The sequence below is a fragment of the Nyctereutes procyonoides genome, unplaced genomic scaffold (genome assembly GCF_905146905.1).
Source record: "Nyctereutes procyonoides isolate TBG_1078 unplaced genomic scaffold, NYPRO_anot_genome, whole genome shotgun sequence".
Classification (NCBI taxonomy): Eukaryota; Metazoa; Chordata; class Mammalia; order Carnivora; family Canidae; genus Nyctereutes; species Nyctereutes procyonoides.
The window spans coordinates 21928879-22066645 of NW_026575139.1; the positions used below are offsets into that span (position 1 = coordinate 21928879).

The 137767-nt window shown below is 46.5% G+C and overlaps 1 protein-coding gene across 4 annotated transcripts; it reads right to left on the reverse strand.

Annotated features, from left to right (window-relative positions):
- Nucleotides 1-3851: 3851 nt before the first annotated feature.
- ADCK1 (aarF domain containing kinase 1) lies at nucleotides 3852-120218 on the reverse strand. 4 transcript variants are annotated; one of them, XM_055303566.1, is made up of 12 exons: nucleotides 119711-120218; nucleotides 117589-117741; nucleotides 109680-109825; nucleotides 107285-107368; nucleotides 74278-74481; nucleotides 48441-48599; nucleotides 37679-37837; nucleotides 29614-29730; nucleotides 15347-15496; nucleotides 13984-14181; nucleotides 8751-8944; nucleotides 3852-7394 (listed from the first exon to the last, which is right to left on the reverse strand). In XM_055303566.1, the coding sequence occupies exons 2-12, from the start codon at nucleotides 117698-117700 to the stop codon at nucleotides 7223-7225; spliced, it is 1695 nt and encodes a 564-aa protein (XP_055159541.1). In that variant the 5' UTR covers nucleotides 117701-117741; nucleotides 119711-120218; the 3' UTR covers nucleotides 3852-7222. The 4 variants fall into 4 exon arrangements, with proteins under 4 accessions (XP_055159541.1, XP_055159542.1, XP_055159543.1 ...); XM_055303567.1 differs by lacking the exon at nucleotides 119711-120218 and adding an exon at nucleotides 119108-119146; XM_055303568.1 differs by lacking the exon at nucleotides 117589-117741.
- Between the last annotated feature and the right edge of the window lie 17549 nt (nucleotides 120219-137767).

Genomic DNA, 137767 nt, shown 5'->3' on the forward strand with positions numbered 1-137767 from the left:
GCTGACCGCCATCATCGTCCCCATGAGTCATTTAAATCCCTTGCTGGCCTCCCAGGCCACAGATTCCCATTCACCACTGCCTCCAACAGCAAGAGCCTCCCTCCTTACCCAACGCCAGAAAGACTACAGGCAGGCAACATGTCTGATTCATTTTGTCTCTCTCCTCCCCTCCCCCATAAATAGGTGTTGAAGGAATACGGGCTGCACACATGAACTGAGGCACGTGTAAGTAGCTCCACAATGACCAGTGAGGGGCCTACTATGGCCTCCACTGTCTTGCAAGAGACAAAGAAGTACTCCTTGCCCTCCAAGACCTGTAGAGGGCATGTAGACAAACGCATACAGACAGTGGGCGTGGAGAGAAGTGTCAGGAGAACTGAGTTATTAGTTCTCAGGAGGCCACAAAGGCACAGTGGTCTCGGGAGGCTTCCCTTGCAAAGCAGAGCTTGAGTGCCATCAGGAGCAGAAAGCAGGGAGTGTGCACTTAAGGCAGAGTGGACAACAAGAGCCAGGCTACGGCTAGGAAGCCCATTGTCCAGACGGAGAGACAGGCGACAAGCCACCCATGAGCCCTCATCTCACTCAGCCAGACACGTGACGCAAGGGGAGGCAGAAACCTCCACCTACACAGTCCAGCTCCTAAAGTCACCCCAGGTTTAACTCATGTTCTGGGAACTGGCTGGCCCAGCTCTTAGGCCTATGGGGAACACATGTCTCTATCTTAAATGTGCCCAGGGACATCTCTATCAAACTAACACTGTGATTAAAGAAAGAGCTCCTGCTAGCTCTCTGGGGGTGACCTGTGGCCAGCTACTCACAGAATCAATGAGAAATTAAGCCTATTTCAGCCAAAGAGCCAGCCTCTAAGAACCCCATGGGTCATTAGTAAACAGGCATGACTATTCTAAAAAGCACATCCATACACTTGGCAACCAGCCAGAATGGCATGGCCCTCTGTGGTGATTTGACCAGAAATGGCATTTAAAGGAACCTTTTAGTAGCCCTCAATCTCATTGTCTCAACAACAGCAATAAAAATTTACTACAACTTAGTCCTGTTTGTTCTTGTTCAGTGGTGTGAAAAGTGTCCAGTCTATAATCGTTACCTTATTTTCTATCTCTGTGAATGTGTCTATTACTCCCCTCTAGACTTCCTCTAGGCTCTCCATAACCCAAACATGAGCCCAGGGCCCTTAAAGATAATTGCTGCAATGGGTATGGACCCTTTGGTTAAACATAAAATATTCAATGTGAAGTAACTTATACCAAAAAAAAAAAAAAAAAAAAAAAGGCAAGGCAGATTTGTTGCCTCAAGAAATTGAAAAATCAAGGATGGATCTAGCCAACAGGAATAGCTTGATCTAGGGGTTCGAAGAATGAAGTAGACAAGATAGCCACTGGGGGCTAATAATAAAAATTATTCAAAAAATAATAATAGGTGAGACTGACTTGCCCTCTCTGGGTACTGAAGACAGCTGCCAGGTCAGGCTGGTACAGAGGGTGCCCAGCCCACTGCTCAAGGGTGATTGACCAGAGGGCTCCCTGCCAACGCCCCACTGGTGACTCCTGAAAATAGAAGTGCAATATATCTGAAAAACAAAATACCTAGCACCAGGCCTATCTTTTGCAAGATGGGGCTCAATGTTCAGGCTTCGATATTACATCCATTTGTCATTCCATTTGTGTGTATGCTTAAAGAATTAGTTTGTGCTAAATATAAACGTTAAAACTAGACTACACTGCCGTTTTTATGACCTTGTATTGGTATATCTGCATTTTTTCTAGTTGCTTGGGAGCCTTCTAATTTGGAAATAGCCAGGTCTCTCTTAATTTCAAAGAGACTGTGCCTAATGCCCACCTGTGGAGGAGTTTATAGGCTGCATATCTTCCCTCTCTAGAAGACACATGGAAGGTGTATGAGCCTAAAGCAGGGTCTCAACCCTGGATGGGAGCTTTAACAACAAAGGCACTTAAGTCATGTCATATCATGTCCCCCTGGACACAATATCATGAGAAGGACACTTCACCTCTGCGGTATTCTTCCCTAAACCCATAACCCCAGTCTAATCACATGAAAACCTCAAACAAGCCAAAATCAAGAGACATTCTACAAAATACCCAACCAATACTCTTCCAAAGCATCAAAGTCATCAAAAAGCAGGGATGTCTGAGGAATTGTCACAGAGGACACTAAAGAAGCATAACAACTGAAAGCTACATGCCATCCTAGACTGGATCCTGGAGCACTCAGAGGATATCAGTAGGGAAATGGGTGAAATATGAGTAGTTAATAGTCCTGTACTAATGTTATTTCCTTAGTATTAATAAAGGTACCATGGTTATGTAAGATGTCAACATTAGGGAAAGGGAGATGAAGGGTATGTGGGGACCCCCCATGTACTATCTTTGCAACTCTCCTGTAAATCTGAAGTTATTTGAAAATAGTAAGTTAAAAACAATACAATTAAAAATGTCTGGCCCTCATTCAAAGCACTTCAATCAGAATCTTGGGTTTTCAAAGCTCTCCTGGTGATTCCAATGTGCAGGGAGGGTTGTGAACGGAGATTCAACTGTATATACAGCAAAATTCCTGGCAGCGCTTATTAAAACAGATCGCGGGGCCCCACCCCGGAGTTTCTGATTCAGCAGATCTGGAGTGGGGTCTGAGAACTTGTATTTCTAACAAGCTCCTGGGTTATGCTGCTGGTGGTGGTGGTCCTGAACCTATCTTCAGAGCCACCTATCTAGGTCCTTGCAACTCAAAGTGTGGACCATGGACCAGCAGCAACAGATCCCCTGGGAGCTCAACTGAAAAGCCGAATCTCAGGCCCCACCCAGACTCAATCAGAATCTTGTATTCTAACAAGACACCAGGTTATCCACTGTTACATAAAATTTTGATACACACTGTTCTAGAACAAAAGTGCAGGGAGTGGAGATGAGGACATGGGACCTGAAAAGGCAGAGGTCAAGGGCTTACTATCCATCACTTTACCAGTCTTAAGAGCCTGGTCTGGTCCTCCTCAAAAATGGGAAAAAGAAAAATAGGAAGAAATATCAGGGGAATTATGCAACTATTAAGCCAAAAGCAGAACTGAGTAGAGTGTCTTCTGCCCCCAGCAGTGCCAGCCAGGGGCACGGTGACCTGGCTCGGAGGTGAGCTGGCTGATGTCAGAGGCTGAGGCAGCCTCCAGAGAATGCAGGCCAGGAGGCACTCACCACAGGGAAATGGACATCACAGCTAGCCCAAGGTTTAATATCTACTCTGCTGAGGGCTGACCTCACCTTTCCTTTAGAAAAGAGAGTGCCAAGCTAGTCTGTGCAACTTCATAATGGGCTTTACAGGAAGGAAGGAGGGAGGGAAGAGAGGAGGTGAGAGCAGCTTTTTTAAACAAATGGGCTTTTACTAAAATGTTTGCAGATTTAAGGCTTTGCAGTCTGGGCCTCCTGCAGTTTTCCTCTAGCCAGTTACCTGCAAGAAGTGGCATTGGGGTGCCTGGCATCCAACGACTTTTGGTCAAATACAAGTCCTTCCTGAGTCAGCCCAACAAACACCACCACTCCAAAAGGTCAGGCTGCAAAGAACAGCCACTCTCTGTGGCTTTGCTCGTCCTGCCCATTAAGATCTTGCCCCATCACCAGTTCCCAACTTTTAAACCCTAATCCCTCATGACTATACCTGGAAACCACGTAAGCCCCAAGTGTCACTTGCAGGGCTCCATTGAACTCTTCTCACAGCTGCTCACACAGAGGGTAATTCTCAATCTCCCAATGAGTCTTGCCCCTAAAGGGATTTGTTTAGGGGCCTCTGGGAGCCACTTTGGTTTTCTGAGACATCATTCATTGGCTGCTTACATTTTTGGGGGCCTGGGAGTGGGCTCAGAGCCCTGCTGAAATTAACCTGGCAATCAGACAAGGCAATCTTCCTAACAGAGGATGAATGGTACATGTAGTTTATTTTTAATACACAGATTTCAACAGCCCTGAAGAAAAGTATTCTGAGATTCTAAATCCCTGCATATTTATTTAGCACTTACTACAAGCCAGGATTCTCAACCACCTATGAACTAAGCATGTACCTAATAGGCTCTAGACCACATGGCCATAGAGTTGGAATTTCTACTCTACCTGAAAAAAGGGGAAAATATCCATGTTGCCTTAGTCAAAGAAGCCAACGTCTCAACTGAGTATTTAAGTGTTAAAAGGTAAAACAAAGTAAGCTGCTGGGGACTTTCTGACATGACCCATTGTCACTGATGGGAGAAAAAAAGTCACAGGATTTTATTGGGAAGCATCAAACTCAAATCAACTAATGGCAAGTTCCACAGGCCAGAGAAGGAATCAGAGCAAGGCCACGCATAGAAGTTCAGCCATGCTATCGCTAAGCCATTGGAGAGAGACAGGGAAAGAATTGCCTCCTATGGCTCTAAGCTCCAGATACGGCTCCACCCAAGCCAACCAGAAGCCACAGGCCAGTGGTCAGTCAGTAAAGACATACCTCGGGCCAAGGGCATAGGATAAGAACACATCAGAGTGGTTATTATATAATAAAAGCCTGTCTGATCTTTGTCTCAAGCCCCTGGGAGGTAACTTAACTCCCTGGAATTTCTCAGCAACAGGAATATCCTTGCTTTTCAGGGTGTGCTCCTTGGATCACACTTGAGTTTTTACTAGAGGACCTGGGATGGGGGTGATACCAGCCCACTTTCTCCAAGAAGAGGAGAGAAGGGCGGGCCGGAGACTGAGTTCAATCATGTTAATGATTCAATCGATTGTGTCTATGCAAGGAAATACCGATAAAAACCCTGAACACTGAAGCTTAGTGAGCACACTGATATGCCCCGAGGGTGATGTGTCCTGATCCCACAGGAGAGGAGGTGGAAACTTTGCATTCAGGATCCTACTAGACCTTGCCTTCCGTGTCTCTTCATTTGACTGGTCCTGATCTGTATCCCTTAAAATAAAATTATAATCACAAGTATATCACTTTCCTGAGTTCTGAGTCATTCTAGTCAATTATTGAATCTGGGGGGAGGGGAACACCCAAATTTGAAGCCAGTTGGGCTGGTGAACCTCCAAGCCCGCAGCTTTGTGTCTGAAGTGTGGCCAGTCTTCTGGAACTAAGCCCTGAAGCCTGTGAACTCTGCACTAACTCCAGACGGTCAGTGTCAGAACTGCATGCAGGCCACAGTGGTCCAGCTCCCACACTGCCCTAGGCCCCAGAGAATATGCTGGACTCCCCTACCTCCACTGGAAACCCAATTCCTTCTCAAAGCAGGGTTTTTGAGACTCAATTCAGGCACATATGACAGGCCACAGAGCGAGTGTGATCTAGATCTCCAGCACTGGGGAATAAAAAACAAAGTGTGGAATCCCACTTAGCACCTGTGTGACTTCAGGGAAACCACTAACCCTCTCTGAGCCTTGATTCCCATCTCTATGAGACTCATGACCCTTCCCCCTCACAGAGCTGATGGGACAAATCAGATTTAAGTTATTTGCAAAGAACCTAGCCTGGTCTCTCTCCGAGGAAGGCACCCAAAACCAACTAGCTTCCCTCCTCCTTTCAAATTTTCCTATACCCTAAACTCTCCCAGATTCTCTCCTCTCCCTGGTTAACTATTCTGGGTGCTGCGCTCACTGGCAACGTGCTGATGTTTTAGATTCCAGGGTAGCAGGAAGTCAACCATTAAACTAAAAGTGAAAAGCAAGTAACCATTACCTTGAACAAAAAGGACATTTATATTTACTTCAGTGGCTATAAAAGACACCATAAAATATAATATGCTGCATGCATCCTCATGATTAATAACAGATCTTGCAAATTATTCTCTCAGGTCCCTGGGTGCATCCAACTGGTCACTAAGAACAATTAATTCTTTCAGGAAATAAAGGGACTGCAAATCATCTCTGGTCAGTGGAAAATCCGCTCATTGAATTATGAATAAAGAGAAGAGGAGACTCATATTTAGCAGTTTCCTGCCCCTGTGAATGGAGTGAAGTAAGAGATCACAGAGACTCAAATACAATGACTGTCTGTGAGCATGGGTACTCAGTAATAGTAGGACCTGCCAAATGGGAGGGGTCTCTTGGGGACCTGGAGTTACAGGACTTTGGGGAGGTCCCAGAAACAGAAGCAGATGACTGAGTGGGGGCGTGGCAGCTCTGGCCACTTGTGGGCAACAGGTGGAAGCATGGAGTCCAGACAGGTGCCAGTGAGGTTTCAGAGTGAAACCAAGCCACAGTGGCCGAGGTTTACACTATGGACTCTGGGACTGGTGGCATCAAATGACAAGCCAAAGGGCTAAGTCAGGAGGCAATTAGTGGAACAAAGCAGGTGCCAGCTCACAGGGAAGGTGATGAGAACCCAGGGAAACCAAAGTCAGGGGTTTTTGCTGAGCTTACAAGTTCCTGGCCTTGGGCTTCTCAACTTCTCCAACCAGCCTGAGAGTCTTGGAAGGTAAGAAGGACCTACAAAGGGCAGAAAGTGGTCACACGGGGAAAAGCTGAAAGGGTGACAAGGGCATGATGCCAACTAGAACACAGTGGCACACGGCATCCAGGTCTATTCTTACCTAATGGCCAACGTGGATTCACTCCCAACCTAGAATAAAAATCCCGCCAACAAAGCCCTTCCCTGCAACCTTAAAGGGGTTTTTATTGACTCACAGTATATAAAACACCAAAGGGGTCACCATGACAGCAGTGAACTCATGCCTCAGAGGCCAAGCCATCTTGCTCAGGTGCAACACCTTCTGGGGAGTGACAGGGCAAGGAGAGGGAGTCTGTTCCTAGCACTCTCAGAAACTATGCTCTCTTTCCACAAAATCAAACTTCCCATAAGCTAAGTGTAGGAATTCCTGTAGGAAGTCAGTGGGATTCATGGTCCACCCCAATGACAGGAATGGTTACCGGAAGTAGGGGGACATCCAGCCCAATGGTGCCTGCCAGAAGCAGGAAAGAGACTTGTGTCATCTTCCTGGATAAGGAGAGAAACCTCTTGCATGGTACAGCTTGTGGGCCCAGAGACAAGGGCTGCAGTGTAGGACTGGGATTCCGGAGGTGGAGTATAATGGTGCCATGGACAATGACTGTGGGGCTCCAGGTCAACATGTGACAGCAACAGGGCACCTGGGTGGAGACATGACAAAAGCACAAGGAGTGAAAAGTCCACTTGCCCACTACAGCATCACATTGAAAGGGAAAGGGGACAGCAGGTCCACTCAGCATGGAGTGGGCAACAGCCAGCAAAGCAGGGCCAAGACCCAGCTGGCCAACCTCAATCCCTTCACACGCAGAATGAGTTCGTGAAGGTTGATCTGCCATAAATTGAAAGCCTCTCTGAAAGAGATCTGGGTCCTTCTGAAGAACGAGCTGGCATTCTTCTTCTTGTGCCTGCAGAAGGGACAAGAAGGAAGGAGAAAACAGGAGATAAGCAAGCAAGAAGCATTTGTTATCACTTAGAACAACGGAAGATCATGGCTTAGCCTACTCCCAGACCCCCGCCCTGGTGGGTGACTTCTAGTTATGTGATCATAGCACTGCCCATCCAAGGACCAGAGGAACTCAATTACTCCACTGGAGCTTTCCAGATAAGTGGGGTAAACAAAAGCAGCTGTTTCATAGAGCATCAAAGGCCTAGTGGACCCTAGTAGAACATTCCAATGTTTCCCTTCTTCCGTAAGTTGAGTAAATATATGCCAATCCTGAATCTCCCAAACTCAAATATAAAAGCTTTCCCAAACTTTCTGAGGCTAAATCACCTGGAAACTAGGTCAGGTGGTCCCGAGAGGCCGAGCCCAGCATGGATGCAACCTAGTTCAGTCCCTTCACACTACAAAAGGACAGGATGAAAATTGGTGTTTATGATAATGACCCATTCAAGACTTCATTACCAGAACCCTCAAAGGAAGAATAAATCATGTTCAGCCCTTTCTGTGTGCAGTCTATTTTGTTATAATCTAATTCAATATTTGAACATGGGTGCATAATATATGTGGCCAATGCTCCCCTGACCAGTTTGCCAGAATGACCCATTCTCTGCAAAGGACGGATGGGAGTTGACATTAGTCTAGGGCTCCTCTCTCAGAGGGGAAAATTCAGCTAGAGCAAGGCCTTTCCCATGTACCTGTACACTCAGATAGAAGGATCTAGAATTCTCACTTCTCTAGCAATATCTCCCTGAGGAAGCTCTCCCTCCCTCACCAACACTTCAAGGGACTCCAAGGGACTCCAAGGGTACTGAGGCATCTAAAAGATCTGAGATCCCAAGTAAACCTGCTGGCAACACTTTCTAGAGTCACAGCCACACCTGCAGGGAAAGGAACACTGGCCTTGCTGTGTAGCCAATGCTGGGAAGACAGGTTCTGGGACCAGTTAGAGACGGGACGGGCATCAGGGTGTCCTGATTCCAAGCCCAGGGGACACGTGGATGGAATTGAGACACTCAGGAAACATTTCAAACTTAATGACAGTAAGAATCACCTGGAAATCTTAACTCAGAGGGTGAGGTCCTAGAATCCACCAATTTTACAAAGCACAGGTGGCTCCCTGGACCACGCAAACACATCACCTGGAATCAGGGAATTCACTGGAGCTGTTTCCTGCCCCTAACTCTTCCTCCAGGGAGAGTTGGAGACTAAGGAGTTCAAGCAGGGCCCTGGGGACCCATGGGAGAAAGTGGAGATGAAGAGCATCCTTGGGGTAGGCCAGAGAGCTGGGAGGGGAGGAGAGGCTGCAGCCCGCACTCACATGGCCAGCGCTCTGACGCAACATCGTGACATGTTGAGGAAGGAGCTGGCACTGGCACGGGTGCCCAGAGCAGCCTCAATGCCACGGAGCAGGTCGTTGGTCTTGAAGATGAGCAGCATCTGGCGAGGCACATGGTTGAGGAGCTGGCTGATCTCGGGGAGGTAATTGGCTGCATTGTTACGGATCTCTGCGTCCTGAAGCAACAACAGGGAGACAGACATGGAGAGTTGGTGGAGGAAGTGGGGCCCAGAGTGGTGGGTGTCACGGTAGCCTGTGGCTGAGGGAGCTTCTAGTATGGCTGCCTCAGCACCATGAGGAACCTCCCCTCACAGGGAAACTCAGCATAAGGGGATCTGTAGTCCGACAAACCTGGGTGAGACATCTCACTCCAACTTCTGGTCAAGCATTGGACATGGTACAGTAGTACATCAACAGGGGCCTCTGCCATCCCTGGCTCCCCACAGGTCACCAATACCCATCCTCCAAGCCCTGGGGCAGGAAATCTGCTTATATCACCAATTGTTGGATGAGGCTGGACTTAGCCAGCCTCTCAGCCCAGGGGTTCACCTGTGTGTTACTCTCCAAGACGTTTTCCAATGGCCACCAATTTCAGGCCAGGCTTAGAAGGAGTCCTGGAAGTGGTACCCACTGAATCATGTCCCCCATCTCTTCAGCTAAGCCCAGGCTGGTTCAGTTCATAGATCTGAGCTCCTGACCCCAACTCAACTCCAAAGTTCTGCTCTATACCCTGCCTAACTCTATGCACACCAGACCTACCCAGAGCCCCTACTGCCTACATTGCCACTGCCCATCACTGCCCTCCATGCTGAAGCCAGTCTCAGCCAGCCCAGTGCTTAAAGTCCCAGTACCCAAGGAGCAGGAGCCAGGGCTAGCCCTTCCCTCATGCTGGTGTCTGAGTGTGAGGTCTGAACTCCACATGGCTCTGGGAAAACAGCTGCCTCCAGTCAGAGCCCTGAGCATGACAGTATACCTCTGACCTCTTCTCAGTATCCAGGGAAAATGCTTACAGGTATTAACTCATTTAATCCCCACGACAATCCTATCAGGCAAGTGCATCAGCCCCATTTGAGAGGAGGAAACCAAGGCACTGAGAGTTTGGGCAACCTGTCCACAGGCCACAGCAAGTAAGTGTGAGTTGGAATTTGAACCCCTGCAGTCCAGCTCCCGAGCCCACACCCTCACCATCAGGCTCTCCTGCCTCTCATCTCCCAGTAGGACTGTGACCCTGGGTAAGTCCTTTCATCTCTTCTAACCCAGTGTCCTCATCTAAAAACTAGAAATGCTCGTGCCCTCCATGCCCACCTCCCAGCAGGACCACAAGGGTCAGCAGAGATAAGGAATGGGGAGATAAGGAATGCTAATTGAAGTCACAACAAGGGGCCCAGCAGTGCTACCAAAGGCTTCCCCATGTGGCCACCTTCTGCAGCACAAGCAGGATGCTCAGCCCTTTCTGGAACACATGTGTGCTGCTGGTAACTGAGTTGCTGTGAAACTTGAAATGTCCCTTAGGCAGGAGCTATCAGACGGGACCATCTCAACATGAAGTCAGACACTGAGGCTGGCTGTCCCCCCACTGCCTCCCACCACAGCTGTGGGTCACCCTGCCTGAGGGTGAAGGCCAGATCAAGGCCTCCCTCCCCACAGGGACCCCCTAGGCAAAGTTGGGATTGGCCTGGAGACAGTCCCTCTCGGCCCCTCCCAGAGCAAAAGAAAGTATCTGCACCCACCCAGACTCCTTCTTGGGGGTCTCTTTAAGCTTGGGCTATCCTCATAGTGGCTGTCTCCAGCAGACCCTGTTGGGTGCCTACCCTACAGCTATTACCCCTTCTCCTTTGTCAAAAGAAGCCCATTTTTGTTCACTTGACCCCTGAGGGCTGTGCTCTTCAGGTAGGTAGAGCTCCTCCCTAGCCCTGGGGGTGGGGGGGATCTTGATTGATGTCCGCTATTGTCGGCTCTGAGCACAAGGCCTCTGCCCAGCCATTGGCTTAGGCAGGGATGAGACACAATTCTGGCCAAGGAGACCAAGGGGGAGTCTGTCGAGGGACTTCTGGGAAAAGTTTTCTTGATCTTAAACAACATATGAGAAGAAATGGCCCCTAATTCCCACTTCTGGACATCAGGTAATAAAGTTGTAAAGCTTGGAACGGCCACAGTCATCTTAGAACTTGAAAGTCAGCCCAGAGCCCTGCGTTGCTGATCTGCTCAATTAACAACCTGGACCCACTCACCTCCAGGCTTCTTGTTATGGAGAGAACACACGCTGAATTGTTTAAGCCACTTATAGCTGGGAAAACAACTTCCCTGATACAATGTGGGAGGTTCCCCTCATTCTCAATAAGACTAAGACTCAGGAAAACTGAGCCCCTACATCTCAGAGACTGAGCTGGGGCTGGAGTGGCTAAGTTTATTCTTTCACCGAGTTTTTGTCCAAAGTGAGCAAATAGAGTCCAGGTCTCCAGAACCTACATGAACACCTCTCTATTAGATGATGGTCCAGGACCGCTGGGACCTTATAAAAAAGATGTACAAGACGGGATCCTTGCCTTCCAGGTACTCACCAACTAGTTGGAGAATTCATACAAGTATACAAACAGCTACACTTCAAGAGTGCATGCAGATGAGTGATACAAGTATTAGGGGCCACCTTTGGCAAAGGGGATGAGGAGAGGCTTCCTGGCTGGAGCTATGGACTGAATTGTGCCTCTCAAATCGCTATGTTGAAGTTCTAACCTCAATACGATTGCATGTGAAGACCAGGCCTTTAAAGAGGCAAAGTTAAATGACTTCAAAAGGGTGGGGCCCTAACCCTGCAGGACTGATGTCCTTAGGAGAAGACGACACTGGGAGTGTGTCCACATAGAAGAAAGGCCACGTGAGGACACAGCAAGAAGGCAACTGTCTGCAAGTCAGGAAGAGAGGCTGCACCAAAAATCAACCTGCACTTCCAGCCTCCAAAACAGTGAGAAAACAGACTTGTGTTGTACAAGCTACCTAGTCGGTGGTATTCCATGACGGCAACCCAGGCCGACCAATATGGTAGCATTAATGCTGGGCCTTTATAAGTGAGTAACAATGCAAAATAAAGTTCTAACTTAGTTAATAAAAACACACATCATATACTAAGTACCTACTGTGTGCCCTGCAACCTTGTCCATCACTGAATCTTTAAATACCATGTACACACTGAGAACTCTCAAATTTATATCTTTGAGCTCCAAGCTGGACTGCCACCCATGATGCTCCTATGTGAATGCTCTAACTACTGTCTCCAGCCCAACTATGTCCTTCCCAAAGTCTTCCCTATGTCAGGAAGTAGCTCCACCCTCTATCCTATAACTCACACCTAAAAGCTGTGATTCAACTTTGACTCCTCCCTCTGCCTCCTCTCCACACCCAAGTCGACAAAAAAGGCCTCTCAAATACAGAAGGAGCCAAATACACCTTGGCTCCATCTGCTTCCCTCCACCTCCACTGCCTTTGGCATGTCTGCACCCCCACCACCTCTCAGCCTCCTGACCGACTGCCCCATTGCTCAGCTTGCTCCCTCCAGAGAAATACTTAAAATAACTCTGTTCTTCCCCTGCTTGAAATCTGTCAAAGGCTCTGCTTTGTACTGAGAACTAATCCAAACTTTTTCCCATGGTTTATGAGGCCCCATGTGAAGCTCCATCCGCCCAGCACCCCAAATCCTTCTCATTCCTGCACCCACCTCATCACACTCCAGACCATGCCAACACTTTCTCTCCCTGCCCTGGTGCACTGTGTGCCCCCTTGCCTGGAACACTTTCTCCAAGCTCTGCCTGTGGCTGTCCTCCAGAACTCAGCTTAGACGGCAGCTCCTCTGCACGATATTTGAGCACCCAATCTACACACCCCCATCACCCTGCCTGTTGCCTCCAGTATCTGCAACCTGCAGTTATTCCATCTACCTGTTTGTTCACTTGTTTACTACCTGTCGCTCTCAACCACAGTGCAGATCACATGGAAGGCTTGTCTGTCTGCTCATAATTGGAACCTCAACACCTAGTCTAGGTTCGAGCAAGAAAATAATGTTTGTTCGGTGAACAAACTTTAGGAGCCATGGGGAGGCACTTTACATGCATTATCAATAAAGCAGAAATTATCAACCCTATTTGACAAAGCAAGGAGATTGTCTCTCTCCTGAGATAGCAAGCTTTAAAGCCATATAAGCCTGGGGCTGCTGGTGGTCATCACTGCCACAAAGCTTGCTGGGGAATGATGTCAATTTGCAGAAAAGTAGAGCCAAGTGATGACAAGAGGTGGTCTCTTTGGTGACATCACTTAAGACTCTATCTACCCATTCCTAAAGGCCCTCATCACAAGGTAGCTTATGGGGAGGAGCACGAGGCTCCAAGAGGTGATGAGAACCACCCAAGGACATTCCACTAGGAAAAAGCAGGAGCTAGAATTAGAATCCAGGTCTGTCTGAATGCACATGCAGGACTTTTTCCTTGTGGTGAGCAGGGGCCTTGGCTAAGTCCAGGCCTGTCCCCACATGGCTATGGGTAAATCTACATGGGTCTGGCCAACTGACAGACCGGGAAGACAGAAGCCAATTCCCTGAGGAATGAGAAGCCTGGGAGAGAGGTCGCTACAAGTACAGGGGGGAAGGAAGGGTACCTAGAACCAGTCTCAGCTGACTCCATGAGTTTCTTGTCTAGATCAATAGAGAAATGAGATACAAAGATAGACCCAAAAGTCTGTTTACACACTCAAGAAGGAAAATGGCACAAGTGGCCCTGAGTGCCACACTAGGAACTGAGGTGCTCTCTCCAGTAGGGAGGTATACAGGAACCTTGCGATAGGAGACAGTGCCCAGCAGGAGACAGAGAAAGTGGAGCCAGACTTAATGATGAGACAGTCTGTTGGAATTCCCAAAAGTCTTGGAGGAGAACTTGGAAGCCTGAAATCCCATGTGAGTGGGTTGTAGCAAAAGCCACAGCAGTCTGGATAATATGGTTAACATGACCAGGTTGATAAGTCCAGGAGAGATACAGTGACACATCATTCGTTCTCCCTCCTTGCATTCAGGGACACTGTCTTCTAGTATATCTCCAAAGCTGCCCACTGTTCTATTATCACATCCCACCAGCCCAGAACCCCAGACACAGGGTTGGAAGGGGTCCAAAGGCTATCCCTGGCCCCACCCCTTGCATTCAGAAGAAGGCAAGGCCAGGAGGGGATCACCTACCTCAGTGGCAGTGACTGGAGCTTGGCCAATGCCCCTGTTGACAGAGTCCCAAGACCGGGCCGTCAGCATGCAGGCAAACAAGGGGTAAAGATCCCCAGCTCCCAGGCGCTGGCTGTACTTCTTCACCCTCTTCATGTCAGTCCAGATCAGTGACTGCCAGAGATGGCAGTAATCCAGGCGGAACTCATCTGTGAGCACCTACAGTGAGGGACAGTGTGAAAGGACCTGGGCCTCCTTTCCTCACAGAAGGCCTAGACCCTGGCTGGTATGAACACTGCAAAGGGGGACAGATGAAGACCAGAGCTCCTGTGCATCATTTGCTTCTCCCCCAAAGTTAAGCCATGCCTGAAGGCCCAACTTGAAAGCTACTACATGCCAAGCATTGGTCTTGAGTGGCGGAGGTCCCCAATGCCCACCAAAATCACACTCCTCACCTGCCTCCTAGTTAGATGCAGCCCTCTGCCTGAGCTCTGACCATTGAAACGTGCCAGAAGCAACATGTTCAGCTCCTGAAACCTTTTCCATGCATGCCCCTCCAAGCCCTTACCCTTGCTGCTGGAGGATGATGAGACACCCCCCTCCCTGCCAAGGGAAGCCTAGGGGGCAGAGCCTCAGTCAACCCGTGCCTTCAGACTCCTCCACCTACCGGGGACAGGTATGTGAAAAGCAATTAAACACCTGTTGTGTCTGGGCCATCATGTGCTTAGGGTTTGTGTATGACAGCAGCTGGCCTACCTTTTACACTAATATACCCATTGTCACTGAGTCTTTCAAAGAAAGCCAAGATTTTGGGAGGTGAGATCAGGGCTCTGAGGGGAGGAATAGGAGATCATTAAGGAAACCTCTCCAGGACCATGTGTCTCGGGACTCAAGATAGGCTCTCGGTCCTGGCATTGGCAGTGAACTTCCCAATTTCCAGACAGGAGCTCATGGCTCATCTGAAGCAGATGAGTCCCAAGTTCCAGAGGACAGAGCTGGGCCCATCCAGTCCCTGTCAGCTCCAGGCCTCCTTTCTACTGCACATTACCTCCTACCTGGGGCTGAGTTACCCTCCTTCCCTAAAGTCCCAGATCACCAAAGGGTAGCTTACTTCCCAGTGGGTACAGTTTTTACAGCTGACAAAGCACCTGCCATACCCAGGCACATCTCCGTCTATTCCTCACCTACTTACCAACCTCATTTGGCTAAAGAGAGCTCATATGATGTGACTTGCACATAATGGCAACTCTAGGAGGAGGGAAGGGCCTCTCTATCCACCCTGGCTATCTGCCTCCTGCGTCTGTGGCAATTCGGGAACTGAGCGAGCTCTGATCCCAGGTAGGCCCAGACCCTGGGCTGGCTGGGTAGGAAAGGCCTCTCCCACCTGGTAGAGGCCGTGGTCCAGCAGGACAATCTCCACCTTCCCTGTGCCTGGGCACTTCCGCACCAGCACATTGCCAGGGTGGGGGTCACAGTGCACGAAGCCATTGACAAAGATCATCTCACTGTACATCTTGCCCAGGTGGCGTGAGATCTGAAAGAGAAGGGAGATGGGTGGGAGTTATGCTGCATTAACATCTGTTTCAGAGATCTCGACTCTGACCCATGAATGTGATCCCTTTGAAGAGGAAGGCCAGAGGCATCGGGTGGACCTGAGTGGTCATGGTGGGAGTGATGGCTTATGTGTATAGTTCTGGGGTTTAAGACAGAAGCTCAGTTCTAACCCAGTTCTTCTCAACTTCAGCTGCACATAGAATCACCTAGAACTCAGAAGTGTTAGATGTGGGCCCCAGGTATCAGCATCAGTTGTCAAGTTCCCAAGGTGACTGCAATACACAGCAAGGTAGAACTATTGCTTCTAGATTTGCAGAGGCTGTAACTGCCACCCCAACGCCCCCCACCTTCTTCTTCCCTGTTCTCTTCTCAATCTCTTCATTTTCTCCCCAGAACTGAAGATGGGTGGGAAAGCTGGGGGTGGGAGTGGGGTCATCTCAACCTCCCCTTCTCCAAACAGCAAGGCTAGGGGCCCATGAGTGAGGAATAGGTGCCCCCCGCACCCCCTCGGGCTGTCCCATCAGCTCCAAGGCAGTCCCCAGGAGGACCTAGAGTCACAAGCCCTGCTCCCCTCTCCCTCAGGCCCCTTTCCCTTTGCACCTCCCCACCAGAGCCCAATGCTAATCTGATTTATGAAGTCTGCACAGAAGAAATGACACTGGAGAGGCCATTTAAATCATCCTGTCACTGCTGCCCTCCCTGCCGAGGCGGTCTTCTTATCTCTACTCCCTTTTTATTAAAGCTAAAAGCCTCTTCCCAGCTAGGGAACAGCTGCTGAATACTGCCAGACTTGGGCCCACAGATGGTCTGCCAATGGGTTTCCAGAGGACAAAGAGATGCTCAACTCACAAAGCTGATGCCCCAGGACACACACTGCCCTTGACACTCCTCTCAGTCATGCTGGACCCCATGGTCACACACAAATATATCCCAGCCAGAGGAGAGGAGCTGGGGTCCATGAGTGGGGGGAAACATAGGAGTAGAGTCTTAAAATGAAGACTTAATTCCTTTGCTTGACCTACAAAGCCCAGCACACCAGGCCCAGCCTCCCTCCCTGGTCTCCTCTCATGCCACAATGACACTACAGCCACATCCACTCTCTCTCTCTCTCCTCCAATGGCTCTGTGCTTTCCTACCTCAGGGCCTTTGCACACGATTGTCCCCCTGCCAAGAGCCTTCCTCCCATCTCTCTTTCACCCCTTTCTTCTTTCCCGTCCCAGCTCAGCATCACCTCTCTGGAAAAGCCTTCTTTGACCTCCCAAACTAGATGAGGTTCTCCTACCACAAACTCTCACAGAACTCTACTTTTCTTTCATGGTATTAGCACGTTATTTGTGTCATTACTGATTAGTGACCATGTAGCCCACTCTTATAAGCTCCTAAGATGGCAGAGGCTGGCTCTATTTTGATAATTGGCTTTACTGAAGTCTAGTTTACATACCATCAACTGGCTCTACTATGTATCCACTTACCTATAACAGGCCATACATGTGAATATAGGATTCTACCTTCAACATTAATGAGATCCTTGCCTGTGGTTGTTTTTTTGTCTTTGTTTTTGTTTTTTGAGATGCTGTAGTTCCTGTCTTAATGCTTATCCTAACCTCATTAATCTCTTCTGAATCCCAGTTACAAGTGGCCCCAAAACAAATCTTCAAGAATAACCCTACTATAGCAATAGATGACATCCTTATATTGGCTTCAAAAGTAGGTACAATATGATCCCCATTTTACAGATAAGGAGCTGAGATTCATCAAGGTTCAACTTACATAAAATCACAGGGCTACAAACAGGTACAGCCAGGACTCCAGCCAGGTGTGACCCCACCGCCTCCTTGTAACCACTCTACATACAGGCTCACGGCAACCTCTACACTTCTCATGTGAACTTTGTGAGCTTAAACGAGTTACCTCTCCCAGCTTTAGTAAAGAGGTTGTCTGAAGTCCTGACACCTACCCGGTGTCACACTGAGTGAAATGAACGTCCAGTACTCTGCTGGCATTTGGAGGACTTTGTCCAATGTCTAGCTCTCAGCCTTGGGCTGAGATGTCAGATGTCCCAGGGCCACCATTATCCATCTCCTTGGAGGGGGCCCAACTAGAGTTGGTCCAGGCTGAGCCAGCAAGTCTCCTTTCGAGAAGCCCTTTGGTTAGGCTCCTTGGAGCTCCACAGAGCCATGCTCTAAAAGGCAGCATTTGCCAAACCAATTGCATTTATTAAGCAATAATTCATTTTTATTTGTCAAGGACGCATATAAGGTCCAATCAGGGCTCCTGATCAGCCCAAGATAAGCAGTACAGCCAGACTATGCTGACAGAATTCCAGCCAAAAGCAGAGAAATGACATTTCATTTAGTCTGGGCAGACCTGTCATGAGGAGATGTATGATCTCCCCTGAGCTTTCTGAAATACTGCTAATCGCTCTGGGCCCCCTATTACTACATTGAAAGATGGCCCCTAGGGGTCTGGGAACTCAGGATGGAGGAGCCCTTGCCCACGAGGAGTGAGCTGCTGCCAGAGGAGGAAGAGGTGCTGCCAACTGTAGCTCATATATACATAAGCAAAGCCATCAAGTGGCCCCAATTTGACACCCCATCCAGCTGCTCCTACTTGGGTGTCTTTCCATTTGGGAGCTGTTCCTGATGTTCACTTTAACCAGATTTCACCAACATAGATAGATATGGAAGGCACAAGCAAGAAGGAAAACCAGCCTAGGCCACCAGCTTCACTCTAGAGCCATCTTTGTACTACCTAGGGCTAGTGCATGACCTGGTAGTCTTCTCCCTTCCCAGTTTGGGTCCAAGTTCCCTTAGCTGTTAAGTGGGATTGATTCCATCTGCTCTACATCCTCACAGGGTAACCCTGACATTCAAGGTCAAAATGTGAGTAGACACTGGAAGAAACACAGTCTCTTCAATAAATGGTGCTGGGAAAATTGGACATCCACATGCAGAAGAATGAAACTAGACCACTCTCTTGCACCATACACAAAGATAAACTCAAAATGGATGAAAGATCTAAATGTGAGACAAGATTCCATCAAAATCCTAGAGGAGAACACAGGCAACACCCTTTTTGAACTTGGCCACAGTAACTTCTTGCAAGATACATCCACGAAGGCAAAAGAAACAAAAGCAAAAATGAACTATTGGGACTTCATCAAGATAAGAAGCTTTTGCACAGCAAAGGATACAGTCAACAAAACTCAAAGACAACCTACAGAATGGGAGAAGATATTTGCAAATAACATATCAGATAAAGGGCTAGTTTCCAAAATCTATAAAGAACTTCTTAAACTCAACACCAAAGAAACAAACAATCCAATCATGAAATGGGAAAAAGACATGAAGAGAAATCTCACAGAGGAAGACATAGACATGGCCAACATGCACATGAGAAAATGCTCTGCATCACTTGCCATCAGGGAAATACAAATCAAAACCACAATGAGATACCACCTCACACCAGTGAGAATGGGGAAAATTAACAAGGCAGGAAACCACAAATGTTGGAGAGGATGCGGAGAAAAGGGAACCCTCCTGAACTGTTGGTGGGAATGTGAACTGGTGCAGCCACTCTGGAAAACTGTGTGGAGGTTCCTCAAAGAATTAAAAATAGACCTGCCCTACGACCCAGCAATTGCACTGTTAGGGATTTACCCCAAAGATTCAGATGCAATGAAACGCCGGGACACCTGCACCCCGATGTTTCTAGCAGCCATGTCCACAATAGCCAAACTGTGGAAGGAGCCTCGGTGCCCATCGAAAGATGAATGGATAAAGAAGATGTGGTTTATGTATACAATGGAATATTACTCAGCCATTAGAAACGACAAATACCCACCATTTGCTTCAACGTGGATGGAACTGGAGGGTATTATGCTGAGTGAAGTAAGTCAATCGGAGAAGGACAAACATTGTATGTTCTCATTCATTTGGGGAATATGAATAATAGTGAAAGGGAATATAAGGGAAGGGAGAAGAAATGTGTGGGAAATATCAGAAAGGGAGACAGAACATAAAGACTCCTAACTCTGGGAAATGAACTAGGGGTGGTGGAAGGGGAGGAGGGCGGGGGGTGGGGGTGAATGGGTGACGGGCACTGAGGGGGACACTTGACGGGATGAGCACTGGGTGTTATTCTGTATGTTGGTAAATTGAACACCAATAAAAATTAATTTATTAAAATAAAAACAAAATGTGAGTAGACCTGGGAAAGTGCTTTATATGCTACATACTATATATCTACTATAAAATGCGTATATTACTATATAAGACATACAAATGTGTTAGCTTACTATTTGAAACGTGGGGAGAAATGTCTCCATTATAACTTTCATCAAAGTGTAATTTTCAAAAAGTTAAAAAGCACAACTCATAAAAATATAGAATGAATACATGTCAAAGATTGTTTAGTTCACCAATAAAGGAGCAAATAAGAAGGGAGAGCTGGTTCAGAGAATTTTGAGGGGCTGCGTATTTTATGGGAATTTAAACAGGAATAAGAGACTAAGATTCCTGGATTAGATATAAGACTGGTTATTGTCTTACAGAGCAATAAGGAAATCATAACCTTTGAGGTTATCATTCCTCTTGGGCAGAAATTATTTGCATCTCTAGCAGATAAGATCTACAGGTTGACATATGGCTTCAGTCTGAGCCCTTAATTAATTGTCAATAGCAGCATCAGACAAAAGTACATTCCCCTAGATATTAAAAAGCCCTCGGTGGGCTGCTTGAACAATGTCTAAGAATGACTTTGAAAGGATACACTGCACACTCTTGGCCTTAATTTCTAAATTTTGGGTAATTTTTCCTCACATCTGTGAGAGTTAGTTTCTTGGAACCACTTTGCCCAGAGAAGGCAACCAGCCCCCTTCTACTCACAGAGACATGGAGGATCCCAGAAGAAACCTAAGGCCATCACTGGGCACCCTCTCTCCCACCCTCTTTTCATAATAATTTCGCTATGTCTCATGATTAAGAGCAAACAACTATGAACACTAATGAACATGAGGATGCAGATAACTCTTCCAGATACTGATTTCATCTTCTTCAGATCTATACCCAGAAGTGAACTGCTGAATCATATGGTAGTTGTTCTTAATTTTTGGAGGAACCTTCACACTATTTTCCACAGTAGCTGCACCAGGCTGCATTTCCATCAGGTGTGCATGAAGGCTCTTTTCCCCCCTCCTCACCAACACTCTTCTCTCTTAGCTTCTCTTTTCTCTCTCTCTCTCTCTCTCAGCTTCTTGATAACCGTTCTAACAGGTGTGAGGTGGTATGTCCTCAGGGTTTTGACTTGCATTTCCCTGGTGATGAGTGATGCTGAGCACCTTTTCATGTACCTGTTGGCTACCTGTATGTCTTCTTTAGAAGAAAAAAAAAAAGTGTGTTCAGTTTCCCAAAAGCTGCCCCTTGCCCTGTAACAGTGGCATCTGCATAAGGACAGGGGAATGCCACCTTCTTAGAATAGTAATAGCTAACACTCTGTGCCAGGCATCATTCTGGGCACCTTTCATGGACTCAGAGCCATCCTCTGTAGTAGACAACTGAAAGAAGAAATACAAAAAGGAAAAAGAGACTTGGTCCCCCAGCCAGCAGTTAGTGAGACCGGGCTCCAAACCCAAGTGGCCCTGGTTCAAGAAACAAGCTGTCAATCACCCATTCTTGGCCTCTCCACTTAGAGGGAAGCTCCTGCCTGTAGGCAGGGCTGACGCAAAACCTTCTGAAGGTCCACACAGCAACCAAGGAGGCATTCCATCTGGAAGAAAGAGTCTCAGTGGGAAATCCAGGACTGCTTCCCTAACCAGAAAACTCACTGTTAACTAAAGCCATAGTATACCTCTTTTTAGAGAAAAAAAAGTCATTGACAAGTCTTTTATTGTTCTGTGTAAAAAGAATGTGCCATTCATGTGAGTGACTTCAGTAATTATGTAATGCCTTTATTTCCTGACAGTGGGGATGTTAAAAAAAAAAAAAAGGACTCTATAAAAAGTCTGAGTAAAGAATTAATTTAGTAAATAATATTTAAATCAAAGAGTTATTTTTGGATTTTTCTCAAAACTTGAATTGGCTGAAAGTGCTTTAATTATTCTATAATTGCATAGATTAATTCATTCCCACCCCCAAGGGAAAGTCTATTTATGTTCCTGGGGGTGTCGTGCAAGCAAGGCCAAGATCTCTCCAAGAAACAGGAGGTTGCTGTTGCAGGATATTAATAATCACGTAAGTAGCCTGATGTTAAGTATAAAGAGGTTAATTATTCAAATTCTCCTTGCTCTTCCATTAGTTTATGGCCAGGCTTCTTGAGGCACAAGAGCCTGAAAGATCAGGATTTTATTCTCCATCCTCAGGAACTTCCCTGGGAATACATAAACCTCAGATTACTTGCTGCTGCCCGGCGAGGCCAAATGCATTCGTGGAGAGGGTCCACCTTGGACTAGCTAACACAGAGATAAAATTCCTGAATGCAAAGGCATGGGGAACCTCTTCAACCACACAGGGTGCTAGGAGAGGTGGTGAGTGGGTTAATTATAAGAAGCCAGGAGAGCTACTCTAATTTTGGAGCTCAGTGAAAATTTCTCTGGGTTAGGCTTACAGTGGGACATCACCTGAGAGCCAGGACATCAGATATCCCCAAGGCCAAGAAGGGCTTCTCAGGTCTCCTGGCCAGACAGACTCAAGGATCACAGTGACCAGAGGAATTGGGTTCTGGGGCCACGGCTATTGAAGACACAGTGAAGTAAGAGCTATCAACATTTGACATCCCCTGCCTCGGGCAACAATGCACTCCACAGAAATACTTCCACATCCTTCCACCTTACCTGGGTCAGTATAAAAAATGGGGAAAGGGTTTCTTTCCTACACATTTCCTCTTTCTGGCAACTCTTCTCGGAGCAACAACTTCTCAGAGCAGGCTGAGTGTCATCACGACTAGTGTGGAGCATGTACCGTGGGCATTGCACCAAAAACTTCATGTTTTAATCATCAAACTACCCTCTGGGCTACCCTTCTGCACCCTCACTTTATAGCAGGCATCTGGGGCTTCCAAACAGTGACTGCCTTCACCAAGGCGGCATGGTTCATAAGTAGCATAGCCAGTACCAAGGTCTGGGAAGGCCAACCCCACTCCTAACATCCCTGCTGTCAGCGAAAGAAATCTCCAGAAACCCATCTCGTGCACCTAGATCTCTCTAACATCCCCACGGTTCTCAAGATTTGGTCCGACAAGTTTGTTTTTTTTTTTTTTTTTTTTTTTTTGGTCCGACAAGTTAATGGAGTTCTCTATGCAGACAAAAGGAGATGTTTTCTCTCTAGTGATTTCAGTATGCAGGATCCTTCATGTCTCTTCAGCTTCAACCCCCCACCCACCCACCCTTGGTCTGCTGAGCACTTTCTACCACTAAGCCAGAGACCCAGGAAGCAGAAGATGATGCTGAGGAAAAGTCAGTGTGGTACTCAACACAGGGAGACCAGGCACTACCTGCATTTATAGATAGGAGTGGGGGTGGGGTCACCGTTTGCTCAAGCGATAACCACTGCTCATTTTCCAAGTCTGTACCCAGGACCAACAGAAGTAGGTGGAAAGGAGGGGGGCAAAGAAGAGCCTCAGGGAGACATGCTTCTGTGAAAAACAGCATCATGAATTATATAAATGATCTCCAACAGGGGCTCCTGGGTGCCTCAGTCAGTTGAGCATCTGCCTCCAGCTCAGGTCATGATCTCGGGGTCCTGAGACGCATCAGGTTCTCTGCTTAGGGGGAAGCCTGCTTCTTCCTCTACCTTTGCCCCCCACCCCCACTCCACTTGGGCTCACTTTTTCTCTCTCTCAAATAATCTAAAAAAAATTGTTTTAAATTAACGATTTTACACAACTCTACTGCTTATGGTCTATGCTGTGACCATGACCAATGACCCTGTGAAGTAAGTATTGTTAGGACTCCCAACTGCCCAGATGTGGACAATCACTCAGAGTTTAAGTTACTTACCCCAGGGTGCCTGGCCAACAAATGGCAGAGCCAGGCATAACCCCAGGGTGCCCCAATTTTGAAACCCTCGGTCCCTTCCACTAGGGCACCCAGCCTCACCTTCTCCCACACTCTGTGCATACCTCTGGTATAGCACTTACATGCAGTGCCTGCACACAGGAGGTACACAATAAGCGTCTGCTGAAAGATGCATTTGAGAACCTTCCATGGCTCCCAGAATGACCTGGAATGGATTTTAAAACTACTGGAAGGAAGAAGCATGGCAAGGGTTTCTGGCTAAATGCAGCAGACTGAACCCACACACTGACTCCACTCTCTCCCTGACCCCACTAAGATGACCAAAAAGAAACAAAGAGCCCCTGACAACAGAGAGCAAAGAGACTAGCAAGCCTGCATCTGCCAGGGGGAAGCAGACAGCTATTGAGAACTGGCTTAGCCAGCTAGACAAGAGACCCTAAGCTGGTGAAAGGGGAGCTTGGTGTTTGCCCCAAGCCCAGAGGCTCAGCAACTGAAGGCCCCTGACACCTTTGAAAACAGGAGTTGCAGTCTTGCGAAATATGAGCTGAACCCCAAATCCCACCCCACCACCACCCCAACTCTGACTCAAGGCAAGATTTACTTTCTGGAGAGGCAAAAAGATAAACTCTGGAGGCCACACCACATACCAAGAAGGCCATCCCAAGGACAAAGGACTGAATCAAAGTCCACCTAATGACCACTGGGAGCCTCCTGCCCTCTTTCCCTAGCTGGCTCCCAGGCATCTCTTGCAAGCTCCCCATCTCTCCCACCCCTCTCTTGCAAGCACCCACCCCCATTCTCCACAGAGTGGAGAGGCCCCACAAGTCCTCATCCCCACCTCCCCCAAATTCCCAACTTTGTCACCTTTCTCTCTAGCTAATTTCACACAAATTCAATTGGGCCTCAGCCCAGGCAGGGTCTTAAACATGCACTCACTGAAATCCAATTAACCTTCGATAAAAGGTCTGCAATCAATAGTCATCCTATGGCTGGAGGAGGCTCCATCCAGCCTAGGAAAGCGTGCTCCTACTCGACCTTTACTTTTAATAAAATCAATGACAGTCACTGTCACCGGCTCTTAATGTGACTGGCAAATATGATCACCAGGGCAAGCCCTCAGTAATATGCTGCTTCTGGGTGCAGAGACTCAAACAAAAGAGGGCCCCTCCAGGCTGCTGGGTGCCCTCAGGCCTCAAACTCCCTGGATGAGTGAACACACCTGGGCAGGGCTGCCCTGTGCCTGGAGGCTGGCCTTGTAGCAGGTGGTTCCTGGACTCCAGTCAGTATCTGAACCACCTGAAGAGTTTGTTAAAATGCAGATTCTGGCAACTGTTTCCACTGCAGATTCTGATGAGTAAGTCTGGGGTGCAGCAAGGATCTGCATTATTAAATGATTTCCCTCGGGTGATTCTGAAATAGACGGCTGAAGTCTTAGCTCCCAGCAATCACTGTGGTACAAGATATCTAAGCAGCATGTATCCTTAAAGTCCAACTAGCTAATCCAATGCCTTCAATAAGAAAATTGAGGCTCAGAGAGGAGGAGTGATTTGTCCAAGAGCATACAGCAAGCCACAGGCAGAACGGGCACTGGAACTCAGGTCTCTTGCCTTCTAACCTGGCATTTCTGAGTCTTTGGGTGCTGGCTATGTAGACTGGTCTTCAGGTCCTCACATGCTAGGCCCAGCTAGGCTGGGATGCTGCAAGGCCAGGAGGCCTCTTCAAAGAGGAGTGGGGCTGACTCTAACATGTGGTTGGAAGGGTCTGGAGCCATCCTCACCCACTTGGAAAGCAATTCCTTCCACAACCACTTCCTGCGCCCTAACTTCAAGTTGAGTCACCTGCTTGTGGCAGCCAAGATCCCACTAAACATGGCCGCCCAGCATAGGGGGTGAGATATCTGCCCCTTGCCACTTCTGTCTATCCTTTGCACTTCCCTCCCCAGGGAGAACTCACAGCCAGACCATTCTAAGGAGGGCTTTGCTCCAGGGATAGGCTCGCTGAGTCCCACAGTCCTCAGGAGACTTTAGAACCTCAGAAGGCTATTAGAAACTTTCAGTAATGTGGAGTATCCTATACCCCTGCCCTCCCCACCCCCCCCACACACACACACTCATGCCCCACTGGTCTTCCATGAGGCCTCTGACTCTGCTGCTGCTTGGTAAGAGACATAATAGGTTAGTTTCTGTAAAGCAAAGCCTGTCCCCGGTCTTCTCCCAAACGATGGTCAGCGATGGCACAGTAGACCACATGGGCCACCACCGCCCACTGCCAAGCCTGAGGTTTCTGGGGCAGTATTTAATGATAGCATCTCAGAATACCAAAGAGCCTCCCAGGTCATGCAAACCCCAGAAGCCAGGGCCAGGGGACTCAGGAATTAAGTAATCAAGACAGTGTGGTACTATTACAAGGATGGACCAATGGACCAATGGAAGAGAACAGAGCTTCCAGAAAAGACCCACAGGTGCCTGGTGACAAAGATGCCAGATATCTTTGCTTCTTTATCCGGCTGGAGATTACATAGTAGATCTGTATGAAAGTGGATGGAAACGTACCATCAAGATCTGGGAGCTCCCCTCTCTAGGTCTCTGATTCCTTGCTTGCAAATGGAGGCACCAAGCCATCCCTCCCAAGTTTACAGTGTAGAAAGGGCCTGGCACATGGCTAGGCAGTTAGTAAACACTAGTGGTATCAGGAAGAGAGGAAAGGACAGGATCCAACGATGGTAATAATCATGAAAACAACAACAATCTACTAGCTACCAATCGGAAGCACCAACCACATTCCAGGTGCTGTGCCTGGCACAGCTCATGCACTGCTCCTCTACTCCTCACTTCTTTAGAAGGAGAACAACGTTTGCATGAAATGCGAAAAGCCATGCCTGACATGAGTCAGAGAGAGAAGGGTTGCATTCAGTTAGTGCCTGGGTGGTGGGCAGAGCTTCTCAGTAAGTACCGCACCTCCTTCAAGGAGTTACTGATGTGGCTGTCGCCCAGGTGACCCTGGTTGTACTGCAGCCAGGGTCCGATCCCCAGGAGGGGCATGGAGAAGACAGAGGAGCAAGGGCTTTGACATCTGGCAGACCTGGGTGCAAACCCTTGGCTCTCCCCCCGGCTAGCTGTGTGAGGTTGGGCAAGTCGTTTAACCTCTCTGAGCTTTAGCTTTCTCATCCATAAAGGGGGTTAAGATCTCTCATCTCACCCTTGGGAGGACAGCTATAAAGAGTAGCGATTACACGTGTCAGGTGCCTGGTACATATTAGCTGCTTATAATTATTATTATTACTGTTATTGCTTTCCCCAAATCACTCTGATATTAGTCTGCCCCACTCTGCATGTCCACAGGAAACAATAAACCAACACTCAACCCCAGCCCTGCCTCACAGAGGCTAACCCAGGGCACGAGGCTGGCTTATTTATTCTCCACGAATTCACAGGATGTCCAGCAAGGGTCTGCTTTGCATGGAACGCTGCCCTTATCTTCCAGTGCTGGAGGCAGGAGCAGACAAAGCAGGGCTCTCCGAGGGCACCACCCTGGCCAGCTCCCACAAGCCCCCTCCAGCCCAGCTGCCCCTCCTCCCAGGCACCTCACACAGTGGCGAGAGCAAGCAACTACAGCAGAGCACATCTTTGTTTGCACTTGTCTTTGAAAAATCAAGCTGCCTCTGATAAAACACCACTGCAGCTCTGGACTCAATGTATCCAAAGAGATTAATGGATTTGGGGGCCCTGCTGAAATGAAAATCCCACCGCAGCTGACAGTAAGTAAATGCCGGTAACCTGGCAGAGGAGGGGAAGGTATGAGGTCTCTGGCGTCTTTCCTGAAGTGCAGGCAGAGAGACCCTGCTCCCCATTAAGGCTGTTCAGGAAAAGCTGGAGGTGATCTCTCCTTCCTTCCCTCACCCTCTCCACTGGAGCCAAAGACTTTGTACCCAAGGGTCACGGTCGGCAGGGGATCCCTGGCTAGACTCAGGGACACACCAATGGAGGAGATGGGCAAGGAGGTCTCTCCCTCCCTCCTGTGCAGGAGCTCCATCCAAACACCCTCTGCAGGCCCACCCTAGAAGGCAACAGTAGCAGGAGCAGGGTCAGAAGCCCCAAGTTGTGCTACTGGCCGAGTGACCTCGGGAAAGACGTCTGCTCTCCCTCTGAGTGCTCTGTCATCTGGAAAGTGGAGGGCTGAATTAAAATAATCCTTTTCTTATCCTTTCCCAACCCAAAAGGGAGACCTCTTCTAGAAAAGCCCAACAGGCAACTCCAGTGATGGCAGAGCTGCCCTGGGTGAAGTGGGGGCGGGGGGGTCCTAGGGCCCGTCCTGCCTCTCCACCCTACACACACATACCCTGAAGCCCCCAAAGAGTTCTGGGAGCATCGTTCCCTGAGTTCCCAGGAGGCCAAGGCCAGCTGTGGCTAAGCCCTTCCCAGCCATGTTCCCAGCAGCGCCATACATTCTGACTCAACCCCTCCTTTTACAAATAAGAAACCATGGAGTCAAAGGGACTTGGGTTTCAATCCCAGCTCTACTAGCTCTGTGATCTTGGACAAGTCACCTTCCCTCTCTGAATCTCTGATTCCTCATCTGAAGAATGAAGACATTGAGACCTGCCTCCCAGGTTTATTTTGGAAAAAAAGCACCTGGTGTGGCAAGTTAGGGATTCAATAAACATTTGCAGTAAAAGGAGATAAAGGAGGAAAGGACGGAGCCCAAAGAGAAGAATGAGAACAACCACCATCTTGCCACCATACTGGAGGATGAAGTACATGCCAGGCACTGCTCAGCACTTGTGTCATCCTCACAACCTTCTCAGAAGGAAGTCATTGTCCTCCTGACGGAGGCCACACAGGCACTTGAATGGAGGTCTGAGCTCCCAACCTGCACCCCCTCCTACCATTCCTACCACTGGCTCGTCTGCTGAGCCAAGGTGTAGCTTCCTCTTCTGAGCCACCCCACCACTGGGACCACAGGCTCATCTTCATATGCTGCCTGGGGTGGGGGGAAGGGAAGAGCATTCACCTCTCTCCATTTCTTCCTCTCACCAACCCAGAGTGGTGGATCACATCAGTGTACTCCTCAATGCCCTTCATGACTCCCTGGTACCTTTGGGGTCCTGCCCAATGTCTTTACTACCCACCCCCACCTATTTTTCCACACCCCTCTGGAAACCCTGCCAAACTTCACCATTCCCTTCCCTGCACTGCCATCACTGCCCCCAACCCTCTACCCTGACACACACGCACCCAGCAAATTCCTACTCATCCTGCTGGGGAAGCCAACCTGTGCAGACACAAGCTCCCTGGGGTCTCACTCACGCCCCTTCTGCTGCTGAGAGGTGGTCGTAAGGATTTAGTTGTGTACCTAACAGTAACCCTAGGTGGTGAATTCCTTAAAGAAGGCAATGAGGTCTGGCCCCCTCTAAACCCCCATAACCAGTTCATAGGAGGGACTATAAACATGATAGCTGTTGTTGGGAAAGTACCACTCCATCCCTATCTGTGGGACCCTATGGCAATCAAGCAGCAGAAGACGGTGTACAGGCCCACCCACTGGCCACTTTCTTTCTCTGGGACCAATGGGGTGGGAGGTGGGAGACCAAAGGCTCTCTCTTCTTGTAGTTCTGTGAAGTAGAAATAGCTGGCACCTGCTGTCCCCTGCTGGCCTGAACCCTCGAGGCCTGAGGAGTGGCAGGGAGAGGGGAGGGCAGGAAGAGGGAGGGCCTAGGCGCCCCCAGGGGCAGAAGTAGTAAAGCCCACAGGTTTCACACCACTGTTCTCTGGAGCCGCTCAGCATTGTGGGACTCCAATGGTACAAGAAGACAGGTGGTGGTCACTTGTCAGGGCAGGAGCTCCAAGAAGGGGCTCAGCACATGCCTGCACCCCACCATGTGCTGCCAGCCCCATCTTTAGGAGACAGGGTGGAGGACAGTCCTAGATGCCCTGGGAGGATGCTTTGTGCTCAGAGATACTATAATTCTTCAGATAACAGGCTCTCTTTCAAGACTGTGAGACCTCACAGGGACACACCTGCCCTCGGTGGGCAGCCCTGACCAAGCCCGCATCCCTCACACAGCAGCCATGAGTGCTCAGCCTCACCTCGTTGACATCGATCTTGTTCTTCTCCATGTAGTCTCTGTTGTTGACCTGGCCGCCGTCCACAAACTCCATCAGAAGCACTCGCTTGGTGGACAGATCCCAGTAGATGCGGGGGACCTGGAATAGGCAAGGGCAGGTCAGAAGGGCTAGCGGGCCTGTAGCTGGAGGCCAGGATCACAGAGAAGCACAGTGAGCAAGGCAAGGGCACATGCTCCTCCCAGGAACAGGAGACAAAGCCTGAGAGGGTCCAGAGCGGTGCAGACAGGGCAGTGCGGGTCAGCCCAAGAGAGCCAGGCAGCCTCCTCCATCAATGAGGCCCCTGGCCCCTCCTTTAGAGACCCCTTCGTGCTTAGGGGACCACAGAACGGCTTCCCCACCCTCCTCAATGCCTCCAGACACAAGAGCCAAACTAAAATTGGGATTTAGGGGGAAAGGTGTGGAACTCCTTATACCTGAGCCAGAGCTGGCACTGAAATCTATTTCCTCTCTCACTAGGCCTGCTGCAGGCTCCTCACATGAATCTCAACCCTCTGCCTCAACTTCTACACCTGTGCAATGGATCTATTAGATGTATATGTCTACAAATGAACAAATTTTTACTAGGTGATAAACTTTTCAGTCTGGAAGTCCTGAGTCTTCTCACACTCATTTCCTACAAGTCTTCTGTGGTAGATAATGCTGGATCCTAACCCAGCACCTACTCCCAATCTTCCTCTTCCCCAAGGACATACTTTCCCTGCTTGCCTTGCAATAAGTATGGCCAAGTGACACAGTTATGGCTTATGAGACATATGTGGAGGCCTGCTAGGGGCTCTGGGAAGGTTTTCCTTTCCTTCATAAAAAAGGGATGTTTGTAAATGGTGCAACTCTTCTTACCTCTCGATTTCCTACTTTGGAAGTGAATGTGATACCTGGAGCTGCAGCAGCTATCTTGTAACCATGAGGAAAAGTCCAAGAAAATCAGAGATGTTGGCCCTGTCACTGTCAAACCACTAACACAATATCAGCAGGCAACTATTGTAAGGCTTCTTGCCATGTGAGGAAAATAAATATTTTTTTTGTTTACAACACTCTAAATTGTGCTTCTGGTCACCTGCAGACAAATGCATTCCTAATCCAAATGCTCTCCAACTGCCTCTGACTTTGAGAACACCCAATGGCCAAATAAGAGACCTGATTTCCCCAGGAATAGGCAAGAGATCAGACTGCACAAGGGCTCCTGGGCCGCCATGTGAGTGAGTGACAACCACTGCCCGGAGGGAGGAATTACTGGGATATCGGCATGCCACGTTTCCCCAACAACTTGTGACGACCTTGTTTCCACTCACAAATAAAATAACAAGGGCAGCTAATTCAAGGGTTTGGGGGAATAGGACTTCCCTCAACTCAACCTCCAAAACTCATCTAGCAAGAAGACCGCAGCCCTCAAGTCAAGAAACCGGCTTCCTTTCCTCATTCTGCTAATACTCCCATGTCTTCATCCACCCACTTAACCTCCAATGCCTCAGTTTTCCTCATCACAAAGGACTACTCCTGCCCCATCTCTAGAAAGAGCTCTGAGGAGGACTGGGGAGGCACACATGAGCGAAACACCCTAGGCTCCCTGGAACAGAGGTTCCAACTGAAGTCAAGGTGGCATTTTGGTTTTGCTACTTTCCTGTAGTTCTTGCCGTTCAGGAATCTGGGCCAGTAGAGAAATCTGTGACTCTCTTTGACTGTGAACTTAAAACTCAGTCTCACTTGGCACTTTTCAAAAGCTGTCTTTAAAAATACGAGTGCGAGTTTGCTGTTGTGGCTTCCAAATGGAGAGGACATATTTTGGGGAAGTTAAGTTCTTTCTCTTGGTTTGTTTGGAAACCTAAGCTTGGTAGTGGGTGCCTGAGGGCTCTGGGCACATGAGGTCAGACCCCCTGCCCCCCCAATCTGGGCCTGCCTGGGTCAACTTGGAAAACAGCTTGAAAGAGCCACAGATGGAAAGAGAAAACCCAAAGTCTGGAGACTCTCTGGGCTTGTTAATCAGGGCAGTGGGAGCACCACATTCCCCCTCCTTCAGCCTTCTTTTCCAGCCTCCCTGCGAATGCAACCATCCCTATCTGACAACACAGTGGCCCCCACCTCAGCTGCTTAGATTGGAAAAAACAGAATACCAAACCTGGGAAGTTGAGAGGTTTGTCACGGGAGCTCAGAGAGGACAGCAATTGCCCCTGGACAACTATATCATGGAAATGACAACGAAATGCAAATCTGCTCCCTGCTCAGTTAGGAGAAATCTGGCTTGACTGTGGGACATTAATTTGATGACCTGACCCCAAATCATCCTGTGGGCAGGAGGTAAAATTCACCCCAACACCAGTGTTTCATCCCCATGCCTTCCTTCTTCTGCTCCTTCCATCAAAGTAGAAGATGAAAGAGAATCATTTTAAAGAGGTGACGAGAAGAACCAACCCCCACCCCACATACCCCCCAAACAAAACTGGACCTAGGGAGACTCAGGGCCAAGGGGGGCTTGGGGACCCCACAGGAAGGGTCACACCCTGGCCATGAGGACTCTGAGTCTCAAGTCTATCTCTTTGTACAGATCAGAGGCCCCACTCCTGTGGGCTGTACCTGCCCCCAAGCCACGCTGCAGCCAATCCTGATCCCAAGCAGGAAGACACAAATTATGGAAAATTGCAGCCCAAGACCCCAGGCTTCAGCCTCCTAGTCTGGCCCTGACCCCACAGTTCCCTTCTGTTCCTGTGCTTTGGTCAATGCATGTGCAAAGTAGGCTCTGGTTTGCCTGGGCCAGGACCCATCACCCGGGGAGCCCAGGGAAACTGCGCAGACCTCAAGTCAGACTCTCAGGATGGCACCCTGGCTTTGCTATCTCCAAGTTGAGTGACTGGGTAAGTTTTATGACCTCTCTGAGTGCCAGCTTCCCACCCGTAAAGTGGTGATGCCCTTCAGAGCGAAGCAACACTCCCAACTTCCTACTAGCATGTGTGGAATCCTGGTACTCGACACAACAGCACACACTTAGCACCTGCTGGACAAACGGCAGCTGCCATATGACAGCCGCATAGCATTTCACATGTGGTTCTGGCACACAAGCAGAGCTAACGCTGTACACACTTCGGCACAAGTCAGATCTGTCCCACAAATTATGATGAAGGCAGAACAGCACAGTAGTTTAACAGGCAGGCTCTGGAGCCAGGCCGCCTCCCTTCAGAACCTGCCTCTGACCCTTAACACAAGCTGTGTAAACTTGGGCAAATGGTTTCATCTCTCTGGGCCTCAATTTCCCTACTGCAGACAAAGGGCTAATCATGGCATCTCCCTTGTGGGACTGTATAAGGATAAAGGAGTAAAAACATGTAAAGCACTTTTAAAAGCACTTTAAAAAGCATAGGCACGGGATCCCTGGGTGGCGCAGCGGTTTGGTGCCTGCCTTTGGCCCAGGGCGCGATCCTGGAGACCCGGGATCGAATCCCACATCGGGCTCCCGGTGCATGGAGCCTGCTTCTCCCTCTGCCTGTGTCTCTGCCTCTCTCTCTCTCTCTCTCTCTCTCTCTCTCTCTCTGTGACTATCATAAATAAATAAAAATTTAAAAAAAAAATATTTAAAAAATAAAAATAAAAAAAATAAAAATAAAAAGCATAGGCACATAGGGACGCCTGGGTGGCTCAGTGGTTGAGCGTCTGCCTTCGGCTCAGGGTGTGATCCTGGGGTCCTGGGATCAAGTCCCACATCGGGCTCCCTGCGGGGAGCCCGCTTCTCCCTCTGCCTGTGTCTCTGCCTCTCTTTCTGTGTCTCTCATGAATGAATAAATAAAATCTTTTTTTTAAAAAAAAGCACAGGCACGTAAAAAAAATACTAATTCATACTAATTATTATACATCAGTGGTTCGTAATCTTTGAGATTCGTAGGAAGTTATGGTGCTTCTCCGACTGCATGCACATTCCTCAAGGCCTGCCCACAATTTCTGGAGAGTCCCAGATCCTCACCTTGCACTAAGAAGTGGCCACCCTGATGCGGCCCCGCTCAGGAGATGACTACTTAACCTCTCCCTGAAGTCTTCGCACATCCAAGCACACTCTCAGGTCTTCTAGTCTCAAACCCTGTTTTCCCCCTGTCCCCCAGCTTAGTCACAAACCTCATGGCCTGCCCTATCCCCTCCCCACAATACACAACAAATCTACAAATGCCCTGGTCTTGACCTTTGGGCCTGGCTGCCCTCTCACCCTCTCCTGGTCTCCCTGATACCACATTTCCATTCAGTGCTTGTCTGAGGTGCAGAGATTTATAGCACAGGGCTGAGGTTATTAAACCCCACTGGAAGATGCCTCACACACTGAGAGGTAAACTCTTCGCTGAAGCTTAATTACGCACAGATGTTGTGATGGGGTGCCAGTGTGCAAAAGCAATCTATCTCCAGTTTTAAGAGCTGAACTGGGTTCACAGTGCAAAATTTGCTTCCCACTTGTTATGTGTTTAGGCAAAATTAATTACTCAGGAGCCTCAGTTGCACCATTGTCTTAGGAACAGTGTGTGGGTTTTAGAAGCGGCAGGTCAAATCATTACATTAATTATTTACCCATTTGGCATCCTCATTTCAAAAATGTGTGTTATTATTATTATTACATGTCTTGGTCTGGCAGATGCTAGTTGGCCCCAGCCAGTGGATGATTTGCTGTTTCCATGGGAACGGTGAAGGAGATGGTTCTGTTTGTCAGGTTCATAGTTCTGGTGCTGAGGAGCACCCCTGCCGGCTTAGAGGCAACAGAATGCCCTTAGGCGAGTACCAGAGATGAAATCAGAAAATCTGGGTTGCAGCCCTAGCTCCTCTACTCTAAGACTGTCACCTGTAAAATGGGGTGATGGCTGTTGAAAGGATTCAATGTCATGGTACCTGCATGGTGTCCAGGGCAGAAGAAACATTTAATAAATACTGCCTACCCCTTTGTACACTCAACACTTCTTGGAAGCCCCCTCTGAGCTCCTTATCCTGGGCAGAATGAAATACGTGCTTGTGGGAATCCACAGAAATGTAGCAAAGTCTCTGTCATAATCTGGACATATATGCATGTCATAGGCCCAGATTGTAACAACATAGAATGTTTGTCCCCAGCTAGACGGGACGTTTTTCTCAGATAGGAGCCATCCATCTCTTATTCATCTAGGTCTCTCTAGCTCCTAGCACAACACTAAGTTCAGGAAATGCTCAGGGAATGTGGGATAAAGGAATAGAAGAAATGGGATATGCAAGCAGAAGCAACCATAATTATATTCTACAGCATCGACCAAATGAGTTAGTATCATTCCTTGTCTGAGAGAGCCGTGTTTTTCTTGAATTGGTGGCTTGAACTTCAAGGCTAGGGCAGAGTTACCAGATCTAGTTTGCACATCTGAATTTACAGGCACACCCAGATCTATGATGGCCAGCTGAGGAAGCATTAGTCATACATTGTACTGGGGGCAGGCAGTCCAGATAGACCTGACTCTCAACTCACGCAGAGTCAAACTTTGTCAATGGCTACATCTTTCGCCAACATCAGTGTCAACACACTACACAGTTGTGGCTTCTCCTCCCATGATCTGAGCTTTAGGATTCATAGGTGGCTAGTGTAGGCACACCCTCAACCTCCCCATCCCTGTTAATCAATCTGGATAGCAGAAGTATCAACACTACCTCCATTTCTCAGGATGTCTTCAGAAGCCACACAAACATGCTAGTCAAGAGCAAGAGACCTTCCCAGACAATGTACCGAGACACCTCCCCCTCTAAAAGAGGGCTGCTTGACAGTTGGCTCCGGCACTACCATCTAGAGCTCCTAGAAGATGACTTCCTTTCCTACACAAGCTCAAGGCTGCCTGCGTGAAGAGAGAACAACTGATCTCTTCAAAAAGTTGAAAGCCAAGCTCTCTATGCAGGGTACCAGAGGGGCCCAACCCTTGCACCAGGAAGAGGAAGCCCCAGAGAAATGGGTCCAAGCCCCACCAAGGACGAGATATGTTGGAAGAACAGTGGTGCTGGTGTGCATCTATCAATGGAGAAGCCTATGGAGCCCATGGGGAACATCAGACCAATCCTCAAAGACCCATTCCAGGGCCAACTCCTCAGAAGAGCCTTCCCTGCCCTGATTGACCATGGAAGTCCCTTCTCCTGAAACTCCAGAGCACTTACTAGCAGGACCTCTCACAAAGCTGCTACTTTATATCATTTAATATAGCTTCCCACAGTAAGTGTCTTCTATCATCATATAGGCAGTTCTTCTATAATACTTGAAAACACAAATTTTTTCTAACATGATTGATGTATTAGGGGGGGCAGTTTGATCCAAATGCAAATTTTGCATTTGCTTATGTTAGCTATCCTCTCCCAGGAAGCACCATGTGAATGCAGGAAACTGCCTCCAGCTGAACTGCACGACACAGACATATACAAACACACACACCCCAACATCACCACGTGTCATGAGTCCTGCCCACGCACATCTGGCAACACAGCTTTCCGCCCAATTCCAGATGACCGTCCTTCCACCACCTCACAATATTCACAAGCGGCAACTCTTCTGATGCCCACTTTCACAAGCAGATGTCAAGACAGAGTGCCATGTGTTCTGCGGTCGTACATATTTCTTAGCCATCTAACATGTAAAACTACACTCCTGTTTTTAGCAGGTTTTCATCTTTTATTTTCTGTGTCACTGGTGACATTTTTTAAAATTTGCATTTTCTCTTTTGTGAATTGTCTCCTTTTGTTATTTTACTTTTTACTGAAGTATAATTAACATACAGTGTTCTATTAGTTACAGGTGGATGATTCAACAATTCTATACATTACTCAGTGTTCATCACAGTAAGTGTACTCGTAATCCCATTTATCTCTTTCGCTCATCCCTCCTTCCATCTCCCTTTTGGCAACCACCAGTTTTTTCTTTGTATTTAACTTCATATTTTTGCTTGTCTTTTTTGTTTGTTCATCTGTTTTGTTTCTTAAATTCCTCATAAGAGTGAAACCACATGGAATTTGCCTTCCCCTCTTATTTCACTTAGCACTACATGCTCTAGTTCATCCATGAGGTTGCAAATGGCAACATCTCATTCTTTTTCATGGCTCAGTAATTTTCCATTGTGTATGTATCACATCTTCTTTGTCCATTCATCTGTGGATGGACACTCGGGTGGCCTCCACATCTTGGCTATTGTAAATAATGCTGCAATAAGCACAGGGCTTCCTCTATCTTTTCAAATTAGTGAGGTTTTTCTTTGGGTAAATAAATACCTAGCAGTGCAATTACTGAATCATATGGTAGTTCTGTCTTTAATTTTCTGAGGCACTTCCATGCTGTTTCCCATAGTGGCTGCACCAATTTACATTCCCACCAAATGCGCATAAGGGTTCCTTTTTCTCCACATCCTCGCCAACACTTGTTACTACTGCCTTTTTTATTCTGGCCAGACAGGCGTGAGGTGATATCTCATTGTAGTTTTGGTTTGCATCATGGTTGCACAATGATTAGTGATGATGAGCATCTTGCCATGTGTCTCTTGGAACTGTTGTAAGCCTAGCCCTATTTTCCCCATTAAGCCCTGAGGTTTCTGTTGTGTGGGTCTGCATACTATGGAGTTTGTACTCCATGGAACTCACACGTCGCATTTTAACAGAACTGACTGCATATTAAGTGAGGTAATATACAGTGTTAGGAACAGTGCCAGAGCACAGTAGCATTAGCTACCATCATCATCAATGTCCTCATCTTGTGCTTCACAGCAGCAGAGATCAGAGCTTACAGGCCCTTAGGGTAGCACTTGGTGTCTTAGAATTACAGATCATTCAATAAACATCTGTTTGGCTGGCAGGTCAACAACTACATTTGGTATTTCTCTGTAGCATTCCCTTCAAGAGCTTTAATGTGCAACACTAGGGACAAATCATTCAGGCTCAGCAAGAAGACTCAGGAAGGAGGTGTGCCAACTTATGTCCCACAAGGGCAGGATGTTCAGCGGGGGGGGGGGGGGGAATCAGTCTTCCCTTGCACTCTCACCATACTACCATGCCCCCATTGCCCTGCCCCTCCTACCTTTAAGAAGTCAAAGTGCTTGAGCATTTGGGCCACTTTCTCAGAATTCCTCCCTTCATTGAGGAAATCTAGCTCCAAAGGCAGGTTCTTCTTGGCTTCATCCACCAGCCACATAAACTCAAACTCTGGAAACAGCTGCTTCACAGCCAGGACAAGCACCTGAAATCCACCAAGCACCCCATCAGTCAGTCCATGACACCCACCAAGGGAGCTCAGTTCTCTGCCCTCCTGCCCGGGTCTGCACACTGATAACTCCCCAGGCCTCCCCTGAAATAAGGCCTCCTTGCTCCCCTGGGGCCTGTCCCTGTAATTCAAAGCCAAGATGATCAAAGCCCAATGGGTGCCGGCAGTAACAGCCCTCATCTGCTGAGCACTCCCAGCAAACCCAGTGCTGGGCTAGGCACTTACATTTTCACTTCACTCAATCTTCACAACTCCGGCAGGTCCATGGTATACACTTATCCCCATTTTACAGATGAGGAAGTTGAGGCTCTCAGAGATTATATAGAACTGTCCCAAATTTGCCCAGCAAGAAGCACAGAGCCAGAATTCCACTTGAGCTCACCCAGGCCCCAAACCCTTGCTCTCATTCACTTGCTGAACTGCTTGCTGTCTCTGCTTTGGCTGCTCCTGGACTTGGCCCCCATGGTCCTGTTTACAAAGGTCAGGAAGGGTGCTGCAATCATACAGCATTTTGTTATTTCCTAGACAGAGTGGTGGGTACTTGAGCATTTATAATGTTATTTTCTAACTTTTTGCATGTCTAAAATATTTCTTGATAAAGAGTACATTGGAATAAGAAAACAAGGTTGGATGACACAAGAGGAATAAGAGATAAGGGATGTGACCCTTGGGATAAAAAGCTCAGTGTTTTGGCAATTTGGCCACATTGTGGATTCCTGAGTGAGGACATGATGGAAAGCAGGATTTCAGTGGACTTACAAGGCATTTATCAGCTTAATGATGTGAAGTTAAACATCCTCAGCAGAGAACAGGAGCCCAGTGACATCTGCAGAGTGTGCCATGATCCCTACCATGGGCTGGGACTCAGTTCTGAGGCTGCCCTGCACTGGGGCTCTGGATTTGAGAATATCTAGGAAGTTTGTAGATGATGACTCTGCAGTAGGTAACAAGGGTGAGGCCAGGAACATTGAGATGCATTTCCTGAGAGAAACACAGAAAGGGACTCTCCTGTTCTACTATGAGCCCTCCTCTTAATGTTCAAAGTGGATCAAACTTCCCAGAAATTCTTGATATGGATTATAGTCCCAGTTCTCCGAGAATGCCCATCTCCATCCCCTGGTTATGCCAGATAGCAATAAGCAAGAATTTAAAAACCATGGGCCTACTGGTACCAAAAGCCCTACCCTTTCTGTTGTGGACTGTTTGTATCCCCCCTAAATTCAACGTTAAGCCCTGGGGTGATGCTGTTTGGAGACAGGGGCCTTAGGGTAGTAATTAGGCTTCAATGAGGCCATGAAGGTGGGGCCCCTATCATGGGATTAGTGTCCTGGTAAGAAGAGGAAGAGACAGAGTTCTCTCTTCCATGTAAGGCACAGAAAGAAGGTGGCTTTCTTCAAGCCAGAAAGAAAGTCCTCACCAGGAACTGAATTGGCCAGCCACCAGAACTACAGAAAATAAACATCTGGGGTGTTTTGGTTTTGTGTGTGTGTGTGTGTGTGTGTGTGTGTGTGTGTTTAAGAGAGAGAAAGAGTGTGAGAGTACATGTGAGTAGAGGGAGAGGGGCAGAGGAAGAGAGAGAATCTTTTCTTTTTTAAGATTTTATTTATTTATTCATGAGAGATACAGGGAGAGGCAGAGACACAGGCAGAGGGAGAAGCTGGTTCCCTGTGGGGAGCTCAATGTTGGACTCGACCCCAGAACTCCGGGATCATGCCCTGAGCTGAAGGCAGACGCCCAACCACTGAGCCACCCAGGCATCCCAAGGGAATCTTAAGCACGTTCCACACCCAACACAGGGATTGATCCCAGAACCCTGAGATCATGACCTGAGCCAGAATCAAGAGTCAGTCACATGCTTAACCAAATAAGCCACCTAGGTGCCCCTAAACGTCTGTGATTTCAGCCACCCAGTCTATGGCATTTTGTTATAGCAGCCTGAACAGATGAAGATGCCATCCCATCTGCCCAGAAGGACCCACTGAGCCACAGCTATGAACTTCATTCTGTGCTTCCTTTTGCACTTCCTGTATTATGCCCAGCACTGTGATAGGCACATGCAATATAAAAGAAAGAGACCTAAAGCAGGCCATTAACTACAAGGCACTTTTGGCTTTGTTTTTAAACCCTTGTCTTAGACGAGGTACCAGATGCCGTTCTAAAGGAATCATCACACATGGTTATTATACTCAATTCCTATCAAAACTCTTTTTAATTACATTTGGCTGCAGTCTAATTTCTTTTAAGTCTTGTCTAGTCTTTCATGGGCTAGACCTGTGACCTTATGATAATTGATTTAGTTTATGTTTTGTTTCTGTTTGAGTCACACAAAGCTAGGTGGGAGGAGTGGTGACAGCAAGGCCTGTACAGCATGTGTCAGGCCCAGGCACTGGGGACCAGCAGCCCCCTAGGCATCATGTCTCATCACGGTGACCTCAGATGGCTCTCAGCTGCCACCAAAGGGGAGGCAGAGCTGCTGCACAGGAAACAGAAGCACTTGTCTGGGCTAGGGCCAAGTGCATACCCGACCTCTGAAGCACCTGAATTCTACTCCCTGGGCTCTGAGTTCAGGGAGAAACCTCTTGGATGTTTTATTCCAGCCTCAATTCTAGAGGTTCTCACCCAGGAAGGACAAGGGAAGGAACCACAGTGAGGCTCAGTCATTTGTTTAATCAATAGTTACTGATTACCTCCTAGGTAACTACCCAAGGGCCAGGCGTGGGCATACACAGGGAGCCACATGTACCCTAGTGGGTCTCTACCTGGGCATGAAGCTTCTAGCCAAACGATAATTCCTCATCATTTAATGTATGGTCACCATTATTTGTGAAATTTTAAACTATCATTGATACCAAACAGCACTGAAAGGTACTTTACAGATTTATCTGTTACTAATCAATTAAATAATCAGTCATTACTAGTACCATTGGTTATTAATACCTAACGTCATTAATCATAAAAGCAAAGGTTTGATTAATATTAATTGCTAATAACTAATTAATAAACTAATTCATACCCAAAAAAACTTCACAGTACTCACAGAGCTGATTTCTAAAGCACTGTGTGGGTAATGGCTGAGCCTCTCCCTTGGCTAATATAAAATGAGAGGTCCTGTTGGAATGGGTGTCAGTGGTTCACCACCTTATAAAAGAATACCACCCTTTCCTTTATAGGAAGTCTACCAATCTGAAAGTTTAATGCCAGCTATGAACCCAGAAAACATACCTCACATAATTTTGTATGTAATTCAGGGGAGTTACCAACCCCTTGAACTTCTAGGCAAGTGGGGAGATGGGTCAGGTTAGGAGTCATCTGGTCCAAATCTAAAATCATTTGGGCTGCTACCATTTGAGACTTTTCCTGGCTGAGGAGAATAAAACAAAACCGTTTCACCTTCTGTTTTCATCCAATTCCCTTTCTGAGAGCCTGCCCTAAGTAGATGCATTTAAGTTTTTCCTTTTTGACAACAGCTGCAGTCAACTAAAATAAAACAGGTGTTGTTATCAATTTGGCTTTTTGATTTTTCTCCCAAAATGTAACTTCTCCATAAAATTCTTCTAACAACCAATGTTTCTACCAGTTCCTAGCATGCACTCCACACTCAGCAGATGTTTATTGAATATTCACATGAATAAATGAGTGAATAAATGAATGAATAAATGAAAATTTCAAAGGGTTGGTCCTCTCCTCCGGAGATGATTATACGTTCACATGTGTGTTACTCAAATAAATTAGGTTTTTCTGTTTCTGAGGTTTCAGTGGGAAAGGGGATTACCTCTGAATTTTCGGTGACCACAGTTTTGGAATGCCTGAGAATTTTCTATGTGATTTTCAAATGAATCAATCAAGATATGTTCAACAATTAGCATTTCCTCCGAGGTAGAATAATGAAATTATTTTCCTATAGGGCCATTGGCTCACAGGAGGAAAAATCGTGAGCCACACAGAAATATATTGAAAAAAATTGAAAGTCACATAAAAGTTTGGAAACTAGTGATTGCTATTCATAATAACAACCAATAAAAAGGAAATGATCATTATTTACTACCTACCCCATACCAGATACTGTGCTATGAGGCACGTATTTACAGACATGCTCTCATTTAATCCTCTTCTTGCCCATTTTACAGAGAAAGAAACTGGCTCCAGGAGGTTAAAGCATTTCTCAAGGTCACAGAGCTTGTCATTTCAAATGCGGGACTCGGACACAGGGTTTTCTCGCTCCTTTCTTTGCGCAGCCCTGACTCATGCAATGCAATACAGGATAATACAATAGGAAGCGTGAGATAAGGTGCAAAAAGAGCTGTTATGGACTGTTAAAACTGCAACTGAAAGAAGGCTGCCTGTTATTAAGTTATTATATCTTATAAAAGAAATAACGCTCTATGGGAAAAGAGCACGCTACATAGAACGCCTGCACGGATCCAAACTGGTAAAAATGGATGTTCGACAAGGATCGAAAATCAATTCAGAGTGATGTAAATAGCTTGCCATTCATGGGGTTTATCTTTGTTCTGATAAGTTATTAAAGTGCACACTTTTTACAAAACAGAATTATAGGGTGAAGAGAAGTTTCCACAGGATAGTCTACATCTCTGGGGTTTTTTAATGTCATTTAGAAAATAAAATCAGCTGTTGGAGTCGGTGCCAACACAAACAGTACCTAGTCACCCACTGTTCAATCAACACGTTCAGAAAAGAAACAAGATGACAGGCAGCATGCACTGAAAATGCTGTTCAAAAAAAAAAGTCAAAGACCTGACCATCACAGGTCTTTATTTTTAGAGACCCTTGGCATGGGCCAGATGATATCAAAATGTGGATCAGATTCTGGTGCTCAGACCAGAGTCCCTCCCCTGTGTGGGAGAGCACCTTGGGGACAGGTGGCACACAAAGAGCAGGAGTTAGGTTCTTCAGGGAGTCACAGAGCAAGGGGGCATTCATCATCAATTCCGGAAGCTCAAGAGATAACAGGGAGTGATTTGGGGTGATACTATTGGGACCTGGGGATTATGGTTTTACCACCAGCTTACGGGTCCTCTGAGTCCTACCGTGCTCTCTAACAGAACGGCAGTGAGATCCAGCCCGCTGAGCGCCCTGCTATTGTAGGCAAGAACTGCTGCAAAGCCAGCCCGCCAGCAGACAAACAGACTGCCTTGTCAGTTCACCCCTTCCTGCTGAATCATTGTTCCAATCTCTGGGCCCAATTAGTCTGGCTCTGGACAGCCACTCAAATCAATAAGAGTCACTGGCCGTGCATCTAGAAGTAGAGTTGCCCCAACTATTAAAGGGACAATATCAGGTGATAATGACAAAGCTGAAAAACACCCTTGCCTGTGCCTTTCTCTTTTGTGCAAAGTCACCAACACCATCAGGTTCATCAAACACCATTTACTGAGAGTCGGCTTCCACCCTCCTACCACCATTGCACAGTCTATCCAAGAGACTGTCCCCTTCCCCAAGAAGAGTGCCAGGTTCGCAGGAGACACAAAACACTATGGTGGCATGTGCTATTAGGTGCCAACCCAAAAGCCATTTGCCTCACCATCCTGGCTAACAGAACCCCAGTTTTGTGCATCTTTCATGTCCTTCAAGGAAGGCGGGCCTTAGCCTGAGAAGGTGAATCACAATCGGTCTCATATCTCTTGCCAAGACTAATTTAGACTCAGGCATGTGGCCTACTTGTGGCCCATGAGAAATGAAGGAAATTCTATTGAGGGGCTCCTTTTTGCTAAGGAATATGAGGGAAGAAACAGGTCCTCTTTGGCACTGGATATCATCTACTTGTAATAGCTGGAACTGCTGCAGCTGTTTGGGGACCATGAGGAGCATTACCCTAAGACAAGCCAGAATAGAAGACAAAAGGAACCTGGTCCTTAAAAACCATAGTGAAGTGCTGGATCAGTCAACTTTGGAACAGTCAACACTACTGCTGGGTGTCTTGAAATGTGACATAATACAGTTACTATTATTTACACCACATTCAGTTGGATTTTTCCGGTACCTGCTGCCTAAAGCATCTTCACTACTATAAACAGTATCAGTCCCCAACCTCCTCACTCTCAAAAGCCTCACTCCCAGACCTTCCTTTATAGCAGATATGTATTTGGATTTAGCAGCTCACCTCTCTAACTGCAAATATTCAGAAGTTATGTCTAGTAGTCACTCTCCCTTTAGTATGAATTACCCTAGTAGGATTCTCTTCCTCAAAGACTGCGCTGGGAGTCACAGAGTTGGAGAAGAGAGAGGGAAAGCAGTGGGCAGTGGGAGGGAGGCACAAGGACACAAAGTACCTGGAGTGGTCATAAAAGGAACTGCCAGAAAGCCACGCTTTTCCTCACCATGTCTCCAAGTTTCTGGTGGCAAATATGGCCCTCTCGCCCCCTAGAAGTCACTCTTCTGCTAACAGAACCTCTCTGGGGTTTTCATTCCTAAACCCAAGATACTATTCTAAGTCAGGACTCAGGAACAAAATTGTAAGACTCTTTTCAAATATAAAAATGAAATGAGATTTCCAGTCAGGTTCTTAATTTACACAGAAGGGTGAGCTGGGGAGGATGTTTTCCACTGGAGACCAAGCCTGGTGAGAAGGCAGCACCATCATCGGTCCTGCTGTTCATGCTGATGGAGTGCAGAGGTGGGGACCTCAGGCCTTGTGTCCCACTTCTCTTCTGAAGGCTGTGAGTCCGGGTCTCCAATCGGCCTTGGGCACCCAGCCTCGGCTACTGTGCATGGGCCACTCTGTACTCCGCACACAGCTGCCGGACCATACTTCCCAAGGAAACCATCTGATGTTTATCTCCAGGAGGGACATGCCAAACCATTATTAGCGCTATCATTGCTATTGACCTCATGGCCACCATTACTTAGGGAATGAGGCTCTGAGCAGAGAAACAGTGTCACAGCTGTCCTCCCAGCCCAAGTGGGTCTCGATGGCACCACTGGGCAGAGGCAGGTTCCTGCCTGACACAGGAGTGGCTGCTGGGTCTCGGGACACCCAGGCATGCTCTGAGACTCCTCGTTCACTCCCAGCTATGGCTGTTGTGTAGCCACTGGCAGGTGCTCCAGAAAACTCTGGTTTCCAGATAGAAGCCCGGTGTCACTCAGGAACCCTGCTCCCAAGCCCTGGTCAGCTCCCTTTTCCATCACACATTCTAAACCTTCACCCCCACCCCGGGCCTCCAATGCCACCTCCTACCCCCTCATTCTCAACAGATGGTCTTGCCTCCTACTGCAGTGAAAAAAATAGGGCTATCAGGCTGGTACGACTCAGCTGCCCACCTTCCTTCCACCATCCCCCCCTGCCCCACACACTCATCTGTGTGCAGCTTCACCACCTTCCTCCAGGCTCTGAACACAGGCTGACCGAGGCTACTGCTTCCACCTGTGTCCTTCAAGCCCAATCCCTGGAGTCTCCCCTAGGACCACATCTGTCAGTTACTTCTTTCTACTGGATCTCCAGCCGCACCCCTCCCCCGTTTAATGGCCACCCTCCCCATCAGCGACAGCCTGCTCCAGTCCCCACCTCTAATCTTGTGCACTTTGGTCTAAGCACTATATGACCTTCCCCACTGTCACGGCCACACCTGAGAAAAGTAATCTACGTCAACCATCTCCACCCCCTGGAGCTTCAATTTTCTCCCACCCCCTCACTCCATTCTCCTTGCTCACCCCAAGGACTCTCAATCACCAAATCCGAGAGGTTCCAGAGCTTTACTAATTTTATCTTTCATTTGACAACACTGAGTAATTCCGGCAGACTTTATTTTCCAAAATGGGTACAACAGTATCTCCCATTCTGATGCTCTTCTAGAACCTGGTCACGCCCCTGTCAAGAAGTAGAGTATCCACCCATCCTTTAAACTAAGGGAGCCTTTGTGACTCTTGTTCTTACTAACAGAGTAAAGAAGAGGTAGTGCTCTATGCCTGGCAAGGCTAGGTCATAAAATGCTCATGTGCTCTAAGCCTTATTCTCATGGGACACTCACTCTTTGGACCCAGCCACCATGCTGTGAGGAAGCCCAAGCAGCTGTGGAGAGGCCTACCTGGAAAGACCCACAGCCCTGTCCACAGCCACAGCGGAGCCACCAGCCATGTGAGTGAGCCACCTAGAGAGAGATCCTCCAGTTCAGGCAGACCAGCCAGCTGGTACCACATGAAACAGGTGAGTCTCTCTACCAAGCCCTGCCAGGACTGCAGATTCATGAGCAAAACACACAACTGTTATTTTATGCTGCTACATTTTCTATTTCTCTTCTTGAAATTGTTTCCATGGGATGTAGCAGCACTGCCCAGTCCTGGTTCTCCTCCAATCTCTCTGGCTGTGCCTTCTCCATTCCTCTGAGAGCTTAACTTCCTGGGCATACTCCCCTGATGACAGTAGTCCTCACAGCTCTCCCCTTGTCTTCTTTTCTCTTTGCTCCACCCTCCTAAGTGACCTCAATTACTCTGCCGAATTCACCTACCTGCTGTGAATCTCCTTGCTGGTAAATCCTGTATCTGTATTTCCGGGCTAAATGCAGACCAGCAGAGCAATCCCAATCCAGAACTCCTGACTGCAGTATCTTCATTCTCGTGGTAGCTCCACCACCCATTCCACCCAGCTCTGAGATCATCCCAACCCCACTGCTTTCATGAGAAACTGCATTTCCCATTTAGGCTTGGCCAACGGGCAACACTGGTGGAATTCTGGGGACAGAAGGAGGTAGAATTCTGCTGCCTCAAACAACATCTAGGGCTCTACCTCCCAGGTGATGGGCCCTATGGCTATGATCCACCTCCCAAAGGACCAGCCCACCATGGGCCAGCTCTGGAGGGTGACCTCAGCTCCCAGGCCCTTTTCCTGAGAACCAGCTCTTTTCCTTGTCCCTCCACCTTGAAAGTGGCAACAGCTTCCTACAGTTGGTAATTGCCTCACCATCCCCTGTGGTTTCTCTGCTATTCCATCCCCCTGGAAGTCTCATTTTCTGTTTTAAGTTCCCTCTGCTGGAAATATCTACAGCAATTTTTTTTTCTTCCCAACTGGACCCTGACTGATACACTGGTTAATGGCACCCAATCTTAATCATTTAAGTGAGAAACACACAATTTGTTTTATTCCCCTCCCATTCACTCATACCCTTATTTGCCCCCACCCCATGTAAAGCTGGTCACAAAGTCCTATGACCCTGCCCCTTGAGCCCACCCCTCCCCTTCACTCCCACTACACTGCCTTGGTAGCACATCATTATTTTTGGCTCAGACCAGTGTGGCAGCCCCTCCATTAGGCTCCCTGGCTACAGTCTTTCTGTCTTCCAGTTCAACCTCTAGACTGCCAACAGACTTTCGTTTCTAATGTACATCTGATCATGACATTCTCGGATTTAAAATTCTTAAATGGTTCCCCACTGACTACAGGAAAGAATCAGATCCCCTCAGTTCCACAGTAGATCCATATTTGCTGTGTATACCTTTCTATGCCCTAGCCTGCAAGATCAGGCCCTCCACGATATCCTGTCTACCTTCCCAGCCCCATCTGCAACCGTTCCCAGCCATACCACCTGAACCAGCTCGTTCTTCTCCAAGCCCACTCTTCCTCTAAGCCTCAGGCATTTGCACAGGCTGGGCTATTCCTCCCCAGCCCGGCTGTCTTACCAGCTCCTCAGTGAAGCCCTGTCCCCAGCCCTGGCTACCTCCAACATACTAAGCACAGTGCTGAGGGCACCATACCCAAAACAGCACTTTGGGCAGAACTCACAGTTCCACACTGTGGATGTTTGTGTCCAGACCTGCCCTTCCACTAAACAGGGAACTCCCCCAGTGATGAAGATGGAGTTTCCTCACTCCTGCATTCCTGGGACCCACCTAGCACCTAGTGCAAAAGATACCTTCCATGCGTATGCAAAGCTTAGTCAGGGTGAGCTGAGGAAACAAACTATCAGTCCAGAATAAGGAAAGAGAACAGAGGAAGGGAGCCTGCAGAGAAGGGGAGAGACACACTGGCAGGTGAAATGCCTGACCTCCTGGGCCAGGTGATGGGTACTACCCAGCCAGGGCCCAGCTCACCCTCCCTTGCTCTGAGGACAGAGCTAGAAAAGTCCATAGACACAGTCTCCACCAGGTCTTTTCCCAGGAACACTTTAGGTAGACAAGCTTGTTCACTCAAAACAGGAGATAAGCAAACATGTAATCTGTGTAAATATTTCTATGTGAGCTTCCTGTCATTTTTACATCCCTTGGTTGACCACATGGCTGCCTTTTGTTATAATTTAACAAATTAAAATGTAACTTTTCTACCCTCTTTGGTTCATCTCATTTCTTCAACATCCACCTGAGGTCTCCTTGGCCCAGCAGCTGTCCATCATGTTCTGAGACCATCCCCAGACAGCTCCTAGGAACACATCGAGAACAACTGACCAACCCAGCCATAGGTCCCCTGGTCACAGCACTGTCCTGATGCTTCCTCTGTCATGGTCTCAAGCTTTCCCCTCCCATCCTGCTGCTCAAAGGGTCACACTCCACTCAGCTGCCTTGAACCAGTGTCACTGGAGCCACCTAGTTTCCAGAGAAATATAGAATGAAGATGAAAGAGGAAGTCCCTCACCTCCATCAGGAGAATGTCCTTCGAGCTCTGAGCCTGCACCTTTGGGTGCTGGACCTTCACAGCCACTGTCCGCCCGTCATGTAGCACCGCCTTGTGAACCTGGGCCAGGGAGGCGGCCCCCAGAGGGGTGTCATCAAAGCTCATGAACAAATCATGAATCTGTCAAGAGTGGAGAAAAGATGAAGCAATTAAGATGACTCAGTTCGGTGAGAGGGGATATGGGGCCAGTACCGCCTGATGTCTCCCGATAGATTTTCTGCTCTACCAGTTGTATGCCAACCCAGTGCCTTGCCTGGGCTCTTTGCTGCCATGGAGATCCACAGCAGCATACGGAGGGAGTGAGAGAGAAAACACACATGGAGGGTGCGTCCTCATACACATGCATGGGCGCCCTGAGCACCTCCATTCAAGGCCAAAGAAGTGCTGTCTAGAATGTTCAGAACTGAGTACCATCTGCTCGTTTAATTATGTACCAGTGCACCCCTGAGGCTGTTACAAATATACATAAAATCAAGAGTTAACAGAACCTGGGCCCCAGGCAGCCCAATACAGAGATCAGATACTCAAATCCACCAACATAGGAGAGCTCAAAGGACCCTAGGCTGGTGGCTCCAAACCCAACAGCCATCTCTTGTTCCTGCCTGAGCAGCAGGCTCAACATGGGTCCCCAAGCCCACCCTCGGCCTGGCCACTTGGGCTGCATGCCCCTGCCTCACTTTTAATCCCCACCTGCAATGTCACCCAAAGGGAGTCTTGGGCAGATCCCTTGCCCTTTCTCTACGAAATGGAATATGTGCTCCTTACTCTCTGTCTTCTCTTCCCTTCTTCCTTCCTTCCCTCTTAGAAATGCCACACCAAATTTTCCTGAAGGAAGAAAAGTCTGACTTGAGTGTCCACACCCACATGGTCCAGATATGAATATTCTACAGATGGGAAGGAGACCCCCAAAAGCCTTTTTACAAAAATATCCAAGGCTAAAATTCTCACCCCCTCCATTTCTTGAAGTCCCCATATAGCCTCCCAATCCTAGAAGGTCCATTCTCACACACACACACACACACACACACACACACACAAATATGTACATGCATGATTAGTCCCATGGCCACCCTCCTCATGTCCTCCTCATGCTGAGGCCTTCGGTCCTCGCCCCTGCCTCCCCCGGCACCCTCTTCTGCAGCAGGCATTCTGTCCTGCCCCTTGGCCCCCTCCTCTCCTTGGACGTCAGCAGTCAGATGACCTTCGGCCACTAGCCCACCCCTCCGCTTGCTAGGCAGCACCAGCACCTTGCTAATCTCCCTCATAAATCACTCCCTCCGGCCCTGTCATCATTTTTGTAGCTTTCACTAAACTCCATCCCATTTATCAACATCCTTCAGAGGCCAAAGGTCCAGGCAACATGGGAGGGGCCCACTTCTCTGTCATGAAAGATGGGTACAGATTGGCTTCCTCGTCCCCCTTCTTCTTCACTGGGTTTTTATTTCTGCCCCTCCCAGTGCTTACTTCCCCACCTCCTTCCCCAATCACATACTTGTGGATTCCCCTCCCTCCTGACTTCGAGGTCCCCTGAGGGCCAGATTCTCCACATGTCAATCACCTGGGTCTCTCCATATAAAAACCCCTTATTCTGGACTTGGGCTTGGCTTGAGAGAATGAAAGAACCACCAACCCTGTAGACCCCGTTAGGACATCAGCTTCAAGTGGGCAGGGATTTTTGTTTGTCTTGTTAGCTGCTGAATTCCCTGTGCTTACAACAGCATGTGAAATAGCTAGTGGCAAATACGTATTTGTTGAAAGGCTGAATCCTCTCATTTGGAGAGGCACTAAATCAACTTTCTTCCTTTTCAAATGGCTGGACCTTCCTGCTCCCACATTCCTACTAGTCCAAAGGCCCCAAATGTAAAAGCACATGTCCTGTGGGGGATTTACCTACATGCACTCCACCTGCTACCCCACGTAGGTGTGAGACCCCAGCGTGGCCAATCGGAATCCTGAATACCCTGGGTCACGCTGACTGCTTCAGAGATGGACACATGACCCAACTGATCCAGTCAGACTCAAGTGTTTTACTTTTGTTTGAACTGTAGGAGAAGAGATTCTTTCTCTTTGCTGAACTTGAAAGTAAAAGCTGAACTTGAAGCCTGGGGTTACCAGGAGTCACACAGTGGCAATAAAGAGGAAAGCAGAGTCAAGAGATAGAGAGAATGAATCCTGGTCACCATGATTGGGCTCTTTGATCTAACCATGCCTGAATACCCACCCTATAATTTCTTGTTTTTGCTTAAGTCAGTTTGAGTTGTTTTGTCACACAGGGCTAAAGGGGCTCTGACTGATAGTTCTCGGGCCCATCTGGGTTAGACAAAAGAAACATGGGCAGGGTACCCAACATCCCCAAGAGGCTTAGTAAGTGTGAGTTCCTTTCCCTCCCCTCCCCCCCCCCCCCCCCCCGCAGTGCCCTCTTGCTGCGACAGGGATCCAGGAATAGAAGGGAGGTAGAACTTCAGCAACATTCTCAGCCATTACATAATGATATCAACAACAACTGCCTTCAGAAACCCTCTGGTTGTTCCTAAAGGAGCACCAAGGAGAATGTTTTCTGGAGCAGATCTGTGAGCTCAGACCCTCATGTCCCAGGCAGCTGGAATGGCCCCATCTCCCCACTGCAAAAGGACTTGGGGGTCATCTGACCCCACTCCCCACCCCAAGCCTCCACCTGGCTCCCTGGGAACATTGGCTCATTCTCGAAGGACAGCCAGGCTTCAAACCAGTGTCATTGCAGGGACGTTGCAGAGTCATTGCAACTGAAGAGTGACATGGCATCACTAGGACTGTGTGGCAAGAATAGCTGCCAGGAGCACTCCAGGGAGAGGTGAAGGAAGGAAAGGGCTGAGGCAAGCATCTCCCAATCTCCCGGGCAAGAGGAAGCCTGGTCTACCATATCCCTGGGGAATGGGAAGGGGGCCTCCCACAATTCCCTGCCTCTACCAGGTGAGGCAGGGAGTCTGGAGCTTAAGATACCACTCAAGCCCAGGTACCAACTGGGCACCTTGAATGAGGCCCAGCTCTGAGGACCTGCCCTCACCACCACCCCCAGTTTGACCAGTGGAAGCAAAGACAGACATGAGAAATGCACCACTCACTCCATACAAGGAACCTGTTGGGCAGATGCCACTCCACCCCTGCCCACCTACTACCTCCCAGGGCCCCTGCTGCCATCCTTTCCTTTCTATCAGGAAGCAAGGCACACACCCACACCCTCCTGTGCTTGCTTACACACACACACACACACACACACACACACACACACACACACACAATAATTGATTGCTAGTGAATGTTCCTAGCTGGCTTATAAAAAAAGGTAATTAAAGATTGGTGCTACAGCCTGTAATTAAATATGAATAAAGTATCTCTAAATGGAACCTTGATTCAAAGTGCTCAGTAGAAGTACTTTATGCTGATAGATAGTAAGGAAAAATAGACTCTGTCCCGAAAGCAGAATTATACCCCCCGTGTAGCTGACACCAACGCCACCCCTCCCGTCAGGCCCCGGCCCCCAGCCCTGTGAGCAGAAAACCATTAACAGAAACCAACTGCAACATGGCCAGCAATTAGACTCAAGCAGGGCCCTTAGCTGCCTCCAGTCACTTGCAGAAACCTGTCTCCCTTTCTAAGCGTGTCTTTCCCCTGTTCCTCTTTTTTTCCTCTGGGTCTGGGGGCAAAATCAATTAAGTAAAACAACTGCATTTTAAAATGACTAGTTATGTGCTTTTTAATTACTGTCGCCCCATGATTCAAATATATCAATGTCCCTGTCTAGAAAAGGAAAAATAATCAGGAAAAAAAGTTTCTCTAGCTTTATATGATCTGGTTTTTTTTTAGCGTGTATGTGTGTGAGAGAGCGAGAGAAAGCAGGAGGCGGTGTTTGTTTTTCTATGAGCAGAAAACATGAGAGGAGCAAGAAGAAATGTGTCACCCCCCATCGGCTCAGGTTAAGACTTCAGCAGACTGGCATCAGCTGGGGTCCAGGAAACCAAGGCCATGTGACTTTAGACCCAGGTACAGGGCAGAGAGCGAGACTCTCCAGAAAGTTAGGTCTATGAAGCCAGTTTCCTGGGAAATGTTTCCAAAATGCCACACCACTTAGCAGCCAAGCACTGGCCAGGGTCCTCATTTTACTCAAATAAGGTAACAGGAAGTCAGGATCGTCTATAAAAGCCATAATAGGACTCCCGTCGGGAGCATTGCTTATGTCTCTCTGCCAGCCAGCTTCAGGCCCCTCACCAGCCTCAGGAAGGGCAATGTCCTGGATTTTCCAAGATGGCCCAGTTTCAAATATTCCATCCTGTTGTCCCCATAGTCATGCACATCAGACCTCTTCTGGATTTACGACATCAAACTACACTGATGTAAGATAATGCCCAACAAATCTAACAAACCCAGAACTGGCTGGGTCCAGATGAAGACAGAAGCTTGTCTCAAAGCAGGCAAGTCCAGGCCTAGCTGCCAAGGCCAGGCAGTTCCCACTTAGGAGATGGGAAGACAGCCCAGGGCACCTGGAGCAGGTTACCATGGCACCAGCAGCAAACAACATCTGGCTCTCGAGATTGAGAAATGCCCCTTCTGCTCATGCCTGGCTGGGTGCCAGCAGCCATCCACTATAGTCTGATGAGGAGAGGGACAAGTCCCTGTGCTAATGGAGTAGCTGGAATGAACCTACCCCACCCCAGCCTGAAGCTGACGAGACAGCTCCAGCTACCTAGGACTCTACAAAGCACAGACTGCTTGCCTTGAGCAGAAAACCCACCATCACTTCCTATATGCTTCTGCGTGAAACCTGCCCCTTCCTCTTGGCACCGTTTCCCAGGGACCTGCCCCAGGCATCGCTCCATCTCAGCATCACTCTGCCAGCTGACATCCCACTTTGCTGCAATGCCTACTCCTCCTCCTGGTTACAAAACATGCCCAGTTTGCATCCCACCAGTTCAGGGTCATTCTTGCATCTTCTTTTTTTTTTTTTTTTTTTCATTCTTGCATCTTCTAAGTAACACCTGACACTGACAGCAAATAGGTGGCATGTGCCTTCTCATTCCCCCTGTGGTGGCTTTAATATGTCCACAGGTACTTAAATACTCTTCCCTTTGAGAGGTGCAGTCTACTGCCCACCTCTGAGCGTGAGCTAGATTAATGACCCACAGCACATGGAGGAAGTTAGCACATGCCCTCTGAGACGTCACCATAACACCTTCCTGTCCTCTCCCAGATGGTGTCCTCCCGGGGCAGCAAGCTGCCCTGTCAGGAGGACACTCAAGCAGCCCATGGAAAGAAGTCCAAGGAACTAAGGCCATGGAACTAAGCCCATGGAGAAAAGTCCAAGGAACTAAGGCCTCCTGCCCACAGTGAACCATCTTGGAAGCAAATTCTCCTTCTCCTTCCCCAGTCAGGCCTTCAGATGACTGCAGCCCCCAGGCAACACCTCACACAGACTGAGCCAGAACCACCCAGTAAGGCACTCCCAAATTCCTGGCCGACAGAAACTGTAGCATATCAAATGTTTGTTGTTTGGGGGCCATTTGCTGGGCAGCAATAGCTAACTAGTACACCCTAAGCATACCTACACCAGACACCACTAATCAACCACAGCATTCATTTCTGCTGGGCACAGATGGTGCCTCAGAATCTCTCCACACGGTGCTCTGGGCCACCACTACTAACTGGCCAGAGTTAATACAGGAAACAAAACCAAGCTGCCACTCCTCAGCTCAAGTCGGTCAATCAGCAAATACTGACCTGCAGGCCTGCCACATGACAGAAACCATGCTAGGTATGTGGGGCAACAAAACAGACACTATCTCTGGCCATGAGGAGACCCCAGTCTGCAAAATAAGGCAACAGCCTCTGGAAAACATGCATTTTAGCAGGGCCTGGACACAGTGCCCCCCACCCAGTGACAATTCGCCCACACCCGACAGGACTTTCTGGCAAGCTAAGAAGAGGGGACCTCTGAAATCACTATCTAGTCCCTGTGCGCTGGGAGTGAGGACAAGGCATCCAAGTGTCTCCTCATCCCCACTCAAAAGCTGCCCTGCCTCCAGGTGTGAATACCCCCACCCTCAGCTTCCCACACAGAGCAATTTATTATAATACGAATAATAATGACAAAAATAGCTCGAGGACACACAGTCCCTGTCTTCCATGTAGTCTGCATTCTTTCTGGGGTTCTGGAAGATCAAACCGTCAGTTCTGCAGAGCCATTAGCTATTGCTACTCCCCAGCTGGGAAGAATGAACGAAGGGCTGGCGGCAGAACCCGAGGCCTCTCCTGACAAGGGTCAACCCCAGAAATTACAAGACAGTGTTGCTGTCTAAGCCTGCACAAGGAGGCTGGCACAGGCTCAACTCTCACCAATTTGCTAAGAGCCTCCAGGTATAAGATAATCGTCCACCTGGCTCTGCCAACGGCATCATAGTTCAGAGCAAGCTTCCTTCCTCCCACAGGATGTGACAAGCAGCTGACCAAAAAGCAAGAAGCAAGGAGCAGTCACACCCAAGGCCGTGGGTGTGTTCCATGAGAATGCCCACCAGCTGGCCAGGACAGTGGGATCTGAGAGGCAACAGAGCAAAGTAATTCCAATGCAAGGTTCGGGTCAAATCGGCCCAGGCTCAAACTCTGGCTCCATGATACACCGGCTTGGGCCATCACCTGTCTGTACCTCAGTTTCCTCATCTGTAAAATGGGATTTAATACCTACCTTGTAGAGTCTTCGTGTCAATCGACACTCATTAAGGATCTAGATTACAACCTATAGAAGAGCCCCAAAAATTACAGCAGGAGTACCAGGTGCCCTTTTTTTTTTAATATTTTATTTATTCATGAAAGACACAGAGAGGCAGAGACATAGGCAGACAGAGAAGCAGGCTCCCTGTGGGGAGCCCAATTTAGGGCTCAATCCCAAGACCCCAGGATCACAACCTGAGCCAAAGGCAGATGCTCAATCACTGAGCCACCCAGGCACCTCCCGGGTGCCCCATTTAACACCCCTGTGAAGAGGACAGAGTGGTGTAACAAAGAGAGCAATGAACAAAGAGCCAGCAATTCTAGGCTGTCAGTTCTGTTCAGTCAGTGAGTAAAAGCCACCACATTCCTTTCTCCTCCAATCTATCCTCCACATGTGGCTAAAGTGAGTTTTCCAAACATAGGCTGCTCATATCACTTCTCTCTGTTTAAACCCCTTCACCAGCTTCTCAGAGCCAAAATCCTTAAAACAATCCAGAGTCTGATCCTGCCCTATCTCCTCCTTCAAATCACAGCTCAACTATCACCTCCTCAGGGAAGCCTCCCTGTGTATGTCCTCAGAATTCAGGGTGCCCTTCTGGGGAGCAATTAACACAGTTGCACTCTGCCTTGATTTATATTTGCTGAAACTCTGTCTTGCCTTCTAAATGATAGACTTCTTCCATTTTTTGCTCAACATTTTATCCAAGGCACCTGATATAATTGGTATTCAATAAGTATTTCTTAATAAATGAATGAGGTTCAATTTTCCCTATCCTCTTCGTCATAAGGGGATATTGGGCCTTCCAGATGATCTAGGGTAGCTAAGGCATCAGAGGTGGCTACTGTTCCTTCAAGGTAGCTGAGAGAGCCTCGCTGGTGCTGGGCACTTCGAGAGCTGCGGGTGGAGGGACCTATGGAAATGTTGTGATAATAATGATTAATAAAAAGCAGATAAACACCCAGTGTGGTTGGCCAGCCTGGGAAGCCATCCATTAGATCTGTCATTCATTAGAGGTGGGGGTGGGGGCAGTCCAATCAGATCTCCTCAGCTTAAGTAAACCTTCTGTAAATTGTAGGCTGCAGGCACTGACATTTGATAAATTATTCTTCATAATCCACCGTTGGCTGTCATAAATCTAATCTTTCAACGTTCCCCATCTTAATAACTTGTACAGCCTCACAGGGTGACATGTCTATGTCTCTGCCTAACAGAGATCTCTGGGATAGAAGAAATTGTGCAGAATGAGATGCAGTATGAAACGAGGACCCCTACAATCCAGGGCCCAGACCAGGTAGGTATCCACGAGGTGATCACAGTATAGAAACAACGAGCCATTCTTGGAGCCATGGGTATCTGGGAGCCTAGTGCTTACACCCCATCACAAGAGTGACAGACAGGTGGGGGCAGGAGCTCAGTTCCAAGAATCAGACAGACAGCTCTATCCCCTCTACTGAAACCTACCCATGTGAGGACTTAGTACTTCTTGCTTGAACTTGAGCTTGGTTTGGTATAAGGGATGTCAGGATATCTTTGCTCGACAAGGACTAAATGCTCAACCAAGGGTACTTTCCTATAGCTGCATAATGTTTGTTGCCCTCAAAGTGCTCTTATGTGCTCTCAACCTTCTCTTGAGGTTAGACAGAGGAGACAGAATTGCCCCCACTTTATAGAGAGAAACATACTCGCTAAAGGTCATTTATTTATTCATCCATCAAATGCTTAAGTGACCAATGTAAGCAGGGCACTGTGCTAGTCACCAGGGACTTGACAGTCCTGTGCAAACCAGAAACAGCTACCACCCTCTGAAGTCACTACTGGAACTTAAAGTCCAGTTGTAAGACAGGAATTAATCAAGTACTCAAAGGGAAATGGCCAACTCTGGTAAGTGCTAGGAAGGGAGAGGTAGCTGATACCATAAGAGCCTGTGTTCAGAGGATTAAACATGGTTAGGGAGTGCTTCTCAGAGGAGGTAACAAAGAACTGAGATCTGAAGAATGAGTTGCCAGTTAACTAGATGAAGGAAGGAATCTAGGCAGAGGGAAGGGCTTGTGTGAACCATACATAAGAGGAGAAAGACCCAGCAACATGAGGGCCAGAAAGAAGACGGCCAACAACTCTCAACCTGGAATCCAGGCTGACTTGGGCTCCCCCAGGTCGACCCCCGGGGGGAGGAGTCCTCATCCACAGCTCACACGGGTGGGTGGTGGGGAGTGGGGAGCCTGGCCACAGTGGCGCACACTCATTTCTGGCAAGGCCCAGGACTTCTAAAACCTAATGGGCTCACCCTCATAAAACTACAAAACTCCAAAGGCCTCTTTCCAACAACCTTCAGATGTTCCTACACCCAAAAATAAAGAAGAAAGGAAATAAGGCACAGGCATCCTTGCTTATGGTGACAACATTTACTGTCAGGACAGACTTCCCTAGCATTTGGAAGGTGGCAAAATACCATATGGCAAATGAGCCTAAGCTACGTTCCCATGCCTCAGAGCCCCAAATAAGAGTGCTCAGGTACCAAAGCCCTTACGATCTTTCTAGAACACCTGAGTATATTCTACCCAGTAAGAAGTTTTCCAGATTCGCTTTGCATGTGAGAGCAGCAGTACCCTGGGATTTTTAAGGGGGCAAACCCAGACCTTCAAGATCTACTGGGAAGAGAAAGTCCATATCTGGGGACATTACATGCATGCCTGGCTGACTCCAGCAAAACGAAGGGAGGGTAAAAAAACATCAGCTCTGGTGTCAGCATTCCTACCTGCCAACATCTAGCCATGTGGCCTTGAGCAAAGTGCTTAGGTCCATTACCATTCTACAGAATGGGAGTGATGATAACAACACTCATTTTGCAAGGGGTTCTAAGTATTAAAGGATATTACATGTCTAGAGCAGGGGGCAGCAAGCAATGGCCCGTGGGCCAAATCCAGGCCAATGCCTGTTTTTGTACAGCCCATCAGCTAAGAATGCTTTTCCACATTTTTTAAATGTCTGGGAAAAGAAAAAGAATAGTATTTTCTGATATATGAAAACTATATGAAATTAGATTTCAGTGTCTCTGAATGAACTTTTATTGGGACACAGCATGCCCATTCATTACACGTTGTCTGTGGCTGCTCCCACACTGCCACAGCAGAGGCAGAGACTGAATGGCCTGCGAAACCTAAAATATTTACTAGCTGGCCTGATGGTGGGCAGAGAAAGGGCCCCCCAAAGATGTCCATGTCCCAATCCCCAAAGGTGTGATTAAGTTAAAGCTCTTCAGATGGGGAGAGCATCCTGGATTACTATGTGGGCCCAAGATAATCCCAGGGTCCTTATAAAAGGGAGGCAGGAGGGTCAGAGTTGGAGAAGGAGATATGACAAAGGGAGAAGAGGTGAAAGAATGAGAGAGAGAGGTTGAAAGATGCCACATGGCTGGCTGTGACGATGGAGGAAGGGGCCACCAGCCGAGGAATGCAGGCAGCCTCTAGAAGGTAGACAAGGCAAGAGGTTCTCCCCCAAGAATCTCTGGAAGGAACACAGCCCAGCCAGCCCTTGAGTTTTACATTTTCTGACCCACAGTACGGGAAGATAATAATTGTGTCTTGTTTTAAGCCACTAAATTTGCACTCATTTGTCACAGCACTGCTGGGACCCTAACCCAGGCCTCTACCAAGAAGTTTGCTGACCTCTGATGCAAAGCATTAGTGTCCCAGTCTCAGTATAGTCATTTTTATTCTTTTGCTGCATTTCCCAGGGCAATGTTGAGGCTAGAGGGTTGGAAAGGAGCTGCACTGGCAGTGTGGGAACATGGGTCATGGTGCCAGGAGGGCACATCACAGGTCTGGTTCTGTGACAGGTGATGACACCTATAACCAGTCCTTCTTCCTCCTTCCAGGGCAAGGGGTCCTCTGCTCTCCTGGCTGCCTCGTACATGGTATTCCTTCCCAGGCCCCAGGTGAAACCCTTAAACCAGTCTCTTCACAGGAAGCTCTGTTTCCTTTTCTACCTCACATAAAACCACCAGTTATCAGCTCATACACCAAAGATGGAAGAGTGGCAGGGGCCTAGGGGAGACTTCCTCCTGTGATGGTGTTTTGCAGGAGCTGCTCCAGCTGTGGAAGTAACAGCCTCTCCTATGGACCCAGCTTCTCTTCTCTCTCCTCTCCTCTTTCTCTCTCTCTCTCTCTCTCTCTCTCTCTCTCTCTCTCTCTCTCAGAGCTCTCATTAGGTCAGGGTGCTGATGACTTTTTTAATGTCTGGAAACCAGGAACCCAATGCTGGACCCAGCCTCTCAGTGCTAAACCCCAAATTGCTCAGTCCCACGTGGACTCTCCACCAACTCTCTGACCACCGACCCTAAGGAGGAAGGGAGCCACTGTGCAAAGCCCAGCCCCACAGAAAAGTCATTCCCCAAACTGCCAGCAAGGTGACCCGCTAACACTGCCCCAGCAGTACCCACCCCTAGCACCATGTCTGTTCTCAGGTGGCCCCCACTGTTCATGTCCCAGCCCTGGGAGCCCAGTGTGCCCTTCCCTCCCTCTCAACCCCCATTTAATTCTTCCTTGAGTTCTGCTGATTTTGTCTCAAAAATATGTCCACCCACCCCTCTTCCAAGCCACCATCACTCTTGTCCAGATTACCGCAAGTGCCTTGTAACCGTCCTCACTTCCACCCCCTGGTTCCCCTGCAGGTCACTGAGGACTGTGCCACTCTCTATAGAGTCTGTCACTGGCTCTGGGCTCCCTGGGGTCACTGACCCCAGGGCTCCCAAACATGCCTGATACATGTCTCGAGCTGTGTCTTCCAGCGTCTCTCTGCCCCATCACCACCACCCCTTTTCTGTCCCCAGATGGATCCATGCTCCTTTTCATCCCAAGACCTCTGCATTCTCTGTTCTCTCTGTCCTGCCCTCCTTCCCCAAACCATCCCCTTAATCACCATTCAGTCCTTGGAAAGACCCCCCATCCTTGGCCTCCCAAACTTAGAGCACCCTATACTTTTCCCTTGTGGCATTTATCATGAATGTCATTAAACTTTTATTTTTCTGGTCATTTAACATGTCATTCCCCTACAACTAGATCATAAGCACCATGGAGGCAGCCTGTTCAGCTACATAACCCCTGACACCCACACAACAGAAGTCCCACAAACATCGGCTGAGCCAATAAATGAACAAATGATTCGTGGCATCCAACAAGGAGAAAGGCCGTGGAGGGCCCAAACACACACCTGTGGGGCAACCAAGTGGTCTGAGCTGAGCACCTGCCCCCACCCTGCCCAAGGCCCCATGTCTCCAGCCCCAGGCCCTGGCCACACGGGCCCCTCCAGTCTCTCTCCAGGTTCAGGCACCCCACCCTCGCCCGAGGTGACACCCACTAGAGACGACATCCTCAGCTCAGGCTTCTCCACCCACTCAAGATGCTTTCTCCAGACCTTTGTGCTTGGCTTCCTTTGACAGCACTCAAGTCCTGCTCAGGTTCTGCATTCTCCAGAATTCACTGCCTTCCCCAATTCACCCCTCTCTGTGACCCTATCAATGGATTCCAGGAACACCTGAAAGCTGCAGCCCAAATCTCAGCTGACTCAACTCATCTTGACCTCTCACTGAGCTGTCTCTAGCTCATCCTGTACCTAAAATGTAAGTTCCTCAGATGTCAGAGTTGTGGGAGAGTCAGTAACTCAGCTAGCGCAGTTACACATTGCCTTCCTCTGACTCTCTGGCCCCATTTGTACTTCTGGGCAAAGAGTTCTGCCCTCTGAGTGACGGAACTAGGGTTCCCTCCAGGAATTGCTTCCCACTTTCTTTCCAGCCTCATCCGCTGTTCCAGTCTTCATGGAACTACACCCTGACCACATGGGAGGTTCACTTCATGCACCCCGGCCTGTCCTCTCACTTTCCCGTCTTCACTCAGCAGGCCCCTCTCCTCCTGTGAGCTCCGGGCTGACACCACCACCACATGCACACACACGTTCTGTTTGTTCAGTGTCAGGCACTGTCTCAGAAGTTCCACACAATTCAGCTTCTTGCTAAGATCCTCTGAGATGGGTCCTACTATTATTAATTTTACAGATGGGAAACTGAGGTACAGTTTCCCATGAAGTCATACCCTGGGCTTCCTCACACACCCCCAGCTGGGATTGGTGGCTCCTTTGTGTTTCCCCTGGATGCTTTCTGCCCCTGTCACAGATCTTATGCAGTTCTTTGTTGCATTAAAGAACCATCTTGAATCTCCCATGGGGCCTACTGTGGGCTCTGCACATAGGAGGTGTTGGTAAGTGTGGCTGAGTTGAATCGCAGAACTACTTTGAGTACCCCTGTCCCCTTGAAGCCTTCACTGACCTCCTCAGCCACATTGGACTGTGAATCCGGAGCAGTTGGTTGACCTCTTACATCTGGTCATTTCCATTTCCTTAGGGACGTTGCTTCATTTTCTCTGTAAACTCCTCACTTGGCAAAGGAGGGTGTTGGAGTACTTGGTCCTGGATGGCCTTCCTAATTCTGTGATCCTGGAACTCCTACTCTCCATCCTGCACTCTCATGCCGGTGTCCTCACCCATACCAGCCTCCCCCTACACACACACACGCACGCACACACACTCAAATCTGGTTCTCCACCTACAGTCACTTACTCTTCCTGGTGACATACACAGGCACACACACACACATAAGGAGTCACCTCCAAAGTGGCACACCGGCAAGGCCACTGAGCAGGGCCCCCGACAGCAGAAACCACCAAGGAAGCCCGGCTAGGGACATGGGCTTGCTCCTCAAGCCCCATGAATAAAGAAGCAGGCACAGCTGGCCTATTCATAATCAGCATAAAAAATTGATTAGCCCTTTCCAGATTAAACATTATTGTTTCAACAATGAACATAAATCAGCCAGACGTGGAGGGTTTGCTTCTCTCTGCTGCCAAGGAGCTACAGCAGGTAGACTATGTGTGGGGACCTGGGCATGGTGGAAAGAGAGGAGGGCTCCTCTCCTTCCCTCTCCTCCCCTAGAAGGAGAGAAGCCCTTTCAGAAGGTACACAGGAGGGCAGACCTCTCCTCACTTCCAACACCGGCCCCTGCCTGCGAGCACAGAGGGGCAGCACCTTTTTTTCCCAGAGGTGAGAAGGAGAAGAGCCAAATAGCCTCACCACATGCTTCATAGAGCACCTCCTCCACCATGTGATTGGCTCTTGAGACAACAGAGGCCCAGGGCCAGCCTGGGAATGAAGGCAAGATGGTGGGCTGGTGTGCTGCTAAGTGAGCAGCGTGGCCCTCAGCAGCAGACTGGGTCTCACAGGCCCTTCGGGTGGGCCTTGAACCCGGCCCCACACGTCTCGCAGCAGCCTGTGTAACTGAAGTGCATAGGCCTCTACAGTCAGATAGCCCTCAGGTTCAGCCTCCAGCTGAGCTGCTGTCCTGCTATGTGGCCCTGAGTACCTAGTATGTCTGAATCTTATTTTCTACACCTAGGAAAAATGGGAAAAGGGGCACCTAACTTACCTAGTTTTTGTGAGGACTGAAAGGAGACTGTGTTTGGAAACATCGAACACATGCTACAGATGGAGACACAATAAATCTGCAGTTCCTTGACCTGCTAGGGTTCCCCACCTCCCACTTGAGAATGCTAGGAGAAGCCATAAACTGCTAGGACACAAAACCTGGGGAAAGGCCCGGGGCTCCTTACACAGGGCAATAGAACGCAAGGGTTAGGATCTTGGCATCTGCCGTCAATCCTGGTTTTGCTCTCAACTCAACCTCATGTCTCTGTGCAAGCTCAAACACATGACTCAACCTCTCTGGCCTTGGCTTGGATAACAGTACTTCCCCCAAAGGGCAGCTGTGGGGATTACAGGAGAGCACACCGGCACATGCACACCTGCAGTGCCCACCCAATCCTTCAGATCTTTCCCCTGCTCCCTCCTGCAACTTCAGTATTTGCATATGAGCTGGAGGGCTCTTTCTCCAAGGCTGCAGGAATTCACAGCCCTCAGAGGCAACCATCACTGTGAAGTTAGGAAGCTGGTGTATAAACACCCAACCTTCTCTCTTGGCCCTTAGGCTGGTTGATTTTAAGGCAAGTGTTTGGCACCACTTCCCAGGTTCCCATGGTGGCAGCTGGTTTAAGGGCACACGGTCACCGGCCGCCCTCTCTTCCCTGAACCATGTTTCCACTTCCCTACTGCACCTGACCTTCCCACAAAACCACTCTCACCAGATTCCTCTTCTTGGAGTCGTCTTCTGGGAGTTCCCAACCAGGATTAGCACCTCTCATGTGGTAAGCATCCAGCTGAGGTGGGCGATTATGTCCCCTCTCAGACAGTGTGGGACCTGGGACTCCAAATCATTGCTTCTGCCCCAGCCATCACCAGTAAAGACAATCATCTGGCTCACTTGGACACCGGGAGAAGGTATCAGAACCACAGCAATCACATCCATCCTGCCCACGCTGCCAACCCCAGCCTTGAGCGACCTGCAAGAAGACACCTACCCCTTCTCCCTGGGGAGGGGAAAGAAGGCCATGAGCTCCATTCAAGGAGAAGATGATAACCGATGATAACCCTGCAGTTTGCCTGGCAGTCCCAGAGGGCATGGGGTCAGCTGTCAGGGCAGCTCCTTCCAGAGCAGTGGTTGTGGCACTCATTTTCTGGCTTGTGGCCTCCTGACCCACTGCTCAACCTGGGACACTCACTCTGAGCTCCTGAGAGATGACAGGGAGGCGTTGGGGGGGAGAGAACGTCCGGGGGGCATTGAGGGGGAGAGAACAACTGGGCATGCCCAAGCTCCAGGATACAGCTAAAATAGGCTCAAAGGGAGAGTTCACTTCTACCAGATGTGGAGGAAGGAAAGAGTCTCCTTGCGTGGCTCCTGCCTTGCACCTCTCCAGCCATCCTTCACTGTTGGCCGACTCTGCCCATAATTAGCCGTGGAGGCCTGCACACACACGCATGCACGCACGCACACAGACACTATTAGCTACTATGACCAAACACGGGTTCTAAGATCAGGACCCTCAAGTCTGCACACCAAGGTCCAATACCTGTGCCCCCACACCCACTATATTGCCCTCCAGAAACCGGGCCTCCTCACAGGTAGCAGCTGCACAGCATCTCGGAGGGGCACGTTTTGGAGCAGGGTGGGGGGATGCCTAGGCAACAGAGTTCAAAGCCTGCCTCTGCCTCTTTTAGCTAGGAGACTGTGGCTGTTACTTCACCTTCCTGCTTCCTCATTTGGAAAACTGGAATGGTAAAATCAACCAACCTTGCAGAATTATTGTAACGGTTAGAAACAATATCTGTAAACCATTCATCCAAGGTGTATGTACTACCCAGCAAGTGCCAAACAAACACAAACTCTCCCATTATCATCCACTGACATGAACATCTTTTATACCACATTCTGCTTTGCTGCATCCCACCCCACGTCACCTGTCACCTTGGGGTTTAAATGGAGAGGGATGACATCTCCTGATGGACCCCACCTCCTGCGACCGCTGTGATTGGTCAGGGATTGGTCATCTGTATTTGTTTCCCAGGGTGACCATAACAAATCACTAATGAGTGCTTAAAATAACAGAAATGTACTGCCTCCCCATTCTGGGGAAGGGAAGTCTGAAATCACGGTGTTGGCAGGCCTACATGCCCTCTGAGGGCCCCCAGGGAGAAGCTTTTCTTGCTCTTCCTCATGTCCAGTGGCCGCCAGCAGTCTTGGCAGTTCCTTGGTTTGCAGCTGCATCACTCAAATCTCCACGGCCGCCACCACATGGCCTCCTTGCAGGCTACCAGTCAGTCACTGGAGGTAGGGCCCATCCCAATCTACTATAAACTCCTCAAGTTACCAAATTATAGCTGCAAACACCTCATTGCACATGCTCAGGTTCTAGGTAGATAGGAACAGGGTGGAGGGGCGTGGGGGACACTATTCACCTGACTTGGGCTCAGTTGGGCAGAGTCCTGATCCAGAATTTCATAAAAGGAAAGTGGAGTCTGGGGGGAGGGGCTGTTGGGGGTAAACCTGGGAAGAGGTAAGAGTGAGAGATGCCAAAGGCAGTGGGTCACAGAGGAAACCAGCTGTGGATGAAGATATAGGAAGAACATGAGACACAAGAGTCCTGGAAGAGCACCCCAAAAGCCCCATTCAACCCTGTCCCTTCCCAAAGCATAATGACAGGACACAATAAGTCTGCCCTCTTGCCTAGGCTCATTCAGGCTAGGGTTCCAACCCTCACGACTATAAAGGTGCTAATGCCCTCACCTATTCCAGCCTAAATTATGGCCCGGGAATATTCATATATTGGAGTCCTAACCTCCAGTACCCAACCTTCAGAATGTGACCTTACTTGGAAATAGTGTCACCGCAGAGGCGATAAGTTAAGATGAGGCCACACCGGCAGGGTGCTTATCTACTATGACTGCATCCTTACAAGAGGGGGCAATTTGGACAGGGAAAGACAGGCACACAGGAAGGACACCAGGTGAGTGCGAAGGTAGAGAGAGACCAGGGGTCACTTCTACAAGCCAGCACACCACCAGAAGCTGGAGGAGAGGCCTGGAGGAATCTCACAGCCTCTGAGGAACCGAGCCAGCCAACACCTGGGTCTCAGATTCCTGCCCCCTGAATGGAGACAACAGATTTCTGGTGTTTAAGCCGCCAGTCTGCAATGCTTTGTGACAGCAGCCCTGTGATCTGATATAGCACACCCGGGGGGTCGGCTGCCCCAGCCCTGCTGCTCTGCTCCCGAGCACCGTGGAGCTGTGTGCCACCCTCGCTACCAGACCACCAGCCTCGAACGGCCTCCTACTTTCACTCCTTCAATCTTACTCAACCTCCGAGGGTCCCCTCCTCCCAACTTTCCCCAGAACTCATCCTGCATCAGCCCCACAGCAGAGCTTAATCGTTCTCTAATTACTTCCTCTGTGAATTGTTCTGTCTGCCCAGCTTCTGGAGGGAGGAATGGGGCTTTGACAGATTCTAGATCCCCCACAGCGTCCATACAGAGGTGAGTACCTATCAGCTGCTCAAGGAGTCTGTATTTTGTGATGGAGTGAAGCAGTCAGTGGTGGGCCCCCACCTTCCAGAGTCTGTGAATGGGGGCCACCATAAGCTGAGGAACTTTCTCCAGCAAGCAGGACCAACGCATTTGCTAAGTAGAGGGTATGGGCTTGGGTACCACTTTTGAACTAGACCCCAAAGAGGGGGGATATACCACAAGCCTGGTCTACAGGTTGAAGGTGAAGGGTGAACACATGGGTATAATCATCCCAAACCACTGGCTAGTGGGAGGGCTGACCAGAGGATAGAAAGAACACCCAGAATCTTCTCACCATGAGGCATGAATCTCTGAAAACAGGGCTTCCTCAAAGTCCCCAGGAGACCACAAAGTTCCAAGGAGAGCGAAAGCCAGTGGAGCACCTCTGGGTTTGACAGCAAGACCAGGCATGTCTCCAAGTGCTGGCCTTCTCACTCCAGCAAGCTCACAGCCCTCAACAGGAAGATGAGCACTGGATTGGGAGTTGGGAGAACTGGGTTCAGGTCCTGCTTACACCACCACCCAGCTGTGCCACTCTGGACCAGTGACTTCCCACTCTGAGCTTCAGTTTCCTCACCTGTGAAACACAGGGCTTGGACCAGGTGATTTCTAAACCATCACAACCCAGGAGTTAGTGATTCTCTTGGGTAACTTTTGTCTAAGGCACTTGCCACTGAATGACAAAGGCCAAATAAGAAAAGCCAGTGTTTGTCGACCTCCAGAAAGGTCCAGGCACAGGTGGGGAGCTGGATAGAATCAAGGATCCCAGTGTCTCTGCTTCATTTTGTCCTCACAAGAGCTCTGCACATGATGACCAGAGCCAACTGCTGCCAGGATTCACTGTGTGCCAGGCCCTGCACCCCACGCGGGCTATAGCTTTTGATCCTCGTCACGGCTCTATTAGGGCAAAAGTTCTGTTGTCATCCCTACTTACGGAAAAGGGGACAAAGGCTCAGAAAGAATGAATGATACAGCTAAAATCTGGCAGCATTTGGGATTCTTGCAAGGTTCTCTGATGCCAAAGCCTATTTTGTTAACCACTAAGCCATACTGCCTCAGAAATGACCCTTCTGGGGACGCCTGGGTGGCTCAGCGGTTGAGCATCCCTTTGGCTCAAGTCATGATCCCAGGTTCCTGGGATTGAGTCCCACATCTGGCTCCCCACAGCGAGCCTGCTTCTCCCTCTGCCTATGTCTCTGCCTCTCTGTATCTCATGAATAAATAATATTAAAAAAAAAAACTGACCCATCTGTTCCTTCCAGAAGACAGACCCTGAACTTAGCCTGTAGTTTAGAAAGCCCCAGACACACCCTCACAGAGCCCTCCACAGGCTCCTATGGGAACGCCCCAGGGGACCATGGAAGTGAGACAGAGGCAGGAGCAGAGCTGGCCACCCTGAGGACTCCAGGACCCATAATGCCATGTCATGACATCCTGTATCAGACAGAGTGTCTCAATGCAGGTAAAAACCCATGAGTGAGCAACTTTGGTGTGCCAGGCACTGAGCAATGATCTAAGAGAACCCCAAGAAGAGTGGGAGAAGACCACCCACCCCAAGAACATAAACCTGGCATGGAAATGACCAGATGTAAGAGGTCAACCAACTGCTCCGGATTCACAGTCCAATGTGGCTGAGGAGGTCAGTGAAGGCTTCAAGGGGACAGGGGTACTCAAAGTAGTTCTGCGATTCAACTCAGCCACACTTACCAACACCTCCTATGTGCAGAGCCCACAGTAGGCCCCATGGGAGATTCAAGATGGTTCTTTAATGCAACAAAGAACTGCATAAGATCTGTGACAGGGGCAGAAAGCATCCAGGGGAAACACAAAGGAGCCACCAATCCCAACTGGGGGTGTGTGAGGAAGCCCAGGGTATGACTTCATGGGAAACTGTACCTCAGTTTCCCATCTGTAAAATTAATAATAGTAGGACCCATCTCAGAGGATCTTAGCAAGAAGCTGAATTGTGTGGAACTTCTGAGACAGTGCCTGACACTGAACAAACAGAACGTGTGTGTGCATGTGGTGGTGGTGTCAGCCCGGAGCTCACAGGAGGAGAGGGGCCTGCTGAGTGAAGACGGGAAAGTGAGAGGACAGGCCGGGGTGCATGAAGTGAACCTCCCATGTGGTCAGGGTGTAGTTCCATGAAGACTGGAACAGCGGATGAGGCTGGAAAGAAAGTGGGAAGCAATTCCTGCCCTGGTCTCTGAGGGGCTCTATTCCACAGGCGTGAGAGGGACGTGACCCAGGCTACATAAGGGCCATGCAGAAGCTGCAGAGCAATGGACTGAAGGTGCCCTGGAGATGGAGCAGACCCCGCAAGGAGGAGGCCTCTCGGGATTGAAGCAGGGCAGTGGCTCAGGGTAAAGGCAGGAGCCAGGGGGCCTGGGGAAGAAGACTCTCTCCCCTAGTGACTAATGGCCCACCATTCGTCCTGGCTGACGTTAATGCATCCCGTCATCCATCTCCTACTTGTTAAATTACCATTTTATGGCCAAAATCTCTCTCCCATAATTGATAAAAATCTCCTTTTGATGTTCAGTATTATTGGGGAGAAAATGTTTTTTTTATTCTTCATTATGTTTTTAATATAAATGTATTTTTTATTGAGAGCTTCTGGGAAGCCTGGAGGAGGTGAATCTCTCTCCCTTGCCCCCCCCACCCACATCTTTGTGGCCACCAGCTCCTTCTGTTCCACTCCCAGAATGCTCACATGGCAGCCGTCTTGGGGACAGTCTGGGGAGACAAAGAAACCAGACGCCAGAACAAAGGTTGTGCTCAGGACAAAAGAAGCCAATCTAAAGATAGCTGGTGGTCCTCAGCTGCAGGCAGCGGAGCAGCCAGGGATGGTAAGGCTGAGTGGGCCTCCGCCAGGCCCCTGCCAGTGTGCAAGAACACAGACAAGAACTCCAGGAGGCGGGGATGCCCAGGGGCTGGCACAGCATCTGGCACACAGGTATGCTCAATAAATATTTGTGAGTAAATAAGAGAAGGGCAGGGAGAAACTGGATCAGCCCTGGAAAGAAGGCAGCAAGGAATATGAGATGGAGGCCTGTGTCACCAGGGAGGGGAAGTCTGCCAGTCATGGGTCCCCCAGGTTAGAATAGGCTCCTCCAGCCCCTCTCCCTAACCATGTCCCTCGCTCCAGTCCAATCCAGGGTATGTTCGTCCCCACGTACGCCCACACCCAGCTCCTCCAGGACAAGGGAGGCAGAGTCCAGCTTCCACAGTGGAAGGCTGGGTCTGGAACATAGCACAACCACCAACTTCTGGACCCATGCTCAAGAAGCCCAGGGGACAGACTGCCAAGGCAGTGGAGGGAAGGGGATGACCAACAGATGGAACCCTCGGTAATCATCTAGAAAGAGAAAGGAGAATTTTTTCTGTTTCTTGCTAGCAAAACAGTATCCAGGACAGAGAACCATACCAGCTATCAGAAAGCCTGGTGTAAAGTCCCATGTCTGCCATTTATAAGTCTCTCAGAATCTTGGTTCCTCACGCTTACAAAGCATCCAGCATAACACAGAAATGAGCTACCATTTGCTGGTCACTTGTTCTCTACTATATGCTCCAAGTCCATTAATTCATTTAATCCCCACAGTAACCCTATGTGGTGCATACTGTTATTGTCCCCATTTTACAGACGAGGAAAATGAGACTCAGAGGAGATAAGTCACATGCCTAAGATCACACAGCCAATAAATCAGCAAGCAGTTTAGCTCCTGCCCACCTCCAAGTCTCAATAGAAAGCCTGACGATCAGGACCAAGGGTACAAATGTGTAGTCCTGACGAGGGCCATGTGGGAACCATGATGGATGATCTAATGTGTCAACTTGGCTGAGCCATGGTGCCCAGACATTTGGTCAAACTTTATTCTATTATCTCTGTGAGGATGTTTTTGAATGAGATTTACATTTAAATCAGTAGACTTTTGGGGCGTGTGGGCGGCTCAGTCAGTAAACCATCTGACTCTTGGTTTTGGCTCAGATCATGATCTCATGGGCCATAATCTCATGAGTCTTGAGATCAAGCCCCATGTCAGGCTCTGCACTCAGTGGGGAGTCTGCTCTAAGATTCTCTCCCTCTGCCCTTCCCCCACTCACGTGCATGCACACACTCTCTCTAAAATAAATAAGTCTTTTAAAAAAAAGTCAGAAATTAATACTGCAGTTTAAAAAAAAAAAAAAAACACCAACCTGTTTCAGAGTACAGCAGCCAAACACCAATTCTCCAACACCAGTACAAGCGGTGCCCCAACAAAGGTATTTCTGTGCATCACTCTGGCAGCTAATCTCATTTCCTTCAGTTTTTCATAGAATTTTACAGTTAGAAAGAACTTAATCTGACACAAGTATATCCCAAAACAACAAACAAAACTGGATCATTTATTGAAATATACTGTACTGAGATCAGATGTGTGTGTGTGTGTGTGTGTGTGTGTGTGTGTTAGGGAGGGGGTGGGAGGAGGGATGTATGTCTATGACCACAGGTAACTGTACCAGTACAGCTGACAGTTCCATCATCTCTTCCTAAGTCCCACCATAACTCCTCTCCCCAAGCTCTCCACCCACCTCAAACCTCCCACCCCTTCCCTTTCCCCCACCTGGAAAAAATGACCTCATCCCCCACCTCACTAAGAAAATCTAGCTCCAATCCATCCTCCTTTGCTTGGGTCCCTCTCCAAGTTCTCCTCTCCCTCAGGCTCACATTTTAAAAAGAACATTCGAGGCCCTTCAAAATATGATGTTAGCACCAACTTTGCAACCTCAACTCCACTATTTACCAACCTGAACCCCATATTCAACAAGATTATTCACCATGCAACCTCTGTACTTCACACTTCCCAGTGCTTGTACCTGTGCTTAGCCCACCTCATCACTCAGATGTCCCCCCCTCCAACTTCCACTTTTCCAATCCCACCCCCCTTGAGAGCCTGGGTCAGATGCCACCTGCTTCAGAAAGCCTCCATCCACCCAATGTAATTGAACTCTCTCTCTCTCTCTCTCTCTCTCTCTCTCTCTCTCTCTCTCTTCCTATAAACCTTGTGGGCTCTTACATGGCCAGCTGCAACAGTGACGTGTACCTCCCAATGACCCCAACTACAAGGGCTGGAATGAGATCTTACCCATCCTTGGTTGCACCCAAAGCTTCCAGTACTGTCCCCTCCTCACTAAATACCAGCTGCTTGGACAACAAAGAGAGAGATAAATAATGGAAAATGAAGGAAATGGCATCAAAACACAGAACTACGGGCTGCTTGTGCCTCTGAGGATTCCTCCAGAAGAGGAATGTGTAAGGGCGGGTTGGTGGTCAGAACCCTCCAGCAGATCCTCCAGCAGGAGGCCAAGAACACTGGGAACCAAGGTGGTCAAGAGCCTCATGGCTTAGGCCCGTGTCTGCCCCATTCAGGGTGCAAAGGTGTCAGCCTGGGCTCCTTCCACACCATGGGCCATGCCCAGGAGAAGAAAGGACTCGAGTCTCAGCCACCTGTCAGGGCTCCCCTATGTTGGAAAGGGCCAAGCCTTCAGCATCCTTCCCTGACGCTCAAGCTCCGGCGCCATCTGCTGGCTAAGGTCAGCACTGCACCTAGACCTCCAGTCCCAAGGGCAGTTAAGCGACCAGGTGTTGACAATTCCCAACCCACTCCAGACCCAGGTCATTTTGGAGTCACCAGAAATGACCCCACCTTTCTAGAGTTCGGGCTTCTAACTGCTTCCCAGAACCTGTCCTTCTAACTTATAAAATTAAAGGGAAAAGGGCAAGTTTCTTTCTGGTAACACTAGCTGAGAAACTTCCAAGACACACATAAGACACAGAAAGCAGATTTCCAAAAGATTTCTGCCAAACAGAAGCTCTGCTGCATGGGAAACAAAGCACTGGCCTGATAATCAGAAGATCTGAGGCTCTGAGGCCTCGTGCTGTGGCTCACACCCCTGTCTTAGCTTTGTGGCCCCTCCCCAACCCCTAGCCACACACATCCCTGTGTCAGGACAGTGCCCCTTTACTCACTCTCCACTCCACACTGATGGCACAGGCTGCTGTGCAGGGATTCACACTGATTCAGAACCACATGTAAATCATAAGGTTTACAAGAGATGCAAGCTCACTCTCATCTCCCACATCCTGCTGGGGACATCCCTCAGGGCCAGCCCCCTCTGCCTGGGGCAGGGACTGGTGTGAGGACACCAGTGACCCCTGTCAGGCTTCTGCTGATGGGAAGGATCTGCAAGAGGCACAGATGCAATCAACGAGGGCAGCCAGAACACACCAGCCTCAAGCTCTCTCTGGCCTCCCTCTCTGCTCTTCAGTCTGAGATTTAGGTGCAGCAATGAGGTCTTTGAGCTCCAAGTGTCTTCAGAGCCCATCCAAGAACTTGAACCTAGACAGCAGATGGTGACACATGACAGTGTTGGAAAACCAGGGATGGAAACCTGAAACCAGGGACAAAACAGAGCTTTCCACTGAGTGTCCCAGGGCAGGCACAGAGCCCACAGTCCGTGGGATCCACTCAAACATCTCCCTGGCAGGGAGAGCTGCTCCCCACGAAGTGTCACAGGAGAGGCGGGAGGAGGAGGGAAGTGCAAAGTGAGTGACTTTCCCCGCCCTCACACCCCCACATCCACCTACCCTGCTTCCCACACAGCCCCTCGCCCCTCCCTCCACCCACAGACTGAGAAAGTGTGTCACCAGGGAACAAATGCCATCTCCCAGGAGGAAGGAGGAGGAAGGGGGAGAAGAGAGACTTCAGTTGTGTGCCTGCGGGGGCCGGGGTAAGGAAGCAGAGGTTGCTGAGCTTCCCAGCTGTGAAGGACACCCCCTCAGAACCGTGACCTTGACATCAGCCTCCCTCTCTCAGAGGGCTTGAGACCTGTGGGGCAGGAGCCACAGCCCCCACACTCAGGATCACATGGCCAGGAGGACCTAAGAAGAGGCCCTGAAGATGCAGATGAAATCTATTAACCCCAAAGAGCCTTTGCCAGCTGAGTGGGCCCACCATGAAGCTGATATCCCAGACTTTGCATCTCACTGCACCCTGGCTTAGAGGGGGCCACTGACCTGCCCTTGCCACCCCCTCCAGCCCTCCACAGACAAGTCGGCCTCCAAGGGTTAATGTGCTGCCTTCCTTTCCTTTTATCCGCCCCCACTGAGCTGCCACATGCCAGCAATGATGCACTTCACACTGTTATTACTGTGATTTATTTAGTTTTAATTTGGGGGTGAATCTCGTGCTATAGGAAGCAGGAGGCCAACAGTTTGGCAAGAAGCAAAGCCACGCAGGGGCCTGTGCCATGCCAATCCCGTCCCCTCTGCCTGGGGTCCCTCTGTCCTCAGCCTGCTCCTCCTGGCCTGTGGCCTTGCTCCTGACTCAAACCCTAAATTGGGTTTGCCCTTCATTTAATCTCCTCCACATAGCTTTTATTCCCTCATCTGCAAAATGTGATAAATAACAGTACCTACCTCCTATTTTTGCAGAGAGGATGAGGTGAGATAATGCACGGAACACAGTACAGCTGTTCTCACACAGTAGACTCTCAATAATTAACAGATATTATTAGGTTGATCCCTATGAATCACATTACATTGCAGAACCCAAACAACCAAATATCAACAACTTCATATGGTTCAATCTTTTTTTCTTTCTTTCTTTCTTTCTTTCTTTCTTTCTTTCTTTCTTTCTTTCTTTCTTTCTTTTTTTTTTTTTTTTTTTTTATTCATGATAGACAGAGAGAGAGGCAGAGACACAGGCAGAGGGAGAAGCAGGCTCCATGCACCGGGAGCCCGATGTGGGATTCGATTCCGGGTCTCCAGGATCACACCCTGGGCCAAAGGCAGGCACTAAACCGCTGAGCCACCCAGGGATCCCCCTCAACTAATCTTTTGTACTCAGGGCCACAGAGGTTCCTTCTAACCCCTACGATTTCCCTACTGAAAGTTGCAGTGAAGTCCCCTTTCCGCTCCAGTGCCAGAGCCCCAGCACCCCGCAGCCAGAGCACTGCTGGTGCCTTTGAGAAGCACAGCATCCCAGGACCCAGCCCAGCCCAGCCCAGCCCCGGCGGCTACCTCTTTGCCCAGGTCCTCACGGATGACCTGGCGGACCTCTTGAATGCTGCTCTGCGGGGCCTGGCTGTGCAGCACCTTCAGCGTGCTGGTGTACTCCTCGGGCAGCAGGTAGTCCAGAGCCCCCAGGTGCTGGCCCACCTTGATGAAAGTGCCCCGGTTGGCACAGCAGAGCTCACAAAGACGCCTGGCAGAACGGAGGTGCACCTGCAGGGAGACAGGCCAGGGCCAGAGAGGGATGAGTGCCCACTGCCCACTGGAAATCACCCCCTTTGCTTGCCCCCTCTGCCTGAAAACCCTGATTCGCTCCTCAGAGTACACACACACACACACACACACACACACACACACACAGCTTCATTCACTGACTGCCTCCATGCTCTCCTTTGGTCTTGGTACCTAGAGCAGTCAATTCCAGCCTCATCTTGAGGCCAGCCCCCTCATATGGCTGATGCTCCGATGCTTCTGATCCTCTTTCCATCAAGATTCATCTGGCCCAGGAACCAGAGCTTTCATTCAAGGCTTTTAACAATTCTAATCTACTAATGATTCATTTGAGGGTACACTGAGTTAATGTATGTGTCACCCAAGCCTCAGACATATTAATAACACTATCTGCTTAGAGATCTACGGTTTCTAAAACATGCTCATATGCACTATTTCTTTTAATCCTTATAGCAGTTCAGGGAGTCAGGTACTGGTATCTTTAAAAATAAGAAACTCAGATGTGGTGCTTATGAATAAATAGCTAATAAAGGTCAAAGGAAGGTCTAGAAAATGCTCCAAACCTAGAGTGCTTTTAACTCAGCAAACAGAGCAGGAGACTCCTCTTAACTGGAAGAAAAGTTTTACTGGGAAACATCAGGTGCATAGAGCAGGCAGCTGGGAAGGTTACCTATGACAGGGCAGCCTTAACTTGCAGCCTGATGCCCACTGTCCTTCCAGAGCTGGGAGGTAGTACCCCCTGTCCCCCAGGCTGTATATCCCCCAGTTATCACTCCAGCCCAGCTGAGGACCCTTGGACCTGCAAGGGTCCTGCCTTCCTGAAGCTACAGCTTCTAAGGCAGGATAGAGCCATGGGCACACACAGAAGGTAAGGGAGCCCAGTGCCCTGTGGGAACCTCTTGTACCCCTGAAATCAACCAACAGGGATAAACATCCATGATAGATTTACACTCTCTTGGGTGTTATGGAAGATGCCAACATAATTAAGCACATACTGGAGGCAATGAACCACCTGAGGAGTTTAATAACTTTTGGCAACAAGGATGGAAGAAACAGTTAAAGATCCTATACAATTAGTTGCCAAGTGGACCATACAGAAAACTGCTACTTTTTAAAATATATATATATATATATATATATATATATATTATTTATTCATGAGAGACACAGAAAGAGAGAGAGAGGCAGAGACACAGGCAGAGGGAGAAGCAGGCTCCATCCATGCAGGGAGCCCGATGTGGGACTCGATCCCCGGTCTCCAGAATCAGGCCCTGGGCTGAAGGCAGCACTAAACCGCTGACCACCCAGGCTGCCCAGAAAACTGCTACTTTAGAAATTAAGAAGATAACACTACAGCCCTCAACACCCTTGTCCCAGCAGCCAGGATCCCAACTGCCCTGTCCCACCACAGCAGAGCAGATGCCCCAGACTCCAAAGTCAGGACACTGGGAGTTGTCCTGAGGTCCTTGTGGGCATCCACTACTGGCTCTGCTGGACACCTCGCTGCCCCCACCCCCATTTAGGAGCCCTAAATACACATGACTCCATCCGCTGGGCAGAGTCCTCCAGCCTTGATGTGGATATCTGGTCCCAGCTGGGCCACAGAGAGTCTTTTTTCCCTGACGGAAGGGTGTAGGGAGAAGGAAATTAATCCTAAGAATGAAGAGAGAAAGATGCTCTTAGATGGGATGAAAGATTGTGGGAAAAGGTGGTGAATTCACTTTAAGAATTTGGAACTGGGGACTCAGCTGACCAGTGGCAGGTGTCAGAAAACCAGTGCCATGGCCGGCTAAGGCCATGCCCAAGCCCTGGTTCTGAGGAAGTGAGAAAGAAGGCAAACATGGTCAAACATGAAACCAGGCATTTTCTCACAGAGCAAAGGTCCAGGCTGGTGTGAACAAATTACTTTTTGTAGCTCAAATAATCATTCCCCAAATTCCAGCCCAGAAGAGGAGAGATCATAGTCACTGGCAGAATAAGAAGGAGTGGACAGGCATCTACAACCCACTATTCCCTAAGGTACACTATGACTGGAGCCCACATCCAGCTGGACACTCACAGCTGGCTGCCCTGCCACTCAGCTGCCCTCTCCCCCAAGGAGACACGCTCAACCCCCCACATCAAAGCTTCTCTGGAGTCAAGGCCACATGGAAGCAGAGGGCTGGGAGGTGAGATGAAGACACACCCCGCTTTCCCCACCCTGCCCAGTAAAGACCTGAGCCACTGTGTATTCACTGGGCCCTGCAGCAGGCCGGCTGCATGCCCTCCACCACATGGGAAGACGCGACTGAGCCGCTTGCACACACCGAGGGACTTGCAACAACAGGATCACACTGAGAACCGCAGGAGCTCAGATGCAAGACCCAAGAGAGCTGGAATTAGAGGAAAGACTCACTCACAGGATGCAAGTGGGTGTATGCTGCTCAGAACTATGGCCTCCAGGCTCCAAATCCGCCCTTCTCCGCCCCACACTGTGATCCTAGGGCTGCACCCTGTCGTTTCTCCATTGTCAGGTGGCTTCTTATTAAGCTTTGTCTACAGGTGTCTCTGGAGGGACACTGAGGCTACCAGAGGGAAAGGAGGCTCCCTTCGAGTGTCAGTGTTGGCATTTTAGCTCAGCAGCCAGAAGGCCAGTGGTTTAGGGGTGGCCCCCCCAGAACAGCCCATCCCCAGTAAATTTCCCCATTACTCGGCAGGCCCCTGTGATGGACTCACTGAGGCCCACACCCTCCAGCAAGTGTGCTGACCAGGCAGCAGGCTGCTCCTATATGTTAGCTCCAGTCCACACCCTCCTACAAATTTTACTCCCACTCAGTCCACTCTCCCCTCGACCGTGCCTTCCATTGGGTCTCCTCAGCACTGGGCAGACCTCCACCTCAACCTTGCAGGTGGGAGGCCCTCAGCTGAGTTCTGTCCTTGTTCACGACCCCTCAGCCCGAGAGAGAGCAGCTGCTTTGTGTGCTTACTACTTTTTACCAGTTAATAATCTTTTCTGTTAAGTCTTCCCCACTTGAACCCTCTTGCACTGTTGGTGGGAATGCAAACCAGTGCAGCCACTCTGGAAAACAGCATGGAGGTTCCTCAAAAAGTTAAAAATAGAACTACTCTCTGATCCAGCAATGGCACTAGTAGGTATTCACCCAAAGAATACAAAAATACCAATTCAAAAGGATACATGCACCCCGATGTTTATAGCAGCAGTATCTACACTAGCCCACTAGCCAAATTATGGAAACAGCCCAAGTGTCCACTAACTGATGAATTAATAAAGAAGATGTGAGATATATATATATATGTGTGTGTGTGTATGTATACATATGTATGTGTGAATATTACTCAGCCATAAAAGAGAATGAAATCTTACCATTTGCAACAATACCAATGGAGCTAGAGAGTATTACGCTAAGTAAAATAAGCCAGTCAGAGAAAGACAAATACCATATGATCTCACTCATATGTGGAATTTAAGAAACAAAACAAATGAGCAAAGGGAAAAAAGAGAGAGAGAGAGAGAGAGAGAGAGGCAAACCAAGAAACAGACCCATACCTATAGGGCACTGATGGTCACCAGAGGGGAGGAGGGTGGAGGGATGGGGGAAACAGGTGATGGGGCTTAAGGAGGGCCCCTGCTGTGATGAACACCAGGTGTTGTACGGAAGTACTGAATCACTGCATTGTACACCTAACTCTACTATTATGCTGTATGTTAACTAACTGGAATTTAAATAAAAACTTTAATAAATAGAAAATAAAAGAATGGATTCCATTCTAAACTTATTTTTTAAAGGATTTTATTTATTCATGAGAGACAGAGAGAGAGAGAGAGAGAGAGAGAGAGAGAGGCAGAGACACAGACAGAGGAAGAAGCAGACTCCATGCAGGGAGCCTGACGTGGCACTCGATCCCGGGTCTCCAGGATCATGCCCTGGGCTGAAGGCAGCATTAAACCACTGAGCCACCCGGGCTGCCCTAAACTTTTTAATACAGTGTATGCTCTGCAGTTTACTTACATAGTAATCAATGTGAAATAAAGATCTCAGAAATTTAAAAAAAATAAAAAAGTTTTCCCCCGTCAGATATTGGTATGATTGGTCCCTTATGGATACATAGGATTGGTCCCTGAAATCAAATCTGAATAAACTAGGGTAAAAAGAAGGGCATTTCAGGGATGTCAGGTTCAGTGGTTGAGCATCTGCCTTTGACTCAGGGTGTGATCCCAGAGTCCTGGGATCGAGTCCCACATTAGGCTCCCCACAGGGAGCCTGCTTCTCCCTCTGCCTCAATGTATCTTAAAAAACAAACAAACAAACAAACAAAAAACCATTTCAGATCAAGAGGACAATACAGCAACATGTATCTGTGTGCTGAAGACCTACTCCACTGTTTTCTTTAGACTGGATTCACACCTTCATTTGTCTCTGCCACTGGCGGCCCTCAGAAAGCACCAGCCTCGATGATGTCAGTTGAAAGATTAAAAAAAAAAAAAAAAAGGAAAGCACCAGCCTACTGCCCATCACCTGCAGCTGGAGCCTTGGTAGGGTATCTCTTGGCACAAAGTGATGGTCACCTTCAAGACACTGTGTGGACAATACAGGGAGCCCTTTCTGGTCACACAAGCCCAGGAAAGCTGGTTGACTTCCAACTTACCAATCATTTGGCACATCAGCCATAGGGGCAGAGACCATGTGCATCCCCTGTACGCTCTGTGTACCTCAGGGAAAGCTGTGCAGGAGCCATAAATGTAGATTGATGACAACTATGAGTTATACACTCACAAAACCGTCACCCATGAAGCTGAGTCAGCATCTACTGCAAATGGCACCCACATTTCAACTAAAGAGGCCCCAAAGTCACCTTCAACTAGCTTCTAAATAAACACACACACATACACACAAGTGGTGAGGGATACTGTCATTCATCAAAACTTTTTAATGTTCTTTTAAGGCCAAAAAACACAAATGCAGAAGAACAGAGTAGGGTTTCTGATCTCCGCAGTCCCTTTTCAGCTCCAGCTTCTAGGGCTTCCCTGTCCTTTGGATTCAGAAGGCAGGTCCCATTCAAACTTTCAAGAAACTGCTGCTTAGTAACAACTCTCCTTTTAGCATTCACTTCTCTAATCTGATTCCTTAAGGGGTTGTGTCTGCTGACAGCAGGGACTATTCATGGGGAACCCACAGTTCTCTCCCACCCAGGAAACTTTCTAACCCCAACAAGGACTGTGCTTCAATGAAAAGGTAAAAGCTTCTAGAATCTCCAGATCGGCACTCTCCTGTATCTAGTCGTGCATACTATACATCATTGGGTGTGCACCTGCACAAGCCTAGAGACCCCAGGAAGGACATGCCAGTCAACAAAAACTAGTTGATTCTAGGTTTGTCCAAAAGAACCTGCTGCGGTGATGGAAATATTCTCCATCCGCAGTGTCCAATAACACAGCGCCCACCAGCTACCACTAGATACCGGGCACTTAAAATGGGGCTAGTGTGATGGAAGAACTGAATTCTTCATTTTACTTAATTATAAATAATTTAAATCATCACATGTAGCTAGTGGCTCCCATATTGGACAGCTCAGGCTTATCAATCAGTAACAACTATAATAAATAACCATTTCTTTAGTGCCCTGTTCTAAGTACTACTCCTGGCCTACTTTAAAAGCTGAAATAAAGGTGGTTATTACTGTTTTTAAATCTGCCCAATATCTCTGTAAAATGGATCTCAATATGTGTCTTTAGGGATGACAAAATAGGGATCCCTGGGTGGCTCAGCGGTTTAGCACCTGCCTTTGGCCCAGGGCTTAATCCTGGAGTCCTGGGATCCATTCCCACATCTGGCTCCCTGCATGGAGCCTGCTTCTCCCTCTGCCTGTGTCTCTGCCTCTCTCTCTCTCAGTGGATCTCATGAATAAATAAATAAAATATTTTAAAAAAAAACGGATGACAAAATAATCTCACAGAGGTTCAGTGACATTTCCAAGCTCCCAGAATTAGCAAAGGGTGAGACGTTGGTGTGTTCAACCATGTGCCAGGGGGCAGGCATGAACTGAATTTTTCCATGTATGAGCACCATGGGGATGCAAGCATTGCCAGGATGGTCTCCAAGGGCAAGGAGCTTACAAACCAGACCAAGGGGTGGACACATACCCATGACATTGGAATCACCAATGGCAGGCAATAGAGGTAGCTGCCCAGTAGCTCCAAAGTATGACATGTGCTGAAGAGAGGACCAGCCTGGCACGAGGGTGGCCATGGAAGCTGAATCAAGTATATACAGTTTAAAAGGCAAACAAAAGCCATGCTCAATCTTGAATACAAGAAGGAGTTGTAAAACATAAGGATTAACAGCATTGGCTTTGGAACCAAAAAGACTTGGGTTCAAATCCTACTTTGCTACTTACTTGTCATATAACCCTAACTTTGGGCCTCAGTTTCCTCATTAGTAAAAGGAGAACAATGATAACTATCACTGGGATGGCCACATGAAGCAATGCATAAAAAAAGAGTTCAGCACAGGGCTTAGCATACAGTCAGTGCTCAATATATGAATCAAAAAAGATGGCAGGGCCAGGGGGGAACCAATGTTCTTAGAAAAATAAAATTAAAAAAAAAAAAGAGAGAGAGAGAGAGAAAGAAAAACTCCCAGACCCATCCACTCCCTATACTTTCTTCAGACCAACAAGTCTGGACCGCAATCTAATAGAAACCATAGCTAATTTCATGCTCTGTCATCTAAATGGCATAGCAACCATGCATAAGAAATGCAAATAGTGATAGAGCATTATTCTACTAAATACACTGACTTTAGGTTCTCTGCCCCCAAAGGCCTGTCTACTTCTTCTACTACCCTAATACCAACCACTCAGCTGCTCACTGACCCAAGTGTTGCCTTTACCAAGCACTAGGTTGCACTGGCTGAGTGGGCGTGTGGCTGCAGCATGTCCTCACTGCAGAGGCCTGACATCCCTCCTTCTGTCCCTGCCAAAATACAGTAGGAACAGCTGGCATGGCCTCCCTGCCCCTCCTCCAACTTCATTTCCACTCCCAGCTCAATAACTTGCCTTATGATTATCTCATTACCAATAACCTTGCTGTAATGAGTTTTAATCTGCCTCATATTAATTAAAAGCATTGTTATTAGCTAGCTTGGTTCGGGGTTTGAGAAGGGGGCAGTGAATAGCTAATAAGATCAACCCAGTGCTGATTAATTATTGATTGGGAGGGATGGAGCAAAGAAAGGCCCAGAGAGGGCAATTCCTAACTCATGTCTAAATACCCAGGAACATGGGCTTTGGTCTCCAAACTCAGCAGAAAGTTACCAAAGTCAGACTGAATCAACAGGTTCCCCATCAGAACTGAGCAACAAAAAAAAAAAAAAAAAAAGAACTGAGCAATAATCTCCAATGGAGTTTAGGGGTGTTTGTGACACACAGAGGAAAGCGACAGACACACATGCAGACCCCACATGATATGAGGGGAAAAAGAGAGACAATGAAAGAGGATGTAAGAGACAGACCCCAAAACAAGGGTTTTTGATTAATTCTAGTCAAAAAATAAAGACTCAAAGGAAATGTAATGAAACCTAAACAGTGGTATCTCTAGACTGTGAGATCACAAAGGTATTTTTTTCTTCAAAGCTTTTTCTGTATTTTCCAAATTTCTTAATACTCATATGCATTATGTCAATAATGGGGAAGAAATTTGTTTAATCATCCCTCCTTCAACAATCTCTACAAACATAAAAGTCCAGCTGATTTTTTTTTTCAGATTTATAAAACAATGATTGTTACGGAACTGGATACCAGGCAGTTAGGACAGTGATTCCTGAGCAATGGGAGGCAAACAAGGTGAACCCTATAACTGTCCCAGTTTACTGCATCAAGAGTTTCCAGGCTCAGCATCAGGAAAGGGAAGCAAGGAAGTGCCCAGAGAACTCCCTGAGTTGGGGAGATGGAACTGGGAGTCCAGGAAAGCCAAGCAACAAGGCTTCTTCACACAGGACAGAGTACTGGACAGGAGAGAGCAATATAAAGGAGGAGCAATGAAGATGTGTGGAGGGTCCACCTCACATATTCAGCACATGCACATGAGGAAACCACCTGAGTCCAGAAAAAGATCAAAAAAGACTAGAGTTAACAGTACTCGGTGCTCACATAGGACCTACTTCCACCAGCCAGACTGGAAAATCTTGTAATTCTTGAGCCACTTGTTATAGCACTGTCCCAGAACAAAGCTGAAGAGTATTTATAAGAATACAAAAATACCTAGAACCTAAAATGATGTTCAATGTCTGGCACCTAATAAGAAATTACCAGGTATGCAAAGAAGCAGAATAATATAACACAAAATGAGAGGAAAACTATCAATCAAAATAACTCAGAAATAATAATAATAATATATAATTTTTAAAAAACCAGAACTGAAACTTATATTAGAATTAGTAGAGAGGGGATCCCTGGGTGGCGCAGCGGTTTAGCGCCTGCCTTTGGCCCAGGGCGCGATCCTGGAGAACCAGGATCGAGTCCCACGTCAGGCTCCCAGTACATGGAGCCTGCTTCTCCCTCTGCCTGTGTCTCTGCCCCCCCCCCTCTCTCTCTCTCTGTGTGTGTGTGTGTGACTATCATAAATAAATAAAAAATAAATAAAAAGTTTAAAAAGAGTAGAGAGGAACATTAAAATTATTATAACTGCATTTCATATGTTTAAAATTTAAGCAGAGACAAGAACAATATTTTTTTCAAAAAGAAAGCGAAATCCAAATGAAAATTCTAGAGATGAAACTTCAATGTGTGGTGTAAAAAATACACTGGATGGGAACAATGGCAGATTAGGCAATGTAGAAGAAATGATCAGTGAACTTGAAGACCTAGCAATAGAAACGATTCCAAATGAAACACACAAAGAAAAAAGAATTTTTTTAAAAAATGGAAAGAAATCAGTGATCTGTGGGACAAATTCAAGCAGCCTAGTAAACATTTAGCTGGAGTCACCAAAAGAGAGGAGATGATAGAGGGTAAAGAAAAAATATGTAAAGAAATAATGACTGAAAAATTTTCCAATTTGATTTTCTAGAAAGAAAGAAAGAAGAAAGAAAGAAAGAAAGAAAGAAAGAAAGAAAGAAAGAAAGAAAGAAAGAAAGAAAGAAAGAAAGAAAGAAAGAAAAGAAAGACCTATAAACCAACAGATCCAAGAATATTCAAAAGCCTCATATGGGATCGAGTCCCACATCAGGCTCCTTGCATGGAGCCTGCTTCTCTCTCTGCCTATGTCTCTGCCTTTCTCTGTATATGTCTCTCATGAATAAATAAAATATTTTAAAAATAAAGTATCCAGAGGAAAAAAAAATACATCATAGACAGAGGAACAAAGAAAAGAATGACAGCAGATTTCTCACTGGCAACAGTACAAGCAGAAGTGAGCAGAGCAACTCTCTGAAAGCACTGAAAGAAAACCCAGAATTCTATACCCAGAAAAAAAAACATCTTTCAAAAACAAAAAAGTAAAATGGAAGCTCTTTCAGGCATATAAAAGCTCACAGAATTCATCTCCCTCTACAACAACAAAAGAAAATGTTAAAGGATATCCTTCAAGTAATAGGAAAATGATATGGGAGAGAAATATGAATGTACGTGAGGGAAAAAAGACTAGAAATAGTAATTTCGTAGGTGAATACATAAGAATTTTTTCTTATTTTCTGTATCCCTTTAAAAGATAAACCGCTTAAACAAAAATGATAAAGTAATGTAGAGTTTATAACATATGTAAAAGCAAAATGTATTAACATCAGTAGCACAAAGGCTGGGAAGAAAGAAATGAAAGTACACTATTATAAGATCCTTACACTCTGTGAAGTGGTATGTCACTTGAATGCAGAATATAAAAGTTAAAAAAATGTATGCTGTAAACTAACAGAATCACTGAAATAACAAAAAAGCATCAAAGGAAATAAAATAGAATCATTAAAAATATCTAATCCAAAAGAAAGTATGAGAAGAAACAAGAAATATAGGCGAATAGGACAAACAAAATAACAAAACATAAATCTAACTATAACAATAATCCCATTAAATATAAATGGCCTAACTACCCCAATTAAAAGCCAAAGATTGTCAATTCGGATAAAAAAGAAAGATTCCTGGGGTGCCTGAATTAAGTATCCTACTCTGGATTTTGGCTCAGGTCATGATTTCAGAGTTGTGAGATCAAGCCCTGTAGTGGGCTCCACTCTAGATGTGGAGCCTGCTTAAGATTCTCTCTCCCTTCCTCTTCTTCTGTCCCTCCCTGCTCCAATCCCTCTCTTCCTCTCTTAAAAAAAAAAAAAAATCCCAGGGCAGTCCTGGTGGCTCAGCAGTTTAGCACCGCCTACAGCCCAGGGCCTGATCCTGGAGACCCAGGATCGAATCCCATGTCAGGCTCCCTGCATGGAGCCTGCTTCTCCCTCTGCCTGTGTCTCTGCCTCTCTCCTCTCTCTCCTCTGTGTATTCTCATGAATAAATAAATTAAATCTTTAAAAAAAATCCCAGTAAATGTTGCCTATAAGAAATGCTCTTTAAATATAAAAATATAAATAGGTTTAATGTATGTGGATGGGGAAAAGCACATCATGCCAACACTACTTAAAATAAAGCTGGAATGGCAATGTTTACGTCAGACAAGAAGATTTCTCTCCAATTCTATCTAATTCAATTGTGTCACAGCTGAATTCTACCAAACATTTAGGCAGGAAATAATACCAATTCCACTCAAACTCTTCAGAAAACTGAAGACAGAATACTTCCCAACTGATTCTATGAGACCAACGTTACTCCAATATCAAAACCAGACATTAGGGGATCCCTGGGTGGCTCAGCGGTTTAGCGCCTGCCTTTGGCCCAGGGCATGATCCTGGAGTCCCGGAATCGAGTCCTGTGTCGGGCTCCCGGCATAGAGCCTATTTCTCCCTCCTCCTGTGTCTCTGCCTCTTTCTCTCTCTCTCTCTCTCTCTATCATAAATAAATAAATAAATCTTAAAAAAAAAAACAGACATTAAATACAAGTGTCGGGGGGAGGAGTCACAGACCAGTATTCACTCTGACCATAGATATAAAAATTTTTTTTAATTTTAGCTAATCAAATCCAACAATTTAAGAAAAAGCTCTATTCTTATTACATCTTATCAGGTGGTGCATAATTTTGATTTGTCTCCCTACAGGCAATGTGAATTTTGATCACTTCATTAAGATGTTATCCACCAGGCTTCCTTACTTAAAGTTACTTGTTTTCTTTTTATAATTAAGTATTGTGCAAGGAAGAACTCCCAAATTTTATAAATTAACCAGTTCCTTATCAAATTCTCAATTTATTCATCTGTTTATTTTTGTCCATTTGGACTCATGGATTTCTACTTTTTTCAACATATCACAATCTAATACTATCATTGTTTTAACAGCCTCATTGAGGTATTTTGACCCATGATAAATGACACAGGTACAACCTATACTTCTTGATGTATGCATGCATCCATGATACAAAGTTTAATTCTGCATATGAATATCTAATTCAGGCATTGTTTGTTGGACAGACCTTTCTACACAGAATTGCCTTTGCCCCATTGTGAAAAATTAATCGTTCATATATGTGTGGGTCCATTTCTGGACTTTCTTACCTGTTCCATAGATTAGTTTGTCTGTTTTTACATCAATTCTACACTGTCTTGACTACTCTGAGTATATAATAAGTCTTGAAATCAAATAGTATTTGTCCTCTTTGTTCTTCTTTTTCAGTGTTACTTTCTAGCACTGACTCCAAAACCTTCCATAATCTAAAGTCCATATGGACTTTAGAATCAGCTTGTCAATTTCTACAAAAGGCCTGCTGGGATTTTGGTAGGAATTGCCGTGAATCTATATATTCATTTGGGGAGAATGGACATCTTAGCATTATTGAGTCTTTCTACCCATGAATATAATACACCTTCTCCATTTATTAGTCCTTTTTAAAACTTTCAGCAATATTCTGATTCTAGGGGCACCTGGGTGGCTCAGTCGGTTAAGCATCTGCCTTCAGCTCAGGTCATGATCCCAGGCCCTGCATTGGGCTCCCTGCTCAGCAGGGAGCCTGCTTCACTCTCTCCTCCCTGTTCCTGCTCTCTCTTGGTATCTCAGTCACTATCTCTCTCTCTCTCAAATAAATAAATAAAATCTTTAAAAAAAAAAAAGAAATAGAAATAGAATAGAAATCTCTCCTAAGAAAATAATCTAAGACATGGAAAATAGTCTATGCACAAAGGTGTTCAGCACAGTGTTAATTATAATAGAAAAACATATGCAGATGCATCCTAAAAGTGGGAAAAGGGAAACAGCTAAGTAAATCATGTAACAGGCACACAAAAAAAGTAGTAAGCTATTTTAAATGGACTATATGACAATATGGAAAATGCTAAGGATAACATATTAAGAGAAAAAAACAGTAAATTATATTCATAGAACACTGTGGTTTTAACAGAACAGTGTTAAGGTATATCAAGGGTACACCTGGGTGGCTCAGTCAGTTGACTGACTCTTGGTTTTACCTCAGGTCATCGCCTGGGTTGTGGGATTGAGCCCTGAGGCAGGCTCTTCACTCAGCAGGGAGTCGGCTTGAAAGATTCTCTCCTAGGGCACCTGGGTGGCTCAGTGGTTGAGCGTCTGCCTTGGCCTTAGGTCGTGATCCCAGCGTCCTGGGATCAAGTCCTACATCCAGCTCCCTGCATGGAGCCTGCTTCTCCCTCTGCCTATGTCTCTGCTTTTCTCTGTGTGTCTCTCATGAATAAATAAAATCTTAAAAAAAAAAAAAGAAGAAGAAAGATTCTCTCCCTTCTTTGCCTCTCCCCCCACTTGCCCAAGATATCTCTTTCTTTCAAAATAAATAAATAAATCTTTTTTAAAAAAGAAAAGAAGGTATATCAAAGTCACAGTGAGTTTGATTTGGTGAAATTAGAGGTAATTTTTCCTCGAATCTCTAAATTTTTTAGTAACATAATTATTACTCTATAAATGCTTTTCTATTTTTCAATTCAGAAATAATTCACACACCAAAGAATTCACCACTTTAAAATATACAATTCAGTGGTTTTTACTATATCTGCTAAGCTGTACAACTATCACTACCACCTAGTTCCAGAACATTGTTTTATTTTTTAAATCAATTATATTTTTTTAGTCACACTTCATATATATACAAAGTCTTGAGTCTTTGAAATAAAAAAAACTCATCTTCATTCAATTTATCAGTGCTCATTAATAGATGATAAATGTTGTGAACATCCAAGTATGTATAAGTTTCCTATCATCTTATGTTTTACTAACATCTAATAATTTCATATTAAAATGAGGATCAAACGTAAGTTGCCAAATGACCTGTCAGCATAAAACAAGCACAAATAGGTCCTTGATTTATAATTTTCACATCCTCTTCTCAATAATTACTGTTTGAGTTGTGGATTCACTGTACCAGCATAGAATAGGAGTTGCCAAGAAACAAAATCTTGTTCATCATACCCTCTGTACTAACGATCCTCAGTAGTCAATGAACAGTCCATGAAACTTCAACACACACTACCTCACCTGATCAAGGGTAAGAGTCCTTTGGGCGGTGGGGGGGGGGCGCACTATCATTCTCCCCATTCCACAGATGTGGAAACTGAGGCTCAAAACTGTTAGGGGGCTTACCAGGGTTACTGAGCCAATACAAAGTAGGTAGATCCAGGGTTTGAGTCACCGTCTTGGATTCCAAAACCCATCTCTTTCTACTAAAGTCTGCGGCCCAGCACACACACTGTTAAACACTACCCATGGGTTGGAAAACAACCCAGGAAGCCAGTGCCTGCAATGAGCCCTGAGTGTTGCCCTCTCTGCATGCTCACAACCACCTCCCACCCGCTGAGCCTCAGCTATTTCCCCCAGCCAGGCCACACGGCCACCATGGTGCCTGGTCACGTCTGGGCTCCCAGGAGCTGCTCCCGTAAGCCAGCTAGGACACTGAGATTAGAAACAAATTCATGACCACCCGGGGCCTGAGAAGCACCAGTCATACAGAGGTCAGGGAGCCACTAGGAGAAGGAAGTGAGTGAGGCCCAGGAGGTATAAGATCTCAGTGCAGCAACTGGATAAGGCCACAAGCCTGTACAGCCCCAGGAGGCGGGTCCAGAAAGGGGCAGGACACTGGCCACAATGGGAAAGGAGGACAACCTGCAGTGATAACCATCCAAAAGCCACCAGAGCCTTCAGTATAAATTCAAACTCCTACCTGGGCCTCAAAGACCCAGCATGAAGCAGCCCAGGCACCCGCTGACTTGATCTTTTCCCCTCCCCACATCAATAGCTATCCCCCAACCTAATGACTGGTAATGTCCTATGCCATCCTCTGCCCTCCAGTCTTTGCAGCAGCCACTCCAATCTCACCACCCCTTGCTCCTTTTCATCTGTCAAAATCCTCTTCAGCCTGGACCCAGGCCTCCTCCCCTCCCCTCCTTTCCTTCCCTCTTCTCTACTGAGTCCCAGCCTGGCCCGTTCTCTTCTCTTCCCCCTTCCCGCCTTACAGAAGCAGCTGCCTCCCCCATCCCAGACCTATCAGCAGAGCCTGGAGTTCCATCCCCAGTGGGGCTCTCAGCTCTTCTTTCATCTGTGCCTCCCTATGACAGAACTGGGCCCGGTGCAGTTCTGTGGCCCTGATTGCAGGCTCTGCTCTGGGCCCACATGACAAAAAGCAGGGAGACAATTGCACATAAGGCCAGGCTGCTACCAAATCAGGCTACAGCCCAAGGTGAGAGGCCCAGAGCAACAGAGCTTTCAAATGTGAGGGACAATGGTAGGACCGTCTTCCAAGGGGGATAGCCTCCATAGCCCTCAACCCTTCCTCAGCAGGGAGCAGACAAATAGACCCCAAGAAGGCTTCCTTGAGGATCTGAAGCAGAGACTTTTCCCCTGCAGTCAGGACTGAACTCAGTGATGACTCACTCAACAGAAGCCACAGACCTATCACCACACCGCACCCCAGAGAGCCCTCCCCACCCAGCCACTCCCATGCCCTACACTCTCTAAGGGGGCCAATAGACACTGCTTCCATCAGGAAATGTCACTCTACCAGGAGGTGAGGTCAAATAATACCAGGGCAGATGATTTGTCCTGCAGGAAGGAGTCACCTCTGGCCAGACTCCCAGGACCATCTGGGACTCTTCTAGCTCTCCAGGCTTCCCCATCAAGGCCACCCAAAGGGAACAACCACGGACAGCCTGCATGGCTGGACTAGGGCATAGAAGTGACCACAGCACAGCTTTTGGGTCTGAACTCTGACTGGGCCCTGCTGTCTAAGCCCACAGGAGATGGGTGTGAGGGGACAGGGCTTGGCACCAGCTGTGCACAGACGCTCAGTCTGCAGACTAGGAACACACTAGCATGGGGAAGCAGAGACTGTCTGGAGGAAATGCTTTAACAATGTTCAGATCAGAGGAGCGACCAGGCAAAATGGTCACGAAGGCCCCACCTGGCAGCTCGCCCTTGGAGACCCACACCAGGCCTCCAGAGCTCTGTTACATGTCCAAAACCAAAACAAACTTCTGTGAAGTAGGACACCCAGAACCACAGGCATTTACAGACCCAACACCATCTCACACTTGATTATTAGTACTATGGGAGTTTCATCAGCAAATTATAAATTCCAGGAATACTTCACACCCAGAAGACCTCAGAACATTCAACAGGGGAGAATGAGAAGTAGGTGTCTGAGGGGTAATAACTCCGAGTGATTCTGCAGAGGGGGTGAATGTGAGAAGGTTTTGTGTTCATATCCAGCAATAATCTAAAAGGACAATGAGGGACACCTGGGTGGCTCGGTTAAGCGTCTCTTAGTTCCAGCTCAAATCATGATCCTAGGGTTGTGAGATTGAGCCCCATATCAGGCTTCATGCTCAGAATGGAATCTGCTTGGGATTCTCTCTCTCCCTCTGCCCCTCCCACCACCGCCCCCCCCACCCCGCCTCATACCTGTATTCTCCTTCTCTAAAATAAATGAAATCTTTAAATAATAATAATAATAAAAGGACAATGAAACAAAATTAAACAGCTAAATTAAATTACCAATGTTAATTAACTAGTTACTATGTGTTAGGCTCTAATCTAAACACTTTATATATGTACTACCTTATTTCATTCCTTAACTACCCTAAAACGTAGGCGCAATCATTATCACCTATTTTACAAATGATGGCAGTAGTTCAAAATGATGAAAACACCCAGCCAAGGTCACACAGCTAAGTAGCAGCAGAGCTGGGACTCAAACCCAGGCAGTGTGACTTCAAGACCACATGCTCTTTAACCACATGAATATCAATACTAAGAAGCCAGCTTTTTAGAATACCTGGCTCCTTCCAAAGAAAAAGTTCCAAACCAGAACTCAAGAAACCTGAATTCTTTTTTTTTTTAAGATTTTATTTATTTATTCACAAGAGACAGAGAGAGAGAGAGGCAGAGACACAGGCAGAGGGAGAAGCAGGCTCTGTGCAGGGAGCCCAACGTGGGACTCGATCCAGGGTCTCCAGGATCACACCCTAGGCTGAAAGTGGCGCTAAACCGCTGAGCCACCTGAGCTGCCCAGAAACCTGAATTCTGCACCAGTTCTGCCCCTAACTTACTGGCCGTACAGTACAAGTCCTGAACAAATTCTTCTGGCTTTCCATTCCTCAGCTGGCTTATGTGGGAAATGAGAGATCAAGCAAGGTGGCACACATGTCTCCCCTCTATTACCACACCCAGGGCATACATTGGACAACACTGATCAGGGGAGCCTGGGTGGCTCAGCAATTTAGTGCCACCTTCAGCCCAAAGCATGATCCTGGGGACCTGGGATCGAGTCCCACATCGAGCTCCCTGCATGGAGCCTGCTTCTTCTGCCTGTGTCTCTGCCTCTCTCTCTCTCTCTCTCTCTCTCTCTCTCATGAATAAAATATTTAAAAATAAAAAAACACTGATCAACCACAACCCACTCACTGAGCCCAGGTGAAGACACGGGTATGCTCTACCGTGTATCAGACAACCGCTACCTACCAAGTAGAGTCAGAGGATGGAACGCACCTGCTTTCCCAGAGCTAGGCTGTTTCTAAGGCATATTCTGACTCATGAAATTTACAACCGTGTTAATGGGGTTCTAAAGTCAAAACTTTAACTCTAGCCCCACTGCAACTACATCACTGTCCTTAAACCTCAATCTTCCTTCTGCCAAATGGACATGATGTTACACATGGTCAGTTCTACTTCTTTTTCCAGTCTCCAGGTGAATAATACTCCACGCCAATGTCTGATCTGTGTTACACAGACAACCAGATCTCAGTGTGTCCTGCCAGGCCCCTTTCCTCTGCTTTTCTAAGGGAGCCTGAAAAAGGGAAGATCCAAGGCCATGACAGGATGACATAATAGGATGAAGGGGTATAGGTTCCTTCACATTAGGAAACTGTGTTTCTAGAAAGTTCCAGTTAAAGTGCAATCCCTAGAGGTGATAATACAGGAAATTATCTGTCATTGTCACTTTGGCAGGAATTTCTTTACCTGTTTTTCCAGACTCAGAAATGAAAAGTAGAATTCTATGGAATGGGATAGGTTCCAAACATGGGTTCTGTTTCAGAGAAGGCCATCCTAAAAAGAAATTTGTAGGAGGGGGCATTTGGGGAGGGCAGCTGGTAGGGGCTGAGAAGGCCTAATGAATAAAACATGCATCACAGCTGCCAAGGATACTTGCATTTTAATACGGAACAGTTTTAGGCCAAAGGAATTAATCTCTAATGGTGGAATTACAAGCATCAGCAATGATTTAGGGAGGTATTAAGCAAAGAAAGTTGTTCCAGCATCCCTGAAATCCCAACAAATGAGCTGATATGAGTGCACAAGCCCTCAGAAAACAGGGAATATGCTGCAAATTTAAGGGATTAATAATATTATTACTGGCAACTTGTGAGTCTGCCTGCCAGTGAACAAGCCTGCCACCACACAGACAAATCCAGATGCCCACAGGAGCCCAGGACATGCACTCTTTGGTCTGGAAAGCATCCATTTGGGAACCTAGTTGCCAGAAAAACTGAAGAGAACCCTTCCCTCCATCTGCCCCTTAATCACACACACTGAGAAGATGCATAATTAATTTGTTCTCAACAGTTGCTCTGTGGCTAGAAGAGCGAGGGCATTTCTGGAATGGCAATTACAGACAAGAAAAACAAATGTTAGGCCACAAGCAGAATAACATATCCAGCCAGCCTGCTTCCCCTCCCTTCCCCGCCATCCCACGTTCAGGCCATTTCCTCACTGCCTGGAGATCTTGGGGGCCAGCAGAAAGGAAGAGAAAACAAAATCCTCAAAGATACAGGGAAGGAGGCCTCACTCTACCTCAGAAAGAGGGAACAGCCACAAAGTTCAGGTACAGCATGAAAGTTACTAGAAGGGACATTTGGGGGGGGACAGCATAACACATATAGGAATTAGCTGAAATTAAAGAATTCTTAGGAGCGCCTGGCTGGCTCAATCAGTTAAATGTCCAACTCTTTGTTTCAGCTCAGGTTGTGATCTTGGGGTTGTGAGATCGAGCCCCGTGTCAGGCTCCACACTGAGTATGGAGCCTGCTTAAGATTCTCTCTCCCTTGCCCTCTGCTCCTCCTTCACCCCTTCCTTTCTAAAAATAATAATAATAATAAATCAAAAAATAAAGAAACAATTCTTGCTAATTTCATCCACTGTGATAATAATGGGAATACTTAGAAAACGTCAGCTGTTAGAGACATGCATTGAAATTACAGGTGACATGGCATGATTTCTGCAATTTAAAACTCTGGCAGAAAAAAGAAATGAAAAAATGATAGCAACATGTTTTTTTAAGTTTTTTTTTTTTTTTTTAAGTAGGCTCCACACCCAGAGTAGAGGCCCAGCATGGGCCCCAACTCAGGGCTTAAACTCACAACCCTAAGACTGAGACCTGAGCTGAGATCAAGAGTCAGACACTTAATGGACTGAGCCACCGACGCCCCTATGGCAACATATTTTAGATCTAGGTGCCAGGGTTCATCATATTTTATCTCTACTCTTAATTGCATTTGAATTTTCATTCATTAAGGGAGATCCTAGCCTGCTGTTCTTAACCTTTCACTGTGGCCTAGGAGCCCTGTGTTCTAGGCCTAAGCCAGCCTCTCCTGCTGCATTTGGTACCACATATCCTGTCATTCACTCTACTCCATCCCACTGCCCTCCTCTCAGGGTCTTGAACAAGACAAACTCATTCCCATCTCAGGGCTCTTTAGGCTTGCAATTTCATCTCAGGGCACACGGGCCTGCCTTGGTAGGGCCTCAAACTTGCCATCTAATGTGAAAGACAGAATAATGCCTGCACCCCAACAAAGATGTCCACGACCTAATCCCTGAAACATGGGACTATGTTACCCTGCATGGCAAAGGAGAACTAAGGTTGCAGATGAAATTAAGGTTGCAGGGCAGCCCAAGTGGCTCAGCGGTTTAGTGCCACCTTCAATCCAGGGTGTGATCCTGGAGACCCAGAATCAAGTTCCGCATCAGGCTCCCTGCATGGAGCCTGCTTCTCCCTCTGCCTGTGTGTGTGTGTGTGTGTGTGTGTATAAATAAATAAAATCTTAAAAATAAAATAAGAAATTAAGGTTGCTGACCTTGATATCTTGTGAGAGATGATCTCAAGTTATTAGGTTTATTAGGTGGGCCCAGTGTGATTACAATGGTTCTTTTCAGTGGAAGAAGAGAACCAGAGAGCTGGCAGCGTGAGAAGGACGTGGCCAGATGTTGCCAGCTCTGAAGATGGAGAATGGGTGCCTTGAGCCAAGGAATGCAGGTGGAAAAGACAAGGAACATCCCACTAGAGCCCCCAGAGGAAACACAGCCCTGCCGACACATTCATTGAGTCCAGTGAGAAGCATTTCAGACTTCTGACCTCCACAATTGTAAGAGAATAAATCTGTACCTTTTTCTTTTAAAGATTGTATTTATTTATTTATGACAGACAGAGAGAGAGAGAAAGAGAGGCAGAGACACAGGCAGAGAGAGAAGCAGGCTCCATGCAAGAAACCCGATGCAGGACCCAACCTCGGGACTCCAGGATCATGCCCTGAACCGAAGGCAGATGCTCAACCACTGAGCCACCCAGGCGTCCCAAAACATTTGTATCTTAAACCACTGTTTGTGGTAGTTTGTTACAGCAGCAATAGGAAGCAGTAGCTACTGTCTTAAAATTAATTTTATCTTTGCATTTGTGTTTTGCAAATGAAGCTAGGTGGGGCAAAGGATCATGCACCAGGGTATTTAGCTCACAAACAGCCCCACCTCCCCAGGGACTTCTCAGCTGCCCACTCACCACCCCAAGTGCCCTGGCTCCACCTAGTCTCCCCACCTGCACCCCACAGCCAGGCTGCTCTCCACCCAGGGTGGCAATCAGATCACAGTGGTGGGAGAGATCTGCATTTTGCCACTGCCCTTCATCCCCACTGTGGGCCTGAGTGCAAGCGTAGGCAGGGTAGAGTCATACGCACGTCAGGCAGTAGCCCTCCCCATTCTAAACTAGCATCACCTCAGCAAGTTCCACAGGAGACTCGGCAGGGACCCCTCCCCCACCCCTCGATCCAGACCCTGAGCACATCCCAGCAATGAGGCTGTAATCTCTTGGGAGCTGCCCATCCACTGTGGGTCAGGGCTATAGGGCCACAAGAAGGGGAGACTGACTTCCTCACACCACCCCCCTACCAGAACCCCCCAGTGAGCCCTGAAATTACATAGCCCTGCCTCTTCTGCTAACAGCATTTTCCCAGGTCTTCACCTGCTGTCCTGTCTCACTTCTCAGCTTCAGCTGGAAAAGCCCACATCAGAAAGCCCTTCCCCAGCCCTGCTTCAGTAGCTTTTTATCCTATGACCATAGTTTCTCTCTTAGGGCACTCAGCAAGAGCTGACATTATCCTGTTTACCTACTTCACGGATTCACTAAAAAGAGCCCACTTTGTGCCAAACCCTGTGCTGTGCCAAACCTGTTCTAAGTGCTAAGGATGCAGCAAGCTGGACAGACACCTGCCTTCCTGGAAAGGATGTTCTCGTGAGTTCCACTGATAGGTAATTATCTCATCCCCTCAAGAATAGACTGCCGTGTACCTACCACCTGGCACAGTACTCAATTAGAATCTGCTACACAGGGGGATCCCTGGGTGGCTCAGCGGTTTAGCACCTGCCTTCAGCCGAGGGCATGATCCTGGAGTCCCAGGATGGAGTCCCACTTCGGGATCCCTGCAGGGAGCCTGCTTCTCCCTCTGCCTGTGTCTCTGCCTCTCTCTCTCTCTCTCTCTCTCTCTCTCTCTCATGAATAAATAAAATCTTTTTTTAAAAATCTACACAATTGGGGCACATGGATGACTTAGTTGGTTGAGCATCCGATTCTTTTTTTTTTTATTTGAGAGAGAAAGGAAGAGAGAGTAGGAGGAGAGGCAGAGGGAGAAGAGGGAGAGAATCTCAAGCCCACTCCCCATTGAGTGCAGAGCCCAACGTGGCTCCATCCTAAGACCCTGAGCTCATGACCTGAGCCAAAACCAAGAGTCAAAGGCTTAACCGGCTGAGCCACCCAGGCACACTGGGGTGTCCGACTCTTGATTCTGGCTCAGGTCGTGATCTCAGGGGTCATGAGATCAAGCCCCAGGCAGGTTCCACGCTGGGCATGAGGCCTGTTTCAGATTCTCTCTCCATTTTCCCCTCCCCCACGCATACGTGCATGCTCTAAAAAATATAAATAAAAACTTTGCTACACAATTGACTGTATGAATCGTGAGTGGCGTAGGTACTCTGCACTGTGACCAGGCAGGGCATGGAGACATCCTTCTTCATCCTATATACAGAGTGGGGGGAGGGGGAGGCATGAGGATCTGGGGGTAAGGGAGGGGGGCAGTGCTCCAGTTCCTGAACCACGTTGCCTTAAATTAGCCTCACATATATCCCACTATTATCAGTCAACAGTTTATTTGTATATTTAAGTGAAGTTATTCTGCTAATTGGACATATGTCTCACGGTTCTACAAGGAAAAGTCTATTAAAAAGTCTTGCTGTAACAGGCAAGAGCTTTGAGGGTAGTTTTATTCAGGGACAGGAAAGGAGCTGAGTGGATTTTAATTTGGTAGAAAATAGCTGCTTGGGGCCAAGACGGTGAGAAGCAGGAAATCAAGAACAGGCTATTAGATTATTAGTGCAGTTAACAAGCATCTCCATCAACCTCATAGCTGCAGACTGCCTTTCACCAACTTTATTAGTTATATCATGGCCTTCCATCTACCCCTGCTATTCCAGCAAGTCCCATTTGAGAGACGCCAACACAGAGGCAGGAGAAGCCCATCCCATCCAAGCCAGTAGGAGTTGAGCCTCACCTCCTGAGCTCATCAAGGTGTGAGAATTTTGGAGTTGGGGAGGATAAATAGCTCAATGGGTTTCAGGAGACATGGTAGAGGGCTGAGGGCTGGGAGAGACAGTTGAGGAAAACTCTGGTTTATCAAGGCTTGACATATGGCTCAAACTCCCTTGTGCAGCTAGGAAATTCACACCTCGGCTGCTGGCCTAGAGGAACCCTAGAAGCTCATCTAGTCCAGATGAGAGAACCAGGATGCACATGGTTATAGGCACAGGCTCAGGGGCCACTTGATCTGCAATTAAATCAAAGACCCTGTAGTGGGCTGAATGGTAGTACCCAAAAAGATATGCCCTTATCCTAACTCCCTGGACTTGTGAATATGACCTTATTTGGAAAAACAGGATCTCTGTAAATGTAACTGAGGTAAGGATCTTGAGATGAGATCACTCTGGGTTGCCCAGGTAGGCTCTAAACTCCTTGACAAGTGTCCTTATAAGCAAAAGAAAACAGAGGCGGAGACTGGAGCGACACAGCCACAAGGTATGTCTGAAGCTACCAGAAGGAGCATGGCCCACTGGCACCTTGATTTTGGACTTCCGGCCTCCAGAACTGTGAGAGAATACATTTCTGTTGTCATGGGCCATCCAATATGTGGTGACGTGTTATAGGGATTACAGGAAGCTAATATACCTACTTTTTAGCCATGAACCCTTGGACAAGTCACTTTATCTGTGCTTCCATTTCTTCATCTGTAAAATGGGGGTAGATACCTCAGATTGTTGGGAAGTTAAAGGAGATACCAGAGAGAGAACCCTTAGCACAGCGCCTATCCCACGATGCTCAACGTAAACACTTGTTCTTAACCTCAAAACCTCACCTGGGAAACTCATTAAAAATATGGTTTTCTAGGCCTCACTCCAGAACCACCAAAAACAAATCTTTATAGAGCCCGAGGATCTGCACTTTATAAGGCTCCTCAGGTATCTCTGATCATTTGATAGTGCATTGTCACATTCCCACCTCCATGGCACACAGCCAGAATCTGTTCCTAGAAAGCTGCCCTTCCAGATACAGATTTCCCCACCATCCTCAGTAACCCACTACAGTAGTGAATTACCCTAGCACTAAGGAAGTCCTAGTTTATGCCATCCCTCATCACATGGGTCATGGTAGAAGCACCCAATCCAGGGCAGGAAAGGAAACCATTCAGGGTTTTCAGGGGGAAAAGCAATAAAGCAATGAGAAGCCCAGTCATGGTTAGTCCAGGATGGAGTCTGAGATGGGGAAGGACAGTGTCTCCAGCTGGCTTCTCTCCAGCTCCTGCCCCATTAGGTGTAGGCTAACACTCAACATGGCATCATCTCTCGGGAGCAATGCACTCTGGCCTCCTCCACCCAACCCCACAAGAACCAGGTAGCAGGAGCAGTTGGTGAGCAGCTCTGGGGCAGCAAGAAGTCAACCTTGTGTGTCCAAGCAGCCTGGGTAGGCAAGTAAGCTACAGATACATGCAAATTCAGGATTGGCTAATGGCATTAATTATACTGATCAGTATGGGGAGATGTCTCGCACATGGCAATAGCCTCCCATCGCCAAAACACAAGGCTTTTTTTTTTTTTTTCATTTTTTTCATTTCAGCTGTGGCCTCTGGCAAGAGATCATTGCTTCTGAGCAGCGGCAAATACCATCCCATCAGGCAACTTCAAGTGCGAAGCAGCCCCAGGAGATACAGAGGGTGAGCTAAGAGGAGAGAAGAGCTGAAAAGAAAGTGGCCAACCCCAGCAGGGGAGAGATGACAGCAATGGTGGGCACAAGCCAGAGTTTGGCCTCGCATCTGCTACAGATGGTGCAGCCTTTTCTCCCAGGGTGACCCGGTACTAGTAATGGTATGTAAAAAGATGGCACACAGGCAATTTCTGGTGGTACCTAGGACACTTCTTATTTGCATATGCAGACCCTCCAAAAAGAGATCGCTAGTCTATTAAGCCTGCAATCTTGCTTACAACAAAATCAAGTAAAGGGAAAAGCCAATAGGATGAAAAATATCATACAAATACATGAATAGCTGGTTACAAAGAAATACATGGGAATAACAACCCATGAATTCAAGATAGCAGTTGCTTCTGGTTTTGTAGGAGAAAGCCTGGAATCAAGGAAGTACTAGGAGGCTACACTTGTATAGATATGGCATAATTTCTGAGATCATGCAGTGAGTAGAAGAGTGATCACCAAATTATTTTTTGCACCTTGCCTTAGGTCTTAGATATTTCACAAGTTTTTTTTTTTAATTTCACATATTTTTTTAAATACAAGGGGTATGTAGGTCCATAGGTCACTGATAAGTCTAGAACAATCAAGGTGACCACATGACGTTCGCATGGCCTGCCTGGGAACTACAGAGAAGTCACCCACACTGAACACTGTCTCCGGGAGAAGCCCGAATGATGCCTTTTTCCTCCGGGGTCCCCAGTGATGGAGGCAGACCCTCCCCAGTCTCTCCCCAGACCATGCCAAGGCCCCAGTTCCTAGTCCTCTGGAACTCTCCCCAAACCGAGGCCACAGCACAAAGTCCTGCGGGTTTGCAATGCAGTGCTCAGGAAGGTTTATGGACACAGAAAGCTACAAAGAGGCACTGGGTACCGTTGCAGACTCTGCCTCTCTGTTCCACAGGCCGGGTCCTTACATGACCCAAGCAGAGCAAATTAAATGCAGCTCATGCTCCTGCAAAAATTATCACAAACTCTGAGAAAGCCAGTCACCAAGACAGCAAGGATTCCATTTCTCTCCTCCTCCTCTGTGTAGAATACTCTGACACATGTTCCAGGATGAGAAAGGAAAGGAGCAAAAGGGGTCCTGAGGGACAGAGTGCATGAAAATTCACCAAAACACTTCCACACCAGGTTGACAGATGGTGCGCGCATGAAGGAACAAGGGCACAGTTAGATATGACTACCAGAGGAGGCCTTCCCTGGTATGCACCCCACCCTCACTCGCCATGCTGGCTCAGGAGCCCCTCCCATGCAAGGTTCCTGCTTCCCACCCCTGCCACCCCCCACCCCCCCCACCCCCCCACTTCTTGGCTGGGAGTTAGTTGCTGTCATCCCAGAGCTGGGATGAAGACAAATCGATCCTTCCGCAATGGGTGATTTTACGCCTGCTTCCCCTACTGGACTGTGAGCAGCTGGAGGGCAGAGGTCAAGTCTTATTTCCCTTCATACCCTCTGAGACTGAGCCATACGCAAGACCTGGTACAGAGCAGACTCAGTTAAAGTTTGTTAAAATAACAGATGGACAGATGTCCTCGTGTGGCCACGACAGTCCCCAGGTTTCAGAGAATATTCCTGAAGAGCCAGACACTGCTACAGTTCCTCTGGATGGGCAAAAAGGTCTTTAAAGCACTTCTTGAATTATCATACCTTCACTAAGTTGATAGCACAGTTATTCTCAAAACTGGCAGTTGGTCAGTAGCTTAAGAGCTGAAACGCTTTCCCAAAGCAAAGAGCTAGCATTCACTGGTTCCTTTAGAGGGTCTATACTTCCTCCACTGAGAAATGAGAATTCCAAATATTTGTTGGATTAACTCTTTGGTTGGTTGATTAAATACAGAAAGGGATTCCCAGGAGGAGATTCTGTAGAGATTCCCAGGGCTCATACCAGGATGGATGGACCCAGGGGAGAAGAACCCAGCAGCAGCAGCTAGTTGGCAAGAAGAGCTACACAGGAATCTTTGGTTACTCTTTCTATCCAACTTGGTGCTTTCCCCCATGTGGCAAGTGGATAAACAGAGACAATCAGGTATGAAGAGCAAAGAACATGAGATCAGGCAAGATCTGGATGACCCATTCCAAGCCCAAGATCTGCCACAAAACTTCAGGGGGCTTGGGGCACCTGGTGGCTCAGTCAGTTAAGCGTTTGACTCAATCTCAGCTCAGGTCTTGATCTCAGAGTTATAAGTTCAAGTCCTGTGTTCCATGCTGGGCATGGAACCTACTTAAAAAAAAAAAATCCCATCACTCCTCTGGATCTCCAGTCCCATCTGTACATTAGAGGCTGAGGAGCTGGTGCCAGAGATGTCTTTCTCAAGGTCAATGGCATAACTATAAAAAGAGTCATCACTGTACCTAAGCCCCTTCTAACCAATATCCTTTTTCCCCAGACAACACTCTACCAGATACCATGGTTCTAAAGGTTGACAACAGATGACCCTTCTCTCTAAATGTGCCTTTCAGTAATGTTGCAACTGTTGTCCCATACTCAAGCCTGAAGCAGCCCATGTCCCTAAACACGGTCAGGTGTAAACATTAGCAGAATTTAATGGATATGAAAGGTTTTTATAGCAAAATTATAGCTATTTGCTGTCTGCAGGTGAATAAGTACTATTGGTGAACCTCCTATCTCTGTTTAATGGGAGCCCCACTAGAAGTATAATGCTCCTGGCCTCTCTTTTCCCTCTCACTTCCTGTGGAAGGAGGACTCACCAATTAGATTGGTGAGTTTGGGAAAAAGAAACAAGTCATGCTCAGCCCACCCCTTCCTCTTGCCTCCCTTTTTGGGATTCGCACACACCCACAGACACACTGGTGCTCCACTCCTCCCTGTCCTAAGAGGCAGGCTCCCCTCTTAGAGACTAGTACTGCCATATCTGTGCCTGGCCTGTGGAGGTAAGTCTATCAAATTCAGGACTGAAGTACAAGTCCACTTGCTCACAGACCCAAGACATGCTCCAGCCCAGCATTTATCAGTAATAAAGCTGACATTCTCAGCTCTTTCTAGCAGAGACCTGCATCTCCTTTGTTCTGCTTCTCAGACAAGGAGGAAAAGATTATTAACCATTACCTCCTCAAGCCCCAATAGTAAATACTAGAGTAACTAATATGATGCATACACATACCAATGACCTGAAGCATCTGACACCATAGGAGCCCAGTGACCTACTCAGAAACAAGAAATGGGATTCAATTCAAAAGCTTCCCAAAGCAGCAGTTGAGGCCCCCTCCTATATTAGGACACTGATTAAGAAAGGAAAAGGCACCTGTGATCCCTCTCTCTCCCTCCCTCTCTCATGCTTCTACTCTATCAGATGATGAGTACGATATTATATCACATCGAAAAATATTCAGTGACTGATGACTTTAAGCATTCTCATTCACTGAAGGCTTAACAAAACTTTACGCAAGAACTTGCCATGGCTCCCTACTACCCCTGGTATACCCCTTCGCCTCTTATCCCTCTGTGACCTAGCTTTAATTCTCTTTGCCAGTATGCCCCTTTGCTTAGTATACCTTAGTCCCCAGTAACACTGAACTAATCTGTTTTTTATAGACAATCCCCAAAATTCTACCCATCAACCTCAAGCAAAATCACCTGTCCCCAGTGTTACATGTTTCAATCCTATCTACCTTTCCAGACCCAGCTCAAACACCCCATTAACTCATTCAGTCTCACCCAGATTGGGCCATTCTCTCTGCTCCTATATGCCCCAAGGGTTTTAACTATTTTAGGGTATACTAGTTGAACAAGTAAGTGAATATATTGTAGATAATAACAGGCTGTCACTTTCAGAGAAATAAGTTACACATAAGGAATGGGAGAGAGCTAAAATAAACTCTGTGATGTTAGACTGGAATTGGAAATATCAGTATAAACTCACAGTTTTTTAACAGGTGTGTGTAAGCATGAGTAAATATACATACATATATTTCCTAGCTCCACCTCCTGGAAGGGCCTAAAAACAATGGCACTCCAGGAGCAATATGCGTATCTAGCACCAACATCTTGGTTTCTAAATACCATTCTCCAATAAAAGGAACCAGGACTCCTTGGAGAAGTGATTGATTCCAGGGCTGGGGTAAGGAAAATACAAGATGAGTCTGCAGATTAGAAAGGTAAGATAGTGGGGGCGCCAGGGTGGCTCAGTTAGTTGAGTGTCCGACTCTTGGTTTCAGCTCAGGGTTGTGAGATGGAGCCCCATGGGGCTCTGTGCTCAGCAGAGGGTCTGCTTAGGATTCTCTCTCCCTCTCCTTCTGCCCCTCATCTAATGTATTTGCATTCTCTCTCTCTCTCTCTCTCTCTCTCTCTCTCTCTCTCTCTTTCTGTGTGTGTGTGTGTGTCTCCCTTCTGCCACTCTAAAATGAATAAATAAACCTTTAAAAAAAAAGTTAAGATAGTGCTCAAAAATGAATAGAGACGTGCAAAAATGACACACACACACAAAAAAATCAACCTGAAGGAGCTCCCAATGGCCAAAATTAGAAGAATTTGAACAATAAAAATAATGATGGTTTCAGGCTACAATCCATAGAATATTAAAAATATCCATGAGTTCATATGATAAAAATAATTAAATAAGCAACTAAAGGAGAAGGGATAGCTCTTCCTTACAGAAGAATTCTAATTAACAGATGTAAAAATAAGAAAAATAGAAAAATATTAACTTGTTCATTAAAATGATAAGGAGCCACTGAGACAAACTTTGTGCCTCTCAATCTCCCCTCTGGCCATATTCAAGAATCCACAGTGTTTAATTTAATAAAGCTTCTCATCTCTGTTCCTCCAGATTCAGCTGGTGCAAAGGCCACTGCCACCACTTTACAGATAGGGCAATACAGGTGCGTGCGTGGTGGCCGACCAGGAGCCTGAAAGGCCAAAATGCCCACAATACTACCCAGCACCATGCAAACCCCTCCTCACTCTGTTTAGGCCTTGGAATTTCTGAATTTCATTCTTTTCTTGAATTACCAGACCTTCTAAGATCTATCAAAACCCTACATGTGCTTCAAGATCAAGGATGCTTCTCCAGGAGTCCCCAGTGTATTAGGAATCATTTGATTGCATGTAACAGAAAACTAATCTCAAACCATCTGAAGCAAAAAGATAATCTCCTGGCACATCTAACTGGAAAGTCCAGTGGTAATCTAGTTTCAGGCTCAGCAAGATCTAGGGACTCCAATGACACGTCTCTCTACAATACTGACTCCATTCACGACAGGCTGTCGCCTCATGATGGCAAGATGGCTGCCAGCAGCTCTAAGTCAACATCCTATACTTGCAGCTAACACAGCAGAAACGGCAGTGTTCTATGAGGGACACCCCCAAAAGTCCTAGACCTGACACTCACTGACCAACACTGGCTCAGATGCCCATCCCTGAATCAATCTCTAGGGCTACAGGAATAGACTCTACAGATGGCCTAAGTCATGTGCCCACTCTTGGAGCTGAAGGTGGAGTTAGCCTCACTCAAACCTCATGGTAAATACATGAGATATGGGTGGCTCCCCAAAGGAAGTTTTAGATGCTACTCCTCAAATATGAATGGTTCTTGAGCTGAAAAATGAACATACATCTAGTATACCACACTGCCTCGGTCAGAATCAACTCAGCCTTGCCTCCTCCAGCCCAGTCTGAACACCTGTATCAGCCATGAGTTCTTTCTGCCTTCTGGACAAGCTGGTTCACACCTGCTGCCTCTGGTTACAAGCATCCTGGACACTAGGAGTCTGGTTCTTCAAAGCACACACCCCCTCAGCTGCCCAGCAAAATGCCACTGCACCTCTAGAAAACTTTGATTCCCACCCCTTCCTGATGTGGAGCTGAGTCACTCAGATACCAGCCAGCCGAGCACCAACCTTGAAACTGCTTCTCTAAGTCACTGTCTCTTGGCTCTGGCATACTCTGGGACCTGGAGATGCTGACTTGACAGGTGAGATAATTATGTTTTACCCTTCACTCATTCCGTTATCAGTCACGAAGACAAGAACAGATAAGTGTTCCAATGGAAGAACACACTCCTGCAGTATTTACTCTCGCCAGCTCCCCTTCCCAGGCACAACTCCCAGGGACCAGCCTACACTCTTGTTATCTGTGTCAGCTACCACGTGCTACCCTCTTGCCAAATACCAGGCTGCACTTCCCTTCCTGCATCCCCTAAAGCTGTCAACTTTCCCAGGAACTGTGGCACCATTGCCTTTCAGATGACTTACACATGAGGGCCACTGTCTCCACATGACCCATCCCCTGTCTGCTCTGCAGAGAGCTTGCCCCTGAGCCCTGGCCTGGACCTCTGTGCAGAATGTCTCTCTGGTGGGCTGTGAGGCTCAGAACACTGGTTCAATGGAGAAAGAGGGATAGGGAAAAGCAGGGGGTGGGCATGGGCATCAGTCTCAGAGCCTGGGGCTTTGAGATCTTCTGACACAAACTAACATTTCATCAATTCATTTGCTCAACAAACCTTTATTCAAGACCTACTGTGTCCTGGGCACTGCTATTGGTGCTGCGAACATGAAGACCAAGTGTCTGTCCTCATGGAGCACACCTCCTAGTAGACATCCGACTGATTTTTGATATCTGCTTCACATTTAGACTTCACAACACACTGTCTCAGATATTATCTAAAGCCTCAATATGTGCTATAGCCAACTGTGGTCTACAGACAAGGAAAATGGTAGTTCCAAAGGCTAAATGACCACCTTAAAGACAGAGCACACATTCAGGTCTTCTGCATACAAACCATGCACCCTTTCTAGTTCTCTCCCAAGGAAGGAGCTAGTAGGGTGTAGCCTGAAACAGCCATTAAGTCAACTCAGTCCTAGGTATCATCATCAGAGGTAGAAAATATAAAAAAGATGACCCAATCCCTCATCTAAAGGAATCTATAGTCTAAAGTGAGAGGAAGGCATGTAACCAATTATCATTTGTGGTAGAAATAAAAAAGACAGAATGATTAAATTCAAAAAGGAAGATATCTCTGGAAGGACCCATATGACATGATGATCACTTCCAGGCAGGAAAACTGGGTACCTGAGGAAGGGAGAGAAGAATAATTTTGTATGTTCAAATGTTATATACTTTGAATTGCATGCTATGTGAATCTATTTCTCATTAAATGATGCTTTGATGATGCAATCAGCCAAATCCTGAATACAGAAAATTCTATAGGGTAAATGATCTGCTTTTTTCAACAAGCAAATAGCTCAAAAAGAGGAGGGAAGGGAAATATTATAGATTTGAGAAGATTTTGGTTGATGTTTCCTAATGCAATATATGCACTTCATTTGGATCCAGATTGTAATGTACCAACTTTAAAACGACATTTTTGGGAACAAGGATATTTGAGTATAAACTAGCTATTAGAAGTTATTAAGGAAATATTGTTATATTTGTTAGTTATGGGGCACCTGGTGGCTCAATGGCTGAGCATCTGCCTTTGGCTCAGGTCGTGATCCCACCATCCTAGGATGGAGTTTTCCATCGGGTTCCCCACAGGGAGCCTGCTTCTCCCTCTGCCTATGTCTCTGCCTCTCTGTCTCTCTCTCATAAATAAATAAAATCTTTTTTTAATTTTGTTAATTATGATTATGGTATTTAAGCTTTTTTAAGGTACTTATCTACTAGAGATACAGAGTTAAGTATTTACAAATTAAATAATATGATGCCTGAGATTTGCTTTTAAATATTTCAGCAAAAATAAATAAATGAATTAAAAATGAATGAATGAAGGAGCAAGTAGATGATACAAGACTGACAAAATGTTAATAATGTCTGAAGCTGGATGACAATTGTATAAGTGTTCATTATACTATTCTATTCTCATTAATGGTTGAAATTTCTATAATGAAAAGTTTAAATAAAAATTTTAAAGTTAATTACCCCATTCACCAAGAATGACTGAGAAGGAAAGTGTCACGGAGGAAAGGTATTTGAGCTGAGGCCAAAAGGATGACTAGAAATTTTCTAAGGGGCCAAGGGCATTCCAGGCTGAGCAAAGACATATAGATCTATCACAAACCTCTCTCTGGAGGAAACAAAAGTATCTACACTTGACCCCAAACTCAACTTACATCCAAAAAAAAAAAAAATGCCTTCTTGCTTTCTTGCTTGTTGCCTCACTCATCTAGTCACAGCATCAAAATCAATGGACCTATCCCAAGTGAGGAAAAAAGGTGTGGGGTCGACAGCTCCACTCAGCGGCTTAGCAAGAAGCCCCAGTGTAGTCTTGAGAGGACTGGAAAGCAATTAACCTTTTTCAGTCGGGTTTTACCTGACAAAGCACTTCCGAAGCCAACTGAGTTATCTCAGGAACAGGACTCATCCCTCCTGAGTCATCCCAGACACCTTGTGCTCCCCAGAAACACGCACCAGCCTCCCTGACAGTGCCTCGTAGATTAATAACCTGAGTGCCATGGGACCCACCTTGATGGCAGCCTGGCAGCCTGGCCCATCAGCACAAAAACATCTCCAATGAGGAGCAAGTCCTCCTTTCCTGGCTCCCAAGCCCCCGGCCTCAATCTCCCACACCGCCCCCTTCCCACCTCCAGCTGCATGCAGGAATTTCTCAGGCTCTACAGCTACTTCAAGACTTACCCAGTCCTAGCCTGGCTCAGATGGGTCCCCTGGGTTCCTTACCTTGGATCGAAGCTGCAAGTACTCCTCTGAGCCATAGGGGACACTCCTCAGGGAGGTGAGATAGTCATAACTGATGACAGCTGTCTGTGGACCAAGGAAAAGAAAGGCTTAGTGCCTGGACAGCAAAGACTGCTCCTTGGCACCCCTACAGCCACAGGCCCCCGACATAGGCAATATGTCTAGAGAAGTAGACAACCCCTCCCCTAAGATGCTCTGTCCCCAGATCTTAGCCTGGCTGGCTTCTTCCTGTCAAGCAGCACTCTGCACGAATGCCACCTCTGCAGAGAGCCCTAACACACCAGGAACTCTCAATTATTTATCGTAACAAAATGATCATACCCTAAATTACCTTGTTCATTTGTTTCCTTATATGTGGACTATCTTCTCTTTGCTAGAATTTCAGCTCTATAAACACAGAGGCTTATCTCTCCCACTCATCACTGTACCCCCAGTACCTTTTTCCTATGCCAGGCACATAGGTAAATGCTCAGTAAGGACTAGTTGAATGCATGCTGTTGGATAAACTTATTATCACAAATAAACATTATTTTATATTTATGTTGCTCTGATAGCCTAAGTTTTGATTCTGGGTCCCTTGGCCAAAAGTCTAGGAGAAGTCCCCATATACTTGGTGAATCAGAAAATTTTAGGCTTCCAGATATCTCAGACATGGAGGAGACAGGCCAAAGTCTCCCTTTTAGAACTGAGCAACTGAGGCCCCTCCAAGTTAAGGGGCTGACACAGCTGATACCAAAAGAAGTCTATTCCCTTGTCTACACCCCCAAAGCTTTATTCCATTTGACATAAGTGTGTTGAACACCAACCACAAGCAAGAGCTGGTCACTGAACAAGGCACAAAGCCAATCAAGACCAGAGCCCTGGTGACTGGTTTATAAAGAACTGGTAAATGCCCTCCTCCCTCGTTTCCAGCTATAGCTGGCCCTTGAACAACATGGGTTTGAACTGTGCAGATCCACTTATAGATGGGTTGTTTTTGTTGTTGGTGGTGGTGGTGGTGATAGTAAATTACAGTATTCTATAAATGTATTTTCTCTTCCTTATGATTTTCTTAACATTTTTTCTTTAGCTTACCTTAAGAATACAGTATATGACACATATGATACACAAACACTGTGTTAATAAACTGTTCATGTTATCTGTAAGACTTCTGGTCAACAGTAGGCTATTAGACATTAAGGTTTGGAGGAGTCAAAAGTTATACCTGGATCTTTGACTGCATGGGTGTTGGCACCCTAACCCCCACATAGTTCAAGAGCCAACTGTATTCAAATCCCTAAGGTTCCATTGAAGCCTGCTTGCCCTAGGGCACTCATCCTGACTCCCAGCCTACAGGTTTCAGTTCTGTGTCTGAGGTGCCATAAGTGGTCACCTGAGTCACACATCTTGACCCAATCCATGGCTTTTGATTGTTTTTTGACCCATTCATGTGAGCACTCCTCAATCATAAGCTCCTTTAAAGCCGGGTCTAGGTGGGATAGTTCATTTCTACTTCTCAAAGCATATAAGACAATGTTGGGCCCCAGAAAGGCACTCAGTAGGCTCTCAGGAATCATTTTATATCCCATGCCTATTTATTTGTCCATCTAGATTCTGTAACTCGCTCGGGAGAAGACTTCACAACACTGAGTATTAAGGAAACAATCAGACAACAACAACAACCCAAACAGACTGTGCATCAGAGTCTATCCACACCAAGGGGAAGAAAAGATGAGCTCACCCTGCAGCAGACAAAGGAGGAAAGAAAGCATTGAAGCATGTGGCAATCTACCCACCGATTGGGCAATTATATACGCATGTCTGGGAGAGTTGCTCTCAGCAGCATTAAGAGGACACGATCACACAAGAAGGATGCTCCCGGGCCACTGAAGAACACCTCTAAAGGTGAAATTTACAACTCAGATTCTCTGTTAGTCTGGTATTACTAAGCCGCCCTCACACGTGCAAAATGAAGGGATCCTCAAAGTTCTCCAAAGCCAGGCTGCTCCGAGTATGAGCCCTGCCTCAGAAACCACGCACACTAGCTCCCTGGAGAAAGCGTTTTCTGATAGAATTTCAACAAAGCTGCAAAGTCTTGCCATATGCATTTGCTGAGGAGTACCAGCCCAGGTCTGTCACTAAAGTAAGATACAGAGTCTAAAATGTAAAGGCTTCAACAGAGACCCTGTGCAATTCCATTCTATTTGGGTTCAGGGTGACAGCGGTCAGGCATACAAGAACACAGATACATGGGGGCACACAGCCATGCCTGTGCAGCTGAGCAGAGGGAGTCTTGCACATGTAAGGCTACGCGGGTAACTCCACATCTGTTACAGGTACAAACACCTGCAGGGAATACTGCAGTTCCCCTGCCACTCTGACAAGGAGAAAGACCTACCGTTGCCACTGCTCTGCCGACCCTGACAGCACCAAAGTCGTTAGGATCCAAGTACTTGTTACTGTATAGATAGAAGCCCGAGGCAGTAAGAGCCACGCCGGTCCACGAAGCAAGCTTCAGAACCCTTCTGGCCATGTTCCCAGACCCTGTAGAAGGAAAGGAGAGAACGAGAAACAGTGGAGCTCCACAGTTAAGTCAGACCAGGATTCAAATCCAGGCTCTGCCACTTCATAGATTATGTGACCTCGGGTCATTTTCTTAATCTTGTTGATCTATCTCCTCACTCGTAAAACAGGAGGATACCTACCTCAAAAGTTATTGGGATAAAAGGAGATCATGTATATAAAATGCTTAGCAGAGGACCTGGCACCAAGTCTCAAAGTCATTATTCCTTGCAGGGCGCCAGGTACCATTCTAGGCCCTGGGGGAGAGGGAACAAAACACAGTTCCTGCCCATGTGCTCCTTACACTCTAGGTGGGACGACAGGTGGGAAGCAAACAGGCCTTTTAGAACACCAGCTGGTATCAATAACAGAAGAAAATCAAAGAGGGTCAGAGGAAGGAGGATGAATATGTGAGGAAAGTGCTATCTCAGATGGGGAAAGTGGAAAGCATGCCAGCCATCATCACTTATAACTTGTTCACCACCATGCACACACAGGTCAGAAGTGCTCAGGCCACAGCTGAAACGGCAGCTGGTCAGAAGCAGCCAGATAAGCTCTCCACGTCTGGCTGATTTCCAAAATATTGATTTCAGATAGAGTAAACTGCCACCCGTCTAAACCGTGAGCCCCCTGAAGGCAAACACCACGACTATAATTACAGTGTCCACTCACGGTCCTGCAGGGTACTTTGCAATTAGGGATTCAATGTCCACCTGCTGATTTGATCTGTTTAACCAGATGCACTCTCAGTCAGTGGGATTAAGTGGACAAGGCTCCCTGATACCAGAACTACCAGAACTAGCTCAGTCCACCAGGTGTATTGTTGAAGCATTTGGGGCCCACTGTACCCAGGAGGCTGTTTCCCCTTCAATTTCTAGGAACTCTGTATGAAACTAAAATCCTTGAACACAGTGGCAGGTAGCAGGAGAGAAGTCCACCCAGGAGAAGGGAATCACTAAGCCGCCCACATGTGCAAATGCTGTACAGATGCAGCAGGAAGATCCAGGTCATCACTGTTTGGTTCTGCTCTGGACTCAGTCTCTGACCATCCTCTCCCTGCTCTGTGCCTCTGTTTCCTCCTTGTAGGAAACTATTGCTGCACACAGCCTTGTCTGTGTTTTCTTTAAAATCTATTTGGACCCATGCCTCATAGTAGAACCACAGATTTTTTTTTTAAGTATTCACAGATACATCTTTTTCCATTCTTCTACTTTCAACTTACATTTTATATCATCTCTCTAAACAACATATAGTTGGTCTTTTCTGTTGGCATTTAGTATAACTCATATATTTAGATTTAATTTTACAATCTTCGTCCATTTCAAAAATGCAGATTTCTTACACTACATTAACAAAATGAAGGATAAAAATCACATGATCATCTCAACAGATGCAGAAAATGCATCTGACAAAATCCACATCCACTTATGATTAAAAACTCTCAACAAAGTAGGTACAGGGGAACATACCTCAACATAATAAAGACCATATACGACAAACTCAGAGCTAATATCATACTGACTAGTGAATGGTTGCAAGCTTTTCCTCTAACATCAGGAACAGGACAAGAAGTCCACTCCCGCCTCTTTTATTCAACACAATACAGGATGTCCTAGCCAGAGCAATTAGGCAAGAAAAAGAAGTAAAAGCCATCCAAATTAGAAAGGAAGAAGTAAAACTATCACTATTTGCAAATGACATATTATATACAGAAAACCCTAAGCAATCCACCAAAAAACTGTCAGAATAAATAAAGTAAAGGTACAGGATACAAAATCAGCATGCAAAAATCTGTTGTGTTTCTATACACTAATAATGAATAATCAGAAAGAGAAATTAAGAAAGCAATCCCATTTATAATTGCATCAAAAATAAAATACCTAGGAATAAATTTAACCAAAGAGGTGAAAGACTTGTTCACTGATAATTATGAAATATTAATGAAGAAATTAGGCAATAAATGGAAAGATATTTGGTGTTTATGGATTGGAAGAATATTGTTAAAATTTCCATATCACCCAAAGCAATCTACAGATTCATTACAATCCCTATCAAAATTCTAATAGTATTTTTCAGAGAAATAAAACAAACTATCCTAAAATTTGTATGGAACCACAAAAGAAGCAAAATAGCCAGAGCAATCTTGAGGAAGAAGAACAAAGCTGGAAGTATCATGGTCTCTGGTTATACTATTATATTACAAAACTGTAATCAAAACAGTATGGCATTGGCATAAAAATAGACACACATATGTCAATGAAACCCAACAGAGAGTCCAGAAATAAACCTATATACATATGGACAATTAATTTACAACAAAGGAGCCAAGAATATACAATGGGGAAAGGATAGTCTTTTTTAAAAAATGGTGAAGGGAAAACTCGATGACCATATGCAAGAGAATGAAACTGGAACCCTATTATATACCATACACAAAAGCTAACTCAAAATGGGTTAATGACTTGAACATAAGTTCTGAAAGCATAAAACTTGCAGAAGAAAACATAGGCAGTAAGTTCCTTGACATAAGTCTTGGCAATGACTTTTTGAATCTGACACCAACAGCAAAACAAACAAAAGCAAAAGTAAACAAATGGGACTACGTGAAACTAAAAAGTTTCCATACACCAAAGGAAACCATCAACAAAATGAAAAGGCAACCTACTGGATGGGAAAAATATTTCTAAATCATGTATCTGATAAGGGTTTAATATTCAAAATAAAGAATTCATACAACTCAATAGTTTTTAAAAATCTAATTAAAATACGAGCAGGAGATCTGAATCGACATTTTCCAGGGAAGACATACAAATTGCCAACAGGAATAGCAAAAGAAAAAAAAAATACCAGAAGATGTGCAATAGCAGTAATCATCAGGGAAATGCAAATTTAAACTACAATGAGATATCACTTCACACCTGCTAGAATGGCTAGTATCAAAATGATGAGAAATAACAAGTGTTGGCAAGGATATAAAGAAAAAGGAAGACTTGTACACTGTTAACAGGAATGTAAATTGGTGTAGCCACTATGGAAAAGAGTATGGAGGGTCTTCAAAAACTTAAAAATAGAACTACCATATGATTTAGCAATTCCACTTCTGGGTATTTAAAAGAAAACAAAAACATTAACTCAAAAAGACATATGAATTCATATGTTCACTGCAGCATTATTTACAATAGCCAAGAAATGGAAACAACCTAAATGTCCATCAATGGATGAATGCATAAAGAAAATGTGATTCATAGGTGAATACAATGGAATTCAGCCATAAAAAAGAATGAAATCTTGCCATTTGTAGCACCATGGATGGACCTGAAGGGTAGTATGCTGAATGAAGTAAGTTAGAGAGAAAAAGACAAATACCATATGATCTCACTTGTATGTGGAACCTAAAAAAAAAAACAAAAACAAAAAATACTCACAGATACAAAGAACCGGTTGGTGGGAGTGGGCTAAATGGGTGAAGGGGATCAATAAATGCAAACTTCTAGTTATAAAATAAATCATAGAGAAGTTAATGTATAGCATGGACAATAATTACTATTTTATTATATATTTGTAAGTTGCTAAGAGTAAATCCTAAAAGTTCTCATTACAAGAAAAAAAATTGTAATTGTGTAGTGAGGGTGATTAACTAGACCTATTGCAGTCCTCATTTCCCAATGTATATAAATATTGAACCACTATGTCGTACACCTGAAACTGATGTTATCTGTCAATTATACCTCCATTTAACATTTTTTCTAAAAACACACAAAAATGTAAATTCTGAGGTCTACCCTCTGGCCCACTGAATCACCACCTCTGGGCGTGGGACTCAGGAACCTGCATTCTAATAACATAATGGGTGATTTTTATGCAAGCTGAAGTCTGAGAGCCATCCTTCTAAATATTTTCTTTTTAATAAAGAGGCTGCATGTGTTCAAATCCATCGGTGAAACCATGCCCAAAAGCAAGCCTTCCAAGTTTATCATACCTACTCCCAACCCCAGGTATCTGTGATCACCCTACAAGAGTGACTACAAACAATTATTTTTAAAGAAATAATGTAAGAAACCCATGTGTTTCCCTAAACACAAATGCTCTGGCTCAGCTCCTGGGTTCAGTTCCTAACTGTGCCAAGAATGGAGTCTGTAAATAAAAATAAATTAAAATCTTGCTTTGTAGAATGGGCTTTATTTACTTCATATTCTTTTTTCCCCATATTCTCTTTATTTATGAAAATCTCCCTACCTCCACATCATTATGCCAGCTTTTTATTTCTTTATTTTTCTGCCAACATTTTAATAAGCCCAGGGCTCCTTCCAGAAAGAGACATGGTGGTTGGGAACATGCAGTCCAGCATGCCTGGGTTTGAGTCTCTGTACTTACTTAACAACTGGGTAAATTGGCAAATTGCTAACTCTGACTCTTATGACCTTGTCCATAAAATGGGGATGATGACAGCAGTGTCTACCAGATGGGATAGTAAGGGACAAGGGAATCATGCAAAACGTATTGCAAGGTGCCACCTACAGTAGCACACAGTAGCAACCACTACTACCACCACCACTCATCTCTTATTATTATACTTATTATTACAATTATTCATTATTTCCTCTCCCAATGCCATGCTTTGGTAAAGGACCTTACTTACTCCCCTGCCTGTCAGTCTCTGGAGACTTCTGCATGCCTCACTTCTAATATCGGGACAGGTACCCACCTAACTCTCCCCTTTCACCTTGCTATCTACATACGCTCAGCCTGTAGTGTCTTCTACCAAAAAGGGGAGGGTGCTCAGTTCACCCTCAACCTTGTCTCACTAAGACACGGGTTCCCAACTGGACCTGGAAGCAGGCCTTACATTAGGCTGTGTACCTCAGCTCCTTATACACCTTCCTTCTTTAAGATCATTGGTGCAAGAAGGTCCATGAGGGATGATCCAGAGACCATCACTGCGGGGCCTGCAGAGAAGCCCACATTAAAAAGGTCATATGGAGCCACTAGTGGCCAGGGAATCAGCCTCAGTCAGGAATTCAGGCTCTGGAGCCAGGAAGAATCCTGCTCCACTGCTCACCAGCTGTGTGACCTTGAGCAAGTCACAACCTTGGGCCCTCCCATGTAATTACAGACAAAAGGGAGCTCTTGACAGTACCTCCCTCCTAGGGTCACTATGAGCATTAAATGAGATGCTGCTTTAATATAATGCCTAACATATTCAGCAAACAAGACTTCTTTTCCTTACTGCTATTTTAAACTTCATTTCTTCTTTCCAGAAATACTGATGAGCTTATGTAGAAGAACTCCTAGCACCTGGGAGATCAGGATTTGGCGCAACCTCATACAATTAACAAAGCAGGGGAGGAAGGCCATCCTATCTTGTGTGAACTGCCCAACCATTCCCCTTTCCAAATGCATTTCCTCATATCCCATCTGACCTTTACTCTCCACCCAGGTCATCATCACCCTAACCTTCATGGGCACTCATATTATTCTATATCCTCTCCACTGACAAAAATGTCCAAATTCTCTAGTAAGGCATTCAAGGCCCATCCTATTCGTATCCCATCAGACTTTGCCAGCTTCATCTCCCAGATACCTCTCCACCCTCAAACCCCGTCCCTCATCCCTCTATGAAGCCTTTTGTGAGCCAACCAATTAGAATTAGTTGCTCCCTCGGTGTCCATCGAAAGATGAATGGATAAAGAAGATGTGGTTTATGTATACAATGGAATATTACTCAGCCATTAGAAACGACAAATACCCACCATTTGCTTCCACGGGGATGGAACTGGAGGGCATTATGCTGAGTGAAATAAGTCAATTGGAGAAGGACAAACATTATATGGTCTCATTCATTTGGGGAATATAAATAATAGTGAAAAGGAATAAAGGGGAAAGGAGAAAAAAATAGGTGGCAAATATCAGAAAGGGAGACAGAACATGTAAGACTCCTAACTCTGGGAAACGAACTAGGGGTGGTGGAAGGGGAGGAGGGCGGGGGGTGGGGGTGACTGGGTGGTGGGCACTGAGGTGGGCACTTGACGCGATGAGCACTGGGTGTTATTCTGTATGTTGGCAAATTGAACACCAATAAAAAATAAATTTATTATTAAAAAAAAGAATTAGTTGCTCCTTCCTATCTGGCCTTATTATGCACTGCTTTTTTCTCTAAGCATCTGGTCCTATTTCTGCCTCTTTCATTACATGCAAAGGGCAGAATTTGTTAACATATTACATAATTAATTAATAAGCCTGCTAACAAATACATGATTGAATAAGAGTGAATTTTTCCCCCATCTATTCGCAACATGGAAGCCTCAGTCCAATTATGCATCCCTCTGCTCTCAACTCTCTCCCACTTCACTCAGAAGACCTAAGGCACTGGCCTACAAAGCCCTACCTGATCTGCCCCCCAGTTTCCTCCAACATCCCAGGCCTTTCCATTTTCCCCCTTACTCCACTTCAAAAGTGCTAATGTCCTTGCTATTCCTCAAACACAGCAGGCACATTCTGGCCTCGCTATTCTCCCCCACAACACAGAGGTCATAAGCTATTTCCATAAAGGACCATATATTAAATATTTTCAGCTTTGCAAACTACATTGCCACTGTCAGAACTACTCAACTCTGCATTGTACCACAAAGCCAATGGCAACCACAGACAATACATAAAGTGATGGGTAAGGCCTGGCCCAGCGGCTACAGTTTACGAAACCTGCCTTAGCATAGAAGGTGCTCCAAAAGTATTTACTAAATGGATGAATCAAGGGGGAAAGCCTACAGCCCATGAAGCTTATGATGAGCCAGTAACAAATCAGGTTCCCAGGTGAAAACCACCCCAGGGCTGTCAATTGGGTAATTGGGTCTATACACACACACACACACACACACACACACACACACACACACACACACACACACACCACCTCCCTGGTGTGGTGGACACCTGCCTGTCCCTGTGGGCAATAAGGCCACCCCTAGCCATGAGACCACCCCACCTTGGGAGGAGAAGCCTCAGGGAAGCAGACACAATTCCCAAGACCTGGTTTTCATGCAAATGTCCTCAGTAATAAAAGAGGTGGAAATTGAAAAACATAAAATAGATGATATAGGAGCCAAAGTGCGTCTAAATAGATTGGAGATGGAGTTTTCCATAAGGTGTGAGTCTTTAACATGCAAATGAGTCGCTTCCCTCAGGGTATTTTAAAAGACCCTGTCAGCCGTGAAATATGTCTGTCGATGAAAAACACCTTTCGTTATTAAACCCTTTGCTAATGAATTGCCTTGCCCAGTTCTGTTTACTCGTCTTTCTGACTTCCACCTGAGTTACCTCTCACATGCGCACACACTTTTTGGGAGGTGAAGGGAGCCTGAGGATACCGAGCCCCTAAAACCTAAACATCAGGTAACAATATTAGCAACAACCAACCTTTAGAAAGCCCTTTGCACTCATTATCTCCTTAGATATTCCACACAACCCAGTAAGATGAGACAAATATTATTATCATCTACAGGCATAAGTAAGGGAAAGCCACAGGGAACACCCCAGCGGGTGATGAAACAAGGCCAAAGGCAAGTGTGGAAAGCTCTATAAATGGGAAGTTGATGGTCAAATGAAATGTCCACCCCCTGGGCACAACTAAACGGGGAACCAAGCATTTACTGTTTGTGGTGGGCCAAGAAGTGGCTTGGCTTATCAGTTACCACCCATCCGCAACCCCCTCCCATGCCACATTTCAGGATAATAAGCATGGAAATCACCTTTCCCTGTTTGGTGCACAGGTGAGAATGGCCAGAGGAAAGGCACTTTGGGCTCCAATTCCATCAATCCTGTAAGTGACCACAGCCTCCTCCCATTTCCTAACGAGGCCATTAAAGAAATTCAGCATTATTTCTTCTGGTCTGCTCCCAAGACTGGAAAAGACCCAATAAGAGTGATCAGGTTTTCAGGGAAACCTGAAAATGTTTCATCAAGTAGCTAAAAACCAAACAAGGTAGATGATGCTATCATGTCTTAAGTGTGGAAAGATGCAGAGTCAATGCCCAGGGACCATATAGTTGGCCTGATCAGGTTTCTAACCTGCTTTGCCACCAATGATGCAGGTCAAGTGTAATCATACTCCCTTTCCTGGAGTTTGATGCCCAGAAGGTGGCTGAATCAATATTGATTAAATAAAGGAATCCCTGGCTGATGCCAAGGTCCCAGAGCAGACAGGGAAAATAAATCTCACTCAGGCAAGGAATAGAAATTCTCCCTTCAGTTCATCCCAGGAAAGTGGGACTCAAGGGCGAACAGTGGAAAATCAAACACAAAGAGCAAGTGGCAGGTAAGAGGTGGGTCACCGGAGTCCCTCCAACACAAAAATCTAAATCCAGGAGATTTAGTGAATGAGTTGGGGGTCAAGGGACTGAGCAGGGAGTGGGGAAATGGATGCCAGAACCAAGCACTATTCTTATCGTATAGGTCCCTTATCTGACAAGAAAATGTACATATCAGGAAGGAATAAAATGCAAGCTCTCCCAAAAGAGGTCAAATCTTACATCTGTGAGGGCTGTTGAGAAATAGCCAAGCCAATAATGACATAATAAACGATGATGTAATCCAGGAAAAATGACTCAAGTGCAGACTTTGTGAAAATCTGTATATAAAACGATGTAGCAGTAAATTAGTCTTGTACGCCATAATAGGCACATATTTACCATAACTACAAAAAGTTAAACTGGCAAACAAGGACCCAAAGGCCCATAACCAGGTGTGAAGGAAGAGTTGGTGTTTTAAGTTCACAGGACTCTTTTAAAAAAAGGGGGGGGGGGGGGATCCCTGGGTGGCGCAGCGGTTTGGCGCCTGCCTTTGGCCCAGGGCGCGATCCTGGAGACCCGGGATCGAATCCCACGTCGGGCTCCCGGTGCATGGAGCCTGCTTCTCCCTCTGCCTGTGTCTCTGCCTCTCTCTCTCTCTCTGTGACTATCATAAAAAATATTAAAAAAAAAAAAAAAAAAAAAAACAGGAATCCTTTTCCTACAAAGCAGAAGAACTCAAATGTATGTCCCGGGCAGCATCTCTATCTCCTAGAAGCATGTTAGAAATGCAAAATCTTGCTCCCCACCCAAGACTTAGTGAATCAGAAACTTTAGGGATGGGGTCCAGCATTCCGTGTGCTAACAAGCCCTCCAGGTGACTCTGATGCAGTTTGAAAACCTGTGCAATAAGAAAATGCTTAAAGAAAACACATGAAAAGGGACGGGGAAAGTCTAATTCACTTGCAACTCGGCGAAATACCTCCCCAACAGCGCCCACCAAGTGCCAGTTATCACGGACGTGAGCAGTCAATGCCTACTGGATCTGCGGGCTTCCTGCCTAGGAGAAAGTTAACGCCGCTCAACCTGGGGAGAGCTGGGCTAGGTGTCCTCCGGAAGCTGCTCTCCGTACACAGGTGTCATCGGCACGTTCACGGTGAGAACTGCCAGCGCAGGGCCCGCGCAAGGTGGGGGGGACCAGGGGCGCTCCGGGGCACTGGATCTCCGCGGGGCCCCCTGCTCTGCTCCGCACCACGCTCAGCCCCCGCGCTCATCCCGGCGACAGCCCAACAGCCCAGAGAGAGGTCTCCCGGGGGCGCCACCTGAGGCCCTCCCGCCCCGCCCCGCCCAGCCCTCCCAGCCCTCCCCTCGCAGTCCGCGCGGCCGCCCCCGGCGAGCCGGGCTGCAGCCACCGCAGCGGGGGCGGGGCCCCGCCGGTCACGTGGCCGCGCGCCGTCCCGGGTGACCCGGGCACAGGCCCAGGGTTCCTTCCCCACCGCCCGAGCGGAGGCAGGCGCCCGGCGGGACACACCGCCTGCCCCGCGCTCCTCGCGCCGTGCGGCCCCGGCGCGCCTGCCCTACTCACCCCGAGGGACGCGAGGACGCGGCGCCAGGTTGCACGCCGCAGCCGGCGGACGGGGTTCGCCGACCCTTGCTCTCCGCCACCCGCTGACTGCGCCTCGCGAAGCGGACCGCCGCGCGGCCTGCCGGGACTTGTAGTCCGTGGTTCCCGAGGCTGCCCACCTGCGGGCCACGCATCCCCGGGAGCCGGAGGGGTCAGGGCGCCTTACCTGTCAGACCGCCTTGTCTCTTTGCCCTACCGCGGACGTACAGCCTTCCTGAAAACTTGTTTCTGGAGGAGGCACAGAGTCGTGTTCAGTGGAGAATCGGGTTGTGGGTTTGTGTATTTTGAATAAGGTATTAGAACAAGTAGGAGAAGACGACATTGACAGTTGCCCAACGGTGAGAATGTGCTGCTGGTTAATCTGTGGCCCCCATTCGTTCATTCGTTGACCTACTTCGCGTGTTTATGAGATGTACTTTGGAGACCTTCATCAGACCTTCATTCATTCCACAAATACCTCTTGAGCCACTTCCTGGGGGAACCGAGATGGGGGGTGCGGTGGGGTGGGGATGCATCTGTCAATTCAATATAATTGCGATCAAATTTCCAACAGAATCTTTCCTGAAATGTCAAGCTTATCTAAAATTTATATGCAGGGTACCTGGGTGGCCCGGTGGGTTATAAGCCTCAGCCTTCGGCCCAGGTCATGATCCCAGAGTCCGGTCCCAGCGGCAACTTGAGCTCTGCTCCACGGGGAACCTGCTTCTAACCTCTCCCTCTGACTGCCCATCCCCCTGCTTGTGCACGTGCTCTTTCTCCGTCAAAATCTAAAAATAGAATCTATATGCAAAACCAAAGGGTAAAACGTTGCCAAAACACTCCTCAAGGAGAGTAACGTGTTTCAAGGACTCGGCCTTTCATATATCTTTATTTATCTTTTAATGCTGTAAAAATTAAGGCCATTTGGTATTAGTATAAGGATGGTAGAAGTGGTGGTCAGAACTTAGCCTAGAGAACCCAGAAACAGATCCAGGCATATGTGGGATCTTGATTATATGAAGAGCTAGCATTATGGGTAGACACATTATCCAGATAAAGGTAAAGACACATTATCCAGTATATGAGCTCAAACAACTAGCTCTCTGTGGGACTTCACTCACCTCACATACAAAAACTAATTCCAGGTAGATTAAAGACTTTCAAGGGGAAAAAAAAAATCAGAAAGGTTAAGAGAAAATAAAGGAAAACATCCTGTGATCTCAGGGTTGGGTTCATTATATGACACAAGCACAAAGTGTATACAAAACCTTGATAAATTTGGACTACATTAAATTCAATAACTTCTCTTCATCAAAAGGCATAAAAAGACAAGCCACAGACTAAGACAATTGATACAGAGATAGCAGTAGTATAGAATTGCATAATACAGTCTCCCCTACCGCTGTCTGAAGTTTGCAGTGTATACATGCTAAGATAGGATCATGAATAATTTTCAAGCAGTGTGAGAAGTATGAGCTAGAGGTATGAACAAAGTGATCTAGGAACATAAAGAATGGAACAATAATTTTGCCCAGAAGATTTTGAAATGCTCCGTAAACTAAGAACTGACTTGCAGGCTGGGAATTAAAGGTTGAAAGGGTTTCCCCTAGAGATGGTTGTTAACATCAAAGAAAAAAAAATTGTTTTTAAAAAAAAAGCATAAAGTTGCAGTATAATACAGTAAAAGACATAAGGTATTTAAATAAAAATAGGAAGTTTAAAACCAGAGAGAAGACATAATAAATATATTAAAAACTTAGTATGCACCTAATTGCAGTCTAAGTTTAAATGTTACTATCAGGCTAGCAGTTATCCTGAGGAGTGGAAATGGGTGATGGGGGGTGGGGGCTAAAGAACTTTCAGTTTATACCATGTGCCCTTTTATAATATTTGAAATTTTTTTACAATGAATGTGTGTATAAATTTAATTATCTAAACATTTTTTAATTTTTAAGCCTTCAAGTTCAACATGGTATGTTGAATACACTCGTTTAAATCCCCTCCTTCCTGAAATCCCATGAAAATGACAGGAAAGTTGACGGGATGAGCACTGGGTGTTATTCTGTATGTTGGTAAATTGAACACCAATAAAAAATTAATTTATTAAAAAAATAAAAAAATAAAAAATTAAACTAATAAATAAAAAAAAGAAAATGACAGGAAAGGAATTAAAAAGGTATAAAACCCAAAGGGAACAAGCGAAGAGACAACAGCAAATAGGAAAAATCAAAAAGTACATGGGGGAAGCTCCAACACAGATAGGCAATTGAGGTGCTTATAAACAAACACCAGAAATTCTGATTTTAGATTCTAGTCTGCAGTCTGGAACTCCATAATCCTTAGAAAGCTCCCTCAGTGATTTTAATGGGCAGTTTAGTGGAAAAGCTCTGTCAAGGAAGCAGTTCATGTAGTGAAAAGCTAGTGGATTGAAAGCAGTGGTTCTCAGGCAAGTTAGAAACACCTAGAGAGCTTTAACAACCCTGGGGGGGGGTACTTGGGGGGCCCAGTCAGTTAAGTGTCTGCCTTTGGCTCAGGTGGTGATCTCAGGGTCCTGGGATGGGGTTCTGGGATGGAGCCCTGCTTTGGGCTCCCTGCTGAGTAGGGAGTCTGCTTGTTCCTCTGCCCACCCCCCTTCATTAGTGCTCTCTTTTTCAAATAAATGAATAAAATCTTTAAAAAAAAAAAAAAAACACCAATAACAACAACAACAATCCTCCTGGGCCACACCTCGGCCCTCTTAAGTCATTTCTGGGGGCAGGACCTGGGTGTAACTATTTTGTAGAGCTCCCCAGAGCATTTCAATGCCTATGGAAAGCTAGACAGCACTGATATAAAGAGTCTTGTTTCAATTGTGTGACTTAAAGCAACTTTTAGGCAACCAAAGACTCACTAAATTCTACCTCTGAGACTAACAATACAGTGTATATAAATAATAAATATTTTTTTAAAAAAGCAAGTTTTCTAATTTGGCAAAGCTTGAACTTCCTTTTTGATTTACCAAAGGTAAAATGATGAAATGGTAGCTTCCTTCATGATAAAAGGTATTATTATCTATCCACCTACTTCAGAGGTTCTTGTGAAGTGTATGAGAGATGAGATGAGGTATATGCTTTGGAAACTGAATATTGCTGTGAAGACATGTCCCATCACACTTAGAAGAAAATCCAAACTCTTTACCAACTCACCCAGTTCCCCTGGGCTTGTTCCTAGCACCTCTGTCTCTAGCCTCATTTTCCATCCTTCTCTCCCTCACTTCATGCCACTCCAGCTTCCTGTCTATTCCTCAACCTGCCATATTGACTGTTGCCAGGAGGCTCTTACACTTGCCATTCCCCCATAACTTCAAAGGTCTGCTCCATCCCCGCAATCTGTTCTCTGCTCCAATGTCACCCCTCCAAAGATGCCATCCCTGACTACTCTTACCTAACCACCACCACTCCTCCACATTCCCTAAAACACACTATCCCCTTACATCGCTTTACTGTTATAGCATTTATCAATACTTGAAACTATATTATTCATTTGTTTAAATGGCTTTTATCTGTCTCTTTCACTAGGCCATAAGCTTCATGAGAACAAGGATTTATTTTTTTAAGATTTTATTTATTTATTTATTTATTTATTTATTTATTTATTTATTTATTTATTTATGAGAAACACAGGCAGAAGGAGAAGTAGGCTCCCCAGGGGGAGCTTGATGTGGGACTCGATCCCAGGACCCCAGGATCATGACCCAAACCAAAGGCAGACAGACACTCAACCACTGAGCCACTCAGGTGTACCAAGAACAGGGATTTAGATCCTCAGTGCCTAGAAAGGTGACAGACAACAGATAAACAAAGAAACAACAGGATAGATACATAATAGTATAAACCCTATAAAGGAAAGAAGAGGGGTGTGTGATAAAAATAACTAAACAGAGGCCAGAGATGGTGACTTTGGATAGAGAAGAAGTCAGGCAAGGCATCTTTGAGGATGCTACAACGTGATGGATGGGCAAGTCAGCCATGGGGAAGAGGAGGAAGTATATTCCAAGCAGATGGAACAGCAAGGACAAAGGTCCAGGGGTAGGAAAGAGCCTCACATGTTTGAAGAACAGAGAGGAGCCCAGTGTAACTTAAGCAGAAAGAATGGTGTGGGAGGAGGTAGGAGAGGAAGGTAGAGTCAGGTCACACAGAGTGTCGGAGCATTTACTGGTTTGAATTTTAGTCCAAGTGCACTAGGAAGCCAAAGGGTTTTGTTGAGATGGGATGTGACCAAAGAAGCTAAATAGAAAATGAACCAAGCATCAAAGCCACAAAGGGAAGCAGCTAAATTATCTCAGAACCTGCCAAGGTCCCAGTTGAGTTTCTGAGGCAGCAGGGCCTGGAGTTGGTAAATTCAGTGTTCAGAATGCTATCCAAGAGAAGCATTCAGGCAAGATGCTCTGTGTTGATGCAATGAAACGCCTGGACACCTGCATCCCGATGTTTCTAGCAGCAATGTCCACAATAGCCAAACTGGAAGGAGCCTCGGTGTCCATCGAAAGATGAATGGATAAAGAAGATGTGGTCTATGTATACAATGGAATATTACTCAGCCATTAGAAACGACAAATACCCACCATTTGCTTCAATGTGGATGGAACTGGAGGGTATTATGCTGAGTGAAGTAAGTCAATCGGAGAAGGACAAACAGTGTATGTTCTCATTCATTTGGGGAATATGAATAATAGTGAAAGGGAATATAAGGGAAGGGAGAAGAAATGTGTGGGAAATATCAGAAAGGGAGACAGAACATAAAGACTTCTAACTCTGGGAAACGAACTAGGGGTGGTGGAGGGGGAGGAGGGTGGGGGGTGGGGGTGAATGGGTGACGGGCACTGAGGTGGGCACTTGACGGGATGAGCACTGGGTGTTATTCTGTATGTTGGTAAATTGAACACCAATAAAAATTAATTTATTAAAAAAAAAGAAAGAAAAAAAGAAACGACAAATACCCACCATTTGCTTCGACGTGGATGGAACTGGAGGGTATTATGCTGAGTGAAATAAGTCAATCGGAGAAGGACAAACATTATATGGTCTCATTCATTTGGGAAATATAAATAATAGTGAAAGGGAATAGAGGGGAAGGGAGAAGAAATGGGTAGGAAATATCAGAAAGGGAGACAGAACATGAGAGACTCCTAACTCTGGGAAACGAACTAGGGGTGGTGGAAGGGGAGGAGGGTGGGGGGTGGGGGTGACTGGGTGGCGGGCACTGAGGTGGGCACTTGACGGGATGAGCACTGGGTGTTATGGTTGGCAAATTGAGCACCAATAAAAAATAAATTTATTATTAAAAAAAAAAAAGATGCTCTGTGTTGTGTCCCGGAAGTAAACCATCTAGGAGGAAGCAGCCAACCAGAGGAAAAGCAGGAGAAAAGATTACTGTAGAGGGAGTAATAAAGGAACTATTCTTTGCAGGAAGGGAAAGACTTAAGGCTAGTAGTGGAGGAAACAGGAAAGCTGTATTTGGTTCCTGGCAGTATTCCAAAGGTGAGCAATGCCCTGCAGGGGTTACAGCCATAGAAGGAAGGGTGAGCTGCTGGAGGGCCAGACCTTGTGTTAGCACCTTCCCAGGACAGTGTTCAGCAGGAAAAGGCAGTCGATCCAGACCCAGGACTGGAAGGTCAGGGTCTAGCTATCCCCAGAGGGCAGTTGAGCATTTGCCAGAGGACCTGCAGACCAATCCATACACCATATACATTTGTGTGCTGGGGTTGAAGAGCAGAGGCTAAGGTTGGAGAGAGACAAGGCCTGATGCCTCTGAATACTTCTAGGTACCAATGACTATGAGATGGAAACCTGCTCAGCCCTGCATCATGGGGTGGTCAGACTGGCCTGGACTTGATGGAAGTCTAAAGCGATCTTTTTTTTAACACCTGGGAGGAAGTAAATCAAGATGAGTAATCTGGAATTCATTTCCAACCCAGGGGCTGGAGTGACATGGAGAGCAGGGACTTCTTATCTGCTTCTGGTTTAGAGACCCCACAAAAAGCACTTCACACAGGCCCTTCAGTTTTCTTTTTTTTTCCAGCTTTATTGAGTTATAATTGTCATACCCTTCAGTTTTCTTATCTGTTATAAAGAAGAAGAAAAATTCCTTGCAAGCAACAGCTGATATATCTCAGGGTAAAAACCAAATGAATTCTTAACTAGAATTCTAAATCAGTTTACTGGAGAGCTGTGTGTGTGTGTGTGTGTGTGTGTGTGTGTGTGTACACGAAGATCACATATATATTTATATATGCTAATAAATACTATATATGCATTTATATGCTATCATTTATCAAGCATTTGTTATTGCCAAATGCTAGTCTGTGCTTTAAGTATATTTTCTCATATAATTTTCATGATATATGAGATAGATCTTATTATCCCCATTTTTATAGCTGAGCAAACTAAGGCACAGAGGATCAAGCAGCTTGTCCAAGACCACTCCATAAGGACACAGCTGGGATTCTGTCCCCTGAGTGTGACTCTAGAGCAGACACTCTGGAATGAGCAGCTCGCACTGATCATAGGTGTATTTAGAGGGAATCATTTGAGGCAAATGTCTGGAGCCGAAGTTAACTCCGGCCTTGAGTTCTTTGAGCTGTTTTAACAGGAAATTGGCAAGCTGGCTCACCAGTAATCCTTTATTATCAGTCATTAATTGACCACACCTCTCAGTTAAGATGCAAGATGGACTGGGAGTTTGGTTAGCTGCTTCCAGTCCTGCCTAATGCTACTGGTTGTCTATTGACCTTGGACCTTGGGCCTTGGACCAGTCATTTTTCCCCTGCTGGGCTTAGGATCCTCTTTTGTAAAGTTAAGGAATTTTATGGGCGGAAATCTAAGGCTCTTCCAGCATTGACATCCCACAATTCTGAGTCTGTAAGCAATGTCCAACCTGACATCGAGGGTGCAGTGGAGTAAGACCCTGCACCAAATATCCTCTGTAGCTTACCGCAAGTCCTCTCTCCACCCTTCTCTGTCCTGCCCTGTGCCCAGGAGACTGACTAGCACAGGCTGTATCCTTGGGGCTCCACCGTCCTATCTTACAATTGGGTTTGGCCACTGGTTAACATGGGCAGAAGGCAGGGAGGCCCAAGGAGAGAGAGGCCTGTAGATATCTATTCACATGCATGCACACACACACACAGACACACACACATGCACATGCATGCATGCACATGCACACCTCCACCCCACTTCATGTGTGTGCTCTTGCCCTTCAGGTCCACATTTAGGCAGAGGCTGAGATCCTCTCCTGCCACAGCTCCTGCCGAGGCCTTTCTGCCCAGCCCCAGCCCTCACTGAGCTGCAGGAACACCCACACTGTACCCCCTTAGACCTGGGAGCAGTGACAACTTCCTGCGATGCTAGTGCCCAGCTGCTTCCCTGCCACTGCCTGTACCTCCTCTAAGCATTTCATTCATTCAACACTGCGTTTCAACCCTTGAACATGCTTCTACTTCCCATAGGACCCGGAGCACTGTAGCCCTCTTGGTGGAGAGGTGGCTTCCCTCCTTGTCATTACTGCCATGACATCAGAAATTTCACCATGTCTCAGGAATCCCAGACCTCAACACAGGAGTCCCACAACACAGGAATCCCCCTTCCTATTGAAATCCTGCAGGCTTCCCCCCTAGGCCCTACCACCAGCTGGGAACCTAGAGGTAGGCACTTTCAGGGTAAGGAAGCAGGATTCCCCAATTCTCCCACAGTGGTGGGAGCATCAACACCAATATTTAATTAGCCAGTCCATAAAAAATCCTCTTGGGCTCTGAAGGAGAGAGAACATGAAGTCTGACAGACTTGAGTTTGATTCCTGGCTCAGCTGCTTGCTGGCTGTGACCTTCCTGTGCCTTAGATTCCTCTTCTGTAAATTGAGGATAATAATATCTACTTTCAGACTAGCTGTAAGGATTGACTAAAACAGCCTATCCAAGGGCTTAGTACAATGCCTGACAAATACTGAGTAGATGCTCAATAAATGTTGGTTCCCTTTCTCTATTAGGCAACTGGGAGGAGTGGGGAAGCCAGGAAAACCATTCAAGGAGGTAAAGTGGTTTCTCCAGAAATACTATACCACCTCCTTCAGTTATGTAGTGGAATAGCCAGGGACTGACTGTTATGGCAGTGGACCAAAGCAGAAAAAAAAAAAAAAAAAAAAAAAAAAAAAAAAAGAACAACTCATCAGAAAGCAGGCTTTTGTCAAAACAAAACAAAACAAAAAAAAAAAGCAAAAAAAAAAATGCTCAAACCCAACTGCAGCAAGCAATTACAGAACAATAGTTAAATACTTTCTATAAATAGAGAAACTATTACGAGTTATCAGAGTGCCTTTGTCTGAGCTGACCCCCTACACCCAAAGATCTTGGCTCACGTGAGATAGAGGCTGGGGATCTTTGTGTCCTTTTTAGTTTTCTTGAGAAATTAAATCTCACACCACCCTTCTGTTGCCAAGAAAGGAGGGCAGAGACAGTGAGGACCCTCTTATCAGAAAAGAAAGACAATTGGAAATGTGACTCATGTCAAGAGCTAATCTGATCCTGAAAGAGGACAGGGTCTTACAGCTTCCCCCAAAAGCTGCTGACACCCTGGCCCTAACCTGCTGATGGGGCAGGTGGGTGGGTTGGCATTTCTGTGGGAAGAGGAGGCATGTGGGCTTTGGGCATCCCCCAATCATGCCCCTTTTGCTGAAATCTGAGGAGCAAATCCTATCTTTAACAATGGATATTCTGAACAAAAGCAAAGGAGAAGATAGTTCCATAAACATTCATGTTAGAGAATTTGTCTCTTGGTCTTGCCAGAAGGACCAAGCTCCAGCTTCCTCGCCCTGAATCTCTATGCCTGCCCAGACACTGCTTTCCTCCCAGGTCCCCAGGTCCCTCTCCCCTTCCTTCTCTCAGTCCTACCTGCTTTTGTGACACTTCCTTCACATACCCTTCCTTTCTTTCCCTTCCTCACCTTTTTCGTTGCCACAAGCATTGTCAAGTTCCCATGGATCCCATATCTAGACTTTTCCAGACTTCCATCTGGCTCCCCTTCCCCCAGATTCCTCCCCCTCACAGACATTACACAAACCACCCCCTTTTACCCTATTTACTGCATTCAGTACACCATTCTCTACACTGGGACTTTCTCAACTATGGTACAGGTGCCACTGATGTATGCTAGGTAGTTTTAGGTGGCATAGGATGCATGCTTAGTGCTCTTCCCAGGTCCCCTTTACCAAGCCAGTATCCCCATTACTCAGCTCCTGTGAATGTTGGCTGCTGACAATTCACAGCTGCCCCAACCTCCAGAAAATTAACAGGGCGGAAGGGAGATGCCCCACTAGGAAATATCTGGAAAATTACACCTTCACACATTCCCACATCACGCCGTCAGGAAGGTATTCTGTTTTTTTAAAAGCTGGGATGCTACAATTTGTTACTTTGGGAGAAAACCAGGTCAGTCTGGGAAAATCTAGGACACCTGAAGTTCAGTTCCACCAGAGGCCATAGAGACCTAATTGTCTTCTGCTCCGTGCCTGGAAGAAACAGTTGTTGGGTGTCTACACTGTCCCAGGTACTGAGCCACTATGAAGCACCAGGCCTTGTTTTGGGGATACTGATATTAATAATGATTTTCCTGCCCTGCTGAGAAGCCTACAGTTTGATGGACACAGACTATTGTTTTTTCATTTTAAAATCAATTTTTAAAATGCAATATAGGCATGTGTAAAGTAATGTTGGGGGTGATATGGAGGCAGGGGCAGGCAGGGAGCTCCTCTGTTTCTGTTAGACTGGAACATAATGAAATTCAGGATTCAGCAGCTGGGTTCCAGTGTGGACTCTCCCACTTACTAGCAGAGAGCCCCCAGGCAAGTCAGTAATGGTGTCTGCTAGCAAAAAAGAGCAATCAAAATGCCCTTAAGAGGGCTAGAAGGCTATACATCAACCTAATGGACATGGTGTCTGGGGAATAGGATTGCAGGTGGTTATTTTCTTCTGTTTGCGTTTCCATTTTTCAAAATTTCACAGAGAATAAAATTCTTTTGAAATCAGAAAAAGAGAATCACTAAATTTTTTTAATGGGATTTAATTCTCAGAAGTATGCTCTGAGGTGAACTCTTTAAAGGCATCTCTCCTCCTCCCCTTACTTTATTTATCTGTCTATCTAGCTATCTGGCAAAGCTCACCAAAGGGTAGTTTTTAGGACCACCTGCTTCAAGTCTTGGAAGTCTTATTAGTATACAAATTCCAAGCCCTCTTACCTGGATTCAGATGGTCTGGAGTAGGGCCCAGATATCTGTATTTTGACAAGATCCTTAAATGATTCTATTCTCAGCACAATCCTGAGAACCACTCACTGTTGAGGTGAATGAAACATTCTATTTACCTTAACTTTCCAGATAACTAGGGCTTATCCATGCATACAATTTTTTTTTTAAGTTTTACACTTCTTTGTCAAATAAGTTTGGTGAACAAAGTTTAAGTTTTCTGGGTGACTAGGAATCATGTACATGATATACTGTGGACATTTCTGTTGGATTATGTGGTACCATATCTCCTTCTCTAAAGGAGTGTTGGGCTGTGACATTTTTATAATACTATTTATTTTGTACTGTTATTCATCATCCAGTGTCTGTTATTCCTTTTATTAAAAATCATTTGTTTACCACCTCCTAGTATACAGATTGTCCCACTAAAAGAAATCAAGGCTTCTTAGAGACTCATTCCAGACCTGGGGATGGAAATGGGTAAGATGATCCTGAAATATTTTGTCACACCAGAAAGCATGGAAGTTACCAAAGACAATGAGGGCTGGGCCAGAAGAACTCAGAAGTCAACATCAAGAGCCTCCCACTTGCAAAACTGATTATCAATGGATTGAAGCACATCAAGTATCTTTACCTCTGTAAGTGCTTCAAAACAAACAAATAAGTCATCTCTGAGAAGTGCTAAAAACCACCTAATTATTTTAAAAATGAGTAATTAAAGAAAATCATGTATTCATTCTCTTTATCCTTTGTGAAATTCTCTTTTACAGAAGTATGCCAGCTAGTAAGTGAAAAAGGAATGCCAGAACCTCACCAATCTGCAACTCCTACTGGTTTATGGGTGCTGCGATAGTAATGTCTGCTAACATCACAAGAAAGACTACCAGACTCTGGATTTTCCTGATAGCAGTAAACACCACCATCTGTGAGGTTGCTCTATACCTTCCCCAGCCCCACAACAAAAACAAAGCCAAACAAAACCTTACATCTGGGGATGCCTGTGTGGCTCAACGGCTGAGCCTCTCTCTGCCTTTGGCAGGGTGTGATCCCAGGGTCTGGGGATCAAGTCCCACATCAGGCTCTCTGCAAGGAGCCTGCTTCTTCCTCTGCCTATGTCTCTCTGCCTCTTTCACTATGCCTCTCATGAATAAACAAAACCTTATATCTGATCAAGCTTCTAGATCTAATGAAGAATTTACAGGAAACAGAGGAGGAAGACCATCACAAAGATGCAAAACTCTAGGAAGCAAATAATCTGATTTCTTCAACAAAATATTGCATGAAAAAAATAAGAGATGGAAAAGGAACCTACAGGTAAAAGAGATATGAGACATATCAACCAATCACAACAGATAAACTTTACTTGGACCTTGATTCAAATAAGCAAAATATATAGATATTTAAAAGGCAAAAACAAGAACACACAAGAAACATACAAAACAAAAATGTTTAAGACAGTGAGAGAAATGACAAAATTGACTAGATGGATATTTGATTATATTGAATAATTTGGTATTTTTAAAATTAGGTGTGATAATGGTACTGTGGCTATGGTTTTTTTTTAATTATTTATTTATGATAGTCATACAGAGAGAGAGAGGCAGAGACAAGGCAGAGACATAGGCAGAGGGAGAAGCAGGCTCCATGCACCGGGAGCCCGACGTGGGACTCGATCCCGGGTCTCCAGGATCACGCCCTGGGCCAAAGGCAGGCGCCAAACCGCTGCGCCACCCAGGGATCCCTGTGACTATGGTTTTTAAAAAGGACCATATCTTTTAGAGAAGGGCACTGAAATTGTTTTCAAATAAAATATGATGTTTAAGATTTGCTTCAAAATAATCTGGGGGAGGGAGAAGCGGTGCCATGGGCAAGACTGGCCGTGTGTTGAAAAATGTTAAAGCTGGTGATGAATTTCATCAGGTTCATTTTTCTGTTCTACTTTTGAATATGTTTGAGATCTTTATAAATAAAATGTTCTGCATATTCGTAGTTGAAACTTGAAAATTTCAGGAAAGTAAAAGAAAATTTAAATTATCCATAATCCTGCAGAGATAATCACTACTATCAATTTATGGTCTACCCTTCTTGCCTTTTAAATAATACAATAGGAATCCTGCTGTGAATATGGTTTCATAATCTGCTTCTTTCACTTAAGATAGTGTATTTTTCCTTGTCATTAAAAATTCTAAAACATTAGTCTTAATGGTTGCAATAGTATTTCAGTTCCTAACATTTAGTCAAAAATAAATGTTGCTACTAAAAATTTTGCTGCTCTGAACATCCTCAAAAATCTTTATTTGGGGGTCCCACTCATTTTTTTAAAAAGCAGAACTAGTAGTTAAGAGAATATATTTTTAGATATTTAATACACATTGCCAAACTGTTCTCTAGAAAGGTTATATCCATTTATGTTCCTCCCCAGAGTGAGATAGAATTCCCCTTTTCCTAAAACCTTGCTCTGCTGCTTGAATTTTCCCTATTTCAGGGCACCTGGGTAGCTCAGTAGTTGAGCGTCTGCCTTTGGCTCAGGTCGTGATACCGGGGTCCTGGGATTGAGTCCCACATCGGGCTCCCTGCAGGGAGCCTGTTTCTCCCTCTGCCTATGTCCCTGCCTCTCTCTATGTGTCTCTTATGAATAAATTAAAATTTTTTGAAATAATAATAATAATTTTCCCTATTTCATGAGAATTCTAAGTCAAATGAGCAATTGATAAGTATGTTGGAACCAGACAGGCCTGTCTTTAAATTCTACTAGCTCTGTGACATTGTGATAGTTACTTAACATATCTGGATCTGGGAAAAGAATAACATTGGGAGGTCATGGCTGTGGAGTAACATCATAAATGTAATGATATGTTACCTGTATATTTCTTAGCACAGTGCCTGGTTTGGTAAATGTTAGCTATAACTATCATTGTTATCATTATAATTATTACATATTACCTTCCTATAGAAAGAAGTTAATAGTTTTTGTGACTGCTGTTTTCCTTTTCATGAAAAGGCTTTTTTACTTGCTTCTGCATTCAAGCTGTATTTAAGGTAAGTTGGGATGCTTTTGGCTGCATCCAAAAGGAAACTCAAGTCAAACAGAAAGCTGTGGAACCCAAAGTTAGGAAGGAGTTAGAAGATATGGTCTGTCCTTAGTGACTCCCTTGGCTCTGCCCTCCCCTGTCGTTTTCAACTCCACACTGATGCCCCTAGGATAAGGCAGCTAGCGCATAGAAAGATGAAAAAAAATCTGCATGCGTCTTCATTCACTTCCAAGTGGAAAAAAAAAGTTCCTGCCTACTACCCTCCAGTTAGATCTTGAGATGTACACTGACTGGGAACAGTTTTATTTACTTTTTAATTTGGGGGGTGGAACTTGATAAGCTGATTCTAAAGCTAAAGAGCTATTGAAATCTGAGGCTATTGAATAAGCAGAAGGTGAGAGGACCAGCTGTAACAGGAACAGAATAAAGAGCTCCCAAGAAGATCTACACATATGGACACTTGCTACATGACAGAGGTGCCCTGCAGATCAGTGAGGAAAGAGCAGACTTTTTAATAAATGGTGCTGATAAAACTGAGCATCCACATATAAAAAAATTGAAATTATACTATTTTACCTCATGCACAGTAGTCAGTTCCATGTGGAACTGATCCAAGTGTAAAAGGAAAAACTAGAAAGCTTTTATAAAATAATACAGGAAAGCATATTCAATAATTTCTTATACAACACACATAGAGCACTAACCAAAACAGTAACAACTCATAAATTTGCTTAATAATCAAAATTTTCTGTTCATCAAACGATATCATGTTGGAGCAAAAAGAGAACTAGAAATGGCATGCAATAGACAAAGGACTATTTTCCAACCAAAGGACTAGTTTCCAAACCACATGAAGAATTCCCACAAATGGACACGAAACAGACACATAACCTGGTGAGAAAGGGACAACAGACTTGCACAGAAACTTCACAAAAGAGGAACTCAAAAGCATGCCCCCTCATCACTAATCAGGGAAATGCAAATTAAAATCGATGCCAACATTACAAGCTGGATATAAAATTTTACAAGATGAGTGTGCCAAATTTTGGAAGTGAGAATATAAACTGAATCAACCACTTTGAACCTGGTTTGGCATTATCCAGAAACAGGAAGATCTGAATATCCCATGACTTAGCCACCCATTCCCAAGTGTATATACCCTAGAAAAACTAATGCACCAATATGCAAGGCCGCATGGTTCTTTACTAACTCCAACTGTAAGCAGCTCAAATGCTCATCAGTAGCAGAACAGATGAAGTCTCCAAGTTAGCCCTTACCCTCTTTACTAAAAATATTACAGTAATATTAATAGCTAATCCTTATAGGGCACTTAGTAGATGCTAAATATGGATCTAGGGTTTTAATATAGAAATAATCATTACAAATACATATGGAGCTTAACTATGTGGCAGGTACTCTTCTAAAATAGGCTTCATGTATTTATCACATATTTCATACTTACCCTATAAGAAGGTACAATTAATATCTCCTTCGTCAAACAGGAAACTAAAGTCAAGAAGTTAACTAATGTGGGATGCCTGGGTGGCTCACCAATTGAGCATCTGCCTTCGTTCAGCTCAGGGCGTGATCCTGGGGTTCCAGGATTGAGTCCTACATTGGGCTCCCTGTGTGGATCCTGCTTCTTCCTCTGCCTGTGTCTCTGCCTCTCTCTCTCTCTGTGTCTCTCATTAATAAATAAATAAAATCTTATAAAAAAAAAGAAGTTAACGTGTTCAATATCACACAACTAGGAAAAGCCAGGAATCTGCCTTCATGGAGCATACCCGTGAGAAATGCCCATTTCTTATCGCAGAACCTTAAGAAAAATAAGCAGATGTGAAGTTAATAAATAAAGAGAGGCTCAAGAAGTTATTAAAAAGAGAAAGAAACTAAAAAAGGAGCAAGGCCATTGTGGCATCCACTTGGAGGGGTATCCGGAAACTTGGAGCAGAGATCTTTTTTTTAATAACAGCTTTATTGAGATATAATTCACATGCTATAAAATTCACCCTTTCAAAGGGTACATTTCAGTGGTTTTTATTATATTCACAGAGTTGTACAACCATCATTACTATCTAATTTTAGGACCTTTTCAACATTGTAAAAAGAAATCTATACCTATTAGCAGAAGGCTCCCCCCCCCACCTGGCCCTAGCCCCAGGCAACCACCACTCCATGCTCTGTTATGGTCATGCCTGTTCCGAATATTTCATGTAAATGGAATCATGATGTCTGGTCTTTTGCAACTGGCTTCTCTTACTTGGGATAATGTTTTCAGAGTTCATATATGTTGTATCATGTGTTGCTACTTCATTTCTTACTGCTGAATGGTATACTACTGCACAGAGATATGTTTTGTTTATCCATCCATCAGTAGATGGGCATTTGAGTTGTTTCCACATTTTGGCTATTATGAATAATGCTGCTATGAACACTGTGTATGGGTTTCTATGTGAACATGTTTTCATTTCTCTTGGGTATATACCTAAGAGTGGAGTTTCTGGGTTGTATGGTAACTCTATGTTTAACATTTCGAGGAAGCGCCAAACTGTTTTCCAAAGTAGCTGCACCCTTTATTCCCACCAGCAATGTATGACGGCTCCAATTTCTCATATCCTCATTAGTATTTGTTATTGTCTGCCTGTTTTATTATACCCACCCTAGTGAGTATGGAGTGGTATTCTTACCATGGTTTGGAGCAGAGTTCTTGACTGTATGTTGAACTTGACCTTGAACTCAGCAAGGGAAGTCTCTTCTATCCTCAAGCCTTCACCTAGCCTCTGCCAAGTCTCTTAGACCCCTGGTAGGAATGGATTCTTGCCAGGATAGACTCAGGCCCTTCACTATCAGTTAACCTTCCCACCACTCATGGCTAGACCTGCTAGTTCCCTTGCTGGATGGACACCCTCAAAAATAAAAAATCAGAGTCTACCCACTATGAACAAACTTGTCTTTTGGGTGGAGCCTGGCCCTGCCCATTGAGACAGACTTCCATTCTCATGTTGTGAGTTGCTAGAGTCCTTTTCTCTCCACTTTTCTGGACTCCTCTCAGAGAAACACTCTCACCTCTAGAGGCTTCTCTTTATTGCCCTGGAAAAAATTTAGTTTGCCTTTGTCAGAAACAGGTGTTTAGGGGTGGTTTATTTTGTAGAGGGGCGTAAATTCCACCAGCCACACAGACTCTGACTTCTATTATTTAAACACTAAGATATTCTCAGCCCCTCATCTGAAGGAATAACTCTATATTATGTTTGATGTGTGACTGGGTGATGGGTGTGAAAACTCCTTCTGTTAAGAACTTGTGTTGATGGATTTTGAGGGGTGGTGCCTCGGGGTACATGTGTGTCTAGTGAGTTAGGGAGACCTAGGGATGTGAGTACAGCTGGTGTATGGAGCCAGGAGGGCTTGGCCATTGATTGGGTAGAGTCATCTTTTGTCTGTTAGTGATATGAGAGCTAGAGACACCACTCCCTCTGGGAAGAGGTCAGGTCCAAAGGCTGCTGCTACTATCTCTGAGCCCTTTCTCAAGCTCCTCCATCTGCTTAAACAGCTCCCCAATCCCACCCAACCGCCCAAACCTCTGCCACTGTCCTTCTGAGCCTCACCCACTAATAGCACATAACCGTGGTCAGGTGACATTAAGGAAAGCATCCTCTGAACTCCCAGGCCTAGTTAAGTGCCTCTTCTTTGGACTTCCAAAGTGTCTTGGGCTCACCTCCAGTATGGCACTGCTTCACATCGTGAGGTTACCTTTCCGCACCAGGGGCTGCCAATGTATATGCCTATAGAGGCCGAGAAGATAATCAAAAAGAGTGAAGCAGGTCAGATGTAAGAATAATCCTGGCTTTTAAGCAAAAACATTATTCATTTTTCTTAAATCACATAGTAGCTCCCTTGGTCTATCTTTTGATTTCTTTTGAGAGCATTCTAGGTACATGAAGTTTTACTTCTACCACAAAAACAGTGCAATTGCAGCAGCAAATGACCAGTGACTCCCCCAGCCTTGGAAGCAACAGGGGGTGATGGGGTCTGTGGTCCATATTCCCACATGACAAACTGCATTCTAGGTGACAGCTGCCATGGGAAAATAGAGGCCCAGTGTTGCCAGCTCTACTGGTTTTCAAAAGGAGTAGGAAGTCTAGATTTTTATTGAAATCTTCCCCAAATATAAAGATTAGTGAAAGGGAATAAAGGGAAAGGAGAGAAGATGAGTGAAAATATCATTGAGGGTGACAAAACATGAGACACACCTAACTCTGGGAAATGAACAAGGGGTAGTGGAAGGGGAGGTGGACGGGGGGATGGGGTGACGGGTGACGAGCACTGAGGGGGGCACTTGGCGGGATGAGCACTGGGTGTTATGCTATATGTTGGCAAATTGAACTCTGATTTAAAAAAATTTTTTTAATCTTCCCCATTTTGAATTGTCTGTATCTAATTCAAAAATTTTAAAGTAATATGTGTGGGGGACAAACAGAATACTTCTGAAGGCCAGCTTCGGTACACAAGCCCCAGATGGACCAGCCTGCTGGTGGTTAGGACTTGGGCTATATAGCATTTCACTGAGTCCCCCAAATTAGCACAGGATCTGGTACAGAAAAAGAAAAAAAATTTTTTCTAGTACAGAAAAAGCTAATTTTCTGACAAACGTGATATATTTTTGAAAATATAATATTTTGAAAATATAATACTTGTGGTGACTCAAGCACTTAAGCATTTTCCATTCATTATC

Coding starts and splice junctions, on each gene's coding strand:
- ADCK1 (XM_055303566.1), bottom strand. CDS start 117,700: ATGGCCTCGTTAGGAAATGGGAGGAGGCTGTGGTCACTTACAGGATTG. Junction 14,182..15,346: donor TGGACCACGGCCTCTACCAG/GTGGGAGAGGCC, acceptor CCCTCACTGTAG/GTGCTCACAGATGAGTTCCG. Junction 7,395..8,750: donor TGCGTCAGAGCGCTGGCCAT/GTGAGTGCGGGC, acceptor TCCCTTCTGCAG/GCACAAGAAGAAGAATGCCA.